Consider the following 144,179-nt stretch of genomic DNA (forward strand, 5'->3'; position numbering starts at 1 on the left):
AAGGGAAGGAGAAGCTTCTGTTGAAAGCACTTGAAAGCACTCAACAGGAAATGACCTTACTCATTCCCTCTGGTCAGGGTTCTCCAACTCCAGTCCTGGAGAGTTGCTGGGTGAGCAGGCTTTTGTTTCAGTCCAGCACTAATTCACCTGTTTCAAATGATCAACTAATCATGGTCTTCAGTTTGGACCACAGGTCATTTATTCAGATGTGTTGATGCTGGGATGGAACAAAAGCCTGCACACCCAGCAGCTCTCCAGGAGTTACGGAGACTACAGGAGGTTAGGGTTGCTTCTCCTAAAGAGGTTGTCTGAGGTGGGAGGAAGGACTCAGAGACCTTACCAGAATATTCTGTTTTCTCGCACAACAAAACCACTCTAGGGGCTCTATTCCATCCTTATGCGTTAGCGGAGACTGCAGTTATGGTAAATGCTGCAGATGCCTGATCAGTAGGAAATGACCTTTACATATCTAGCGCGCTATCTGTAACGCTTCAGCGATAGAGATTGAATGGAGCCCCTACGTTACTTTGTTTCAGTACACATTGAAATAGTCTAAGTTCTTTATGGCCCAATTGTTTATAATAAGAGGGATCTCGGTTATCTTGATTGATGATTGGCCTTGGAGAGGTTTAAAGGTTTCTCTCCTACCTCCAGATGTTGATGTAGCGGTCTGTCAGTGTACTTTTCCCTCTTCTGTAAGAGGGTGGGACTCCAGTAGTTTACATGACATTGGCTGAACTTTGCCTGTGCTGTAAGGTGCTCAAGAGACCGTAATATATATATATAGCGAGAGAGAGAGAGGGAGAGAGAGAGATAGAAAGTGGGAGACAAGACATCAGACAGAGAAGAAAAACTGTTTGTCTTGTTCGCTGTATACCGCTTAAGGTAGGATTCATTACTTATTTTTCTAAAATTATGTACTGTACAGTTTTCAGGTCAAATTCAATGTATTTCAACAGCGTTATCGCTACTTACATTACAGATGTAGGATGTTAATTTGATCACCCTGTTGCAGGAGAACTTGCCTTCAATACATGACATTTTAAACTTAGTGTATCTGATGTTTTAAAAGGCTTCTGAAGTTTTCAGACTTGATTTTCCCTTATGAAAAATGTATCAACCCCTACTAAAAATGTCCATTAATTATAATCCACATGATTATTCACATTTCCTGTTGTTGCAGGATTATTTTCCTGCTGTAGCAAACTGGCTCAAATTAAGATCCTATATTTGTATTTTTCTATACACTTTTATTGTGGTGGCACCTTGTATGCCCCTGTCTCTGTAGCGACACAACCTATACCCATTGGAGCACTCCAGCACGTTGTTCCTTTACAAAATGTTTTTTGAATACTAGAGCTTTAATGAGAAGTTAGCATGGATGTCCTTCAACGACATATTAACTGGTTTGACATCTGCATGGTCAATAGACATAAGCTGCAGTAGCAGTGAGTGGGTAAAATTACCTATGCGCTGTGATAATTGTTTTGTTTGCTCTATAACCTGCTAATTCATATGCCTTCCGACCGTGATATATAGGCCTACAGGCCGAGACAACAAGAAGACAGTGGCAGAATAAATTCAACCACACCTTCGTTTTATCACAAAACCGAACAGTACCCTCTGTCCAGTGAAGTCCAGAAAGCATATTGTATGTACAGTAACAGACAGTTACATGACCTACAGCAGGGTCAAGCAAGTTAATGTTTCCGACATTTTCGGACCACTAAACAACTCTTGATTTAGAACCACGGAGAGTTACCGCAAGTCACAAAGAAAACGGGAGCTGCCTCCACTATTCCAGCACCATTTCAAAGTCAATATTTTAACATCATCAAATCACCTCTGCTTAGTCTAATACAGTGACAACTAAAAGATACAGTGACAACTACCCCACAAAATGTAGTCCAACGTAGTCAACGTAAGCTAACATGATGTGGCTGTCCATGGTTCTGATTTCTGTGCGCTTGTGTGTGTGTGTGTGTGCGCATTCGTGCAAGTACAAAAACATGTTGACTCACCCTACTTGTAGAGAAACGCCAATACCATCCTCCTTTATTTCATGTTGACGAAGCAGTCTATCACTCTGTCATACAGTAAGCGCTTTTATTTTTTGCTGTCCTAGGCTACCTGGCTAAAATGCTTGCTTGCTAGCCTAACTTCCATTCATTGGCAAAGTTAGCTAGTTAACATTAGCCTTCTACATCTAGCTACATATTTAACTTCCATCCTCTCAGGGCAGAGGCACAACAATGTATGAATTAATGGTTGGATCAGAGAATTAAGTAAAAGCACAAGTGCAAATCCCTATCTCCATCCATGGCTAATTTAGGAAAGGGCCTATTTTAGCTAACTGGCTAGCTAGCCAGCGGAGGACAACAACACAGCGAGATGCAACAATTCAAGTTTTTCTGTCAATGATGTATGCTCTCAATGGAATTTGATAGGAGTGACGTCAAATCCAGGCTGGCTTCCCTTCAGTGGTGTAAAGTACTTAAGTAAAAGTACTTTCAAGTACTACTTAAGTATTTTTTTTGGTATCTGTACTTTACTATTTATATTTTTACTAAACTACATTTCCAAAAAGAATAACGTACTTTTTACTCCATACAGTTTCCCAGCTTCGTTTCGCACACTTATCAAGAGAACATCCCTGTTCATCCCTACAGTACTACCTGATCTGGCAGACTCACTAAACACAAACGCTTAGTTCGTAAATTATGTCTGAATGTTGGAGTGTGCCCCTGGCTATCCATAAATTTTAAAAACAAGAAAATCGTGCCGTCTGGTTTGCTTAATATAAGAAATGTGAAATGATTTACACTTTTACTTTTGATACTTAAGTATATTTTAGAAATTACATTTACTTTTGATACTTAAGTATATTTAAAACCAAATACTTTTAGACTTTTACTCAAATAGCATTTTACTGGGTGACTTTCACTTTTACTTTAGTCATTTTCTATTAAGGTATCTTTACTTTTACATTTACATTTTAGTCATTTAGCAGACGCTCTTATCCAGAGCGACTTACAGTAGAGTGCATACATTTTATTACATTTTAAATTTTTACATATTACATTTTACATACTGAGACAAGGATATCCCTACCGGCCAAACCCTCCCTAACCCGGACGACGCTATGCCAATTGTGCGTCGCCCCACGGACCTCCCGGTTGCGGCCGGCTGCGACAGAGCCTGGGCGCGAACCCAGCCCAGCCTGGGCGCGAACCCAGAGACTCTGGTGGCGCAGCTAGCACTGCGATGCAGTGCCCTAGACCACTGCGCCACCCGGGAGTACTTTTATTCAAGTATGACAATTGAGTACTTTTTCCATCACTGCGTTCCCTTGACAGTTATTTTTTTGGTGAGCCAGGACCATTCACAGTTGAGCTTGCTCACATTTTTATACTTTTTTTGTTTAAGGGAGACCAGATGCTTGCGGGCTTCCCTTGCCTGTCATACTCGTTTGGACCAGACAGCATCAGATAGATGGCCAACACGTAGAGAGACAGAGGGGCGCTGTTTCGCTCGCTCTGATGCTATCTCCTGTGAGATACATTCAGCCTCTTGCGAATTGAAGGAAAATTCAAAAATATATCTACATTTTTTTTGTCCTTTTTTTGGGGGAAGCCTGACTTCCCTTGGCATCCATGAATACACACCACTGGAAAGCTGCAGGGTATGACAACATTTATTTCGGTATTTCTTTTGGACAGTCAATGAGTAAATGTATTAGAATTGAATAAGTCTAAAGGTTATAATAGGGACGAATCTGTGGCGAAATATTCATTGCCCTATTTTCTACTTGTATTATCTTGAGTCTTTACAACTTGACTTTGGCCTTAGCTAATCCATGTCACAATAGGGTAATTTGTTGACAGGGACTAATGTAAGTTTGCGCGCGCACACACACACACACACACACACACACACACACACACACACACACACACACACACACACACACACACACACACACACACACACACACACACACACACACACACACACACACACACACACACACACACACACACACACACACACGTAGCTACAGTGCCTTCAGAAAGTATTCATACCCCTTGACTTATTCCACATTTGTTGTATTACAGTCTGAATTCAAAATGTATTAAATAGATTTTCTCACCAATCTACAAACAATACCCCACAATGACAAAGTGAAAACATGTAAACAATTTATTGAAAATGAAATACAGAAATATCTAATTTACATAAGTATTCACATCCCTGAGTCAATACATTAGAATCACCTTTGGCAGCGATTACAGCTGTGAGTCTTTCTGTGTAAGTCTCTAAGAGTTTTGCACACCTGGATTGTACAATATTTGCACATTATTCGATTAACAATTCTTCAAGCTCTGTCAGATTGGTTAATGCAAGACAACCATTTTCAAGTCTTGCCATAGATTTTCAAGCCGATTTAAGACAAAACTGTAACTAGACCACTCAGGTGTCATTTTGGTAGCAACTCAAGTGTATATTTGGCCTTGTGTTTTAGGTTATTGTCCTGCTGAAAGGTGAATTAATCTCCCAGTGTCTGGTGGAAAGCAGACTGAACCAGGTCTTCATGTAGGGTTTAGCCTGTGCTTAGCTCCATTCTGTTCATTTTTTATCCCCAAAAAACTCCTCTGTCCTTAACGATTACAAGAATACCAATATTCACTCTAAGCTGCGCACATGCACTGGCCTGCAGCTCCCCTCAGACTGCTGTGCAGAAGAAATATCAGCCCACGCAGAGAAGCAAGAGATTGAACTTCACTCAACTTTCTAGAGTTTTCCCCTTTAATTAACACTATCAATGTTTTGCTCTACTGTGCTCGAATCAACACAATATTAGCCAATGTAACATACCGAAACAAAATTAACTATGCAAGAGACTTAGTATGCAAAACTAACTGTGCAAGAGAGTAGGATTCTATTTGCATTGGAGTAGGATTCCATTGCTTGAAGAAATTAAAAACTTATTTTTGAGAAATACTTTTTTAGTTTAACTTTAATCACAATTTGCATCACCATTGAGTGCATATATGACTTGACTGTGGTTTCCTGAAACTCTCCATACGTGAAAAGTAATTTAAAATCTCAACTGTAACGTCAAAAGTATAAATATCTGATTAAGTTTAGGCAAAGACTGTAGCAGAATGGTTTTATAGATCTTCACATCACAGCAATAGATCTGGTAATCTTCCATACAGAAACGCCAAAGTTCACAAAAATAGATAAGAGGTTTGACTGAGATGATTCAACCTCATATGAAATTCCCATGCATTCTTTGAGGGTTGCCATGGTGGGAAAAAAATTGGTATTGGAGGATGTCACATGTTTTGCAGGTATGCTGTAAAATGCATGGGAAATTTCGACATTGACTTCTCGATTCACACTGGAAACCCCTGAGGTTAATACAGATTCATTACCTGACTCTGGTTTCATTGATCAATTTAAATTAACTTAAATCTGACCTGACTGCAGTCTTTTGTTACCAACTTAATATTTCTTACCTTCTTGACAAACACAAAAATCTGTATATTTGAGACCATCTCACACATTAGATTGCTCTAAATTGTACCAGTTTGAACATAAGGAGTTCTCATTTCATGACCTCTCTCCTTATCAGCTAGGTTTACTGTAAAGGCGGTGTCTCACTATCATGAGGTAGTAGGCATTGCATTTAAGCTGTAAATGTTGACAATGGCATTCCACAGCAAATCTCACGCCATCCTCTCTTACACAAGTTTTTATTGACCCTTTAAACAGATTCCTGTGAACCATAAAACTCTGAAAAGTGCTATGCAAGTCATTTCATTTTGGTGGCACAATCTGTAGATTCTGTAGATATCTGGGAAGTGGGAATGACAGCCATTGTCGCTGTATGCAAAAAGATAGCTATTCAAAAAATGTCTTTATGTTTAATTGTTAGAACTATCAGGACAGAGGTAGCCTTGTTTAATTGGTTGATACTGACAGGATACAGTTTCCTGTTGACTATTCAACTGTTTTGATCCATTTCCTTATTTCTTCTATTGGTTTCAGAGACTCTCAGTTGCTGCATCTGATGATTACCAGGATGTGTTGACCCAGAATGAGGGAGACCTGATAGGGTGCCACTCTCTCCTGCTTATTGCCTCAGAAATCTCACTGTCTACACAGGAAGACACCACAACCCAAGGAACCACGGACAGCATACCCAGAAAGTGGCTGCTGCAGCCCATGTCACTCAAATTGGAGCAGGCAACAGATCTTCGCACCATGCTCAGCCCCACCACGGACGAGCCCTTCAGCCTGGACCGGAGCTGGACCTACAACAGGAATGGCAACTCTTCTGCTTTCAGTTTCGACAGCATCTCCGTAAACCACACCCGGTCCACAGTCGTATCTTCCCAGCAAAAAGAGGTGTCGTCCCGGGACGTGGTGGTGCAGGCCAGGCAGGTGGCGGTGTCGGAGGAAAACTGTGGCATCACCAGCGAAGACTGGCAAGCCAGCAGCCCTAGCAGTCCCAGCAGCACGGGATCCTACTGCGGCTTCTACTCGTTCGTGGACAATCCTGCAAGCCCCGAGGCAGAGCTGAATGAAGCCTGGATGGTGTCCCCGGAAAGGCAAGCCACCCTGAAAGAGGAGCGCAGCTTCAAATTGCAGACGTATGTTGGTGGGAAGAAGCCAGGGAGTCTGTTCAAGGAGGACAAGGACTCCCGCTACCAGGTGGACACAGACAACGGTGCCCAATTGAAGGCAGAGGAGGAGGAGAAGAAACTTAGGAAGGAGATCATGCATGGTCATTCCCCCCAAAAAACTGCCACCTACAGGGAGCAGTGGAGTGCGCTGAGCTTGTCACCCAACAAGCTGCTGGAAGGGTTCAGCTTGTGCTATGGTCCAACCAGCAGTAAATCTGAGCCCACACCAGCAGCCGAGGCTGGTACCATCGACAATGAGCAGATCAACTTCAGCGCAGCGCGGGAGCAGTTCCTAAAGATGGAACAGTCCAGGCTCAACCCCTTTCTGCAGAGTCCCAGCTCTCTAAAACCACAAGGAAGACGATGGCAGTCAGAAGACAGCTTGCTATCACCAAAGAGTGCGAAAAAAGAAGACCACTCTACAGTATTGTTGAACCAAAGTCCGACCCCAGTGAAACAGCAGGATGAAGGGGAAGTCGTCACTGGCGGAAAGGTGACAGTGTACCGCACAGAGGAGAAGGTAACCAAGAGCCAGGGTAGTCTGCTTTACGACCTTGACTCTGGACTGGAGGATCTATTGGGGATCCCCACTGTTGGCTACACAAGTGATGTAAGCATATCCAATGACAACTCTCAACCAGAAAGCAAGGTCACCCAATCGGTAAGTGGTCACAGAGAGACGCCCATTGAGAGGGAGATTCGTATCACTCAGGAGAGAGAGGAGAGCCTTCGGAAATTGCGGGGCATTAAGCACACCGATGTCCAGGAGATGGTGGAGATCAAGACCAAGTCTCTGCTCTCCCAGCCTGCAGCACCACTGACACATGTCAAGGCCAAAGAGAAGAATCGGGTGAGCTTCTTCATCCAGCGCGAGATCGAAAAGGACAGCCAGAGGGAAGTGGACCTGATGCACCAGGGGAGAGTCCCAAGTCTGTATGACAGGGGAACTCCGCAGGAACTGGAGAATAGGAAGAAGATCTTTGAGCTGCCAGACCAACCTGGAGCCAAGGAGAAGAGGAAAAGGGCTTGGTCTTCACCCGGGGTCATTGTGAGGAGTAGCAGCTCAGATAGTGAATGCTTCCCTTCCACTTGCTTCCCTCACCGGCACTCAGAAGAGACGGAGTTGTACATCAGCCACATGAACACCGCTCCAAGCATCAATACCACCAGCAAAGGCTGGGGTTCAGATTCCCAAGACCTCACCAGAGTACTGCCAAGTAGCCTCCCAGAGGAGAGTGTTACATTGGAAGGCCGTGAGACCACAAAGGCGGCAAGCTCTAAAGTCACAATAGTGGTGAAGACGACAAGCACTAGCGAAATAGTAAATGACCCATCGTGGTTAGTGAGAAGAAAGGAGCCAGTTCCAGCCAAAAGCTCCTCAGCTAAAGAAGCCTCCTTTTCGTACTCTCCGTCCTCCCCTACACCCACTGCTTCTGCAGTTCAGGGGTCTGAGCCAAATGATAAGCTTTTTCAAACCTGGAGGGCACACCTGAATTCTGGTGGCATGCGACCTCAAAGACCAAACACTCCAGATGTTATCCAGAAGGAGATTGAGCAGGATCTAAAACGCGAGCAGGAGCACCGGGAACTCCGGGAATCCTGTGGCCTGTCCGCCTCTATGGAAGGAAACCTGGACTGTGTAGGACGAGACGCTAAAGACACATATCAATCGCAAAGCCTGCAAAGGGTCATCGTGGAACAGGAAGACTCTGTCTTCTATGAGAGCCCTTCACTTCTTGTAGAGCAGACAAGCTTGACCAGACGGCCCTATTCCTTTATCACTCCAGTATCAATGCTAGGTAGGATGGTATATTAATCCATAGACAAATCTATACAATTACATAAAGTTACAAGACAATGTAACACAGGAATAATTCATGATGGCAATATCTTATACATGTTTTTGGCTTGATTTAAGTAACTCTCTGTGACGTTGATGCATGCAGAGTGGATGTTGCATTACAAAGTCTTGTTTACTGATGGCTTTCTTAGACTGGAGGAAACGACAAGCTTAATTAGAACCTGATCTTTGGTCATATATGGGGAGAGGAAGCAAAGCTGTGTTACCAGCCATGATTAACCATTAACACGGCGCAAAACAGATTGCTGTGAGGTTGTTGAATAGTTTCTCCAGTTGGGTTTTTGGTGCTTTTCTTTAGAGTTAATGCACTGACATTTAGTGGTTAAGATCACTGTACAGTCACTCACATTATGGCAAGATAATCTAAAATGTTTAGCCTACCAGTGTCCATTTTCATAGGGAGTCAGACAGGTGTACAATGGTAAGAATACAATTATCATTATGTAGTTTCATCAGGGGAGCAACTTTCTCTGGGGACCAAAGTTGCGCCCCTGAGTTTCATGTTGCATTCAATTTACATTTCAAATGTACTCTATCATTAATAACACAATTACAAACATGTGTTAACTCTGTTTCTTTCATTATCCCCTCCCTTCCAGATAAAACAGACAGCGCAGCTCCTTTTTCCCCTTCCATTCGTCCCACTGCCCGACTTCCCTCCTTTTCCATAGTGACCGCCCAGCCATGGGGCTGTCCAAGGCCCACCTCCCCCATGGTTAGCAGGGTTTCCCCCATGTTGCCTGCCAGCCCATGGGTAGAGACAGGTGGCTCCCCTGGGACACCCACGCAAAAGGGCCTGACCGAGACACTGCTAGAGGATATTGAGGAGAGGAGAGTCAAACTGAAGCTGGAAGAGAAAGCTGTAAGTGAGAAAAGACTGTAGTTGGACACAGAGGGTGTTGTTGATATCTTTAGACACATTGAACATTCATTATAGACACACATAAGACAAACATTTAGGCACACAGTTTAGAAAAAACTACAGCAATGCAATACGCCTACAAAAAAAAGCATACAGATAGTGATGGAGAAACCGAGTACATCTTATGAGTTGAGAAATCTCACAGGTTTTATATACCACAATGATAGCTGGTTGCCAATTTTAAAAATGTATTTTGTGTTTCCTGCAGTATGCAAGAATTCAGTGCATTGATGATGTGAATAATGAGGTAAGTGATTGCTCCTCTCTCTGTTGATGTGTGTTTAATCATTGGTCATTTGTCTCAGAGAAGGATCTTTAGCACAGGTCCAATATGACATTGCTGCTATTTCTTCAATTTCAGGTCTTGGAGGCCACCCGGATCACCAGGCACAAAAACAAGCGGGCACTGCGCTGGGAGGCTGGTGACTACACCAACAAGGACTGCCAATGAGTCCACCAGTCCTCTCCCCTGGAGGGCATGGTGAGAGAGGGCAGAAAGGAGAAGAGATGAAAACACAGTCATCTTAGGGAAGTTATTGTCCCATCTCAGCACATATGAATATACTCTCTGACTACACACTACCAAACCTGCTGAACATAATGATTGGTCCACTTTGTGATAAACTCCTCATCCATCAACATCAGCCACCTACTACATTCTAAATACATCATGGATATCTGAGGATGGTTTCTTGCTTGTTTTTGCTTTGCAAAGCACAACTGACAAGACAAAATAGCTCCGTCATTTATTTTCTATGCAGTCATTTGAAGGCGGATAAGCCTAATCAAAGTTACCTAGCAGCCAGAGACTGCCAGACTTAAAAAGAACTAATACGCTAATGATTCGGGACTGCAACCTGACCGTAGCCGTTTCATCCCAAAACAACGCAGTGCATTCTTAGCAGGCACAGAACTCCTCTTAAATTCCCTTCCGTTTGCAATCCACCTCCGATGGCATTTAAAACTTGTCCTGTCTTTATTGAATATTTTTTTTCAGTTCACTTGTCTTTTTTCTTTTAAATCGTGGAAGAATGGTTAAAATTTCCAAACCAATATCCAATCCAATGAGGCACTTGCAGTACCGTCTTCTAGAAATGTTGACATTTGTCTGATAATTAATATAATAAAGAGCTACAGCAGATAGCAGTATGTTCGTGTTCTTAATTTGACTTGAATGTGCTTTGACAGCAGAAATGAGTGTAAAACTTCTTACCTAAACCGGTCAGGTCCTTATTGCCTTTCTTAGGGCTCGTTTCAATCCGAATCACGGAAAAGCTGCAGTATGGCGTGATTGAAATTGAAAAGGCAATGTTAACGCAGTCAACTGCATTCACAGTAAATGCTGCATATGTCGGCTCAATCGGAAATGACGCTACCTTTACATTTGAATTGTGCCATCTTCCGTGACATGGATTGAATTGAGCCCTTGTGAGATATGTACAGTTAGAAAGATTCCTTGCTTACCAGTCGGCTACTGTAAATGACAAACAAGTTTGATCACACGCTAAACCTGACTGTTTGCAACATGACAAGATATGCTTTTTATATAAACTATTGTAAAGATACTGTTGAAAATAGCCCAGGTAATGTAGATCTAAGAGATTCAACTCTGCTACATTTGGTGGCAATGGTGGGATCCACTACTTATACAAGCGGTGATGTCAAATCAGATGCAATGTAGAAGAAGTTGTAGAAGAAGTTGATCAAATGATAGTGAATCTCAAACTATCAAATGGAGTAAAACGTCACCATCTGCTGGGTAGACAATTGAACTGCTTGTAAGGGATTTGAGAGTGTAGCTGTAAAGTTAAAACATATTTAATCCCCATTTACACCTTGCATTAACATGATAGTCCAATTGTAGGAATACATCTCATCTGAAAAAAGTTGAGATGAGTTGTACTTCATGGGTTTGAAGGACAATGATGTATCCGGATTTCACCCGCATTCATGCATCAGTCTGCCTGTACCCTAAAGCTGTTGCAGTATAGGCAACTGCTAGGCCCCACACAAACCAACCCCCCTCCCATGACCTTCCCCTCTAATTTGTTTGAGAAAGAGGAGAGAGGACACAAGGAATTGAGGAAAGAATACAGCCGATTTTAAAAGCGAGTCAAGTCTAACGGATCTACATATCACCTTGCATCATAAGTAATTACGTAGTCAACATTTTTTTTATTATCAGTCAGTCATAATTTAGCTATGATAAATCACGGTTTTGATGCTCTTGAACACGGCCAATAATTTAGTTTCTCATTCCAGCCGGGATTCAATCCGACCGTATATGGTCGATCGACAATGCAGCTTTAAAAGGTAGATGCCGATTGAATCATTGCAGCTTTGCCCGTGAATATTATCTCCACGAACACAGGAACATTGCCTTTAAAAGCTGCAATGCCTAGAACTCACGATTGGATAGAATCCCGACCTCAAATGTTTGAGGGCAGCCCTGCCTCCAGGGCACTGGCAGAACGAATGTGATTGGTTGGATGAAAGCTCAGTGTGCAGAGCTAAGAGTGACAGGTCAGTAGATGGAGTTTACAGGTAAGAGTCAAATAAAGAAAAGGCTCTCAGGGAGGGAGGTTTGAGGGCACAAGGTCGCCAGTTTGAATACCATTGTGGCTTTTGTTTCCCAACCTTAAAAATACTTAACTAATCACATTTATAATCTGCTGATATTCTAAATGACTTGACAGCTTCATATGTGAAAAGAAAGAGTGGCACCCATCCCCATGCTGGCGGAGTGGACTAGGCACTGGGAAAGGGACCAGAGGGTCACAGGTCCTAATCTTGCCTCGCTTTCATAGATCAAATAAAATGCAAGAGTTCTTTACTCAGTTGAAAGCAGTGGCGGTCAGTGCCGTTGAAGATGACGGAGGATAATTATTATTTAAAAAATTTGTGAGCATGTCCTTATTTCTATTACAGCATTTTGGATGACTGTCATTCCTATTCCATTCACCCAGTTCAATGTAACAGCGATAGATTTAGGCTACTACATGATACATGACTGCCCTTAACCAACACAAAAACATCCTGTGGCGTTCTGCATTAGCATCGAACAGCCCCCGTGAAATGCAACTTTTTAGGGCTGTTAGAAACCAATATACACAGGCAGTTAGAAAAGCCAAGGCTAACTTTTTCAAGCAGAAATTTGCGTCCTGCAACACAAACTCAAAAAAGTTCTGGGACATTGTAAAGTATATGAAGAATAAGAGCACCTCCTGCCTACTGCACTGAGGATAGGAAACTCTGTCACCACCGATAAATCCACTATAATTGAGAATTTCAATAAGTATTTTTCTACGGCTGGCCATGCTTTCCACCTGACCATGCCTACCCCGGTCAACAGCACTGCACCACCCACAGCAACTTGACCAAGCCTTCCCCATTTCTCCTTCTCCCAAATCCATCCGCTGATGTTCTGAAAGAGCTGCAAAATCTGGACCCCCACAAATCAGCCGGGCTAGACAATCTGGACCCTTTCTTTCTAAAATTATCTGCCGAAATTGTTGCAACCCCTATTACTAGCCTGTTCAACATCTCGTGTCGTCTGAGATTCCCAAAGATTGGAAAGCAGCTGTGGTCATCCCCCTCTTCAAAGGGCACTCTTGACCCAAACTGCTACAGACCTATATCTATCCTACCCTGCCTTTCTAAGGTCTTCAAAAGCCAAGTTGACAAACAGATCACCGACCATTTCGAATCTCACCGTACCTTCTCCGCTATGCAATCTGGTTTCAGAGCTGGTCATGGGTGCACCTCAGCCACGCTCAAGGTTCTAAATGATATCTTAACCGCCATCGATAAGAAACAATACTGTGCAGCTGTATTCATTGACCTGGCCAAGGCTTTCGACTCTGTCAATCACCACATCCTCATCGGCAGACTCAACAGCCTTGGTTTCTCAAATGATTGCCTCGCCTGGTTCACCAACTACTTCTCCGACCGAGATCAGTGTGTCAAATCTGAGGGCCTGTTGTCCGGGCCTCTGGCAGTCTCTATGGGGGTGCCACAGGGTTAAATTATTGGGCCGACTCTCTTCTCTGTATATATCAATGATGTCGCACTTGCTGCTGGTGAGTCTCTGTTCCACCTCTACGCAGACGACACCATTCTGTATACTTCTGGCCCTTCTTTGGACACTGTTAACAACCCTCCAGACGAGCTTCAATGCCATACAACTCTCCTTCCGTGGCCTCCAACTGCTCTTAAATACAAGTAAAACTAAATGCATGCTCTTCAACCGATCACTGCCTGCACCTGCCCGCCCGTCTAGCATCACTACTCTGAACGGTTCTGACTTAGAATATGTGGACTACAAATACCTAGGTGTCTGGTTAGACTGTAAACTCTCCTTCCAGACTCACATAAAACATCTCCAATCCTAGTTAAATCTAGAATTGGCTTCCTATTTCGCAACAAAGCATCCTTCACTCATGCTGCCAAACATACCCTCGTAAACCCTCGTAAAACTGACCATCTTACCGATCCTCGACTTTGGCGATGTCATTTACAAAATAGCCTCCAACACCCTACTCAACAAATTGGATGTAGTCTATCACAGTGCCATCCGTTTTGTCACCAAAGCCCCATATACTACCCACCACTGCAACCTGTACGCTCTCATTGGCTGGCCCTCGCTTCATACTCGTCGCCAAACTCACTGGCTCCAGGTCATCTACAAGACCCTGCTAGGTAAAGTCCCGCCTTATCTCTGCTCGCTGGTCACCATAGCTGCACCCACCCGTAGCACACATTCCAGCAGGTATATCTCACTTGTCACCCCCAAAGCCAATTCCTCCTTTGGCCACCTCTCCTTACAGTTCTCTGCTGCCAATGACTGGAACGAACTACAAAAATCTCTGAAACTGGAAACACTTATCTCCCTCACTAGCTTTAAGCACCAGCTCACAGATCACTGCACCTGTACATAGCCCATCTATAAATAGCCCAAACAACTACCTCCTCCCCTACTGTATTTATTTATTTTGCTCCTTTGCACCCCAGTATTTATACATTGCACTCATCTACTATCAAATCCACCATTCCAGTGTTTTAATTGCTATATTGTATTTACTTCGCCACCATGGCCTGTTTATTGCCTTTACCTCCCTTATCTCACCTAATATGCTCACATTGTATATAGACTTATTTTTCTACTGTATTATTGACTGTATGTTTGTTTTACTCCATGTGTAACTCTGTGTTGTTACATGTGTCGAACTGCTTTGCTTTATCTTGGCCAGGTCGCAGTTGTAAATGAGAACTTGTTCTCAACTTGCCTACCTGGTTAAATAAAGGTGAAATATTTTTTTTTTTTAAATACTCTAAATGTTCCCTATACACATAAGGTTGCTACAACCTAGCCTATGAATTAAAGTTCACAACGTAGTTGCAGACAGGTCGAGAGACATCTTTTTTAAGTGACTGACACATGGACAGCCTTACACTCTTGCCTGCATCTAGCTGAACTAGGGTGTAATCGTTAATCCAACAGTTGTAAACTAGAATTTCTATTGGAGAAATTCAGGTATATGTATTCCAGTTTTGTTCCATTTAAGAAACTTTTTTCAACAGAATCGGTGTAACGATAACACGTAAACACAGTTAACTTTCATTGCAGCCACGTTGTATTCCTCCTATCATGTCCCTTCCCTTGTGGACTTCAAATGCACAACACATCAGCTGTAAGTGACCAGGCCAAAAATCCTTTCCAAGCCAAACCATATCATAACCGCTACACACAGCCTACATCATTGTCACAATATTAGCTAAAGTAACATTTGCTAGCTAAGTAAGTTAAACTGAAAGTGAAACAGAATGATGAAATCTCTCTCGCTTCTCCTTCATATTGGAATAAATTAATTTGTTCTAAACTATTTAACTATTGTGTCAACAACTTGCCACATTTCATCCACTGCAGTACTAGCTAGCTTATGCTTTCAGTCCTAGATTAATTCTCGGATACTTTGATTGGGTGGACACCATGTCAGTTCATGCTGCAAGAGCCCTGATAGGTTGGAGGACGTCTCCCGGAAGTTGTCATAATTACTGTGCAAGTCTATGGAAGGGGGTGAGAACCATGAGCCTCCTAGGTTAGGTATTGAAATCAATCTACCCAGAGGAGGACGGAAGCTAGCGGTCCTCCGGCTACACCATGGTACTACCCTAGTGAGTGCTGTTGAGGCTACTGTAGACCTTCATTGCAAGTGTTTTAATCAATAATTTGGTGACAAGATTATATTTAGTACAGTTTTATCTAAAAAGGTTAACTTTTTACATGTTTCACAATTTGTATGAAATTCACTGAGGATTGTCCTCCCCTTCCTCCTCTGAGGAGGCCCCACTGGTTGAAAGTCAGGGAAATAACACCAATTACAAAGCGCACAGATTTATAAAAAGGGGTATATTTATTGAAAAAGCAAAAAACTAAAATTAGTGTTTCTATACTGAATTATCTATCTATCCACTGTCATTATCCAACTAACCCCCCCACCCACTTGACACTGGGGAAACTAGCAGTCTTTGGAAAATTTGACCAACATTCATAACATTTACTGGGTGAAGTCCCGAAACTTGCAAGTGTGATGTGTGAACCACCAACAGGGTATGGACATAGACAAACACACATTTATAAGTGCAGGGGAAAAGAGGTGTATATAACTATGAAGAATATAGCACAAAAAAAACATATAGCATTAAAGAAATGATGTACTAACTCCCAAAATGTCCAAAGAGCAAGAGCATATTAATTTAAAATGTGTTTATTTATTTTGGGGCCTGATTTACAGATTGGAACATTTGTTATGTGCTACAGTCACTTGTATTATGACAGAGGTATCTCATTCGAATTATTTTATTATAATGGAGCAGGGATGAAACAGAGGCACAGAAATACAGGGCCAATGTTTAGAACTATTCCAATGAGCCAAATATACCACTGAACATTGCTTTCAAAATACACACATCTACAGAGATGGAGGACTCATCTTTGTATCTTTGCCATTATAGAGTCTGACAATTTTCTTCTTCTTCACAATTGACAGATCCCTCCTGATGACCCAATTGGACATGACTTCAACAGGGTCACCAAGAGGGATCAACCAATGAAGTTGGAAATCCCATCCAGTTGACTACATTAAAATGGTGGAATCTCTCAATGGCCCTGCCCATGCTATCCTTTTGGCCACAAGAGAACTGTAATTATCTATGAATACAGCTTTAAGAACAGCTAGCCAAGAAATGTTATGGACAGCAGAGGGCGTAAGAGCCACACAATATCCAACCCAATGCATTCAGAGTCCAAAATCTGTGACATAAATGGCACATGTTAAATGGACATATCTTTACAATGCAATGCAATCTATTTTCAATCATTTTTACTCAGACTTATGGCTAATACCAAAAAAACCATGCTGTTCTTTCAGAAGAACAAAGTGAGATCGGTTCTGCTTGCTCTGTCCTGCCATTGGCTTATGATATCATGTGAGCAGCCGGTTGCTAACCAAAGGTTTGCAAATTAGAAAGTAGCTACACCACATTATTGATATATATATATAAAGATAACTCAATAATTTAGGAAAAATGAATAAATAGAATTGTTAATGAATTGATAAGATAAAGGATTTGACATTTTTCTGTATGAAATAATTGGAATTCTATAATCTGCCTAAATGTGGCTGGCTGCACACACCCTTTCACATGATGACGTCTTCAAATGTACAGTGTGCTCTGGATGAGCCACGGCATTAGTTTGCTTTAATACCAGATGTGATATTACATAAAACTGATATTCAATTAGAACTTAGAAACTAAAGACAATGTGAGATCTGTATGCTTGTATAACTCTGCATGCAACAAAAATTATCACCTCAACTGTAGAAAAAAAATAAAGTTGTTCTAAGAATAAGAGTTATCCAACTCAAGTAATAATAAATGTTAAAATCCTTTCATATTCCTTCTTCTTGAATAAAATGAAAATATCCTTAGCAATAAAGAGCATTATAACACAGTGAGTGCTTGGTCCACAAGTAATGTTGTGGGCATGGTAGTGCAAGCATTGGTGCATTTGGACCCAATCTGTTTTGATAAGAGGCTAAAGGCGTCCACATTCACAGATAAAGCCGTCTACTGTACATTCTACTGCTATTAACTGAATACATAAACGATTGCTGATATAACAGATTTTTCTTTCTTGTTAAACATCTGTTTTAGCATTTATTCACTTCTGCACAATAATAAACCACTGAGATGTATGTAATGTCTTGCAAAGTATTTCTCATGACTTCCCTATTAGCATATCTAAGTATCCCTCTTCAGTGAAGCTTACCCTCTATGTGACATACAGTGGTCCCATTGATATGGTATATTTACAATTAGAAGAAAATCTGGTCTTGGAGAGGGACTCAAATATGGGTTTGGATACAGTTGATATCCTGGGCACCAATGCAAAATATTATTGAATACAAACAAGATTGAGTGTTAGGATTTTCTTGACCTGACTTGTCATAATCAGAAATGCTAGACCTGCCGGCGGTAGACAGTGTTTCACAAAAAACTGATTTATTAGTGTGGAAATATACTGTAGGGTTTACACTTCATTCCGTGTCCTTTCTAATGAAATAACTACTAAGTAGTAAAACTGTAATTCAGTAATGAGTTTGTACATAAAATACTGCATTTTTTATTGCCTTCCATCAACCAATACGTATTAGTATTTCATTTTAGTACAAATCATTACCTAGAATTTACCTAGTTATTTCATTTAAAAAGACAATGTCAAAAGTGTATCCCCATACAGTATGTACTCTACATGAAGGGTTAAAGTGACTGATATAAATGTTATACAAAAAACGATTTATTGAAACTTGGACACTTTTGTCAATGTTGGGGTAATTCTTCTGTTCACATGCATATCATTACCTGCAAAGACATCGGCCATCTCCTCAATGTTCATAGACCGTCTATGAAACTAAAATGGGATGCAGAAACATGTTGTCCTTCAGTAAGTGCTGAGGTCTCCATGTTTTACCAGTGCACCAGGAGACATCTGTCCCATATTCACCTCCTCACACACACCCTCTGCCTTTTAACATCATATTCTATTGTAACACTCCTTCACTCACTGTGGTTCCCTTGTCTTTGGAAATTGATAACTGTGCAAATGGGTGTAGGCCTAAATATACCTATGAAATGTTATACGGATGAAATAATCGTTGAAGGAAGAACTCATGAGTTCAGTCCCATTGAGGCAGAGGGTTTCCTACAGCTGTCGACTAGTCTCCTTTGAGCTGTCACGGATTTGGATCACAACTACCTGGCTAATGGTAAGAAATGTGAGGACCTTCGATTACTATAGACAGTCTACAAGCTCCACCTTACCTAGCATTCATAATGAACAACCTTTCTTCATGTTGGTAGACCAAAGACTCTTGGACATATTCATGTTCTGCCTTCATTTCCATGGCATAGACGTACCCAAGACAAAGATGGGTCAGAGTGTTTGCTGGGGTCTTTTTTATATTGATAAGATTGAAAGGATGAGCAAGGCCTGCTAATCCACCAGGCTATACTTGAAGCATGCTAGGGTGGGAAATCATCAGCTGTAGATGGGGGAAATTAGTCCATCACAATTTAAGAGAAGGTGAAGGAGGTGAGATACTTTGGTGGGTGAGAGGGCAGGGATGTGTAGCTTCATCTTGTTTCACTCCTCTCAGAACTCAACTTTGCAGGCAGGGAAGGTCTCCTCCTGCATGGCCACAGTGCTGTTGCTGCCCAACACGGTGATACCCAGCTCTCTCTGCCTCTCATGGGTTTCCTGGTACCACTCGTGCATCGTCAGCGAGTCAAAGGTGGGGATCAGGGTCACCTGAGAGTGGAAAGGTAGAAGGGCAAATTCAAATGAGAACATAGTAGGCAGACTTAAAGGTAGACTCCGCGATATGACGTAGATGCAGAAAGAAAACAGCGGAGTAGGTCAATTTCAGCAACAACTAAGAGCATTCAAGTGTGAGGCTCAACTTCTCCACTGTTTTGGTACCCTGGCTAACACACTGTAAACAGCATGAAGCGAACCTGTACACATACGCAAATACTGCATCTCTCACATCTCAATATCTCTAGTGCTGCTCGTGGCAATGTCATTTAGCGGAGTCTACGTTTGTTGACATTCTACAAATGTACATAGAAAAAAATAAATGAGAAGATTGGGGGCTGACCTGCACATCGGGCCAGGCAGTCTTTCCCTCCAGTAGAGCGTCGAGAATGGGTCTCATGACTGACTCCTTCAGGGGCTCGTCGCCACTAACAATGTAGCAGGAGGAGCGCAGGCGTCGGAAGAACTCCACGTCAACGGTGGCAGAGGCACAACCAGAGGGGAGATAAGCCATGTCCAAATAAACTGGTGCACTTCCAGCTGCACTGACCTTACTGCCCAGAGAACCTGCAGGACAGATAGCAGAGTTAGACATAAGAAGACTAAATGTATTGCAATAACTTGCAAGTACAAATCATTATTTTAGAAAACAAGTAATGAAAGATGCTAATATGCCATCATTCAAAGTGTAAAACCCTGTCTGTGCCTACCTGAAGAAACTGACTTTGAAGTTCCAGGTCTGGAGCCACTAGTGGTATTGCGGGATGAAGGCCTTGTGTCAAGGCTTGAGGTGGTCTTCAATGTACCTGTTGTGCTGCCAGCCTTGGTCTTGCTGTTCAGAGCTGTACTGGTGGCTGACATTGACCTCTGTGTGACCCCGGCTGGTTTCTTGGTTTTTGTGGCGGCACTCTTTGAGGTCTTGCTTGGCACATCAGCCTCAGGGTCATTCATGCAGGTACCGGGCTGGGGCGGCAAGGGGGGCAGATCCTTCATTGGGGCTGGGGGAGGGTCCTGAGAGGAATATTGTGCTCCCCTGTTGGAGGAGTAAGAGCTGGGATGGTCATGTGGATGGTGGGGCGGGAAACTCCCAGAGTCCTCGTCTGAGTCCATGTCTGCAGTGATGGAAGGGCAGTCCTCAGTCCCTGGGGGTATGTCTGAATCTGTGGCTGTGTTGAGGGATTCACTAGCAGACGTGGGAGGAGTCTCCTGGCCTTGAGGTGAATGTCGATCACTATTAATTCCGCTTTGTGGCTTAAGTAGCTCCTGGGAGTGGTTGCTGTCTTCAGAGAGTTCTCGCGGGCTACCCGTGGCTAGCCCTAGAGACAGATGCTGCTGTTGGTTCTCTGGGGACTTTGAGTGCTTGAATTCACAGGGTGAGACCAGGCAGAGGTCGACGTCATGGGGAACGTCAGGGAGAAGACCATGTAGTCCAGGAAGGCGTTCCTCTGAGCCATCCCCTGGTGGACGCATGTTATGAGATGTACTCAAGGGTAAGGACATCCCCATTTTGGGGTAAGAATCGGCAATATGCCTGTTTGAGTAGGACCTGTCCATATGGTCTCCCTTGGGTGACTCATCAATAGATGGGAGCACCTGTTCAAAAGACACGGAAAGAGACTCGTCAACTTCTGTCGAGTGTGGGGAACCGATTTCAGCAGGCATGGAGGTAATATTGGGTGAGACAGAGTCAGGCAGCATGAAGGGACTCAGTGTCAAAAGACTTGATTGTTTGTCCTGGGACGATGTGGAGTTTTCTAGGTTCCCCCTCAAGGAGCCTACCTCGGAGTTCCTGCAAGAACCCATGACGTGGCAGTCTTCAAACCCAAGGCTAGGCACCCTTCCCCCGAGACTACTGTCCTCACCAGAGCCCTGAGCATCCTCTTCAGGTGATTGGTGGAAAGGGGTATGCCCAGCGCTATTAGGGGCTGAGTCGGCAGGGGAGACCAACTCTAAAGTCTTCTCATCTGAGCTAGCGCAAACATCTTCTTGCCCATTTCTCAGGGCCCCATCAAGTAGCCTGTATTCAGTTGGTGTGAGATCAAAGTTCACGCTGTGGTCACTTTTAGGAGTTTTGTCAAGAGGCAAAGTGGTTCCCAGGGCTTTCTCTGGATTTGGCATTGTCTCCATGCAGGTGAACTTTTGTGGACTTTCCAAGATGTCCCCCCTCTCTACATTTGCTCTTGATCCCTTCTCTGTCGCAGGTTGCTCTATTCCTTCAATGTCCGCTATAGTGTTCACTACAACAGCAGTCCTTTTCTCTGACTTTGCATTTTCTGCTCTGAGGTTCTCGAATTCCGCTGTCATGTCTTCAGGCGTTGACATTTTGGAACGATCAGCATCCCCCTCAGAGGCAGAAGCTTTTTGATTCTCCGGCTCCTTTTTATCCGTCTTTAGCTTTGCCGCCTTGTTCAATGAGTCTTTCTTGGGGATTGCGTCCTTCCTCAATGTTCCATTCTTGACTAAGGGCTTTTTTGCCTCTGCGTTTCCTAATGAAGGTCCAGTTGTCGCTTTTTTGACATCCTTGTTGAGAGGTTTTGTTGGTTTCTTCTCCTCTGGCTTTACCTCCTTCTTGATATCTTTCTTTTGATCATGTTTGATGTCTTTCTTTGGTCTTGGACCAAGAGTTTCTTTCTTAACTGGTTCTTTCTTTTTCTCCAAATTATCTTCCTTTTTGACAACACCTGTGGAGGCTCTCTCATCCTTTTTTACTTCTTTTTTCTCATCCTTTAAAGGTTCTTTCTTTGGCATAAGCTTTTCAGCCTTTGGAGGCCTTTGTTTAGCATCCCCATCCTTCAATTTGGACTTATCTTCCCCTTCCTTCCAATCTTTATTAGCAATGTCACTTGGAGCCTTGGGTTTGGACTTCATGTCTTGTTTTTTAACATCCCCACGTCCAACTTTGTCCTTCAGCAAGGCACTGCTAGGTCTTGAATCCTTGGGCAGGGACTTAAGGCTCTCCCGACTCTCTGCACGTTTTGGTTGTTTATCTGATTTGGATGCTTCAAGGTCCCTGAGGCTCACGCCTGGATGTTTCAGGAATTCTAGATGCTTTACTTTCTCAAGTCCTTCAAGAATCTTGGCCTGCGGAGTACACCCAGGGAAGAGAACTCGAATGATCTTCTCTTGAGGACTGGCAGGATGCCACACCAGTAGAGCAGAGATGGAGACAAGGCAAGACAGGGGCATCTCTGAGCCTTTTATGTTAGATCCATTGCCGGGCCAGGTCTTCATGAAAGCCTCAAGATCTTTACTGCCTTTGACTGGGTTAAGAATGTACAGCTCTAGTCTACCGACTCCCATCTTCTGGAAAAGAATAACAGGATCAATGCTGGGTCCATTTGAGCGACTAAGAGGTTCTGGATTGATTGTTAGCCTTTCAAGGTGTTGCAAAGTGAGTGCCACTTGGTCGCAGCTCCGCAGTTCTTTGGGATCACTCCGGAATGACTTCAATCTCTCTGGAGCATTAAGGAAAACGACCCCAATCTCAGGGGAAATTTGATTTTTCATCCAGTCCTCATTGATCTGAGAGTCAGTAGAATGTTCCTCCTCCAGTTCTACTGCTTTCCTTTGGAGAAGACTGTTCACCCCTGGCAGATTGTCATCCCCAATGTGGGTGAGGAGCAGGGAGTCAACTCTATCCAAATGTCTAACCAGTTTCCAGAAACAGGAGCGAGAATCTGACCCACCATTGACCAGCACGTTGAAACCGTTAACAGCAAAGAAGGCAGAGTCTCCTCTCCCACCTGGAAATACGTAGCAGCAGGGGCGGGAGAGTTTGAGGAAGCCCACAGTACTGGGGGGCTCTAGCAGCTCAAAAGGAGACTGTGGCTCCAGGGACTCTGAGAGGTATTCTGTGAACTCTTGCAGACCTTCCATTTCAGGTAGCACTGATGGTGGGTTTGTTTTGATGTTGATGAAGTCTTGTAGGTTATGTTTCTCCAACACAGAGTTCTTCCACACCCCAGAGTTGGGACAACTCAGCGTGAGGTTAGCTTTTTGTGTGGGGTCTGCAGAGCTCAACAACTCTCCAATCTGTTCAAAAAGATAGAATGGTTTGATGTAAATCCCTTCACCAGCTTATGAATAATGCTTTTGAATTTAGATTGATCTGTAACTTTGAATGAATATTACAGTAAAATATGAATTCACCTCCTCATCAGCAAATATCTGAATGAAGTCACTCAGAGAAAAACATCCTGTTTGTAAGACCAGATCTCCTGCCTCTTCAACACATTGTCCAGCAAGAACCAACAACTTGTGGCGAGACACATCAGATATAAGCCGGCGCACCTAGTGAAATGGAAAGAAAAAGTCATGAAAATTAAGCTCCATTTAGTTGCCTTTACTACTCCAAATAGGGCAATAGTATAGACTGTGTTCGTGTTACAGAACACAGAGAAACAAGGCCTCTCATTCAAGTTTTTTTTGTCAACATCCAGCCTGTTTACAGTCTATAATATGATAAAAAGACAAAATGGCATTATGTTATGGCCAGATAAGACCTTCATTTTGATCCAAATTAAATGCATACCAAAGGCCACAAACAACCCAGATGTAAAGGTATACAATGTAATCAAGTGATCAAAACAAAAAGGATACAGTCCTAAATGTGTTTCCACTTCACAATAACAGCACTTACAGTTTAACGGGGCAGCTCTACCACCGCAGACATTTTACAAAATGACTTGTTGGAAAGGTGGCATACTATGACGGTGCCACGTTGAAAGTTACCGAGCTCTTTAGTAAGACCATTCTACTGTCAATGTTTGTCTATGGAGATTGCATGGCTGTGTGCTCAATTTTATACACCGGTCAGCAACGGGTGTGGCTGAAATAACCGAATCCACTAATTTGAAGGGGTGTCCACATACAGTTTATATGTTAACATTTTCATGATAAAAAGGCAATCCATCAATAAACTCTCTATGGCAATATTCTACTGTTAATGGTATAAAAATAATCTCAAACTCACACTGATGACAAACAGCACTTCAATGTGGAAAAATCCTCACCCCCCCATCGAGAAAACATTTCAAGAATTACTGTTTACATATCCAGTACTAAGCCTACTGCAAACTTTGTTCAGGCATAACATTGAAAAAAAATACCTGAAATTACCAGCAGATGCGCTTGCAGAGAACACAGATAAAGCAAGAGATCGACTTTTCAATTCGCCATTTAATGCATTCTAAAATATCACAAGCGCATTAAGCATCAGGGACAGGCTAAAAGAGATTATGTTGGTTCGAATGAGGGTTTTGTGAATCATTACAGCAGCAACACAATTTGATTTCCAGTATGAAATGAGAGCCAGATGGCAGGGAAAAGAAGCGTGTTATGCGATGGCAGTGTGTAGTGCAGATGTCATATGAGAAATTGGATCCTTTCCATCTCAGAACAGAGCAATAGCTATGCAAAGCAGAGCAAACCTTAGGAATATTGCTATTGAACAATAATCAAACATTACTTCAAGGCGAAGTTCAACAATTAGGATATTTTGTTTAATTACAGAGAAAATTTGTAGACATTTTGCTGAGTCATCACTTGCCATTGACTACAATGAAAATGTCAACCAATTTTCTCATTAACAAAACATAAATACGTTTTTGGGGGGGGATAAACTACACAGGAGTGTAAATAAAGCCATGTGTAAAAATGGTTGAACTTCCCCTTTAATACTGACTTTCATAAAGATGTGATTTTATCATTCTGAACATATTCATTTTAAAATACTGGGAAATGAACTATAGACTACCCACAACATACCTTGAAACTGAATAAAGACTTCAACAACAAGGTCTGATGCTAACAGTGAGAGATTTAGCCTAATTAGGTCTCACCTCTGAGCAGACCAACTCATGGGATGGGTTCACCATCACCTGGGTATCCAGAATATCTCCACCGTGCTGCAGTGTCCTCTGACCTAGAATGAAGGAGGGAAATGGTGGTCAGAAACCTGAGAGTAAGGAGAAGCAAAAAGGCGGCCTCCAGGAGATGAGGGGTTAAAAAAGGAACATAGCCTGTTCCTTTAGACCGGCAAACAATGGGTACTAGGCAATTAGTCTGTTTCATTTACAGACTACACTAAAAGAGACAGATGGTCTGAATGAAACTGCCCATGCAGGCTAATGACAGTAGGCTATATGTGGAGAGTTTGGGAATAACAGACTATGCATCCACTAAAACGGTTCAACAGGTTGTGCAAATCAGAAGTCAAAATCCAATCTGAAAGATCTTACAGTAAACCGTTTAGCAGATGTAGAGGCCTTCAGCGTACAGTTAAGTCTTGAGCATAGCCAGAGAAAGAGCTCTGCAAGCATCAGAAACAACCAGACTATAGACACTTCCCTGGGTGGAATGCCTCTAAAGAGAAGGTAACAATGCCGATTACATTAAGGCACAGAGCTTTGCATAGCCTAAAGATAAACCCTGGGCCAGCAGTGTGACTGTACCTTTCAGTGCAGGTCTGAAGAGAGAATAGGACAAACACCAGGCAAGGTACTGAAACGAGACAAGGCTGAGGCAAAAAACAAAATACCCCAAATAACGGTCTCAACAAAACATGACTTACAAGTAGTTCGAATGGTATTGATTCAACGGTCTTGAATAAGACAAAAACAAACAAATTGGTTACCAAAAAAAGCCAACATCTACACAATAATGCTATACAACTCAAAAAGAACAAAAAGGCAAAGCTTTTGAAATACCATATGTTTTTGTTTTAGGCTATATTTGTAAATAATTCTAGTTATTCACATGCTCCAAAAGCTGCAATGACATACTGAGGCTATTCAGGCTGAATAAACAACCTGTGATCCACACTCCTCCTACTGCATCACATGCCAGAATACAGGGACATTCACTCATCCACTGCACCAAACATCTCCATTTAGCCAACAATTTGCCACAACGACTCACAAGACGAAATGGGAGGGGTGGTGAAACGGTTTCACGACTGGGGCTACATGCTCTAAAAGGCAAAATAATCATGGAAGTCCTGGCAGAAAGCAAGGACAATGTTTTTTATGGGTTATATAGATAGCCTAACACACTATAAGGCTGTGGGAGAGGAAGAAAAGACTGCCAGCGAGATTTACATTTACATTTAAGTCATTTAGCAGACGCTCTTATCCAGAGCAACTTACATTTAACCTTTTTTTTTTTTTTTTTTTAACTAGGCAAGTCAGTTAAGAACAAACTCTTATTTTCAATGACGGCCTAGGAACAGTGGGTTAACTGCCTTGTTCAGGGGCAGAACGACAGATTTGTACCTTGTCAGCTCGGGGATTTGAACTTGCAACCTTTCGGTTACTAGCCCAACGCTCTAACCACTAGGCTACCCTGCCGCCACAAGCGGCAGAGATAAAGAGGAATAACTCAAAGTAAAAGTAACTGCACAAGCAATTTATGACTAGCCAAGCCTATAGTTGAAGATAAGAGAAGCCGACAAAAGACCAAAGTCTCTGGAGTGTATCCAGTATCACTATTGAAGCTGCAAAAGTTGTCACTTAATGCACCATGTCTTAACATATGAACAACAGCTCAAATGCACATTAACCAAAATCTCAGTAGATCCAAAACCGAGTGGACAATTACCCAAAGGCCCAGTCCAAGTCAGGTTGTTGGTGTAGATGGTCCAGCCAGTCAAGAAGGGAGATTGAGTATGTGATTGTTGCTTGCTGTAGTCATATGTGCTAGCAGGCATTGAGCATTTAATTGGATTACCACCCCATTAGGAAAGTAACTAAAGCATTACCACCCCCATTAGGGAAAACATCGTCGGATGTGGCAGGACTTAAACTATTACGGACTACAAAGGGAAACCCAGACGCGAGCTGCCCAGTGACGCGAGCTTACCAGACAAGCTTTTATGCTCGCTTCGAGGCAAGCAACATAGAAGCATGCACGAGAGCACCAGCTGTTCTGGATGACTGTGAAAATGCTCTTGGTAGCCCATGTGAGCAAGACCTTTAAACAGGTCAACATACACAAGGCTGCGGGGCCAGACGGATTACCAGGACGTGTGCTCCGGGCATGTGCTGACCAACTGGCAGGTGCCTTCACTGACATTTTCAACATGTCCCTGATTTGAGTCTGGAATACCAACATGTTTCAAGCAGACCTCCATGGTCCCTGTGCCCAAGAACACGAAGGCAACCTGCCTAAATGACTACAGACCCGTAGCACTCACGTCCGTAGCCATGAAGTGCTTTGAAAGGCTGGTAATGGTTCACATCAATACCATTATCCCAGAAACTCTAGACCCACTCCAATTTGCATACCGCCAAACAGATCCACAGATGATGCAATCTCTCATCATTAAGTTTGCAGACGACACAACAGTGGTAGGCCTGATCACCGACAATGACGAGACAGCTTATAGGGAGGAGGTCAGAGACCTGGCTGTGTGGTGCCTGAATAACAACCCAGCCCTCAACGTAACCAAGACTAAGGAGATGATTGTGGACTACAGGAAAAGGAGGACCAAGCACGCCCCCATTCTCATCGATGGGGCTGTAGTGGAGCAGGTTGAGAGCTTCAAGTTCCTTGGTGTCCACATCATCAACAAACTAGAATGGTCCCTACACACCAAGACAGTCATGAAGAGGACACGACAAAGCCTATTCCCCCTCAGGAAACTAAAACGATTTGGCATGGGTCCTCAGATCCTCAAAAGGTTCTACAGCTGCAACATCAAGCGCATCCTGACTGGTTGCATCACTGCCTGGTACGGCAATTGCTCGGCCTCCGACCGCAAGGCACTGCAGAGGGTAGTGTGTACGGCCCAGTACATCACTGGGGCTAAGCTGTCTGCCATCCAGGAACTCTACACCAGGCGGTGTCAGAGGAAGGCCCTAAAAATTGTCAAAGACCCCAGCCACCCCAGTCATAGACTGTTCTCTCTACTACCGCATGGCAAGCGGTACCTGAGTGCCAAGTCTAGGACAAAAAAGCTTCTCAACAGTTTTTACCCCCAAGCCATAAGATTCCTGAACAGGTAATCAAATGGCTACCTAGACTATTTGCATTGTGTGCCCCCCCTCCCCCCCCAACCCCTCTTTTACGCTGCTGCTACTCTCTGTTTATCATATATGCATAGTCACTTTAACTATACATTCATGTACATACTATCTCAATCAGCCCGACTAACCGGTGCCTATATATAGCCTGTTATTTTTCACTGTCTTTTTTTTACTGTTGTTTTTATTTCTTTACTTACCTATTGTTCACCGAATACCTTTTTTGCACTGTTGGTTAGAGCCTGTAAGTAAGCATTTCACTGTAAGGTCTAGACCTGTTGTATTCGGTGCACGTGACAAATACACTTTGATTTGATGCTGACAGGTGGTATCTGTTTTGAATAAGGGGACTTTGGCCCCTGTTAGGCTGGCTGTCTCCTTTTATAGTGGGGGGACTGGGGCGGTTTACTGGCTGCCCTGGTTACTTGAGCAGCTGGTCCACTCCCAGCAACATGTCATGTAGCTCCTCCTGTGATTTACAGCTTAGATTGTTTTTTAAATACCTGCCTCTATCCTGGCAGAGTGCACTGCAGACACATGGGATGGTGGGTGGGGGGGCGGCTGTCAGTGTCCCTGTGTGTAAGTTTGCATTCCTGTGAAATATTGAAGCAGTGCTTTTGCATGGTTGGAGTCTGACTGAGTGCGGTCTTAGTTCCAGCATCCGTCTGTGGTGGTAAATAAACAGCCACGAAAAGTATAGCTCAAAACTCTAGGCAAATAGTGTGGTCTGCATTTTAATCACAACATACTCTACTTCAGACGAGCAAAATCTAGAGACTTCCTTAGATTTCATGCACCAGCTGTTTACAAATATGCACAGACCACCCCCCCTCGTCTTACCGGGGTGTGCTGTTCTATCTTGCCGGTGTAGCGTATATCCTGAATATCATGTCATCATTCAGCCATGATTCAGTGAAACACAAGATATTACAGTTTTTGATGTCCCGTTGGTAGGATATTCGTGATCGTACCTCGTCTAATTTATCGTCCAATGATTGCACGCTGGCGAGTAATATTGACGGTAACGGCAGCTTTCCCACTCGCCTTCTGTGAATCCTTACGAGGCACCCCGCTCTGTGTCCTTTGTACCTGCGTCTCTTCCCTCTTGCAAATACAGTGGTGCAAAAAAGTATTTAGTCAGCCACCAATTGTGCAAGTTCTCCCACTTAAAAAGATGAGACCTCTGTCATTACGTTTGACCTCTGTCATTGCCAACAAAGGGTATATAACAAAGTATTGAGAAAAACTTTTGTTATTGACCAAATACTTATTTTCCACCATAATTTGCAAATAAATTCATTAAAAATCCTACAATGTGATTTTCTGGTTTTTCATTTTTTTCATTTTGTCTGTCATAGTTGAAGTGTACCTATGATGAAAATTACAGGCCTCTCTTATCTTTTTAAGTGGGAGAACTTGCACAATTGGTGGCTGACTAAATACTTTTTTGCCCCACTAACGGGGATGTTGGCCTTGTCGGGTGTTCGGAGAATGTCCTGTGCGTCCTGCTTGTTGAAGAAAACATCTTTGTCTAATCTGAGGTGAGTGATCGCTGTCCTGATATCCAGAAGCAATTTTTTTCCCGTGAGATATGGTTGCAGAAACATTATGTACAAAATAATTTACAAATAATGCAAACACATAATAGCACAATTAGTTGGGCGCCTGTAAAACTGCTGCCATTTCTTCTGGCGCCATTCAGTCATCATTGGCTATACAGTAATAATGGTGCTAAAGCTTTGTTATTACTCCATTAGGCAACTATCCCCTAATATATACACACATTCCAATTCGTACTAATTCCAACTAATTTGTATTAGGTATTTTTCATTAATCATTCTTGTATAAGGTTATACTGGTTGTCCTGTGAAATGAGATCAAGCAGACACTGACACACCACCTGATTCTCTGCTCCCCCAGCCTGCAGCCAAGCTCAGCACCACCCTGTCAGGCAGCACTCCACTAGTGTAAAAAACACACACTCCCCTCCACAGCTGGCCTGCCATTAGTCAGCCTGTTGGCCGGAAGAGGCTAGGCAGCACGGCTTCCATAGTGGAGCACTGCAGCAATACAGTAGTAGTAATATCACAGATGACCAGTTGTGATGGCCTGAGCTAGCATGCGCAAGTGTGAGTGAGGACTGATGGTGCGGCGAGGTAATGCTTGATACCAGAGGAGAAAGTTGCTATGTCTTGGTGACTGTAGGAAGATGGGCTGCAGAGTGAGGAAGGTGCAGCTATGGCCAACTATTTAAAGCTGCGAGGTCACACCGACTACTCCTCCCACCCCCCCTTCCAATTCACTCTCTGCTTTCCATCAGCCACCTGTCTCATTTCTCTGTTCTCCCAACTAACACTCCACACAAACTACACTGCAAACTATCCAAATAACGGTCTGAAGGAGCTACTCAGCTGATGCTGTATGGTTGAGGTGTAGAGGAATAAAACTTCACTGCAATGTTTCTCCTGCTTTAGTCTTGTGTGCCAGGCTTCTAGGTTCTACTACAAAAAGAGGTTGCTTGTTAGCCTCGATCTCACAGATACCAATTCAAATTGTGGGACTTCTCCAACCCTGAGCAATCTGGCATTTCCAGGCTTCAGCATACAGAGCGAATATGAGAATACTGTGGCTATGAAGGAAAACTCCTGCTATAAATTAGGCGGGACACTGGGCTTTGGAAAACATTACTAGTTGAAACCATTAACTGACCTCACATAAATAAACGGCCTGCTGGCCAGGGAACATGGACAGCACCAGTACCACCCATGGCACTGCGTACACAGTCCCAGGCAAATGAAAACATTGACTCATGTCTACCATTAGTGTCCGATGGAGAGTCCAAGAGGGGGCATGTAGTACAACGTGCCTTTTGTATTTGTCAACGAACGTCCATCCCTGTTCGCTTCCAGTCAACATAAAAAGGCCTATGGCCTCCTGATGCTTTTCCAGAGAGCTAAAACACTCTCACTGTTGTCACACTCTCACCTCATGGACAGTTTTGTTTGCTTCGATCATAAGGAGTGAAAAGCAGAAAGGATGCTGTCAAAATGCAGTGTCAAAGTCCTTTTAGTGCTGCTGAGAATTGTCACTGAACGAAAGGTAGCGCAAACAAGATTGAAGATGGGGAGAATGCCACGTGTGTGTATGTACACACACACACACACACACACCTCTCCAGAACTGATGAAAAGAGTAAAATGGGCCCAAGGGGTAGTCTTCGTCAAAGGTTTCTGCAATCCACTTGGAATGTTATGCAAACGTTAGTTTCCTATTCTTCTTGAATGCTCTCATTTTCCAACAGAAGAGTATTTGTTTGGTTGTGTTTTGCTTTGCATTAACAGATGAATACACAAGCAGTATTCAGTCAGCTGAGTTAAGTTTCTCAGTGTTACGAGAACAACAGCCTGTGGCGAAAACATTGATGAATGGTAATGCAGTGTCCACAACATAATAAGAGGGCACACACTTTCTGCCATAACCTCCAACCAAGGCTGGCGACTAAGGAGAAGTAAAGGCAATCAAAACTTTTTCTCAACGTAATTTGTATAATTTTCCCAGATTGTAGATTACCTGGATGATAGATAAATATACATGCAACATGTAAAGTGTTGGTCACATGAACTGGATTAAAAGAGCACAGAAATGTTCCTTATGCACAGAACTCTTATTTCTCAAAAATGTTGTGCACAAATGTGTTTACATTCCTGTTAAAAGGATTTCTCCTCTGCCAAGATAATCTATCCACCTGGCAGGTGTGGCATATCAAGAAGCTAATTAAACAGGTGCACCTTGTGCTGGGCATTTTTGTCACACAACACAATGTCACAGATGTCTCAAGTTGAAGGAGGGAGCATGCAATTGGCATGCTGACTGCATTACTGTCCACTAAAGCTGTTGTTGGAGAATTCAAATGTTCATTTCTCTACCATAAGCCTCTTCCAATGCTATTTTAGAGAATTTGGCAGTACGTCCAATTGGCCTCACAACCACAGACCATGTGTGACCACGCCAGTCCTCAGGACCTCCAGATTCGGCTTATTTAACTGCGGGATTGTCTGAGACCAGTCACCCGGACAGCTGATGAAACTGTGCTGTCAGAAAACATCTCAGGGAAGCTCGTCGTCCTCACCAGGGTCTTGATCTGACTGCAGTTCTGCGTCGTAACGGACTTCAGTGGACAAAGTCTCACCTTCAATGGCCACTGGCATGCTGGAGAAGTGTGCTCTTCATGGATGAATCCCGGTTGCAACTGTACCGGGCAGATGGCAGACAGCTTGTATAGCGTTGTGTGGGCGAGCGGTTTGCTGATGTCAATGTTGAACAGAGTGCCCCATGGTGGCGATGGGGTTATAGTATGGGCAGGCATAAGCTATGGACAACAAACACAATTGCATTTTATCGATGGCAATTTGAATGCACAGAGATACCGTAACGAGATCCGTGCCATTCATCTGCCGTCATCACCTCATGTTTCAGCATGATAATCCACGGCCCCATGTCGCAAGGATCTGTACAATTCCTGGAGGCTGAAAATGTCCCAGTTCGTCCATGGACTGCATACTCACCAGGCGTCACCCATAGAACAAGTTTGGTATGCTCCAGATCAACGTGTACAACAGCGTGCTCCAGTTCCCCCAATATCCAGCAACTTCACACAGCCATTGAAGAGGAGTGGTGCAACGTTCCACAGGCCACAATCAACAGCCTGACCAACTTGCAGTAAATAGTGTTCACACCAGATACTGACTGTTTCCTGATCCACGCCCCTACCTTTTTGTTAAGGGTATCTGTATTCCTAGTCATGTTAAATCCATAGATTAGGTCCTAATTTATTTATTTTAATTGACTGACTTCCTTATATGAACTATAACTCACTAAAATCTTTATTATTGCATGCTGCGTTTATATTTTTGTTCAGTGTAGATATCAGATGAATGTGCTAAGTTCAAAGAGTCTTTACAGCAATCAGATGGAGTTATCATGGGATAGACAATCTCTGGTGGGGAAGGAAGCAAGCTCCATCTCCACTGGAGTGTGAAGACGCTGAGCGAATGTAATATCACTGGTGTTTGCCAGGCTGAGCAGCCCCTGACCTGCCGAGCAAGACAGACTTTCTAATCCGCCAACGGTCAGTCCATCTAAGTGCTGCTACTGCTGATCTGCTAGATAAAGCCTCTCCACACGCAAACATCTAGTCCCAGGGCACCGCCGTGTTGCTAACCACTGTGGCCCAGCATGCCAACAGCAGGGAGGAAGCCCAGGGAAAGACACACACACCTAACAGTGAATAACATGAGAACGGGAACTGGAAGCTATCGGTGGTTCCAATGGCTCAGTTGGTTGGAGCATGGTATGTGTGGGTGTGATTCCCACATGAGTTCTCTAAGTGGCTTTGGATGAATGACCATATAATTATTCTCATTCAAAGCAACTTTCTCCTACCATTTAGAATGTTTGACTAATTTATGCTTATGATGTCTTCTCTGAGAATTGTGATCGTCATGGGATGTAACAGTGTGTTGCACAGAAAATGTGTAATGTTTATTTTTTTCCATCTTGTGTTCTCAATTTCACAGCTGTCAAGTTTGAAAAGTGGGTCATGAACAGCATTCACACAAATATTCAATGGGACTCATTTAATAGACTGACGGAAGAAACAGTCAAAAAGGAGTCGGAGAACATAACTAAAAGAACAGCAGGCATTCACGTGTGAGTCATAAGTTTGAAAGAATGGCATGGGGTGGTGGTTTAGGGGTGATGAGGATTTCAGCTGTTCACTCAGCTGCCTAACACACCCAATTCCATCTTGGAAATGTACCCCATAAAGAGGAGTTGCTGGTACCAGTCTGTTCAGCCAAGGCAGACTGACTTGAGACTATGGATCCAAGCAATGGTGCAAGAGCAGTTGACAAAACGAACAGTGTATGAAGCATCTAATCTTCAATAGGCTTGAATTTTTATTTAACAAGGCAAGTCAGTTAAGAACAAATTCTTATTTACAATGACTGCCAACCAAAAGGCAAAAGACCTCCTGCAGGGACAGGGATAAAAAATAAAAACATCACGACAAAAGACAAAACTACATAAAGAGAGACAAATTACCATTAACATCATCCCTTCAACCACTTTTACATGCCTTGTTAACATACAGTGCATTCAGAAAGTATTCACACACTGACCTTTCCAACATTTTGTTGTGTTACAAAGTGGCATTACATTGATTTAATTGTCAATTTTGTCATCGATCTACACAAAATACTAATGTCAAAGTGTAAAAACATTTGTAAAAAAATTAAATAAATATTGATTAGATTAGTAGTCTATACATGTAACACCCGGATTATGCAACATTTGCCCATTATTATTTTCAAAATTCTTCAAGCTCTGTGAAATTGGTTGTTGATCATTGCTAGACAAATTTCAGGTCTTGCCATAGATTTTCAAATAGACTGAAGTCGAAACTTCAAGTCGGCCACTCAGGAACATTCACTGTGTTCTTGGTAAGCAGTGTAGATTTCGCTTTGTGTTTTAAATAGCCCTGCTGAAATGTGAATTCATCTCCCAGTGTCTGGTGGAAAGCAGACAACCAGGTTTTCCTCTAGGATTTTGACTGTGCTTAGCTCCATTCCATTTTTTTAATACTGAAAAACTCTCCAGTCCTTAACAATTACAAGCATACCCATAACATGATGCAGCCACCCCTACATTGTATGGGATTTGACCTAAAAACATAACCTTTATTTAACTAGGCAAGTCAGTTAATAACAAATTCTTATTTACAATGACGGCCTACCGAGGAATAGTGGGTTAAATGCCTTGTTCAGGGGGAGAAGGACAGATGTTTACCTTGTCAGCTCGGGGATTCGATCCAGCAACCTTTCGGTTACTAGCCCAATGCTCTAACCACTAGTGGTTATATTTTTATAACACTTTCTATTATTAAGGACAAAAAGTTAAGTGCTTTGCCACATTTGCAGTATTACTTTAGTGCCTTGATGCAAACAGGATGAATGTTTTGGAATATTTTTATTCTGTACATGCTTCTTTGTTCCAACGTTGTCTCCTATCAAAGCCATTAAACTAACGTTTTTAAAGTCACCATTGGCCTCATGGTAAAATCCCTGAGCGGTTTCTTTCCTCTCCGGAAATAATTAGGAAGGACGCCTGTATGTTTGTAGTGACTGGGTGTATTGACACCATCAAAATTGTAATTGATAACTTCACCAAGCTCAAAGGGATATTCAATGTCTGCTTTTTATTTTTTTATAAAAATATTTATATATATATATATTTTTTTTTTTACACATCTACCAGAGGGGCCCTTCTTTGCGAACCATTGGAAAACATCCCTGGTCTTTGTGGTTGAATCTGTGTTTGAAATTCACTGCTTGACTTAGGGACCTTACAGATAATTGTATGTGTGGGGTACAGAGATGAGGTAGTCATTCAAAAAATCATATTAAACACTATCATTGCACACAGAGTGAGTCCATGCAACTTATTATCTGACTTGTTCTAAAAACATAATTCCACTTTGACATTATGGGGTATTGTGTGCAGGCCGGTGACAAAACATCTCAATTTAACAATTTTAAATTCAGGCTGTAACAACAAAATGTGAATCAGTCAAGGGGTGTGAATACTTTCTGAAGGCTCTGTACATGGGCCAAAGCAATGTGTTCTTAACCTCTCTTGGGCATGTGAGACGGTAGCGTCCCACCTCTTCAACAGCCAGTGAAACTGCTGAGCGTTATTTCAAATACAGAAATACACATAAAAATTCAGAAAACAAAACATATTTTACATAGGTTTAAAGATTAACTTCTTGTGAATCCAACCACAGTGTCAGATTTAAAAAATGCTTTACGGCGAAAGCATACCTTACGATTATTTGAGAACATTGCCCACTAGACAAATCATTACAAACAGTAGCCAGCCAAGTAGAACAGTTACACATGTCAGAAATAGAGATAAAGTTAATCCCTTACCTTTGATGATCTTCATATGGTTGCACTCAGCAGACATTCATTTACTCAATAAATGTTCCTTTTGTTCGATAAAGTCTCTTTATATCCAAAAACCTCAGTTTTGTTCGCGCATTTTCTTCAGTAATCCACAGGCTCAAACGCAGTCAAAACAGGAAGACAAAAAAATCCAAATTGTATCCGTAAAGTTCATAGAAACATGTCAAACGATGTTTATATTCAATCCTCAGGTTGTTTTTAGCCTAAATAATCAATAATATTTCAACCGGACAATAACATTGTCAATTTAAAAGGTAAACAAGAAAGGCACTCTCTCGGTCTCGCGCATGAAAAAGCTCTGTAACACTTTAGGGTCCACTCATTCAGACTGCTCTTACTTCCTAATTTTTCAGAATACAAGCCTGAAACAATTTCTAAAGACTGTTGACATCTAGTAGAAGGCATAGAAACTGCAATTTGAGTCCTAAGTCAATGGATACTGTAATGGCATTGAATAGAATACTACAAAACCCCCCAAAAAACTACTTTCTGAATGGATTTTTCTCAGGTTTTCAGTTCTGTTATACTCACAGACACTATTTTAACAGTTTTGGAAACTGTAGAGTGTGTTCTATCCAAATCTACCAGTTATATGCATATCATATCTTCTGGGCCCGAGAAGCAGGCAGTTTAATTTGGGCATGCATTTCATCCAAAATTCCAAATGCTGCCCCCTACCCTAGTGAAGTTAACCTGCAGAGACTACAGGCACTTTTAATACATCATACATAAATTGGTCAAATATGACCACACAGAGAGAGGTTAAATAAAAAGTAAAAAAATATGACAGATGCATGTACATGTTTTATTTCAGAGGTCAGTGGTGGGGAAAGTCCCCAAATTCTCCTTACCTTTTATTTCCTCTGAGAAGAAGGCAGAGTGTCGTGACACAAATAGCTTGAGCTGCTCATCCAGGTTACAGACTGTCAGGTCCACGTCCCATGAGCGGATGCCTGTTGAAACACACACACACACACACGGTTAGGAGCACACTCAATACTCAGGTCAACAGCATTTTCAGTTATTCAAACCAAATATTCACTTCTTAAAACTTCATATGGATCAGTGTCCCGTCAACGGGACAGTTGTTGCTCAATATGAATAATGTGATGTCGTTTTATACAAACAAAAAACAAACAAAATTGTTCAGTGTAGATAGCACATTCATCTGATAAGTTCAATGAGTCTTTACAGCAACCAGATGGCCGTGATTGGGAGTCCCATAGGTCAGCGCACAATTGGCCCAGCGTCGTCCGGTTTTGGCATCAATGTAAATAAGAATCTGTACTGACTTGCCTAGTTAAATAAAGGTTAAATAAAAAATTACTTGAGTTTTTTACTGATTTTTTAAAATGTTTTAATCTTCAATAGTGGTAGACTGACTTCAAAGAGACCATATTCAAGTCCTCCATCCCCAACTTAGTCTGACTGCTGCTCTCTGGCTCCACAACAAACCCCCTCCCAGCCATCTAGAGGTGTGAATACCCAGCCAGCCTACAAGTAGAGGATGCCATGTGCTTTACAGCAAAAAGACTTGGGACCAGCAGCACAATCTTGTGTAGAGGGTGTTCTAAATACTGTAATTGTAAATAGTGTGTACATTTTAAATATATATTTTTTTACTTTGTGTGTGGTTTGTTCACTTATGACAAATCAGTGTTGGCTGCTAACTTAGCCCTTAAATATTTCACTTTGTGTTTGGAGGCATTGGATCAGCATTCTTGTCGTGTCTCCTGTTAGTACATTTTATGTATGGAAGCTAATAATCCATAATGTATGACATTCCTTGGAGTGTGTAAACTTGTATTTTTTATTAGCATAGCATTTTTGTATGTTTTCTGTAGTTTGGTTCTAGAAAATTTACCAATTCGGCCACTTGGGTACATTTGGGAAAATCGTGAAGGACACCTGGGTGACTACACACTAAATGTCATGTAGCTTGCTCATTCTTGAAGTTATAAGTCTGAAACTTTGCACACACTGTTGCCTTATTGTGGACACCATCTAAATTACAGCTTCCTAGCTGAATGTGTGACTTGTCTCTTGCATTTCAAAGATGGTACCAAAAAAAAGAAACTTCTTTCTTTAACCAGATCTAATGTGTTATATTCTCCTACATTCATTTCACATTTCCACAAACTTCAAAGTGTTTCCTTTCAAATGGTATCAAGAATATGCATATCCTTGAATCATTGCCTGAGCTACAGGCAGTTAGATTTGGGTATGTCAATTTAGGCGAAAATTAAAAAAAGAGGGGCTGATCCTTAAGAGGTTCACGAGATAGTAAAAGTGCCTAAGCAAGGCCACAAAGTGAGATCCCAAAGGACTTATGAGGAATGTCAAGTATGAATTTAACATATAAATATAATATCCCATCCTCATAATGAAAGACAATGTTAGCTACATTATAACAAAGCAATGAAAACAATGGATGCAACAGGAGGAGCTTAGCTGCACCCTGACTAGGGTTGCAAAGGGTAAGAAACTTACCGGTACATTTCCAGAATTTTTCCATGGGAAGTTAAGCCCTGGAATTTGGGGAATTTTGCTGAAATTCATCAAAAATGTTAGCTTATAACAGTGCACCTTTTTTTGTGGGATACACAAGGCATATTTTGGTTAAACTACCCCCAATTCAATGGAATTGCAACCCTCTGCATGCACAGTGCATTCTTCCATCACATGGTACAGCTGATTCTCAAGATCTTGCACACTAATGAGATGCTATTGAGCCCACACTACTACACTGTCTGAGCCAAGGACTACATGTTTTCTGGTAAATTTTGATTACAATACTGGGTGGAGTTTAAATATTTTATATGACATACATTATTTTTGTTAACTAGTAAATAGTAGCTTACAGCAAAGTGTGTTTAAATCATGTCTAATTTCGGCTAGTTAGTTTTTGCTACCATGTGGGTTTTAGCTTGCTTGAGCCTGCTAACAGTGTTAACTCACCTGTTTCCATACATGTTTCATTTTAAAACATTTCTTACAAAAGGAGTTGTTTAATCTAACTGCTTAACTATTTATCTGTACATGGAATTGTATTTATTTTATTTCCCCCCCCTCACTCATTCTTTCCTAATGTTTACAGGAAAATGCTACGGACACTGATGTGTGGAGACATTTCACTGCAGCTAATGTAGAAGGAAAAGCTGTGTACATTTGCAAATACTGTGACAAATCATATGTGAAGAATGCAACAAAGATGCAGAATCATCTGTCCAAGTGCATAAAGTTCCCTCAGCGCTCACAACAACCAACTTCTGACAAAAGTCCCTCTACTTCTATTCGAGGTGAAAATGATGAATCAGACACCTTATCGATAGCAACAGCTCATGGTCCTCCTGGAATCAGAAGTTTTTTTGACTCAATGGAGGAACACAGTCAGAGAAATGCTGATGAATGTCTTGCTCGAGCTGTGTATGCAACTGGTTCACCTCTGATGCTCACAGGCAATGTGTATTGAAAGAGATTTCTGAATGTTCTTCGCCCAGCATACACCCCTCCAACCAGACATGCTTCATCTACTCATTTGCTGGATGCAGAGTTCAACAGAGTTCAGGTGAAGGTCAAGCAAATCATAGAGAAAGCAGACATCTGCAATCATCTCTGATGGGTGGTCGAATGCTAGTGGGAAAGGAATAATTAACTACATCATCTCCACCCCTCAACCAGTATTCTACAAGAGCACATTGGAGATGAGCTGAAGGCAGTCATCAATGACCTTGGACCACAGAAGGTATTTGCACTGGTGACAGACAATGCTGCGAACATGAAGGCTGCTTGGTGTAAAGTAGAGGAGTCCTACCCTCACATCACACACATTGGCTGTGCTAATCATGCATTGAGTCTGCTCCTCAAGGACATCATGGCACTGAAAACAATGGATACACTACAAGAGAGCCAAGGAAATGGTTAGGTATGTGAAGGGTCATCAAGTTATAGCAGCAATCTACCTCACCAAGCAAAGTGAGAAGAATAAGAGCACCACATTGAAGCTGCCCAGCAACACAGGTGGTGTCATGTTTGACAGTCTCCTGGAGGGGAAGGAGTCTCTCCAAGAAATGGCCATATCACAGTCTGGCGATATGGACAGGACCATCAAGAGGATCCTCCTGGATTATATATTTTGGGAGAGAGCGGTAAGCAGCCAGAAACTCCTGAAACCTATAGCAGTAGCCATTGCACTGACTGAGGGAGACAATGCCATCCTGTCTGATGTTCAGACTCTGCTTGCAGATGTAAGAGAAGAAATCCGTACTGCCCTACCCACTTCACTGTTGCTCCAAGCAGAGGAAACTGCAGTTCTGAAATACATCAAAAAGTGTGAAGACTTCTGCCCGAAGCCCATTTTACGCCGCAGCGCACACGTTGGACCCCAAGTACGCTGGTAAGAGCAATCCTGTCTGGTGCAGAGATCAACCCTATGGTGTCATCACTACTGTGTCTTGCCACCTTGGCCTGGGTGAGGGCAAGGTTCTTGGCAGTCATGCGAAGTACACTTCCAAGCAAGGGCTTTGGGATGGAGATGAGATATGTTGGCATGACTGCCATATTGCATCAGCCACCTGATTGAAGGGACTTTGTGGACCTGAGGCTCTTTCCCCCTGTTGCCGCCATCATCCTCTACATTCATCAGCCTCATCAGAGCGCAACTGGTCCTTGTTTGGGAACACACCAAAGCACGCAACAGGCTGACCAATACAAGGGTTGAAAATTGGTGGCCATCCGTGCAAATTGGAGGCTTTTTGAGCCTGACAACGAGCCATTGTCAACAAGGTTGGAAAGTGACAGTGAAGATGAGGCCTCAGAGTCTGATGTTCAAGAGGTGGACATTGAGGTCCAGGGAGAAGACATGGAAGCCTGAGAGGAAGACAACCAAAGCTTTAGTTTGTAGACAATCAATTTACAGATGTTTGTTAAAAATGTTTTTGGGAGATACGATTTGATCTTCGGGGATCATTCAATACTCCCTTTCTTTTGTTGTTCAGTGAAATCATCCCATGTGAAGAGTCAACTCATTTAATTAAAGTTCAATTCATAACTAAATACTTTTTAAAATTTATATTGGAAGGATTTAATCATCTGCAATTAAGTCCACTTATGATAAGGTAAAAGGTTAATGTTTCTGTCTCCATATGATATGGTAAATATATCCAATGCAAAATAAGCTACATTTAAATGGTATTAATAATAATTTGCATATATTCACATATATTCCCACTTAAAGTTTCCACCTCTGAATATTCCCCAAAATGTGCAACCTAGCCTGACAGAAGCCAGGCAGATTTAGGCTTATATGTAATTAGTCCGTGCTGAAAGTGGAACCTACCCAGGCTCAGCAACCTTGACTACCTTGTGTAGATGTAACATAGTAAATCTGTCCCTCTCCATTTAGTATGATACACAAATGAATACATATATTACGTTTCATAATGTATGTTCATCATCCATTTCGTATGATATGTTACAAATAGCAATATGTACAATGTGTTATGAATTTGCAATACGTATAAAATGTTACAAATTCCAACTTGTTGCCGCTAATGTTAGCTAGGCTAATAATAACAACAACGCAAGCCTATAGATACACTTTCCTACTCATTCATTACTGCTGCACTGCTTGTTGCAGCCCTGAGAGGAGGAAGAACACACATTGTATGGATTATAAAAGTGTTGAATACAAAGTGTTGACAGTGCTGAGTAAGAACTTAAACATGAACTCACTCATAAAAACAGCAGCTCTTTGCTGTATTCACTGACATTCTCCCTCTAGTCATGGTTTTAAACGTTTTGGAATCTCAGTATTAATTTTGCCATTGCTTTTTTATTGCCTGCTACGTTATTGCTGCCTGTGACTGGAACAAATTGCAAAAATCGCTGAAGTTGGAGACTTATTTCCCTCACCAACTTTAAACATCTGCTATCTGAGCAGCTAACCGATCGCTGCAGCTGTACATAGTCCATCTGTAAACAGCCCACCCATTTTACCTACCTCATCCCCTTACTGTTTTTATTTATTTACTTTTCTGCTCTTTTGCACACCAGTATCTCTACTTGCACATGCTCATCTGATGATTTATCACTTCAGTGTTAATCTGCTAAATTGTAATTATTCGCTCCTATGGCCTATTTATTGCCCATCGCCTCATGCCTTTTGCACACAATGTATATAGACTCATTTTCCCCCCCTACTGTGTTATTGACTTGTTTACTCCATGTGTAACTCTGTGTTGTTGTCTGTTCACACTGCTATGCTTTATCTTGGCCATGTCGCAGTTGTAAATGAGAAATTGTTCTCAACTAGCCTACCTGGTTAAATAAAGGTGAAATAAAAATAAATAAAAAATAAACTGCAGACTCGGTCATCTGAGCAATCTGATTGACCAGCGGTAGCATAGTGCACTTGATTTCCTCACCAGGCCCACCGGGAAGGCAGAGTTGGTACCTTCAGACACATGAAATGGCAACAGTTTGCCTACCTGGCACGCAGGGCAGCGGAATTGGCTGCACCTACCACCAACAGCCCGAGACTAACAAAACAAAATAGGAACACAAGGCTTTATCGTTAGGTTTTTTACAGAAATGTTTGGCATTCAAATAGAAATGCCTTGGAGATCGACAAGTCGATCAACCGGTTGGTGACCACTGGGTTAGGAGAAGTGTTAGCTAACATGCTGCATAGTTGCAAAGTAGCTAAAAAGTAGTAGCTAAGTGCTAATTAGTGTAAATGTTAAAGTTGTCCGTGATCAGATTCGAACACACAACCTTTGTGCCGCTTGACGTTTGCATTATACGCCCACACATCCACCTCTCCTTTCCGTTAAGTAACCATACCAAACGTAACATACAGTATCATACTCATTTGAGTGTCCCGGATTTAACTTTACTATGTTACGTATAGTTTATGAGACCAGGCTGGGCTCAGTGATTTCATAATAACATATACAGACACTCCCTGCCATTCTACAACCCGAGTATCGGGCGACTAAGACTATTTTAATTACATGGTTATAGCTGTGTTAATGCTGGTCAGGCTAAGATGTTGTTTTAAGAGAAGGATTCAAAGTGAAACTAACTGGAAAGCATAGACTTAAGGGATGGGCTGAAAAACTCACTAGACAATGCTACTTGTGTACTCATAATGAAATAAATCAATTTTCAGTTAATAAGTAACTCACAGTAAATAATTGACAGGTTCCATTATGGATCTGTCACTGTTGGAGGTACTTTCTGTAATGTCAACATGCTATGTGAACAGAAGCCTCATATTACTAGCATCAGTGACAAACAAGAGTTACAATAAAATGCCATAATGTACAAAAAGAAACAATACAAAAAATATCAGTGAACTAAGAGTATGACAATTTGATAAAATAGAATTGATATGTTTAATCTCCAATAAGCTACAGGCTATATAGAGTTGAAATCGGAAGTTTACATACATTTAGGTTGGAGTCTTAAACTCGTTTTTCAACCACTCCACAAATTTCTTGATAACAAACTATAGTTTTGGCAAGTCGGTTAGGACATCTACTTTGTGCATGACATGCATGAATTTATCCAACAATTGTTTACAGACAGATTATTTCACATATAATTCACTGTATCACAATTCCCGTTGGTCAGAAGTTTACATACACTAAGTTGACTGTACCTTTAAACAGCTTGGAAAATTCCAGAAAATTATGTCATGGCTTTAGAAGCTTCTGATAGGCTAATTGACATCATTTGAGTCAATTGGAGGTGTACCTATGGATGTATTTCAAGGCCTACCTTCAAACTCAGTGCCTCTTTTCTTGACATCATGGGGAAATCAGCCAAGACGTCAGAAAAAAAATTGTACACCTCCACAAGTCTGGTTCATCCTTGGGAGCAATTTCCAAACGCCTGAAGGTGCCACGTTCATCTGTACAAACAATAGTACGCAGGTATAAACACCATGGGACCACGCAGCCTTCATACCGCTCAGGAAGGAGACGAGTTCTGTCTCCTAGAGATGAACTTATGTCTTAATACTTATGTCATGCAATAAAATGCTAATTAATTACTTAAAAATCATACAATGTGATTTTCTGGATTTTTGTTTTAGATTCCGTCTCTCACAGTTGAAGTGTACCTATAATAAAAATTACAGACCTCTACATGCTTTGTAAGTAGGAAAACCTGCAAAATCGGCAGTGTATCAAATACTTGTTCTCCCCACTGTATATCCACAGTAAAACGAGTCCTATATCGACATAACCTGAAAGGCCACTCAGCAAGGAAGAAGCCACTGCTCCAAAACCATAAAAAAGCCAGACTACGGTTTGCAACTGCACATGGGGACAAAGATCGTACTTTTTGGAGAAATGTCCTCTGGTCTGATGAATCAAAAATAGAACTGTTGGCCATAATGACCATTTATGTTTGGAGGAAAAAGGGGGATGCTTGCAAGCCGAAGAACACCATCCCAACCGTGAAGCACAGGGGTGGCAGCATCATGTTGTGGGGGTGTTTTGCTGCAGGAGGAACTGGTGCACTTCACAAAATAGATGGCATCACGAGGGTGGAAAATGATGTGGATATATTGAAGCAACATCTCAAGACATCAGTCAGGAAGTTAAAGCTTGGTTGCAAATGGGTCTTCCAAATGGACAATGACCCCAAGCATACTTCCAAAGTTGTGGGAAAATGGCTTAAGGACAACAAAGTCAAGGTATTGGAGTGACCATCACAAAGCCCTGACCTCAATCCCATAGAACATTTGTGGGCAGAACAGAAAAAGGGTGTGCGAGCAAGGAGGCCTACAAACCTGACTCCGTTACACCAGCTCTGTCAGGAGGAATGGGCCAAAATTCCCCCAACTTATTGTGGGAAGCTTGTGGAAGGGCTACCCGAAATGTTTGACCCAAGTAAAACAATTTAAAGGCAATGCTACCAAATACTAATTGAGTGTATGTAAACTTCTGACCCACTGGGAATGTGATGAAAGAAATAAAAGCTGAAATAAATCTCCTCTCTACTAATATTCTGACATTTCACATTCTTAAAATAAAGCTGTGATCCTAACTGACCTAAAACAGGGTATTCTTACTAGGATTAAATGTCAGGAATTGTGAAAAACTGTTTAAATGTATTTGGCTAAGGTGTATGTAAACTTCAGACTTCAACTGTAGGTTAGTGTAAATGTGGACCTCTACAGCTTGACAAATGTAAGCGTGACTGTCATCATGGTAAATGTGGTACACTAGTGCAGCGTAAAACTAAAATGTGAGGGCATAGCATTCATACAATCCATATGACGAGCCCTACATGACAAGAGGGCTACTGCCAAGAACGGGCACTGCAGTAAAGGGATTGGCCTTTTGAGGGCTTAAGCATTACATATGTTAATGATATAATTAACTTTGACAGTGGGAGGGCGGTATCAGATTCAACTGTCGTAGAAAGAGTCATGAATGCTAAACCGCAAAGTAGACCCTGGAATAGAGGTTGACCGATTAATCGGCATGGCCGATGAATTAGGACCGATTTCAAGTTTTCATAACAATTGGTAATCGGCATTTTTGGACGCCGATTACATTGCAATCCACGAGGAGACTGCGTGGTAGGCTGACCACCTGTTACGCGAGTGCAGCATCAAAAGGACCTGTGGCTGCAAGGAGCCAAGGTAAGTTGCTAACTATCATTAAACTTATTTTTAAAAAATCTAACTTTACATAATCACTAGTTAACTTCACTAGGGTAGGGGGCAGCATTCTGAATTTTGGATGAAAAGCATGCCCAAATTAAACTGCCTGCTACTCAGGATATGCATATAATTAGTAGATTTGGATAGAAAACTCTAAAGTTTCCGAAACTGTTAAAATAATGTCTGAGTATAACAGAACTCATATGGCAGGCGAAAACCGGAGGAAAATCCAACCGGGAAGTACTATTATTTAGTGGCTTCCTCTACATGTGGCCAGTCTTTTGGCATTGTTTCAGGCTTTTACTCTGAAAAATGAGGGAGATACAGCACTTTCAATCAGTGGCCAGTGGAAATTTCCATTCATCAGCCATGCGCCTGATCGGGAACGCGCCTTTCTTGTTTCTCCGTTCCTATTGACAAAGCTTTTGTCCGGTTGAAATATTGATTATTTATGACAAAAACTACCGGAGGATTGATTTTAAACATCGTTTGGCATGTTCTACTAACTTTTATTGTACTATTTTTTTACTTTGTCTGGACTTGTATATTAGTATTACTGGACAAAACGCGCAAACAAAAAGGAGGTTTTTGGTCATAAAGAGGGACATTATCGAACAAAACATACATGTATTGTGTAACATGAAGTCCTATGAGTGCCATCTGAAGAAGATCATCAAAGGTTAGTGATTAATTTAATCGTTATTTCTGACTTTTGTGAGCCCTCTCCTTGGCTGGAAAATGGTTGTATGGTTTTCTGTGACTAGGTGCTGACCTAACATAATCGCAAGGTGTGCTTTCGCCGTAAAGCCTTTTTGAAATCAGAAACTGTGGCTGGATTAACGAGAAGTTTATCTTTAACTTCTTATGGCTGGGGGCAGTATTGAGTAGCTTGGATGAATAAGGTGCCCGGAGTAAACTGCCTGCTACTCAGGCCCAGAAGCTAAGATATGCATATAATTAGTAGATTTGGATAGAAAACACTGAAGTTTCTAAAACTGTTTGAAAGATGTCTGTGAGTATAACATAACTCATATGGCAGGCAAAAACCTGAGTACCAAGTGTGAAATCTGAGGTTTGTAGTTTTTCAAGTCATTGCCTATCAAATATACAGTGTCGATGGGGTCATATTGCACTTCCTAAGGCTTCCACTAGATGTCAACAGTCTTTAGAACCTTGTTTGATGCTTCTACTGTGAAGGAGGGGGGAATGAGAGCTGTTTGAGTCAGGGGTCTGGCAGAGTGCCACGAGCTCAGTCTCGCACGCTCCCGTGAGAGTTAGCTGCGTTCCGTTTCTACAGACAAAGGAATTCTCCGGTTGAAACATTATTGAAGATTTATGATAAAAACATCCTAAAGATTGATTCTATACTTCGTTTGACATGTTTCTACGAACTGTAATATGACTTTTCATCTGAACTTTTGCCTGGACTTACCTGCGCCTCCTGAGTTTGGATTTGTGTACTAAACGTGCGAACAAAAAGGAGCTATTTGGACATAAATTATGGATTTTATCGAACAAAACAAACATTTATTGTGGAACTGGGATTCCTGGGAGTGCATTCTGATGAAGATCAAAGGTAAGTGAATATTTATAATGCTATTTCTGACTACTGTTGACTCCACAACATGGCGGGTACCTGTATGGCTTGTTTTTGTGTCTGAGCGCCGTACTCAGATTATTGCATGGTGTGCTTTTTCCGTAAAGTTTTTTTGAAATCTGTAACAGCGGTTGCATTAAGGAGAAGTTTATCTAAAGTTCAATGTATAACACTTGTATCTTTTATCAATGTTTATTATGAATATATCTGTAAATTGATGTGGCTCTCTGCAAAATCACCGGATGTTTTGGAGGCAAAACATTACTGAACATAACGCGCCAATGCAAACTACGATTTTTGGATATAAATATTAACTTTATCGAAACAAAACATACATGTATTGTGTAACATGAAGTCCTATGAGTGTCATCTGATGAAGGTCAAAGGTTAGTGATTCATTTTCTCTCTTTCTGCTTTTTGTGACTCCTCTCTTTGGCTGGAAAAATGGCTGTGTTTTTCTGTGACTAGGTACTGACCTAACATAATCAGATGGTGTGCTTTCGTCGTAAAGCCTTTTTGAAATTGGACACTGTGGTGGGATTAACAACAAGTTTATCCTTAAAATGCTGTAAAATACTTATATGTTTGAGGAATTTTAATTATGAGATTTCTGTTGTTTTGAATTTGGCGCCCTGCAATTTCACTGGCTGTTGTTTAGGTGGGACGCTAGCGTCCCACTTGTACCAGAGAGGTTAACTACACATGGTTGGTGATATTACTAGGTTAACTAGCTTGTCCTTTGTTGCATATAATCAATGCGGTGCATGTTAATTTATCATCAAATCACAGCCTACTTCAATTTTGCCAAACGGGTGATGATTAACAAAAGCGCATTCGCAAAAAAAGCACAATCGTTGCACAAATGTACCTAACCATAAACATCAATGCCTTTCTTAAAATCAATACACAGAAGTATATATATTTTTAAACCTGCATATTTAGTTAAAAGAAATGCATGTTAGCATGCAATATTAACTTCTCTTACGTTCTGTGCAAGCAGAGTCAGGGTATATGCAGCAGTTTGGGCCGCCTGGCTCGTTGCGAACTGTGTGAAGACCATTTCTTCCTAACAAAGATCGTAATTAATTTGCCAGAATTTTACATAATTACGACATAACATTGAAGGTTGTGCAATGTAACAGCAATATTTAGACTTAGGGTTGCCACCCGTTCGATAAAATACAGAACGGTTCCGCATTTCACTGAAAGAATAAACGTTTTGTTTTCGAAATGAGTTTCCGGATTTGACCATATAAATGACCAAAGGCTTGTATTTCTGTGTCTTTATTATATTTTAACTAAGTCTATGATTTGATAGAGCAGTCTGACTGAGCGGTGGTAGACAGCAGCAGGCTCGTAAGCATTCATTCAAACAGCACTTTACTGCGTTTGCCAGCAGCTTTTCACAATGCTTGAAGCACAGCGCTGTCTATGACTTCAACTCCCGAGATTAGGCTGGCAATACTAAAATGCCTGCAAGAACATCCAATAGTCAAAGGTATATGAAATACAAATCGTATAGAGAAATAGTCCTATAATTCCTATAATAACTACAACCTAAAACTTCTTACATGGGAATATTGAAAACTCATGTTAAAAGGAACCACCAGCTTTCATATGTTCTCATGTTCTGAGCAACGAACTTAAACGTTAGCTTTCTTACATGGCACATATTGCACTTTTACTTTCTTCTCCAACACTTTGTTTTTGCATTATTTAAACCAAATTGAACATGTTTCATTATTTATTTGAGGCTAAATTGATTTTATTGATGTATTATATTAAGTTAAAATAAGTGTTCATTCAGTATTGTTGTAATTGTCATTATTACAATAAAAAAAATATTATAATAATAATAGGCCGATTAATCGGTCTCTGCTTTTTTTTGGTCCTCCAATAATCGGTATCGGCGTTGAAAAATCATAATCGGTCGAAATACTTAGTATTAGGTCATTAATATGGTTGAATCCGGAAACTATCATCTCGAAAACAAAACGTTTATTCTTTCAGTCTAACGGGTAGCATCCGTAAGTCTAAATATTCCTGTTACATTGCACAACCTTCAATGTTATGTCATAATTATGTAAAATTCTGGCAAATTAGTTTGCAATGAGCCAGGCGGCCCAAACTGTTGCATATACCCTGACTCTGCGTGCAATGAACGCAAGAGAAGTGACAATTTCACCTGGTTAATATTGCCTGCTAACCTGGGTTTCTTTTAGCTAAATATGCAGGTTTAAAAATATATACTTCTGTGTATTGATTTTAAGAAAGGCATTGATGTTTATGGTTAGGTACACGTTGGAGCAACGGCAGTCCTTTTTCACGAATGCTCACTGCATCGATTATATGCAACGCAGGACACGCTAGATAAACTAGTAATATCATCAACCATGTGTAGTTATAACTAGTGATTATGATTGATTGTTTTTTATAAGTTAAGTTTAATACTAGCTAGCAACTTACCTTGGCTTCTTACTGCATTCGCGTAACAGGCGGGCTCCTCGTGAGGCAGGTGGTTAGAGCGTTGGACTAGTTAACCGTAAGGTTGCAAGATTGAATCCCTGAGCTGACAAGGTAAAAATCTGTTGTTCTGCCCCTGAACAAGGCAGTTATCCCACCGTTCCTAGGCCGTCATTAAAAATAAGAATGTGTTCTTAATAGACTTGCCTAGTTAAATAAAGGTGTAGTAAAAAAAAAATTTTTTTTTAAACATTACCAGCCATTCCGATTAATCGGTCGACCTCTAATCCTGACATGACCCTCCAGCATGACAATGCCACCAGCCATACTGCTCGTTCTGTGCGGGATTTCCTGCAAGACAGGAATGTCAGTGTTCTGCCATGGCCAGCGAAGAGCCCGGATCTTAATCCAATTGAGCACGTCTGGGACCTATTGGATCGGAGGGTGAGGGCTAGGGCCATTCCGCCAGAAATGTCCGTCAACTTGCAGGTGCCTTGGTGGAAGAGTGGGGTAACATCTCACAGTAAGAACTGACAAATCTGGTGCAGTCCATGAGGAGATGCACTGCAGTACATAATGCAGCTGATGGCCACACCAGATACTGACTGTTACTTTTGACCCCTCCCCCCCTTGTTCAGGGACACATCATTCCATTTCTGTTAGTCACATGTCTATGAAACTTGTTCCGTTTGTCTCAGTTGTTGAATCTTATGTTCATACAAATATTTACACATGTTAAAGTTTGCTGAAAATAAATGCAGTTGACATTGAGAGGCCATTTCTTTTTTTGCTGAGTTTATATTTGGCTTGTGAATTCGTCTCCCAGTGTCTGTTGGAAAGTAGATTGAACCAAGTTTCTCTAGGATTTTGCCTGTGCTTAGCTATATTTTGTTTCTTCTTATCCTAAAAAACAAAAGTCCCGAGCCCTTGCAGATGACAAGCATACCAGTAACATGACACAGCCACCACCATGCTTGAAAATATGAAGAGTGGTACTCAGTGATGTGTTGGATATACCCCAAACATAACACTTTGTTTTCAGGACAAAAATTGTATTTCTTGGACAAATTTTTTGCAGTATTACTTTTGTGCAAACAAGATGCAGGTTTTGGAACATTTGCATTCTGTACAGGCTTCCTTTTCACTCTGTAATTTAGGTTAGTATTGTGAAGTAAGTACAATGTTGTTGATTCATACTCAGTTCTCCCATCACAGTCATTAAAGTTTAACTGTTTTAAAATCACCATTGCCCTCATGGTGAAATCCCTTAACAGTTTCCTTCCTTTCCGGCAAATTAGTTATGAAGGGTGCCTATATGTTTTTAGTGACTGGGTGTATTGACACACCATCCAAAAGTGTAATTAATAACCGCACCATGCTGAAAGGGATATTCAATGTCGTGTTTTTTTTATTTTTTATCATCTACCAATAGGTTCCCTTCTTCACGAACAATTGGAAAACCTCCCTGGTATTTGTGCATCAATCTGTGCTTGAAATTCACTGCTTGACAGAGAGACCTTACAGATGATTGTGTATGTATGGGGTACAGATATGTGGTAGTCATTCAAAAATCATATTAAAACACTAGTATTGCACATAGACATAGAGTGAGTCCATGCAACTTATCTGACTTAAGCACGTTTTTACACTTAACTTCTCTAGGGTAGGGGGCAGCATTTTCACGTTTGGATGAAAAGCATACCCAAATTCAACTGCCAGTTACTCATCCACAGGAGATAAGATATGCATATTATTAGTAGATTTGGATAGAAAACACTGAAGTTTCTAAAACTGTTTGAATGATGTCTGTGAGTATAACAGAACTTATTTAGCAGGCGAAACACCGAGGACAAACCATTCAGATTTTTTTTTTTTTTTTAGGTCACTCTTTTCAATGAGTTTATTGGGAAACCAGATTTCTAAGCGAATTGCTTGCCGTTCCTACGGCTTCCACTAGATGTCAACAGTCGTGAGAAATAGGTTGAGGTTATTCCTTTGTGTAATGAAGAAATACGGCCATCTTGAAGTCGAGGCACTCCAGGTGTCCTGGACATGCGCTTCAATCAAACAGAAGGCATGCTACATATCGTTTTAATCCTGTATTGAACACAGATCATCCCGTCTTCAATTTTATTGATTATTAACGTTAAAAAATACCTAAAGTTGTATTACATAAGTAGTTTGACATTTTTTGGCAAAGTTTACAGGTAACCTTTGAGATATTTTGTCTTCACGTTTGAGCAAGTTGGAACCAGTGTTTTTCTGGATCAAATGCGCCAAATAAATGGACATTTTGGATGTATATCGACGGAATTAATCGAACAAAAAGGACCATTTGTGATGTTTATGGGACATATTGGAGTGCCAACAACAGAAGCTCGTCAAAGGTAAGGCATGAATTATATTTTTATTTCTGCGTTTTGTGTCGCGCCTGCAGGGTTGAATTGTTTTCTCTCTTTTGTTTACTATGGTGCTATGCTCAGATAATAGCATCGTATGCTTTCGCTGAAAAGCCTATTTGAATTCTGACATGTTGGCTGGATTCACAACCAGTGTAGCTTTAATTTGGTATCTTTCATGTGTGATTTAATGAAAGTTTGATTTTATAGTAATTTTCATAGTAATTAATTTTAATTTGGCGCTCTGCATTTTCTCTGGCTTTTTGCCAAGTTATACAGTAGCGTCTTGCCTAAACTCAGATTTTTGGGTATAAATATGAACTTTACCGAACAAGAAATACATGTATTGTGTAACATGAAGTCCTATGAGTGTCATCTGATGAAGATTATCAAAGGTTAGTGATTAATTGTATCTCTATTTCTGCTTTTTGTTACTGCTCTCTTTAGCTGGAAAAATGGCTGTCTTTTTCTGTGACTTGGCTCATACCTAACATAATCGTTTGGTGTGCTTTAATCCATTTTAAATGCAGGCTGTAACAACAAAATATGAAAAAGGCAAGGGGTGTGAATACTTTCTGAAGGCACTGTAAATGACTGACTGCTAAAACTCACTTCAGCCGTTACCATGAACAAACATTCAAAAGGACTGAACTTTACACACCCAGTCTCCTTATGGGGGTACAAGCTCAACAAGTCGCAGCCTAAGTCTAGCGTTTGGACAATCACACACACAGCTGCATTGACCCCAATACCCTACGCCAGCCCAAGCTGAACCAGATATGTGACCGACCATCTTGATTCGGTCTTATGAAGCAAAATTTGAATTTGTGTTTTTTTTTTTACATTGGATAAAAGCAGAGACACAGAGCTACAAAATTGTATATCATACACTGCATTTGAAGAACAATGGGAAAGAATTCTGCTTTGAAAGTTGATCAACTTGTAACCTCACTTTTGAGAAAATGGCTTTGAATGTTTTGGTAGCTACTAGAGAGCTCTTTGTCTACACCAATTCAGCATTGTTCACATCCTCTTAAGCTTTAGCCCCACCCATCTCTTTAAGGGTTGATCTGAGAGTTCTGTCCTAACAACAACAGTCAAGCACCCAAGCTAACATGCTAATGTTGGCTAGCTTGCTAACTACTTCCAGACAAATGAGAGAACAGCTCAGACCATTTTACTCACCCTAGCAGAGTTGGTTAAGCTGTTTTTATGTTATCCAGAGTGTTGCTGACTGCAACTGTGCTGCTGGCAACAATTTATGCTTTTTTTGCCAACGTTTACTGACAGACATTGGCCATATTCAACGGGTGTTGAGCTTTCGGGAATTCGTCAGTTATTCTGTGCTCTGGCACACAGACGAGAGTGGTCTGAAATCGGAGTAGATAGACTTAGCTGGTAAATTCGCTCTGGCTATCAACAGTTGTCACAGTGACATTCTATTGAAATGGATACTTGCATAGTGGAGTCTTTTGTGAAGATGTGTTGCTAGCTAGCTAAACAATTAACCATAATCCCAGCTCATGACGTTACTACCCTGCATGAATCTGCAGGTAGCTAACCAACCAGGTTTAACGTTAGCTAGCTAACATTAGGCTAAAACTAGCAAAGCAAATGGCTCCGAGATACAAATAATAAGATCATACATGTAACGTTAGCTGTCTGGCTAGCTAGCTAACAGTACCCTTTAACTTGAAATGAAAATGATCTCTCAGCATGTCCAGCCCAAAAATTCTCTCAGCCAATCATGGCTAGCTGGAAGGTTGCTGCCTTTTTCTGTGGCTAAACCAACTAGGCTCGTAATTTAACAATTGTATTCATATTTGTAGATGGCATACAGGTCTGTTATTAAGGCACATTAAAGTTCACATGTTCCAGAAGGCATTTCTGCCAAAAAATGCATTTTGATATAATAAAAGTGTCTCTCCTGTAAAGTAGTGACCCGGGACGTACACCTAGTTTCCTGAAACTAGTCACAAATGGCTGACAACATTGAATGTGACTGCCAACTTACCTAACGCCTGCATTTAAGGACCACACACTCCTAGCAAGCAATGCAGGGTATTCTGGGTAGCGCTTTCTCACCTCTGGACTGTAGGGTTGATGGAGTCTGTCTGGACGGTGATAAGTAACTCTGAATAGCCCAACACTAAAGGTGTGGCGGAGGAAACAACATGTACATCCTGCCGAAGAAGACACTTCCACTCACTGGCACTCTGGTGAATCCAAGCTGAAGTAAATGGGCTGCATTATTTATGCTCTGCAGTGTGGGATGGGCTCTCAGGCCTTCTGGCTTCTACAAGCCCAGAGCTGGGAGTCCGAGAGACTTCACCATTCCATCACACGGAACGACAAGACAATTATAGCACAAAACTATTCATTGACATTTGTAGTCAATTCCTGTAAATGGTACACAAGTCACCAACTTGCATGAATTGATGGGAATCAAGTAATGTTGGTGAGCATGGGGAAACTATTAGAACGAGAACATGCTAAATGTAGCAGCAGAGTCTTAAAGCCTACGCAAAAAGCATGGAAATCAAATCACCATTTGATTTGTTACTTATTTTCCAAGTAGCCCAATGCGATGGAAATCTCATATGCTTCCGTTAACTCTAACGCTACACAGGGGTGACACACAAATCAGGATGTTGACATTATTTGGGAATATAATTTCCTGCTATTCACTGAAGCATGAGCGGAAAAAATCCTAAACTACAAGCAAGAGGCAAACAAGCTGTGTTAGTGATACAAGCTAGCATTGGAGTGGTTAAAGCTTACTACAAACTGTCTCTACTAGTCAGAGCTAATAATGCAACACTATGACAGATGCTAACAGGTTGACCGCTCGCGTTACAAATTAAAATTCAGAAATCTATGTTTTTCAATTATTGCATCCACACTGCTCGCACCACCAACGAGCGTCTGCGTTGTCAAGGGCTAAAATAGAAATCAGTTCCATTTCTGACGCAGATCGCGCTGCAAGTCCTGCTTCTCCTATGTCATTGGTTTATAGAAGCAGGTACCCATGTGCCATCTCCTCATTGGTTATACCCACGTGGGTGAATGAAAGAAACGAGGTCAGTGGCGGTAATGCACCTAATTTATGAAAGTTGCCAATCGCAATATAAAAAGTCAAGAGAAGAAAAAGCCTGGAAGGAAGAGAGATGACTAGAAACGATTCGGTTGACCGTTGGCGGAGTAGAGGACCTTGTGCATTTCAGGTAAAATAACAACTCAATGTTTATATCCCAGGACAAATTAGCTAGCAACAGAAAGCTAGCTAAATAGGACATATTAGCTAGCAAGTGCTATGCTTTTCGACCTGTCCCCAAATTAATATAATTGGTTCAGAGTTTGTTTTGATATTTTAACCTGCGTGCCGTGATCGCGTTTGGTGTGGGGGGACAAAATGTATTTATGCACGATAGCGCACGCGCGCAGACGGTTTTGGTTCCGTGTAAGGGTTGCATGTTCGTAACTAAACTAAAACAAACAGCAAGAAGACACCCTTTGGAGAATAAAAAAACAAAAAAACACTTGGAAGCTCGAGAAAAAAAGCACTCCCTTTCTGTGCTGCTTGGTGCATTCACCTGACGATGACCCTGATGATTTTGTGTTAGACCAGAGGACCCTGAGGTCTTGAGTGGTCTCGAAAAGCAAAACCTTTACAATGATGTGTTGACCCTGAAGCAGTCAGTGCACAGTGGAGTTCTTCCCAGTGAGAACCCTCCAGAAGTCCAGCACAGTGGCATCTTTGAACCAGACAGGCGTCATTAAAAACACAGTGCATCTTATGGATGCAAGCCAAGATAAACCTCTCTCTAAAACAAGTTGTCTTAAAGGGATGAGGAAGATACAACGTACAAGCAAGATAAACACTGGGCAATGGTAAAACCTAGACTAATGTAATCTAAAAAGTATTTTCCCCTGCTCAATATGTTAAGTCTAGTTAAACACTGGGCAATGGTAAAACCTAGGCTAATGTAATCTAAAAAGTATTTTCCCCTGCTCAATATGTTAAGTCTAGTTAAACACTGGGCAATGATAAAACCTATACTAATGTAATCTAAAAAGTATTTTCCCCTGCTCAATATGTTAAGTCTAGTTAAACACTGGGCAATGGTAAAACCTAGACTAATGTAATCTAAAAAGTATTTTCCCCTGCTCAATATGTTAAGTCTAATTAACAAACATCACACCATTTCGCAATGTCCTTAGAAACTGAGGCAAAAGCTGTTAGTCTTCTTAGATAGGGCTCAACATCTGTATCCTCCTCTCTTCGGTGGGCTTGTTGCCATGTGATAAAAGAGTGATCTGCAGTGTGGCTGGTAAGGCTAGTCTGTACAAGACGATGAGCTCAGCATAACTAGCTAGATGTGTATGCTAATAGCCTAATATTTACATATCGTTAATATGATTCATTCAGCTATACCATGGTGTTAAGTCAATTTTGTTTTGTGATCTTACACTAACACACCATGCAGGGGCCCACTGCTAACCATCTACTAGTAGATCCAAAATCTTTGTTGTTATCCCTTACTGGCGTCCATCTCCCTCATCTTTCCATTTTCTGTCTGCTGAAAACAGGGTTCCATGTGGCATCATATTTGACTATGTACTTGGTCACAGAGGTGTCACGCCCATAGGGGGCAAGTGCCCCCTCAGATTTGTCCCGTTTAAAAAGATATATATCTGTAACACTACAAGCCACCTAGCAATTTTATGAAGTTGGCTTTACCTAGCCCAGATAGGTTCCCAACCTTCTAACCTCAACCTAGCTACCAAGAAGCAATTTCAAGCTATCAATCAAGTTAAAGTAGCTAGCTTGTCTAACTATCTTAGCTGGCATGCCTTCCGGCAAAGTTAGTAGACTTTAGAAAAGCAAGCAATAATATAATAAGAAAATACCGAATAAGGATGGGTTCATAAATTCACTCTGGAGTGCCATTGTGTGCTCAGAGTGCACTCTGGGCATTCGTAAATTCGGAGTGTTGTTGGATTGTCTGTTCGTAAATTTAGAGTGTTACGCTCTCAGAGCGCACACTGGACGATCTGGCCGAGAAGTAGGTTTGATCTGAGTGTTCTAATCTCACAACGACAGTCAAGCACCCAAGTTAAATGGCTAAAGTTGGCTAGCTTGCTAGCTATTTCCAGAAACAAATGAGAGAACACCTCACTCTGACCATTTTACTTACCCTAGCAGAGCAGAGCAGGTTAGGCTGTTTCGTTATCTGGAGCGTTGGTGACTAACTGTGCTGCTGGCAACAATTTAATAGTAAAACAATTTAAGAACGCACCCTAAGGCTCACATTCCTTTCAATATCTTACCCAGATTTTAGCAGACACACAGAGAAGCATATTTAGTTTGTTTTAAAAAAAGCAACACCTGTCAAAAGGATACAGACCGGTCAAGAGGAATGCTTAGAGTTGCAGGAAAATATACCTTTTTGACATAGAATTAAGCATTATGATTGAGTTTATTTTATTTTTTACAGTTACAGTGCACATTAACTTCTTATGGCTGCAGGGACAGTATTGAGTAGCTTGGATGAAAGGTGCACAGAGGTGCCCAGAGTAAACGGCCTGCTCCTCAGTCATAGTTGCAAATATTTGCATATTATTAGTATTGGATAGAAAACACTCTGAAGTTTCTAAAACTGTTTGAATTATGTCTGTGAGTATAACAGAACTCATATGGCAGGCAAAAACCTGAGAAGTTCCACTTCCTGTTTGGATTTTTTCTGAGGTGGCAGATTTTCAACCAAGCTCTCATTGAAATTACAGCAAGATATTGATGAGTTTTCACTTCCTACGGCTTCCACTAGATGTCAACAGTCAATAGAACTTTGTCTGATGACTAATGTGAAGGGGGGCCGAAGGAGACAGGAATTAGTCACCACTGCCACGAGCTGACCATGCGCATTCACGTGATAAGCAGCTCAGTTCCAGTTCCATCGCTCAACTGAAGTCAATCTAATTCTCCGGTTGGAACGTTATTCAAGATGTATGTTAACAACATTCTAAAGATTGATTCAGTACATCGTTTGACATGTTTCTACTGACTGTTATGGAACTTTTGGACATTTCGTCACGTTATAGTGGACGCGCTTTGTGACTTTGGAATTGTTTACCAAACGCGCTAACCAAAGTAGCTAATTGGACATAAATAACGGACATTATCGAACAAATCAAGCATTTATTGTGGACATGGGATTCCTAGGACTGCATTCTGATGAAGTTCATCAAAGGTAAGGAAGCATTTATCATGTATTTTCTGGTTTCTGTTGACTCCAACATGGCGGCTAATTTGGCTATTGTTCTGAGCGCCGTCTCAGATTATTGCATGGTTTGCTTTTTCCGTAAAGTTTTTTTGAAATCTGACACAGCGGTTGCATTAAGGAGAGGTATATCTATAATTCCATGTGTATAACTTGTATTATCATCTACATTTATAATGAGTATTTCTGTTGAAACGATGTGGCTATGCAAAATCACTTGATGTTTTTGGAACTAGTGAATGTAACACGCCAATACTCAGATTTTATTTTATATAAATATGAACTTTATCAAACAAAACATGCATGTATTGTGTAACATGAAGTCCTATGAGTGTCATCTGATGAAGATAATCAAAGGTTAGTGATTCATTTTCTCTATTTCTGCTTTTTGTGACTGCTATATTTCGCTGGAAAAATGCCTGTGCTTATTGTGGTTTGGTGGTGACCTAACAATCGTTTGTGGTGCTTTTGCTGAAAAGCCTATTTGAAATCGGACATTTTGGTGGGATTAACAACAAGATTACCTTTAAAATGATATAAAACACATGTATGTTTGAGGAATTTTAATTATGAGATTTGTTTGAATTTGGCGCCCTGCACTTTCACTGGCTGTTGTCATATCGATCCCGTTAGCGGGATGCAGCCATAAGAAGTTAATCAACGTTTTAGTAAAAGTGCCGGTAATTTTCAACCGCAGTCCCTGGGCAGGTTATTAAAAACAATTACAATACAGACAATCAATTAGCAGTGAGCACACGCAGAGTAACATAGGACAAACAAGACATAGCATGCAGACAGAGTAACAAAGCACAAAAAGCAATAAGACAAAATCCATAAAAGCAACAAAGTGTTTCCACACCTCATGGCTCATGGATTATGGCTGTAGATTGCAGGGAAAAAACATTTCAGGTGTTGGAGAATTTTGCATTTTTCCAAACTTTCAGACAGGGGGCATAGCCTCCCCTTCAGACTTACCCCGACCCCCAACCCAACCACCCTCACACTTTGTGCCCCCTCAGATTTTGGGGATGCATGACGCCCCTGCTTGGACGTGGAAATATTGCATACATTCACGAGACTAGTGTGATATTTCAATGCCAATTACCAATTCGCCGATTTGTGCGTTGATTTGCAATTAGTTAGAACCATTTGTTGACGACGTATACTTAAAGGTTGAGTACTACAGTACAATATGCGCCTAGACAAAGTCACCTGTGTTAACCGAGCTATAGCTCGAGCCAAGTCAGGACAGAAGAAAACGCTGGCAGGCGCTAATTCATAATTCGATAGACATAAAATGGGCCACATTACCTCTCTCTATCTCTGCAACCACGTAGTCCACAAGTCCAGTCCGACTATGTTCACCGACAATGACAAGCAGAGAATACTTGTCGTTGCTGAAGCCAGGATGCAAAGTTCGGTTCACATTTTCCATTGCTTCCACCTCTTCAGTTTGTTGTGTCGCCATGTTGAAAAGTTTGGCAAATAAGGCCATACAGAGAGACGCCCCTACTTTATGTATAGGGCGGAAACTCTGTAGATTGACACTTTCCAGACCAATCGGATCCCTGTGGTCAGGGATAAAGGTACAGTAACTACAGTAAATAAACTCATATTCAAGTATATTCTCTAGACATAAATCGAAAATAAAGTCTCAAATAGTTTGCCAAAAATCTCATATTAAGGCCTATTACGATTATTATGGTAACCTAATTATTATAGGATAATACGCTGTTATATATTATAATTAATATTATTATTCATTATTATTGACAACCTGGAACAAGATATAATACTTCGCTTTGAGATCATCTGTTGCAATATTCATATTCATTATTATCAGTTGTTACTCAGGTGGTTTCCTTTTCTCCAATGACAATCTGTTGCGCCCTGTGGAGCCAGTTACTTCTCATGTCTCCAATTTCAATGCAGAGATGTGACATATCATTGTTGCATTACTCCCTACAAAAAAATCCGTTAGAGCAGGAAGTCTTCAGAAGTCTTCAAAAAAGTTATGTTTATTCCATTCTTACACATTTACATATCTAAAACAGCAAGATTTGAGAATACACTATTTGTCCTCATACAACATTGAGTCATCCCGATGGTAGCTGTCGTCCTCGATTCCCTAAAAGCATTTGAGGATGGAGAAGTTGCAAGATGTTCCCCGTGGACACTCGCACAACTTCCCAATTCTTGCACCTTTGCGAACTGCACATTGCTGACCCGCATCAGCATCACACTGTCAACACAGAGAACATACAGCCTACATTTATTTGTACTGTAGGTAGGCCGACTGGAGTCTACTATAAAATAACAGACACAGAATAATGGTCACGCAAAATATAAAAATGTCCATGTTCAGGCATATGTCTTACCAAGTTTCTACAAAATAATTCCATTTCAATTAAGTCAATCCTAAAACGATTCCTTACCATGGGAACCCAACCCAACTTCTTCTCATAGGCCGGCATCTGCTTACTCTGTAGTTTTTCAAGAACCTCTTGTAAAGCTTCAAACTATAGAGTAGAAGAAACATGTTAATTTTGACATGTTCATATCTATTCTCTGTCTGCAATGGTAGACTATAAACATATCGCCAATCTAAGTTTCACCATTATGAGGTGTGTATTAGCGTCCATTTGAGCAATCAATGTGCGCATGCTGTGTGAATTGATATACCTCAAAACCATCCATCCAAGTTATTGAACAATGTACCTTTTAGAACCCTATTGGTAGGCCTATATAAAACCCTTAAAATTATGTAATTTTTTTGCGAATAACGAGTATGTTTTTATCTCACCAATTCTTGTTCTTCTTGTGTCTTGATGGAGTCTTCAGGGGAGCGTGTTTCAAGAAAGTCGTGGGAGCTGGCCAGCACCACCAACACCGAGCAGGTAGCGCAGAGGAGGAGGAGCAGGCTGCCGACCATGGTGCTGAAACGCGCGGAACCTGATTGGAAGTTGATAGCAAAGCAGACCGAATCAGTAGGTCTAGGCTAGTATTCTGGCTGGCAGACAACCTGGACCAAGGTTTTATACGTTGCTTTGACATCATCTGCTGCAATATTCATAACACTGAAATTATCGAATTATTTGACATGTAACATATTCGGGCAAATGTGTTCAAATAGCCTGTACACGTGCTTATACTTTTGCTATTTTTAAAGGGGAACATAACGAACTAAACTCTGGCATTTTGTCTGGCAAAATGGCATTTCCCAAAAAGTATTCCCTCCAGGGAATGAAGAAATAGTTTGAGTTGAAGCCCCAAAATAAGGATTAAGGAGGCTTCAATGTTCTTTATTAAGAACACATAGGCTGTGAAAATCACAACAGCACATTTTGAGTTGTTGGCTATATTAGCAGCTATTGTGCATCCTAGACCAAATCCATAGAAATCTCACAGCTTTACTGCTAAGGACCCTTTACAAAAATCTGCCTGTATCTTAACTTCAGTATTCAAATTCCCAATAGAGATTCTAAATCACTGCTATTTTGAGGGTCCTATGTGTCATCTGATCTTTTGACCATCTACGTCAAACCAGGTCTGCTTCCCATCTCCTCTTGTGCGCATAACCTTATCCTTGACCCAAGGTTTGTTCCAATTGACCCAGTGTCATACCCAGAACACTGCGTCATCCACAGAGATAGACAATACAAAATATAAATTTTATGGTGACTGGTGAGGGTTTGTGTGATTTCAGATTCAAATCATTTTAACCACATTTTCTGCATTTAGGCTGCACATATATACTTGATGCAACTGAAAAACTGCATGCTAAACCTTTGTGTGTTATAAAATATAAACATTTTACTACTCCCTACTCAATAGACATTTCCGAGAAACATGGTTTAATTATTTGGTCTAATATTGACACTATAGTTCTTATGTGCTGAAGAAAACCATGTGGTGAAGCTCAGGGTTAAAGGTGAGATGAAACCATGCGGGGGTGGTTTGAGACATCCAAAAACCTACAGTCCGATATTACATTTGCAATCATTTTCAACCATTACATTTTATCTACATAAAACATGTATAAGAAATGCAAAAGAAATGCCAAGGCATGCGATTTGGTTGAATAAATGTTCTCTTGAAAAAGAAAATTAAAAAAAGAATCCAAACATATTTGAAATTTACAGTAATAAAATAAACTCCCAAAATGAACTGACATTAAAAAAAAAAAAAAAGCAGGATTAACAATTCATTCCATTTTTTCCCACTTGACCATAAACTAGCTGTCCCATTATTTTATTTCCCCCCCAAAAAAACAAACATTGGGAAAGCTTTTTCCAACAGTAAAAAAATAAATAATAAAGTGCCAAAAACGTCAAAGTAAAAATATCCTTCCAAAAAGCCTCTTGGAAGTGCTGAGTTAACATCTTGATGAGCTAGGGTCACCGTACCCCTAACACCATACCCCTATCCACAATCATCTTCTGGTCACGACACCCATCTTCAGTAAGAAAAAAACCTGACAACTGCAATGCATCAGACACAGAGCCCCAACTGGACTACCTCTGTGTAGTACAAGAACATTCGGTCTTTGGAACTCATCCTGTTTCAAGAGAACAGCTCTTTTCATCTTCTTCCCCATTCTAGGGTCTTAAACCAACCTGAAGGGGAAAAGGCAGGAAGACAGAGTTATGAGCACTTAATAGTACATAGCCTACCTGTAGAATCCTCAGGCTTGTATCGTAGGTACTAATATATATATCATCATAGGACATTTATTCAGTCTACAATCTTCAGTGACTGCAAAATGTAGGCCTTTACTTCTGTAAGTTCCAAATAGACCTACAGTTATAATCAATTGCTATAGATCGATATACGTTAGTGCTATCCCGCCTTCTCCAATTAAAATATTACAATTATCCTTTGATAAAGCAGTTGAGTTACAGTGAGTTGGAATTGAAACCACATGAAAGATCACTTTACCTTATTCCTCTGCTCGTTTCTCTTTATGAGCCCTCTTGCGACTTGCCGCTGTCTGCTGCATTGCCTAAGTACCAAAAAGTACCGTTCCATATATCATTACGAAATCAGTTTCCTTTAGTAGTAATTAAATCATGATCTGATAAAAGGAGATTTAAGGAGATCTTAAGGTGGACGTCATATCCCATATGAGACTCTGAAATGTTAAAATGGGGAGTATTGACATTGACAGTTGCCGCATTCAAAACAACTGGAAAAATATGAGGTCAAATCACGACGTCAGTGATATTCAGGTCGGAGCTCTAGAAAGAGGCCCAAGTTCCCACCGTTAAAATCGATTTTTCCCCAGTCGGAGCTCGTTTATTTATTTCATTTTTCATAGTTCCTCTGAAGTCAGAGATTTCCAAATTGTTTTGAACGCAGCAATAGAACCTATGAACATGGCAGTGTTTCCGTCAATCGGAACAAATGGAAGAGGCTCTTGCTAACCATGTAGCAGCCAGTGTGGTAGCCACACAGGTACCAGGACAGCAGCATGCTGGATAAGTCTGTAACGGACGAGTCTAGCCCATCGCCAGCATCCACCAGCCCTGCTCGGGGGGGCCATACACACGGTGGAGGTGGAGGAGGAGGCAGGAGTGACAGGAAGTCCTGGAGGAGAATATACCATTATTACACCAGCATTAAAAATACTCAAATACAAACTGTGAAGATCTCTTATTTATTACACCCACAACATATCACAGACATGAAATAATATTACTCTTGCTGGATGTACAGGCTTGAGGTAGCCAGTCTCACACAGGTTGAAGATAGACATGTAGGTAAGAAACACACACACATCCTCACCAAAGACCCATTGGGCGGTGGCACTGGAGGAAAAAAAGGAAACGGGTGATCATTTGGTTCCTGACTCCGGCCATTTGGTTCCTGACTCCGACTACTTGGCTTCTTCTTATCCCCCTGCTCATTGCCAAGGTTATAGCCTTTTCCCTGAAACAACACAGAGAGAAACATACAAATATCACAATGTGTAGTTTGGGACATACCATAGTGGACAAGTCTGACATATTTCAATGCAAACGTCCTTATCTGTAAACATCAGACATCAGTAAAGCATAACCATGTGTCAACAATGTATTCCAGACGTCCTGAAAGAGGGAATAGTACCCAGACTCACTGGAGGAAACTCAGGTGGCCGAGGTGAGGAAGGCTCCTCTCGTCCCTCTTGTTGAGGTGTCCTCCACTCTCTATCCTTCTTCCAGTCTGCGCTGTTGTTACTAATGGACCTGAACCCTTCCACAGCCTAGGAGTGAGAAACTTGCCTTACTGGGCTGACCCACGCAGTGCTTCAATTTGGAAGTTTTCGGGCAACCCGACCAAATGTACATAGAAATGTGTTTCATAGATGTCATTCTCATTGAAAGCAATTCTAAGAAGCCGTAGATCTGTTCTATATCCACTAATTCAATGCTTCCTTCTTATGTTTTTTTTGTTGTTGCGTATTTTACTTTCGTTTTTGTACGCCAGCTTCAAACGGCTGAAAATACTTTATTTTTGGTTATTGGAAAATATATTTCAGGATGGTTTAGATGGTACAATGATTCGCTACACTATAAATGGCGGAATGATTTCTGCATACTGCATCTTTAAAGTTTGAAACATCTTACCATCAAACTTTACTTGAACCGTCTGGCATCTGTCATAAAGGCCACATAAATGAGGGTTCAAGTGAAGTTTGACCCCTTGTTGCACCTTGGCAGTAGCTCTTCCACAGTGTCGTCCCAGGTCATCTGGCGATAGCAGGGTGCTCAGCTCCAGCTCCTCCTCGTTCCCGTAGCCTTCAAACTTCACCCGGCAGCGTTCGCCTCTCATCCACACCAGCACCGCTGGGTAGACCAGGCCATCCTCTGAGTACACAGCACGGCACCGGGAACCCAGCATCCACACCTGGTACACAATGACATACATACACACCATACGGGAAAATACATTTAATAGACCAGGTAGTAATGAAAGCAAGCTTGAGAAACAGAACCAAAAGAAATCAAGTTTTCAACAGTGCTATCATGACTCTTTTACCAATGGTGTATTTATTAGTTGCATACTGTCGTAAAACGAAGTGTTCTTCTGATGACATTCATGCCCGTTTTGGTTTTAAGATATTCCTCCCTTCATCAATTCACAAGGGTGAATCACATGACTTGGAAGGGGCCACCCGCTGACCACATCCCAAAAATCTGTCTCCTGAAAAACCTAACTGATTACTTTTGAGTTTGCCTTTGGGTCAACCGGTCCCTTATTTGGCACATCAGTTTCTGAGAGTTTCGATTCCATCAGTTTCTGTGGATTGTCTGCAAGCTTCTCATCGCTCTCCTTTTCATCGCTCTGAAAGATAAAGATGAAACAAAGAAAATTACTCAGGATTCAATGTTGGAAAATTGTTCTTCGGATTAAGACATTCATGTTATTTGTTTTTGGTTTGAGGACATCTCTCCCATCATCAATTCACAAGGGGTACATTTCTTGACATGGAAGGGACCATATCCCACAAATCTTATTCTTCCAAATAGCCTAACAGTTTTGATTCAGTTTCGGTGGGTTGTCTCCAAGCTTCTCATCCCTCTCTTTTTCATCATTACAGCTCTAAAGAATGAAACAACGACAAAGGAAATAATTCAGGATTTGTTATTGGACCATTGTTCTTCTGATTAAAACATGGAGACATTCATGCTAGGCCTATTTGTTTTTTTACTTTGGAATGTATCCATTAATCAATTTAACTTTTTTTTACTCATCTAACTACATAATGGTAGTTGTTATACTAGGTAAATGAAGATGTAGCCTAGGCCTATTCACAATACAGGTGAATGCATAATCAATGAGTGTGTGCATGAATTGAGTTATCAATCTTGTTTTGGCTGATTTTATGAGGCTACAGATGAAATATAATCTGTTTACCTTCCATTTGGGACTTTTTTTATTGTACTGATCAACAACATTTGCATAGAAGAAGCAATCACTTATTTTCTAAAAGTGTGCACTGTCTCTTTAAGACCCATGATGTCATTCATACACAAAGTCTGTTTGAGGGTAGGGCAAAGATGATCTTGACTGGGAGAGACAAAGTGAATGAATACAGTTTTTGGTGACAATCAGCAATATTTTGCATTGTGGTTTGCATATTATCCCAAACAAGGGACTAGGGTAGTGAATTGATGTTGGCTTCAGTTGTAAGCTAGCAAGGAAAGGTAGCCTACAAAGCTGGATGCTACCGGTATCTTCTTGCACTGTAGTGTTCTAGTCTGTAATGAACATCGTTTTGGGAACAGTAATTAGTGGTTTCAAAATGTCTACATGCCATGTTTTATTATTCAAATGTGTTAACTTTTGTGCAGCATAAGTGGTTCCTCATGTCAGGCTAGAGCTAGCCATGAGTAAGTGGAGCAGGCACGGTGCTCTCGCGCTATAAGGGAACGGATCTGATCCTCTCTCAATCAGTAGACCAGGTGACACACATTTGACAGAAGTACCGAAAGTAATAAAAATTCTAGTACCAAACTGTTTATCATGTTCTAGTTTCGGTATACCGTGCAACACCATTGCCTATGGCTCACCCGTTTCTCCTTCCGGGGCTGGTCAGCAGCTTCAGGTAGCATGGCGCTCAGGTCCATCTCTTCCTCATTTCCATAGTTGTCAAACTTCACCTTGCAGCGCTCCCCCTCCAACCAGACCAGGGTGGCAGGATAAACCCGCCCATCCTGTGACCACACAGCCTTGCAGTGGGACCCTATCTCCCACTGCTCAAAGAATCACAGATAGAAAGTGCATTAAGAAAAAGATTCAAGCTTTATACACCACAAAAATGTCAGTCTTCCATCTATAGACTAACTGATTACCTTTAAGTTTGCCTTTGGGTCAAATTGTCCCTTACTTGGCACACAAGATTCAGAGAGTTTCTGTGGATTGTCTGCAAGCTTCTCATCGCTCTCCTTTTCATCCCTCTGAAAGATAAAGATGAAAGGAGATTATTCAGGATTCAGTATTGGAAAATTGTTCTTCTGATTAAGACATTCATGTTAATTGTTTTTGGTTCATAAGGGGTCAATTTCATCACATGGAAGGGACCATCCTCTAACCACATGCCACAAATATTATTCTTCCATATAGCCTAACAGTTATGATTCCGACAGTTTCTTTTTCATCATTACAGCTCTAAAGGATGAAACAAAGACAAAGGAAATGATTCAGGATTTCTTATTGGATCATTGTTCTACTGATGAATATGGAGACATTCACACTAGGCCTATTTGTTTTCGGTTTTAACACATGCCCACCAACGTCCCCATCATCAATTCACAAGGGGTATATCTCGTGACTTAGAAGGGGCCCTCTGACCACAGAGCATTAAGAGAATCAGAGACCAAAGATCATGAGAAGCTTCAAGCCTACACACACCAAAAACATTTGTGTTCCATCTACTGACTACCTTTGAGTTTGCCCTTGGGTCAACTTTTTCCAGACTTGGCACACAAGATTCGGACAGTTCTGACTCAAACAGTTTCTGTAGATTGGGGAGAAGCTTCTCCCCACTCTCTTTTTCGATGTTTGAGCTCTGAAAGATGAATGAAACGAATGAGAGTCATTAGGTTGATATTCATGTATTGTTTCGGGTTTCAAGCCATTCCAACCACCATCGATTCACAAGGGGGAAAAGCTTATCCACCCACTAGTATACTTGTCAAACTTTACCCGAAATGTTTGAAGGGCCCACTAGTATACTTGTCAAACTTTACCCGAAATGTTTGAAGGGCTTCGTTATAGGCCTTTACCAGTGCCGAGTTGTCAGTAACCACATACCCTTTATTCTACATCAAAACAGAAACCAAATTAATGCTAATTTAATAAGAAATTACCTAGCTAGCTAGCAGTTGACGGTAGCACGGCTAGCTGTCAACTTTATCAGTGGCTAACGTTAGCTAGCCTCATCATCATCATCTTGGTGAAGGGAGATGGCTTGCTAGCTATGCTATAAAACCCTTACCTCGACTCCTTCACTTCGCAATACAATACTTGCTGGACATTCAGCCATAACTGTTAAGTTGAATGAAACACACGTATTGACTTATTGTAGGTTGTTTCAAATGTAGAAACAAAAGCATTGATTACATGAAATTCCCGCGAGTGTGTCAAAAGCTGCAGCGCACCATGTGTATGCTACAATGCATTCTGGCAATTGTAGTTCTTAAATGGTTTTGTATTAATGGTTGCAATGGCGCCCCCTGTGGAACCGCAACATACCGTTCACATTATTATGACAGTATAGTAAATTATTCTCCACGAGGATGCAAAATAGGCTACCATATGGTAGAATCAGAATGAGCAAGTTCTAAAACCTTTACATAGCAGCAATATAGCTTATTACCCAAATGCTATAACAGATTGCTTTTGGTTATGGCTTTCTTGGCTATTAACTGGAGTAGGCCTACTCAAAGTCATGCGAGTGACACATCGGGCCACTATGCTAGATAGCCTATAGGCTACAGCCAAAATGAGACCATGCATGTTCCCTACCCTCCTCCATCCATATCCTCTAGCCGCCTCCACCCGTTCCATTCAAAGCATTCCATTAGACCAATGTATTTCATTCTGTCTTAGTATGCGCCGCTCACAATTACCATCTTAAACCGGGGAAAGTGTCAAGGCTAACTATATCGTGTCTGTGAGCTGTCCTACTTAATTTACTGGACAAGGGGGGTCCACCGAGGAGACAGGTGACATGCCAATAGGCTAGTCAACAGCACTTAGCCCTAATATACGAATTACCGTATGTTCGAAAAACTGCAGTGAGCTCCCCATGGCGTCTTTCCATGCATTCCAATAAGGTGAAGAATGTGAGACGTGTGTATTGCCTGCTGCAGGCCTACACTCTAAAAAATAAAATGTTAATCGAGTATCCTTTAGGGGTTCTTCAAATTGAAACGTGGGAGAACCCCTATAAATTATTCGAAAAACTATTTTAAATTATTATTCAAGGAACCCCTTTTATTTGATCCTCGAATAACCTTTTGGGGTACATTTTTTAACTACCCTGCTGTCCTTTCAAATTCAAAACCAAATGTTTCAGTTGGGCAGTTAGGTTCCTGCAAGAACCCCCACCAATTAACCTCGATTAACCCCACCTATGGTGTTCTTGGAATAACCTTTTGGGGACAATGGTCAGTGCCTGGTATCGATTTGGGAATCTAGCGTTTCACACTAAATTAATATCATCAAATAGACAATGGGGACAATGATCAAACGCAACTTGATACCAGCAGTAGGCCTGGTGCAGTTCAGGTTTGATAGGCCTATATCGTCAATTGGAAAGCGATTGGAAAGGCTCATCTTGAACTGTGAATTGCGCAGTTTTAATTAAATCAAATTGTAGCCCACTAGTCCCAAAAGGCTATCGATACTACCTCTAATCATTATAATAGATAGCCTAAAACAGATTATCTTCTCATGATCAACATGTCATGTATTGACCACTTTGTAACAGTTAATCATTCTTTTGATTCGTTTTTCGGCTGATTATGTTTTTGACGAATAAGCCGAGGGGTTATTGCTAAGGCTACTTGATCATTAGTAGTATTTCTGGGCCCGGGACTCGTAGGGCATCTGTGTGAAACACTAGTAACAGATGAAAGGGGAAAGTTGATATTTGCTCGAATCCCTATGCAGCCATTCCGACCGGTCTCTTTTTATTAGGGAGTAATTGCATCGTTTTTTGTCTCAATTTATCGTGGTACACTCAAAAAAATTGGGGTTCAACAATGGTTCTTCTAAGATCCTCAAAGTTCCTCGAAGAACATTAGGGTTCTTGGCACTAAGGAACAAGTCAATCTTCACACTTGATATAAACTCCAGCTCGAGTAAGCTGCTTTTTCAATATCAGTCTTCGAAAGTGTAGCTATTCAGTTGACGACTAAGTGGCGCTCCACGCTAAGAAGAATAACGTTTTAGTATAGCCTCAATGTACAAAAGGCTTTCTGATAGAGCACTGTTATTGCACTCTTATTGTGAGTTTTGAGCAGTACTATTAAAATATCTATTCCTTGAAGTTGAACAATAACATGCGTTAGTCTTTATTTATTGAAAAGTGATACATTTATACAAATTAGTTAACTGTCTAAGATCCATATTTATCCATATGGGTTTAATCTGCACTAATGTGGTTTTTGTAGTAAAACGTGAGAGCTTGGTTTGGGTCTCATGAAACAATTCAGCAAGGGGCATAAGGGGGAACAATAAGATTTGCAAAGTGTGACAAGGTTCGTTCCACAAAATGAGTGTCCCTTTGATATTTTAGGTAGAAATTGTGCACAAATACTGAATTTCAAAAGCCTATTGTATTAAATGATGTGCTCTTTAATATAGACCACATGGAATATTCAATAAATATGATTTTTAATATGAATAAAGACTTGCTAAAGTGCCCAAATTCAGCATTTTGACATGTCCCTCTGTGCACCCTCTGTGACTTCTAGGAAGATTTTAACACCAACATTTTCCATTTTTGGGGGGCTTTGACAAAGTCATTTCTGAAGATTATAATTTATTTCATGTGATTAGTGATTCATTTTCTGGGGTTTGTGGTTAAACCTAGCGGGTTGAGCATAACACATCAACCCTGTTACCCATAGATAGACAGGCTAGAAATGTTTTAACAATAAACAATAAATCAATAAAAATGTAAGTTTACATTCAATTGCCCCTCCCTGCTGCACACAACAAGATTCCATTCCCCCAGTCACACGGATTTATGGCTGATTTAAGATGAAGTTGTCAACTCTGTTATGTCAACCCGGTTACTTTATTTGTCACTTAATAGGCACTTACTATAGTAATTTGTTTACTTAACCTCTTGATATGGGAAAACGTGTCATTTATCAAGTTCAACATGTGCTCTTTATGACAGAATATACATTTTTTGTGAAATAAAAGTTTTTTTTCACCAAGTTACATTACTCAAAAGGCACCTAATTATTGGAACGACCCACGTGTTCCAACTTGCAGTTTCGGTGCGATGCAGCACAGAGCTGCACCTGCAGTTTCGGTGCGATGCAGCACAGAGCTGCACCTGCAGTTTCGGTGCGATGCAGCACTGAGTCCACAGAGGGGCGACTAATGGTTAACGTTCTGAATGTCAGAAACCACTATTATTTCTTACCATCATCATACTGTATAGAATAGGAACTACAAATATATCATTACAGTCTATTCAAGATTATAGGATACATAGATTTTTACATTTTGGCATATGCTATAAACCAATGCACATATAGCAACAATATAATAATCCTTCATCATCGATAGGCCTGTAGTCTACAGTAAACTTTCATGCAATGTAGATGGATTGAATAAGTAAGTTATAATTCAGACGAATGGAGTAGCCCTAGTTTACCTTTATTCTGTCTGTGAGGTGAGATTTCGTAATAGATTGATTGGATAAGATCCACTAACAGTTTGTAAACACTGACCCTGTGACTGCGATAAAATTAGCCACGGTCGAACTAGGATAGCTTGGTACAGGTGATGAAAGACCCAGATATGATGAGTTCACTACAGAAATCCGGGCACATTCTTGAAGATAGATGATTTGTCTTTCAGAAAAAATGGCAGTGGAGTAGATATCCCAATATTTCATTTACATTGGTTTAACTGGATGTGGACGCATCTTGATATAAGCATTTCGCTGCACCTGTAATAACATCTGCAAAATATGTACAATTTTATTTGATGTATTGTGTAATCAAGATGCGTCCACACATTGTTGCATTTGATTTACCACGAGGGAGGTCAGGTGCTATGGTAACAACGATGGACGTTAACAACGTACCCCTCTGCAAGCTCCTCTGACTACAACAATTGTATTTTTGCCATAAAAAAAAGTTTTGTATAAAAAAATTAATGGAACAATATATGTAAAATCAAACACACTTTCATAGAGATGCTCACAGTGATCTTGCATATAGGCCTACTATATTCTGATAGGCTCAGACGACCCCAGTATGAAGAAATACGCAGCAATAGAAAAACTAAGGAAATTCCATGGCACTCGTAAACAAACTGATACTAAGCGAGGGAGAAGGGGGATTCTCTGAAAGAGCCCACGTGGCTCCCGAATTACGTTGGCGTAAACAGCCAATTATTGAAAAGAGTGGGGATTCTAGTACACCAATGGACCAATCAGGGAAGTAGTGGCTGAGTAACGCCACGCCTAGCATGAGCGTGGATATAACCCTTGAGTTTCGCACTGTTGTATCAGAAACAACTGATCCAGTCAGAGCTATTAGGAGGACTTTGCAATTCAACAGCGAGCGAGTTTACACTGAAACACTGCAAGGGAACCTATACCGTATTGGATTACTGATTTACCAAGGACGCTCTGTAAACCTCGATTCGGGAATATACTCATTGGAGATTATCCTTGTGGATTATACAATTAACGAACTTCAATATGACTCTGGAAGAACTGGGATGCAATATCACTGAGAAAAAGTAAGTTATTGCACATTTGTCGCGCAGAATAGCCCACCGCTTGTTGTATGCATAGTATGTGCATTGACAATCGGCTAGATGGTTTGGCAGTGGAACGTGAAATATAGCCTTAGCACTGAATAGTGCTCAGTTCACCAGTTTTAAGTAGCCTATTCGCAATTGTGGTGCATAACTAACAGAATGTATTTTTCTTGAAGGATGGAGACCGTAAGTCAAGCACTAGAAGAGCTGCTGGTGGCAGCGCAGCAACAAGACTGCCTGACTTTGGGAGTCTACGAGTCTGCAAAACTGATGAATGTGTAAGTGTTATTGTAAATTCTATCATATTATTGCCCATTTCGTAATATGGGTCAATGCAACATAGCTGCAACCATGATGCGCTATTTATCTATATTTGCTATATGGAAAATATAATGAATGTGCTATTCTCTTTCTTTCTGCAGTGATCCTGATAGTGTAGTCTTGTGTGTTCTGGCGACTGATGAGGAAGACGAGGATGACATCGCACTGCAGATTCACTTCACGCTCATCCAAGCCTTCTGCTGCGACAACGACATCAACATACTGAGAGTCTCGGGCATCAGGCGCCTCGCTCAGGTTCTTGGCGAGCCAAGCACCGCTGACAGCAACGGCAACGAGCCCAAAGATCTGCACTGCATCCTTGTCACTGTAAGTACAGCCTGCTGTCTTCTTATTTTGATTACATTGAACGCGCAATAGGCCTCGTGCATAATTATTAATCTTGTGCTCATTGTTAATATTGAATACATCAAAATAATCGAAATGCCCTAATGTCATCGTGATTTTCTCATTCAAGACATACCTAACGATATCTCCCACTTTTTGTCTACAGAACACCCAGTGCCAATCTCTGAAATGCCAAGCGTTGCAGGACGTGGGCAACTACTGCGAGGAGAGCCGCTGCAAGAACCAGTGGGTGCCTTATCTGGCCCTGCAGGAGCGCTGAACTAACGACCCTCGCTGAGAAACGTGAAAGTAAACAAGTCGTGAAACTAATCAAGTCGTCATTCTTCAAGAATGAGAAAGGCATTCAAGGGGCATTATCGATAGGCCTGTGTCTGCCTACCCCTTGCCGCTACCCAGTGACGGAGCTGGGAATGCGCATGTTCCAAGGGACAATGCACATGCATCCATAACGCATCGGACCCCAGTTCTCTTCCTCTGCAGAAAGGAAAAGTATCCGCTGGAGTGGGGATTAAAAACGAACTGTAGAGAAGACTCACTGCTGTTTGCCCAGCCATTTTGGAGAAACCGTGGGCGACAGCATAGCGTGGGAACTGATTTGCAGTTTCGTTTATGCAGAGGAGGGACAACGCAGCAGAATCACTGAGAATACAGACTTGAAACTGGGTTTAACCCTATGCTTTCCGACGTGGAAGTCGGGGTATTTATGATGAAATGCAATGTGAATGACTTCAATGCTCTATGGTTGGATGTTATGAGCATTGAAGAAGTGTCTTGAGAGCAACAATGCTTATGGATTGTTATTTTGGGAAATATATTGATCAGGTATTCTGGCTACACTCATAGCCAGATGCCTGTCAGTTAAGAGGGTCAAAACTTTGCCACAATGTAACAATGTATTTGACATTGACATCAAACTAATGTATTGTTATTATTTAAGTTGAACCGAGTAATATATGACAGTGAACTAACTGCATTGCTGAATTTAATGTTAAACCTATTTGAATAAATTATTGAACTGAACGTTTGAATTCTCTGAGTGCTTTATCTTGTGGGAAAGGGGGGGTGCAATACTGTAATACTGTACAGTAGGCCCTAACCTAGGACTACTGTACAGTAGGCCCTAACTTAGGACTACTATACAGTATTGTACATTCTGGACTTCACTCCAGCTGTGAATCAATCAGACAGTAATTAGTAGGCCTATACATTATACCTGCTTGATTAGGCAACAAATTATTTTTTATATTCACCTGTGTCCTGTCTGAAATTCAGACTTGGGAACAGCAACACTTCTTAAAACAGTTGAAATGCTGTACTTAGATGTTATACCATTTAATCTAGGCCATAAATAAATCATATGTAACCTATATACTGTTTCTACAAGGATGGAGTTTGAATTGACACCCATCCTAATGTATATGAACTATGTTATAACTAATGTTATAACTAACTAATGTTTGCTTCACAACACCATTATTACATGCAATCTTACACTTTCATGCACATTGTTGAGCTGTACTGTTTATTTCAGGCCAGACAGTAGCTTTCTGATGCTGTGATGCATCCACAGTAGTCTACAGTTTGATATCCAGAAAGCATTCATCACTCAAATGCCATGCACAGATGGCTGAAAGCATCTGATGTCTATGTCCCTAATCGGCCTATATGTAAAGAATGGATCCCTTCACCTGAAACATAGTTGAATAGTTTCTTGTGCAATTCATATAAAAAGTCAGGTCAAATTCCAGTTAGGGGTTTTTTGTTGTGTAAAAATATAAATATGGACTAACCAAATGGGTTGAGACAAGGCAGTACTGTAGTTTCAACTTGATTTTCTCTCTCAATAGGCCCTCAAGGAGGAACTAACTGATGAAAGCCATGATTGTGGCATAGCTCATGGCATATCCTCCTTCCTTATATTGTTGGCTGAACTAATGTTATAACCAACCTCTTTCAAAACCACTTGTGCAAACCAACAGTGTGTATCTGCGTGTGGGTTTACAGGTAGTTGAGGGTGCAGCCACGTCTCCTGGCTTACTGGTAACTACGTCACATCCTGGATGTGACATCCTTAACGTGGTGACCAATACTGTTGTGACACCCTGCCCCGGAGGGGACTGTGACTCCCTATAGGGCCAGTGACGTGGGACCCTTGTTTGACTTGGCAGTTGTCCTGAACCATTCGTGTGCCTCAGAGTACAGCGAGAAATTATCACAGACTGCAGTTCATTTAATGTCTTTGAAAGCACACTTCTCTGACAAACACAGGATCTGCCATAAAGTGGGCCTGGCTAGGACACCGGTAGCAGACAGTTGGTTGATGTAGATAAGGCTTAGGGTTTGGGCCATCCCAGGTTGGGACATCAGAGACACAAGGATGCCACTGGGTTAAGCACTCACTGGTTTGACTGGTATAGCTGTAGCCTAGTAATAATGTTGTAGTAGACAATTAGCGCAAAATATTCTCGCCAAACAATTGGACAGAGAGCTGCAATATAGACTAAGAAAAGCTGCAGAATGCAGAGGTGATTCAGGGACATAAGCAAATGCCTCTGGGGAGGGGGAGGGAGGGGAACAAGCTAAACTGTACATCTGCAGTCCATAACTACATAGTGAAGGCTATACTACGTGCCCTTTCAATATACAAATGCCTATGTCCAAACAGTGAGCATAACCTAATGTATAACCACTGTAACTACACTTGCAAGTTTCTATCAAGAGGAGTGAGGCAGGGATGTCCTCTCCAGAGGAAAATAGAAGGGGGCAGGCAGGGAGAGAAAGTGAACCGTGAAAGTAGCCCTAGTAGTAGGTGTGCTGGATCATTGGTCACACACACTATAATTAGGTCACTATGGTAACCACAGGTCAGTGTCCAAGACTAAATAGGCCATAAGCTGGTATGATAAGGCTTTAGAATAGACTGTGTCATTCATCCCTGCAGCACGTTGCACATGTCGGGAGGCGTTACATGTAAGCAATGATACCATGACAAGGGGCACTGGGTAGCCCTGGGCTGGCGTTTGCCATAAACATTTACTCTCTATCAGCAGAGCATGTGATTTAGAGTTTAAAATGGAATCCAGTGTGTGGCTCCAAGGTATGCATCATACTTGTGTACTGGCTCGTGGCTGTCCTGCAACCAGACAGACATCCAAACAAATGGCCCTTTGAGTTCTCCACATGAGGCAATAACATCAATAACATGTGTGTTATGTGTGTGTGTGTGTGCGTGTGTGTGTGTGTGTGTGTGTGTGTGTGTGTGTGTGTGTGTGTGTGTGTGTGTGTGTGTGTGTGTGTGTGTGTGTGTGTGTGTGTGTGTGTGTGTGTGTGTGTGTGTGTGTGTGAGAGAGAGAGAGAGAGAGAGAGCGAGCAAGCGAGACAGAGAGCGAGAGATAAATCAATATTCTACATTTGAAATTGAATCACCCTTCTAGCTATTAAGATGTATTGGAATAAGAGAGGCAAGCACGAGGCACTGTATAGCCGATATGCCTACTTCTGTAGACAGGTAGGACAGGGATTTTACACTACAAAGCAACCAAATTATCTCTGATCATCCTAAAATAGAGTTTCATGCATTCCTTAAATAGAAGGCATACTTTTAGTTGCAGAGACACAGGACGATTATAGAAGTGTTCATTCTCAGCATCATGCCCAGATCTGAGCCTATTTCTGCTCCACTTTAATGGAGTGGGATGGCCACATACACGATGGCCATGTACACGTACAACGTGAATCCGTAAAACGTGCGTCACATTGCCATAGAAACTGCAAGGGTAGCCAGAAAATCGTTGCTGGCTCTCTATTGGTGTTTCAAGACGTTTTCTTTTTTAAATAATGATCACAACCTGAACCAATCGCATTTGGCTACTGACGTGTATTCCACTACGTACGGGTATCCTCCGGATTCGTCATTGTCCATGTAAGGGTGGATTTGAGACACTGGATGCATAACAGTCACACAGAGATGACGAGTCATAGCACAATTGAGAATTCCTGCCTCTGCTGCTTATGCATGCATGATGCTGAGAAATGTGTGTGGGCTTTAAAAATAAATGTGTGTGGGCTTTAGAAAAAACGAACTAATGAATAAATCACGACATATCCCTGAAGGAAAACGTTATTACAATACTGAATATTATTAGAAGTCACTCAGGACATGGAAATTTGCTATTATTTGCTCTAATTGAACATATTTGTTATTGTTGTTTAAATTACACATCATCACTTTGAGAGAACGAGAATCACCCACGGTTTCCTCCTCGGTTGTCACGTCTTGCACCTCGTGCCTGGGATTGTCATGTCTAGATGGGATACTGCTTTTGTCAAATTTAGTCAAAAGTGTATTTATTTTAGCATTTTAGCTAGCCCTGACTTTTTTCTTAACCGTAACCTAATTCTCATAACTTGTTACGTTCATTATCATAGCCTGATGCGTAAATTTTCCTAAACCTGCTATGAAAAGTCTATATTGACAAAAGCTATAACCCTTCTAGACAACACCACCTGGAAGCAGCACCGCTGGAATGTAAAGAATAAGGGTGGAGAGTGGCGCGAAAAGTGCGCGCGGGTTTCTTTTTCAAACGTGCATTTGCATGGCCCAATATGGCGCTCTTTTCCAGCGCGAAGCATTGTAGGCAGGCAAAAGACACACACACACACACACACACACACACACACACACACACACACACACACACACACACACACACACACACACACACACACACACACACACACACACACACACACACACACACACACACACACACACACACACACACACACATTTACGTATGAACACACATAGGAGCTAAGTAAAAGGGAATTTAAGATAAGAGCTTGATTTATAAAATGCAATAGAACAATTCAGTGAAGCAGCAGACTATATGATTGGGGATAATCATGTGTGTGCAAATGCCAAATCATGAAGGATCCCAATTAGGCCTACAAAAGCCATAATCTAATAGAGTAAACTGCAGAAATAATACTGCCTAATAAAATAATAGAAATCAAAGTTTATTTGTCGTGCTCACAGATTTGCAGATATTATCGCAGTGTAGCAAAATGCTTGTGTTTCTAGCTCCTACAAAGCAGTTACACCTAACAATACAAACAATGCACACATAATCCAGATTTAAAACAAATAATAATAAGAAATTAAGAAATATCAGAATGAGCAATGTCAGAGACCGGAATATAAATATATATATATACATATAATGGTGTGTAAAGACAGTATGGACAGTATATGAATATAACATGGGTGTACAGCAGAAGATATATAGGATGAGCTGTGATTAGAATACAGTATATACATATAAAGTGGGTTAAACAGTACGTAAACATTATTAAAGTGACCAGTGTTCAATGACTCTATGTACATAGGGCAGCAGTCTCTAAGGTGCAGGGTAGACTACCAGGTGGTAGCCGGCTAGAACAGTGGCTAAGGTTCAGGGCAGGGTACTGGGCGTAGGCCAGCTAGTGGTGACTGTTTAACAGTCTGATGGAGATAGAAGCTGTTTGTCAGTCCACCATCAGCTCCTTCGTTTTGTTGACGTTGAGGGGAGGTTATTTTCCTGGCAGCACTCCACAAGGGCTCTCACCTCCTCCCTGTAGGCTGTTTCATCGTTGTTGGTAATCAGGCCTACCACTGTAGTGTCGTCTGCAAACTTGATGATTGAGTTGGAGACGTGCGTGGCCCGCAGTCATGAGTGAACAGGGAGTACAGGATGGTGCTCAGCACGCACCCCTATGGGGCCCCCGTGTTGAAGATCAGCGTGGCGGAAGTGCTGTTGCCTACCTTCACCACTTGGGGTCGGCCTGTCAGGAAGTCGAGGACTCAGCTACACAGGGAGTGATTCAGACCCAGGGCCCTGAGCTTAGGATGAGTTTGGAGGGCAGTGTGGTGTTGAAGGCTGAGCTGTAGTCGATGAATAGCACTCTCAAGTAGGTGTTCCTTTTGTCCAGGTGGGATAGGGATACTGCAGTTCAATGGCGATTGTGTCATCTGTGGATCTGTTGGGGCGGTATGCAAATTGTATTGGGTCTAGGGTAGGGCTGGGTGGTATACCATATTTTATTACCTGTATTGATGCACGGACCAGTTTGGGTTTTTACTTTACCTTCTGTAACGGTATTTGAATGTTTAGTTTGTTAAATGTGATATGCCCTGTGTGACATACATTTTTATAGTTTACACTGCTACTTGAGTCATCCCTCTCAGCTCTCTCTCTCTCTCTCTCTCCATGCTGCTTTCCACACAGACCTAGCTCCACCCCCTGTCACTCACACATTTGTTGTTGCTTGACCAGAAGACACTTGCGTTCAGTCTGCATGTTCAATGATGACAACGATGTTGTTTCCACTTTACTTCTTAATATGAATCAGTATGAATCCATAAGCGTTCTATAAATACACTATTAGTTTGTGTTTCTTACATCTGCAAACAGCTAGTTTGTCTTTTCTTAGCAAGTTTTAGCTAAATCGTGTAATCCGCTAATGCTCATCACTAGTTAGCTGGATAGATACCTCGCTAATAAATGTATTGAGTTAGAGCAAACATAGCTAGCTAATACAGCCCGATACCAGTGCCGGTGTAGGCCTAATTGGCATGTTGATTGTGCAACAGTATCTTCTAAATCAAAGAGGAATAGGCAAAGCATGAATATGTTGGCCACATGTGTCAGGATTGTGTGCGGAGAAGTATCGGAGTCAAGCGCAGGACACAGGTGTTGAGCGAAACCACAGTGTTTTACTCAAAATATAGGCAAAAGTTCCACAAATGGAAATAATCACAAACACACACGTAATCATCATAACCACTAACGCACAAACAATCACGGACAAAACAGAAATGAAAGCCAGAGGGTTAAATAGGGAACATGATGGGGGAATTGAAACCAGGTGTGTATAATACAGACAAAACAAAACGAAACTGAAAAATGGATCGATGGTGACTAGAAAGCCGGTGACGTCGACCGCCGAACACCACCCGAACAAGGAAAAGGGCCGACTTCGGCGGAAGTCGTGACAGTACCCCTCCCCTGACGCGCGGCTCCAGCAGCGCGACGACACCGGCCTCGGGGACGACCCGGAGGGCGAGGTGCAGGGCGATCCGGGTGGAGACGGTGAAACTCTTGTAACATGGACGGATCTAGAATGTCCTCCACCGGTACCCAGCATCTCTCCTCCGGACCGTACCCCTCCCACTCCACGAGGTACTGAAGGCCCCTCGCCCGACGTCTAGAATCCATGATGGCCCTTACGATATACGCCGGGAACCCTTCGATGTCAAGAGGGGGCGGAGGGACCTCCCGCACCTCAGACTGCTGGAGCGGACCAGCCACCACCGGCCTGAGGAGAGACACATGGAACGAGGGATTAATACGGTAATCAGGGGGGAGTTGTAACCTATAACAAACCTCGTTCAGTCTCCTCAGGACTTTAAATGGCCCCACAAACCGCGGACCCAGCTCCTGGCAGGGCAGGTGAAGGGGTAGGTTTCGGGTCGAGAGCCAGACCCGATCCCCCGGTGCATACACCGGGGCCTCACTGCGGTGGCGGTCGGCACTCGCCTTTTGTCTCCTGATGGCCCGTTGTAACCGCACATGGGCAGCGTTCCAAGTCTCCTCTGAGTGCCGAAACCATTCATCCACCGCAGGAGCCTCAATCTGGCTCTGATGCCATGGTGCCAGGACCGGCTGGTAACCTAGCACACACTGAAACGGTGATAGGTTGGTAGAGGAGTGGCGGAGGGAGTTTTGGGCCATCTCCGCCCAGGGGATGTAAGCTGCCCACTCCCCCGGCCGGTCCTGGCAATAGGACCTCAGAAACCTACCCACATCCTGGTTGACTCTTTCCACCTACCCGTTGCTCTCGGGGTGGAAACCTGAGGTAAGGCTGACCGAGATCCCCAGGCGTTCCATAAACGCCCTCCAGACTCTAGACGTAAATTGGGGACCCCGATCAGAAACTATATCCTCAGGCACCCCGTAGTGCCGGAATACGTGGGTGAACAGAGCCTCCGCAGTTTGTAGAGCCGTAGGGAGACCGGGCAAAGGAAGGAGACGGCAGGACTTAGAAAACCGATCCACAACGACCAGGATCGTGGTGTTACCCTGCGACGGGGGAAGATCCGTCACAAAATCGACCGATAGGTGTGACCACGGTCGCTGTGGAACGGGAAGGGGTTGTAATTTCCCTCTGGGCAGATGTCTAGGTGCCTTGCACTGTGCACATACCGAACAGGAGGAAACATAAACCCGCACGTCCTTAGCTAAAGTGGGCCACCAGTACTTCCCAGCAAGGCAGCGCACCGTCCGACCGATACCAGGATGACCAGAGGAGGGTGACGTATGAGCCCAACAGATCAAACGATCGCGGACATCAAACGGAACGTACATACGCCCAGCTGGACAGTCAGGTGGAATGGGCTCTGAACGTGACGCCCATTCGATGTCCGCGTCCACCTCCCATACCACCGGTGCCACCAGGCGAGAGGCTGGAATTATGGGAGTGGGATCTGAGGACCTCTCCTCTGTATCATACAGCCGGGACAGTGCGTCTGCCTTAACGTTCTGGGAACCTGGTTTGTAGGAAAGGGTGAAATCAAAACGGGTGAAAAACATGGCCCACCTTGCCTGGCGAGGGTTCATTCTCCTCGCCGCCCGGATGTACTCCAGATTGCGGTGGTCAGTCCAAATGAGAAAAGGGTGTCTAGCCCCCTCAAGCCAATGTCTCCACGCTTTCAGAGCCATGACAACAGCCAGCAACTCCCGGTCCCCCACATCACAGTTTCGCTCCGCCGGGCTGAGCTTCTTCGAAAAGAATGCACAGGGGCGGAGCTTTAGTGGCGTACCCGAGCGCTGAGACAGCACAGCCTCTATCCCTGCCTCGGACGCGTCCACCTCAACTATGAATGCTAAGGAAGGATCAGGATGAGCCAGCACGGGAGCTGAGGTAAACAGAGCCTTCAGGTGACCAAACGCCCTGTCCGCCCCAGCTGTCCACTGCAGTCGCACCGGTCCTCCCTTCAGCAGTGAGGTAATGGGAGCCGCTACCTGACCAAAACCCCGGATAAATCTCCGGTAGTAGTTGGCAAACCCTAAAAACCGCTACACTTCCTTTACCGTGGTTGGAATCGGCCAATTACGCACGGCTGAAATGCGGTCATTCTCCATCTCTACCCCTGACGCTGAAAAGCGGTACCCTAGGAAGGAGATGGACTGTTGGAAGAACAGACATTTCTCTGCCTTGACGTACAGGTCATGCTCCAACAGTCGACCAAGCACCCTGCGCACTAGGGACACATGCTCGGCGCGTGTAGCGGAGTATATTAGAATGTCATCTATATACACCACTACACCCTGCCCGTGCAGGTCCCTGAAGATCTCATCCACAAAGGATTGGAAGACTGATGGAGCATTCATTAACCCGTACGGCATGACGAGGTACTCATAATGCCCAGAAGTGGTGCTAAATGCTGTCTTCCACTCATCTCCCCCCTTGATGCGCACCAGGTTGTAAGCGCTCCTGAGGTCCAATTTTGTGAAGAAGCGCGCCCCGTGTAATGACTCGGTCATACTGGCTATAAGTGGTAGCAGGTAACTGTATTTTACCGTGATCTTATTTAATCCGCGATAATCAATACACGGGCGCAAACCTCCATCCTTCTTCTTCACAAAAAAGAAACTCGAGGAGACAGGTGAGATGGAAGGCCGAATGTATCCCTGTCCCAGAGATTCGGTGACATATGTCTCCATAGCCACCGTCTCCTCCTGTGACAGAGGATACACGTGACTCCTGGGAAGTGTAGCGTCTACCAAGAGATCTATCGCACAATCCCCCGGTCGATGGGGTGGTAATTGAGTCGCCTTCTTCTTACAGAAGGCGGGTGCCAAATCGGCATATTCGGGAGGAATGTGCATGGTGGAAACCTGGTTTGGACTTTCCACCGTAGTGGCACCTAAGGAAACACCTACACACCTCCCTGAACACTGACAGGACCATCCCTTGAGAGCCCTCTGTTGCCACGAAATAATCGGATCATGAGAGGCCAACCAGGGAAGACCCAACACAACAGGAAATGCAGGAGAGTCGATCAGGAAGAGACTAATTCTCTCCTCGTGATCCCCCTGCGTTCTCATAGCGATGGGCGCTGTGACCTCCCCAACAAGCCCCGACCCCAAAGGACGACTATCTAAGGCATGTACAGGGAAGGGAACATCAACAGGAATAATAGGGATCCCTAAGCTATGAGCCAAAGAGCGGTCAATAAAGTTCCCAGCTGCGCCTGAATCTACTAGCGCCTTATGCTGGGGATGCGGGGAAAACTCAGGAAATTCTATACGTAACCACATGAGTGCAACAGAAGGCTCTGGGTGAGTTCTGTGCCTACTCACCTGAGACGACCCACCAGTGCTCCGCCTGCTACCTCGACTTCCAGGAGAAACACCCCAGCACCTCTGCGTCCACAGTTGGTACATGGAGTGGTTCCCCCTCCGGTCTCCCTCCTATCAGCCCCTCCCAACTCCATAGGGGTTGGATCCAAGGAGCTGGGTAATGGAATGGGCGGACCCCGATCTAGACGCCCGCGGGAGGCCAACAGGTTATCCAGCCGGATAGATAAATCCACCAGCTGGTCCAGGTTGAGAGTGGTGTCCCTGCAGGCTAGCTCCCTACGAACGTCCTCTCGTAGACTACACCTGTAATGATCGATCAGGGCCCGCTCATTCCATCCCGCACCAGCGGCCAGAGTACGGAAGTCCAGGGCGAATTCTTGAGCGCTCCTCAGCCCCTGTCTTAGATGGAACAATCGCTCTCCCGCCGCTCTCCCTTCAGGTGGATGATCAAAGACTGCCCGGAAGCGGCGAGAGAAGTCATCATAGTTATCCCGGGTAGAACCTTCTCTTCCCCAGATGGCGTTGGCCCACTCCAGGGCTTTACCAGTCAGACAGGAGATGAGGGCGCCCACCTTCTCGTGTCCCGAAGGGGACGGATGAACAGATGCCAGGTAGAGCTCCAGCTGTAGGAGGAACCCCTGGCACCCGGCTGCTGTTCCGTCATACGCTCCTGGGAGCGAGAGCCGAATCCCACTGGGTCCGTACGATGGAGGGATGGACGGTGGTGTAGGTAGAGGTGCGGGTGGAGGTGCTGGGGTATGATTTACTGGGAGACCTCCTCTCTCCCATCTGTCCATTGTTTGCAGCACGCAATCCATGGCTGTCCCTAAACTATGCAACATGGTCGCGTGCTGTTGAACCTGCTCTCCTACTGGGAGAGAAGGGCTGGCTGCGCCTGCTGACTCCATTTGAAGAAGGTCCGTGATTCTGTCAGGATTGTGTGCGGAGAAGTATCGGAGTCAAGCGCAGGACACAGGTGTTGAGCGAAACCACAGTGTTTTACTCAAAATATAGGCAAAAGTTCCACAAATGGAAATAATCACAAACACACACGTAATCATCACAACCACTAACGCACAAACAATCACGGACAAAACAGAAATGAAAGCCAGAGGGTTAAATAGGGAACATGATGGGGGAATTGAAACCAGGTGTGTATAATACAGACAAAACAAAACGAAACTGAAAAATGGATCGATGGTGACTAGAAAGCCGGTGACGTCGACCGCCGAACACCACCCGAACAAGGAGAAGAGCCGACTTCGGCAGAAGTCGTGACAACATGAAGAAACATTTATTGTAGCCAAAGATTATAGGGTCCCCCTGTCACGAATATCACCGAAGGTGGCTCCCCTTCCCGTTCGGGTGGCGCTCGGCAGTCGTCGTCACGGTCTACTAGCTGTCACCGATCCCTTTTTCCCTTTTCGTTTGGTTTTGTCTAATTGTTTTCACCTGTTCCTTGTTGGGGTTGTTGGGTTGGTGTTATTTAAGTTCGATTAGCCCGCTTGTGTTTGTGCGGGCTTGTTTCTGTTATGGAAGAGGTGTTCTTTATTATTGTGGGTTTTCCGACGTCCAGTTAGATACCAGTGCGTATTTAGGTGGAGTGTATTACGCCTGTGTTCGGCGTCACCTCTTGTACGTTTTCGGTTGGACATTAAAGCGTGTTTTTTCCCGTATCCTCTGCTCCCTGCGCCTGACTCCACACCCATTCACTCTTTGAGCGTTACACCCCCATGAAACACTGACCATCAATTTGGTTCCTACTCTTTCACAGTAACTTCTCCCTGGCATTTTCATTCATTGTCATGTCAAACAAAACTGTATTCAAAGTGCCCACTATTATTTATATTCTAACAATAGAATTAGAATAAATATTTTATTTCGATGATTCCAACAGTTCACCCAAGTGTTTTGATTTAAATCAAAGTCAACGTAACGGCTTTCGTTGGTGGAAGGAGAGGAGGACCAAAATGCAGCGTGGTACGTATCTATAATATCGTTTAATCGAGAATGAATACAAAATGAACAAGAGAATAAATGAAAACCGACACAGTCCCGTATGGTGCAAACACTGAAACAGAAAATAACTACCCACAACCCATAGTGGGAAAACAGGCTACCTAAGTATGATTCTCAATCAGAGACAATGATCGACACCTGCCTCTGATTGAGAACCATACTAGGCCAAACACATAGAAATATAACATACAGAACAAAACATAGAAAAACAACATAGAATGCCCACCCCAACTCACACCCTGACCAAACTAAAATAAAGACATAAAAAGGAACTAAGGTCAGAACGTGACAGTCAAATCGCAATTGCAACATTTGTTTAAAAATAAGGCCTAGTTTTTTTGCCCATATTGTGCAGTCCTACCTGGCAGTGTGGGAATGATCTCAAATTAGTGCAGGAAATGAAGAAGTTGATGGATATGCATGAAATAGTTTTGGGTTGATGTTTAATTGAACAGTAGAAAACTATCAGAATGGAGAAAGACCCCTTAAAATCACTTAGAATTGATGTGTTGCCACCGTAGGGTCACGCACTACTCATAAAGCAAATTTCGAACTTTTATTATTCAAAAACATAAAATACAGTCAAATACCGACATTCCATTAAAAAAAAGAAAAATACTGTGATATGATATTTTGGCCATACTGCCGACCCCTAGTCTAGGGTGTTGGGTAAGGTGGCGGTGATATGGTCCTTAACTAACCTCTCAAAGAATATGCCTAATGGAATAACACTGCTTGTCTCTCATTACCATCTCAAACATAGACAGCTATTTATGCAATTACTAATATAATGAGTTAAAAATAATTATAACATGCTGTTTTATTACTTTAGTTGGCATTGAGTGTACATAATATAGCAGTCCTTCCATGCAACACATGTTATGTTCCGAGTGCAGTAAAGTAGAGTCAGACTATTCTAAAGTGTGTAGAATGAGAAACTGGACCGAGACTTGCAAAGGAAAACAGCTGAAAAGAGAAGTTTGGTTTTCTCTCCACACTGACAGACAGACAGACGGAGTTGGAGACATACTAGCATAGCCTACCACCCAGTTTAGCCTACTTTTTTAATGCTCACACACATAAAGCCTTGATCTGTGTGTGCAGCTGTGATGGCTGCCACCCACCCTGCCACTGTGTCTGTCTGCCTTCTAGTCTGTCGGGGTAGTTCGGCAGGTACAGAATGTCTGCTGTCAGTGCCACTCATAACCCCAGAGTCTCATAGCCCCACTACCCCCCGTAGCTAAGAGACAGCATAGTCAAGTAACGTTCACCTAGACTAGCGCCAGACTAGAGTCTGAGGTCACAGAAAAGCTGCTCATAAACAGAAATGAAAAGACACCAGGCGCGTTTTATGATCTCATGCCATGCTGCAATCTAGACCAAATCAAACAAGCGCTACACAAAGAATCCCATTCGTTTTATCGTCACCCCATTCAACACTTTAATCAGACTAGGATCAATGCTTTGTTTCAACATCATAAACTGTAGTGGAGTAGTGCTAAACCGGGCCTCAATTACACACAGAGAAAGGAGGTTTACAGCAGATGTGAGTGAACAGAGTGTTTTCTCTGCCACTGTTGCATGGCAGTCATATGGGTACTCAGTATTGAGAGAATGGGGTCAACACTGAAGTGTCAGGAAATGAAGAAACAATGAGAGGTTATTTTGGTCCAACATTCCCCCCAGGCATGTAACAAGGCACCGCGTGGTCCTGATAAAGTGGTGCATCGTTGAACTTGGTCTGACAGACTGACTGCGTCTGGAACTGTCCTTGCCCACAGGTTCCAGTTGACTCAAGACACAGAGGCTGCAAGGGAGTGGATAGTGTTTTGCTGTGTAGGGCAGGTCCCATAGCAACTATGCCAACAGCACACCAAACAGTCTAGAATCATGTTGTTTGACTTTCCCTTGTTAAACTATTGCTAGTTAAGTCCCCTGTAGCCCCTCAGTGAAAAAAGAGCTTAGCATAATGACAATGAACCATGACAAAGCAACAATGCAAGTGCGTGAGCAAAACCACAGAACGAATACACACATTATTGTCAACTGGGCAGGGTACTTGAAGTAAAATGGCTAAGTTTGATCAACCTATGGTAACTGGTGAGGGCAGCAACCTTTCTATCAAGTGTCAACTTAGCACAGTTGTGGAATTGGCTTTGGACATGTGACCTCCTTCCAAAAAGGTCTTCAAATGACCGGTTAACCTGACCTTTCGACTCTCTTACATCTAGGCTTCTGGGCACATAAAAGACCCACACTCCCTCACTGTCTGAAGCATGAGTTCCAATGAAGCATGGGCCAGATACCTTTCTGACTTGGAAGACTCCCTTCAGTGTCATTATTGTTTTGATGGTGATGGTCAGGGATAGGGCTTTTTTAGAAGTGCTTCAACCCCCAAAGACTTAAAAGCAGCAAAGGTAACATAGCGTCAGTGAAGAGTGTGATTGTGTGAAACCTGCGATAATAGGACCTATTGTGCAACATGCTCTTCTGGCACAGCGAGACAATGCCTCGCTGTGTGTTACAACAGTCCCTCTGCAAAAACGGTGGAAAATGTTTTAGGAGCTACCCTGAAGCCTCCGGCCGACACACTGAAAAGCACAATAGCTGTGTTCATGAGAGTGTCTCCACACGCAGGCTCCACTGCGGGACAGGGCGGCTGCCGTCTGGAACCGTGTATGCTGAACACAGCTGACGTCAAGCCAGCCGAGCTGTAAAAAAAAAAAAAAAACTGGAACAGGAGACCTTTTCTTTCCAGCGTAGCCTCGCTCTGCCCCATTGAAAGTTGCTGACAGAATTAAATCAGCAAGACTCCAACTAAAAATAGAGGGCTGAGAGGACTGGGCTATTTTTAGAAGGCTCAGGCTATATTTAAATGTAAAGGGAGTGGTCTGCGTTTTCAACTGGGCCGTCCTGAAGAAGACCAGAGGGATTTTTAAATTTCCTCTCCTTTAAAAAATGTTTTTAATCCAACCCTCAAGGTTCCTTTTTTCCCTTCCACCTCAAATGACTCTTTCTCCCTCTGAGCAAGTTGCTTGTGTGTTTGGCTGGGCTGCAGTGAAATGTGGCGACACTTCTGCCAAGTGAGGACTCGGTGTCTGTGAGGTGGCTGGGCCAGTTTAGAGCAGTAGCTCTAAATTACAGACCCACGCTAGGGGCCCCCAACCCATCTTTCCAACCCCTCCACCCTACTCCTTAACCATACCGCTCTCCACCCACCCAACCTCCCCTTTCATCTAAACCAACTCATCCTCCCCCGATCCTAAAGACATGGCGGCATGGCGCTGGCTGCAGCCGTAGCGCACGATACATGCAATTATCCTTTACTGCATGCAACCAGGAGACACCACCACAGACGTTGCCCCTACGTGCACTTGATGACACAGTTTCTGTGCCCTCCGAGACCATTCATCCTCCTATATCAAATCAAATGAAATTTTATTGGTCACATACACATGGTTAGCAGATGTTAATGCAAGTGTAGCGAAATGCTTGTGCTTCTGTAACGGATGTGAAATGGCTAGCTAGTTAGCGGGTACGCGCTAATAGCGTTTCAATCGGTTACGTCACTTGCTCTGAGACTTGAAGTAGGGTTTCCCCTTGCTCTGCAAGGGCCGCGGCTTTTGTGGAACGATGGGTAACGACGCTTCGTGGGTGACTGTTGTTGATGTGTGCAGAGGGTCCCTGGTTCGCGCCCGTGTCGGGGCGAGGGGACGGTTTAAAGTTATACTGTTACATTGATGCTGTTGACCCGGATCACTGGTTGCTGCGGAAAAGGAGGAGGTCGAAAGGGGGGTGAGTGTAACGGATGTGAAATGGCTAGCTAGTTAGCGGGTACGCGCTAATAGCGTTTCAATCGGTTACGTCACTTGCTCTGAGACTAGAAGTAGTGTTTCCCCTTGCTCTGCAAGGGCCGCAGCTTTTGTGGAGCGATGGGTAACAATGCTTCGTGGGTGACTGTTGTTGATGTGTGCAGAGGGTCCCTGGTTCGCGCCCGTGTTGGGGCGAGGGGACGGTTTAAAGTTATACTGTTACACTTCTAGTTCCGACAATGCAGTAATATCTAACAAGTAATCTAACAAATTCACAACAACTACCTTATACACACAAATGTAAAGGGATGAATAAGTACATATAAATATACGGATGAGCGATGGCTGTGTGGCATAGGCAAGATGCAGTAGATGGTATAGAACACAGTATATACATATGAAATGAGTAATGTAAGATATGTAAACATTATTAAAGTGCCGTTATTTAAGTGACTAGTGATACCTTTATTAGGTCCATTTATTTAAGTGGCCAGAGATTTGAGTCTGTATGTTGGCAGCAGTCTGTATGTTGGCAGCAGTCTCTCTATGTTAGTCATGGCTGTTTAACAGTCTGATGGCCTTCAGATAGATGCTCTTTTTCAGTCTCTCGGTCCCAGCTTTGATGCACCTGTACTGACCTCGCCTTCTGGATGATAGTGGGGTGAACAGGCAGTGGCTTGGGTGGTTGTTGTCCTTGATCTTTTTGGTCTTCTTGTGACATCGGGTGTTGTCGGTGTCCTGGAGGGCAGGTAGTTTGCCCCCGGTGATGCGTTGTGCAAACCGCACTACCCTCTGGAGAGCCTTGCGGTTGAGGGCGGTGCAGTTTCCGTACCAGGCGGTGATACAGCCCAACAGGATGCTCTCGATTGTGCATCTGTAAAAGTTCCCTCTGCTGTTTCCTGTAGTCCACAATCATCTCCTTTGTTTTGTTGACATTGAGTGAGAGGTTATTTTCCTGACACCACACTCCGAGAGCCCTCACCTCCCCCCTGTAGGCTGTCTCGTTGTTGTTGGTAATCAGGCCTACCACTGTAGTGTCGTCTGCAAACTTGATGATTGAGTTGGAGGCGTGCATGGCCATGCAGTCATGGGTGAACATGGAGTACAGGAGAGGGCTGAGAACGCACCCTTGTGGGGCCCCAGATGTTGAGGATCAGCGGGGTGGAGATGTTGTTTCCTACCTTCACCACCTGGGGGTGGCCCGTCAGAAAGTCCAGGACCCAGTTGCACAGGGCGGGGTCGAGACCCAGGGTCTCAAGCTTAATGACGAGTTTGGAGGGTACTATGGTGTTAAATGCTGAGCTGTAGTCAATGAACAGCATTCTTACATAGGTATTCCTCTTGTCCAGATGGGATAGGGCAGTGTGCAGTGTGATGGCAATTGCATCATCAGTGGACCTATTGGGGCGGTAAGCATATTGGAGTGGGTCTAGGGTATCAGGTAGGGTGGAGGTGATGTGAAACTTGACTAGTCTCTCAAAGCACTTCATGATGACATAAGTGAGTGCAACGGGGCAATAATAATTTAGTTCAGTTACCTTAGCTTTCTTGGAACTGGAACAATGGTGGTCATCTTGAAGCATGTGGGGACAACAGACTGGGATAGGGAGAGATTGAATATGTCCGTAAACACACCAGCCAGCTGGTCTGTGCATGCTCTGAGGACGCAGCTAGGGATTCCTTCTGGGCCGGCAGTCTTAGGAGTGTTTTACTCACGTTGGGCACCTAGAAGGAGAGCCCACAGGCTTTGGTAGCGGGCCGTGTCAGTGACACTGTATTGTCCTCAAAGCGAGCAAAGAACTTGTTCAATTTGTCTGGGAGCAGGACGTTGATGTCCGCAACGGGACTGGTTTTCTTTTTGAAATCCGTGATTGACTGTAGACCCTGCCACATACAGTACGTATTCTGACCCAACTGCCTTGTTCCATTGCACTCGTGTTCGACTTGTGTTACCAGAGGCAACAGCACAGAGTTCAGTCCAGGTGCTTTGGTCAGACAACAAATAAGTTGATTATTGGTCAAATTCCATTGGGTAACAGGTCCAATACTGTAATAGAACGAACTGTGCTCTTTGCTGCCCTTCACATTCCTCCTGGTTTATTCTCAGACATCTTATTAGATACACATGAGAGAGGAGAGGTCACTAATTCAATGTTATTGTACCGCTACATTGTCATACCAGAATGTATAATTTTGAATTGCATTAGACATCTAATTGATCTGGCATTCAATAGAGAACAATCTGTACAATCTGACTGTGTTCTCGTAATACCATCATATTACCCGTAATTCTCCATCAATTGCACAACAAAAGAGACATTTATTACGATTTCTCCATCTAATGATGAGATTGACTTGACTGTTCTATTTTGCGGGGTAAATTTAGTGTATTTTATGGCTTTGCAGTCATTGTGCTAGTCCTTTCTGTGACTTGTAAAGCCGACAACCCTTTCTGATGAATGTTCATTTCCGTATAAATTATAGAATATTTTAACCAAAAAATTAAAGTTTCAGTTCTCAAATGGAGAAGTCATGTTGCAGCCTATGTTGGCAATTTGCATCTCATGACCTGGTCATCGTGAATAGTGAGTTGAGTGAAATTCCAAGTCAAGGGGAGTTTTTCAGCGCCTAGGGCCTCGGGCAGTCTTCACCACATGACTCAGCTGGATGCTCTGGGGGTCCATGTAGGGAAACCATTATAGACAGCACTTTGCATATTCGCTGAAACACAACACTGAATTTGTCACACTGGTATGAATGATTCGGGAGACAGGCACAGGAATGCGTAATAGTTTTTTTTATTACACCCAAATTACGGCGTGCCGTGCAAAGGCACGGGGACGAAAACCAAACAAACACTATACAAAACACAGGGTTGAAACCCAAACAAAAGAGCGAAGAGTACCTAAAATAAATAACACAAGCGCACAATGATTTACCCTAGGGACGAGACCCGTAATCATCTGTGCAATCCACAATGCCACGAAAGCCAAAACACCCAGCACAGGTACTCACACGAACCAACTGACATTGTAACAATAATCGACAGGACACTGGTAAACCAAGGACACACTTATACAATCACTAATCACTTGGAATAGGGGCCTGGTGCGCGTAATGAAAGTTCCGGAGGGATCCGTGACAGAATTCAACAGCTGTGCCCAAGAGGAGATATCTGTGGGACTTTAATGTTCTATAAAGAGTGAAGAGCATTTGCCTAAACAGTATAACCTCAGGCCCTCACTTATAGGGATCCTATAACATTCACTACTAAGCCATGATCTTTTGTAATTATATTGAACAAAAGTGAAGATAGTCAAATCAGTGTTCTGCCCAGGATCAGTTTGGATGATGTAGCTCACAATGGTTAAAGGAATCAGTTGTTATGGGCTGAAAGCACTATAATCTGCTATCTGCCCATACTGAATAGGGCCTCCATTCAATCCGTAGTGCAGAATATCTGCATTGTAGCGTGGTTCACATTTAAAGGTAATTTACGATTGAGCCGATATCTGCAGCGTTTACAGTGAATGCAGTCTCCGCGACCGTGGGAATATTGCATTTAATTGTCAATCGCGCTATAAAGCGAATCTTCAGCGCTACGAATTGAATTGAGCCCTAGATATCTGTTACAGCGGGGAATTTATCATTATCATTAGGCAAACAAATGAAATAAGGATAAACAAATCAGACCTTGTTTGCATACAAAATCTGAATAAATCCCAATTCAACCATCATAATAAGACTAATAAGACTGAATACATCCCAATTCAACCATCATAAATAAGCATGGATTGTAGTTGTGTATTTATACTGTATCCGCTGTATCCTACTGTATCCTGCTGTATCCTACTGTATTCTACTGTATCCTTCTGTATCCTACTGTATCCTGCTGTATCCTACTGTATTCTACTGTATCCTGCTGTATCCTACTGTATTCTACTGTATTCTACTGTATCCTGCTGTATCCTACTGTATCCTACTGCATCCTGCTGTATCCTACTGTATCCTGCTGTATCCTGCTGTATCCTACTGTATCCTGCTGTATCCTGCTGTATCCTACTGTATCCTGCTGTATCCTGCTGTATCCTTCTGTATTCTGCTGTATCCTACTGTATCCTACTGTATCCTGCTGTATCCTACTGTATCCTGCTGTATCCTGCTGTATCCTACTGTATCCTGCTGTATCCTGCTGTATCCTACTGTATCCTCATGTATCCTACTGTATTCTACGGTATCCTGCTGTATCCTACTGTATCCTGCTGTATCCTACTGTATTATACTGTATCCTGCTGTATCCTACTGTATCCTGCTGTATTCTGCTGTATCCTACTGTATTCTACTGTATCCTACTGTATCCTGCTGTATCCTACTGTATCCTGCTGTATCCTACTGTATTTTACTGTATCCTGCTGTACCCTACTGTATCCTACTGTATCCTGCTGTATCCTACTGTATCCTCATGTATCCTGCTGTATCCTGCTGTATCCTACTGTATCCTACTGTATCAGTGTGTGTGCATGTCACTTTTTTCCTTCTTTCATCTAAATGGCTGTTAACAATTAAATTTAGCACAGTCATATCTTGGTTGGTCTCATTAACTGTGTTGTACAATGACTGGCTTACCGCCCTGACATTTTTTGTGTGTATTTTCTTTGCTCCCAATCAATTATAAAAAGAAGCTGTTGCAAGAGGGAAAACATAGCCTAATGCAACACCCAATAGGAAGTGAGTTGAGTACCTACATGGCCATGTATCACTCACCTGCACAAATGCTGCAGCCCTTTTATGACCGCACATCCCATAAAAATATGCTACTTTAGCTTTTAGGGTGCCAGTTATATAGGGAAGCATGTTATAAAATGCCTAATAGAAAGCATACACCCTTGTTATAGGTTTGTTTCCCTAGCAACAGGAAGCTTACCCCAGAAAGTTTTTTCTCCCTCCTTTTCCTGAACTGATTGCCTAATGTTTTGCACGCTTTGCATTATGGGTAAATCGTTTGGTTGTCATTGGTTCTCACAGTTAAAAAATGTCCTCATTGTTCCTCTGTATTTTAATCATAAAGCCATTTTTGAGAACAGCATGCAACAAAAAAACATCACATCAATGATGACAATAGATAAATGCTGTTTGGATTGTACTTTGTCCTATAACTTAAAATAAGTTGTTAACTTTCTGGTGGGGTTCAGAGGTCAATGAAATCCAGTTGACCTTTGGCTTTGGCGACTGAAGCCAGGCCATTGTTTGCATTGTCGTCCTTTTGTTTGTCTAAAATGGCCGCCTAATTGAAAGGTGCCAGTGAAACCAGGGGAAGTCCATAAAGTCATGAGGAGTGCTGCATGGTCTGGTTGCCCATCAGCTGAGGATTCAGCGAGAATCAAGGCTTTGTTTGCGTCCTCCCCCTCTCTCTCGCTCATGCGGCCACAATCGGTAGATAGTGGGATGTTGGGATGGGGTGGGGCTGTGGTGTGTTGGGGTGTTATTGGGATAGAGTTAAGTAGGGTGGGGTTGGATGGAGTGATACAGAGGCAGCCAGACTTGGAGCGGGAGTAGTGTGTGTCTATAGAGGATAAGTTAAGGGATGTCGCTGGAGAGGAAAGGCTTAAGGACATAATGCGTAATGTGAAAGAGGCCAAGTTGGCCAAGTGGTTTCAGGTATAGATTTCTCAATGGCATCAGTGTCTTCAATTCTTTATGTGCTTGTGTGAACTAGCTTCTATATATTTCAAAGTATAAGAAATAATGAGAGAGAGTGAGTGAGAGAGAGACAGAGTGAGAGAGAGACAGAGAGAGAGAGAGAGAGGAACGGTGTATAGCACATAAATGTAGACACTGTCTATTGAAATGTACTTGAGGAAGAGAAAATATGCTTCTAATATGCTTCTCCTCCGAATGAGAACCAAAGCACTTCACACCGCATTCTGTACACAGTCCAATATACGCTGTTCCTTGCTCACCAAAGAGACAAGACACAAACTGTCTGAGCTGTAATGTAATCAAAGCCTGAGAACTGGAAAGTGACCAAAAGAACATCATGTGACCCGTGCTGCTTCGCTATATCAAAAAGACATTACTCTTCTTATTTGAGTTTGTGTACTCATGTTGATTAGTTAGTCAATTTGATTGCTGATAAAAGCACTGGCACATTCCTTCAGATATCTATGATATGCCCTTACTTGGAGGACTTTCAATGCTTTGGAAGACGATCGTTACTCAATGTGCCCTCATTTCTTTTGTCATGTGACCTGACATGATAGTGTGAGTCAGATGAAATACTATTTACAGCTTTACTCCCAGTTATAAAGTCGTGAGTACCTTGTTCTTGGCAGTATTTTTGTGAAGTGGCTGATGGCTCTGGTTGGTTTCCTGTTTGTGTAAATGATCGATTCAAGGTCAGATAGTGTTAACAGAAGAACCTGATATAAGGTACAGTGCATGGCCTTCATGTCGGCCTTAACCTTTGCAGTGTGGCTACATACACTACATGAGCAACAGTATGTGGACACCTGCTCGTTGAACATCTAATTTCCAAAATCATGGGAATTAATATGGAGTTGGTCCCCCCTTTGCTGCTATAATAGCCTCCACTCTTCTGGGAAGGCTTTCCACTAGATGTTCTTGTGGATTCAGCCACAAGAACATTAGTGAGGTCGGGCACTGATGTTGGGCGATTAGGCCTGGCTCACAGTTGGTGTTCCAATTCATCCCAAAGGTGTTCAATAGAGTTGAGGTCAGGCTAGTCAAGTTCTTCCACATCAATCTCGACAAACCATTTCTGTGTGGATCTCGCTTTGTGCACGGGGGTATTATCATGCTGAAACAGGAAAGATTCTTCCCCAAACTGTTGCCACAAATTTGGGAGCTCACAATCATCTAGAATGTCATTGTATGCTGTGGAGTTAAGATTTCCCTTCACTGGAACTAAGGGGCCTAGTCCGAACCATGAAAAACAGCCCCAGACCATTATTCCTCCTACACCAAATTTTACAGTTGGCACTATGCATTGGAGCAGGTATTTTTCACTTTGCATCTGCCAAACCCAGATTTGTCCATTGGACTGCCAGATGATGAAGCGTCATTCATCACTCCAGAGAACGCGTTTCCACTGCTTCAGAGTCCAATGGCGGCGAGCTTTACACCACTCCAGCCAACGCTTGGCATTGCACATGGTGATCTTAGGCTTGTGTGCGGCTGCTCGGCAATGGAAACCCATTTCATGAAGCTCCCGACTAATAGTTATTGTGCTGACGTTGCTTCCAGAGGCAGTTTGGAACTCGGTAGTGAGTGTTGCAACCGCAGACAGACAATTTGTATGCGCTACGCGCTTCAGCACTCGCCGGTTTCTGTCTCTGAGCTTGTGTGGCCTACCACTTCACGGCTGATCCGTTGTTGCTCCTAGACGTTTCAACTTCACAATAACAGCACTTACAATTGACTGGGGCAGCTCTAGCAGGGCAGACATTTGACAAACTGACTTGTTGGAAAGGTGGCATCCTATAATGGTGCCACGGTGAAAGTCATTAAGCTCTTTAGTAAGGCCATTCTACTGCCAATGTCTGTCTATGGAGATTGCATGGTGGTGTGCTCAATATTATACACCTGTCAGCAACGGGTGTGGCTGAAATAGCTGAATCCAGTTATTTGAAGGGGTGTCCACATACTTTTGTATATAAAGTGTATTTAGTACTACACGCACACACGCACAGACGCACAAACACACACACACACACACAGGAACGCATGCACAGGAATGCACGCGACACACACACACACACCACACACACACACACACACACACACACACACACACACACACACACACACACACACACACACACACACACACACACACACACACACACACACACACACACACACACACACACACACACACACAGCCAAAACTCGTAGCACAGTAGTTGAGTGAAGAGAAGCCTATTGCCTAGTCGGCCTAATGGTAGCAGCTTATTCATTAGTCTTTGTCCTCTTACAAAGACATCTCATTTGTAGTGAAGCATCTACAGAGGAACTGAAGGTGTCTCCTGAACTATTTCACTTATTTCTCTAAGACCCAGCCGTCGTTAATTCTGCAAAATCGGACTACTTCAACATTAATCTTGCCCTTTGTGCTGTTGTCTGTGCCCAATAATGTTTGTACAATGTTTTGTGCTGCTGCCGTGTTGTGTTGCTACCATGCTGTGTTTTCATGTATTGCTGCCATGCTATGTTGTTGTCTTAGGTCTGTCTTTATGTAGTGTTGTGATGTCTCTCTTGTTGTGATGTGTGTTTTGACATATATTTTTATTACATTTTAAATGTTTAATCCCAGCCCCTGTCCCCGCAGGAAGCCTTTTGCCTTTTGGTAGGATGTCATTGTAAATAAGAATTTGTTCTTAACTGACTTGTCTAGTTAAATTTAAAAAATACCCCCTTAATAGTGTCATTTGTGCGACTGTGAGGGCCACCATTGCAACATTGACAGATCTTACTGCCAGATGTTACTCTGAACACCTTGAGGAATATAACCGACAGCCGTTGGTAAGGTTACCTGGGCTGTGTGGAGTGACATGTCAAACCCTCAACAATAGTTTTGCCCTCCATCCCTATATGTTGATACAGTGCCTCACTAACCATTGGTTATGGATTTCCAAACAATCCTCCCACTTTTTGTCACATTCAAAGACCCCCATTTTGATTCCTAAATCAACAGACTGTCAATGGCCTCTTCACTGTAAATTCCTACCACTCTATCCCTTTCCTCTCCCTCTGCCCTCTTCTCTCTGTCTTCCCAAACAAAGAGAGAGACAAAGGCGGACGAGGTCTCTGCATTGGATTTGTCGACAGTGGCCGTGGGCCGGCCTATCTAGCTGGGCTGACACCTGCTTTGTCCCAGGGCGACGTGTGCCGCGGCCGCCCACCCGCCTGAGCGCTTCATTCGCCACCCCAGTGGGTGTCAGAGGGTCAGGTTCGTCCTATTCACTGGCACACTCTCAACTTTCCATGGCTCTCATGGTGTACCAACGACAATTAAGCTAAACTGCCCCACACCCGAACTCCACAGTGTTCAGTCACAGTACTAAAGACAAGAGTAGCACAATGGAAAGAGGATTTGACTTGTTTTTATCGCTTGAGATGTGGTGTATCAATAGGTAGTTGGTTGGCAACTCACTGAGTCAATGGATATGACTTCCCACGAAAAGCAATGTTCCTCGTAAAGGGAAAACTAAATGTACAATTGGAGATATATCGATGTGAAGAGCTAGTTAGTCTTAGTGTTCCTGGTTTGGTCGTGGTTCCTGGTTTGGACATTCTTACTGTTCCTGGTTTGGTCGTGGTTCCTGGTTTGGACATTCTTAGTGTTCCTGGTTTGGTCGTGGTTCCTGGTTTGGACATTCTTAGTGTTCCTGGTTTGGTCGTGGTTCCTGGTTTAATCATTCTTAGTGTTCATGGTTTGGTCGTGGTTCCTGGTTTGATCATTCTTAGTGTTCATGGTTTGGTCGTGGTTCCTGGTTTGATCATTCTTAGTGTTCATGGTTTGGTCGTGGTTCCTGGTTTGATCATTCTTAGTGTTCCTGGTTTGGTCATGGTTCCTGGTTTGATCATTCTTAATGTTCCTGGTTTGGTCATGGTTCCTGGTTTGATCATTCTTAATGTTCCTGGTTTGGTCGTGGTTCCTGGTTTGGTCATTTACAAATCACATGTCAAACTGAGACAGCTTTCAGTGGCTTTTCACAAGGCCTGTGAATATATCAGGGTGGATGAAGCATCAATCTGCAGCATCCTACCCAAACTGTCCCTGCCCATTCTCAGGACACACATACAGTGTGCGTGTCTAAACTACGCTAATAAATGTGGTTGTTGGTGTGTTCAGAGTATAGTTTGACTTTGTGAGTATCCTAACTCCCTGGAATGGTATCAGTGTGCAACAGGAGAGAAGAGCATGGCAGAGCCCGCGCTTTCCATCCGTCGCCACAAGGCCAGGGGCCAAATCTCTACATAAAATACCAATTTGGCACTTTGGAGAGCCAACTCAAACAATGCCAACTCCTCCCCCCCCCCCCCCCCCCCCCCCCCCTGTTCTGCACAACAGCATGTGCCACTATTTACATCACAAAGCTCCAGCAACCCCAACGCATCCCCCTCCTCCCGCCCACCTGCCTAGTCCCTCAAAATAGACACCCACCCCTGGTGCACTGACCCTGCCTGTCTTACCTCCCTCCTCCCCAGTCAATGCCCTCTCCATGCTGTTCATATTTTCTAGCCAACAAAGGCCAAGGGGGTGGGGGGATACTACAGTTGGAACTGAACTCATGCTGCTATGATGAATGTTGGTTGAGTGAAACCTCCCCAGGCTTGTATAGTAAATGTATCAATTCCCACTGCATTTACTTGTTGGTTTGGTATGCTTAGTGCATGCAAGCACTAAAGTAAGAAAGGAATTTAGTCAATCTCTCAGGGAACAGGACAAGCAGGAGTTGAAGCAGACATCCTTGGAATCTTGGGTCTCACAGCAGTATCTGAGGGCACGTTTTGCACACAAACAACCCTCTCTGACTCATACCCACCACAGGCGGGGATACGGGCCCAGTCTGAAAGTGTCTGGAAAGTCAGCGCTCCACCCCGTAATAATAACGATGATTGAGCAGGCCACATGAACCAAACAATTGCATACAGAGTCCCAGACTAGACTACCACCCAACCACCAGGCCCGTCAGTCAGAGTAGACTCCCACCCAGCCAACAGGCCAGTCAGTCAGAGTAGACTCCCACCCACCAGGCCAGTCAGTCAGAGTAGACCTCCACCCAGCCACCGAGCCAGTCAGTCAGAGTAGACTCCCACCCAGCCAACAAGCCCGTCAGTCAGAGTAGACTCCCACCAACCCACCCACCCACCAGGCCCGTCAGTCAGAGTAGACTCCCACCAACCCATCCACCCACCCACCCACCAGGCCCGTCAGTCAGAGTAGACTCCCACCCAGCAGGCCCGTCAGTCAGAGTAGACTCCCACCAACCTACCAGGCCCGTCAGTCAGAGTAGACTCCCACCAACCCACCCACCCACCAGGCCAGTCAGTCAGAGTAGACTCCCACCAACCTACCAGGCCCATCAGTCAGAGTAGACTCCCACCAACCCATCCACCCACCCACCCACCCACCCACCCACCCACCCACCCACCCACCCACCCACCCACCCACCCACCCACCCACCCACCCACCCACCCACCAGGCCCGTCAGTCAGAGTAGACTCCCACCCAGCAGGCCCGTCAGTCAGAGTAGACTCCCACCAACCTACCAGGCCCGTCAGTCAGAGTAGACTCCCACCAACCCACCCACCCACCAGGCCAGTCAGTCAGAGTAGACTCCCACCAACCTACCAGGCCCATCAGTCAGAGTAGACTCCCACCAACCCACCCACCACCAGGCCAGTCAGTCATAGTAGACTCCCACCAACCTACCAGGCCAGTCAGTCAGAGTAGACTCCCACCAACCTACCAGGCCAGTCAGTCAGAGTAGACTCCCACCAACCCACCCACCACCAGGCCAGTCAGTCAGAGTAGACACCCACTCACCACCAGGCCAGTCAGTCAGAGTAGACTCCCACCAACCCACCCACCCACCAGGCCCGTCAGTCAGAGTAGACTCTCACCCACCCACCCACAAGGCCAGTGAGTCAGAGTAGAACCCCATCCACCCACCCACCCACCCACCAGGCCAGTCAGTCAGAGTAGACTCCCACCCACGCACCAGGCCCGTCAGTCAGAGTAGACTCCCACCAACCCACCCACCCACCAGGCCAGTCAGTCAGAGTAGACAACCACCCAACAGGCCCGTCAGTCAGAGTGGACTCCCACCCAGCCACCAGGCCCGTCAGTCAGAGTAGACTCCCACCCAGCCACCAGGCCCGTCAGTCAGAGTAGACTCCCACCCAGCCAACAGGCCCGTCAGTCAGAGTAGACTCCCACCCAGCCACCAGGCCCGTCAGTCAGAGTAGACTCCCACCCAGCCAACAGGCCCGTCAGTCAGAGTAGACTCCCACCCAGCCAACAGGCCCGTCAGTCAGAGTAGACTCCCACCCAGCCACCAGGCCCGTCAGTCAGAGTAGACTCCCACCCAGCCAACAGGCCCGTCAGTCAGAGTAGACTCCCACCCAGCCAACAGGCCCGTCAGTCAGAGTAGACTCCCACCCAGCCACCAGGCCCGTCAGTTAGAGTGGACTCCCACCAACCCACCCACCCTCCAACCCACCAGGCCCGTCAGTCAGCGTAGACTCCCACCCACCCACCAGGCCAGTCAGTCAGAGTAGACCTCCACCCAGCCACCAGGCCAGTCAGTCAGAGTAGACTCCCACCCACCAGGCCCGTCAGTCAGAATAGACACCCACTCAGACACCAGGCCAGTCAGTTAGAATAGACACCCACCCAGCCACCAGGCCAGTCAGTCAGAGTAGACTCCCAGCCACCAGGCCGTCAGTCAGAGTAGACTCCCAGCCACCAGGCCGTCAGTCAGAGTAGACTCCCAGCCACCAGGCCAGTCAGTCAGAGTAGACTCCCACCCACCAGGCCAGTCAGTCAGAGTAGACTCCCACCCACCAGGCCAGTCAGTCAGAGTAGACACCCACCCACCAGGCTCGTCAGTCATTCAGTCATTGAGACGTCTGATCCCTCTGACTCTCCCCACTGTCTCCCCCCACTCATTCCTGGGCTGAGACTACACACACACACACACACACACACACACACACACACACACACACACACACACACACACACACACACACACACACACACACACACACACACACACACACACACACACACACACACACACACCCAACTCCCTCAAGGGTCAACATAACAAACCAAACGCCCCACACTCAGCCGCCCCACAGCCCCACAGATGCACAACTTTGCTCATAAAACCAAAGTTCTTACTCACTGGTTATTGCACATCACAAACCCACCCTGACTCCCCCGCAGCTTCCTTTGGGTTGGTGTAAATAGCTTGTGTCTAAATGTCAGAAGCCCGTTGGGAAATAGAGTCTCCTACATAATCTCTACACAAACGTCAAATCCCAAAAAGAAATACAATGTTCCAGACGGTGGTTTTGCCACTGGTCTTAGTTATGCAGCCGAAATGTCTAGCACTTCTGTGCGAGCATTTAATGTCAGGGTCGAAGACAAAATGCGTTGTAGCACAATGTCTGGCTACCAGGTAATAGAAAAAAGGGGATTGGCAAGCTTAGCTGCTTCTGCAGTAGTAAACCTAGCAATCCGACATAATAATTATGTGTGGGAGAAGAATGTTCGAGACAGTGTGGAAACAGTATCTGTTTCGCCTGAAGTACTGTATCTGTTTTGCAGAACACTGACAAACATGAAAATCTGTCAACTCCTGTCTTTGAGCGTTGCAGTGCAGTAGTATTACTTGTCACTCCCTTCTTGCAATGAAGTGACCAATTCATGCTGTTGGTTAGCTACTTCTAATTTAAACCATTTCCGGTCCTCCACCTGATTTAATGTGGCCTACACTAGTGCTTCTCAAATCATCTACAACATTTAGAGAGTTTTGATGAAGCTTTGGGCTCAATCAGGGGGATCACCTGGCCTAACTAATCACACTGTGACATAGGTTTCGGTGGGATGAGTGGGATTTATGCGAGCTTCCCCAGATCCCCCACCTTGCTGAACGGATGGTCAACCAGTCACCTGTTGTCGTTTACCACTACTGTCACCCTACCGCCGGTCCCACCTGCTCCCATTCTACAGCATGATAGTCCCACCGGGGCAAAAGGGCCTGCTTTGTGTCCAGGCCTTCACTGTGGTCTGGCTCTCAGGCGGTCAGTCACAGGGGTTAATAAGCACGGTATGATGGCCCAGTAACTCTCACACACAGATGCTGCCTCTCTGGCTTTGTGTGTGTGTGTGTGTAGGGCTCCCTGCTGCTCAGTCTAGGCTGTCTGCCTGCTTGCTGACTCGCCCAGAGACCCCATACGACCAGACACAGCTGTAGAGGTGGGAGTTGGAGGGGGTGGGGACAAGGGAGACCGTTTCAAATCAACAAATGTCCTTGTCCAGACTCCCCACACCCCCACCCTCCAACCCAGACCACTCCAGTTGCTAGGCAATGTTAGCTTGCAGGCGACCTACTTCAGAAACAACCTGCTTGTCTGTCCTGGTTTCCTCTCGAAGTACAGTTTATTTACCTCTCCTTCCTTTCAATTGCACTGTCATTTCAATTAGCCTCAGAGCCACTGACGTGCTCCAGTAAACATTGAGAGAGAAAGGAGGAGTTATTGGAGGTTACATTTTCTTTAAGGAATTGTCGTCATGCGCAGGAGAATTCCTGCTAAGCGCAGCGTGAGTGGTTTTCTGAGAGATTTCAAGAGAGAAGTTTCCTCTGAGTCTCAGGAAGCCTGTTCACGGCCTAATTCACATTCACAGGGAAATAAATCAATTGATTGACCATGAGAACTGTATCTTTCTTCAAAATTATCCAAAATCCACACAATTTCAACATACTTTCAATTAGGATTACAATTTATCATTAGAGGTAGTATGCATTTTAAAACATACAGTTGATGCAATTTGACGCTACCATGACAAATCTGTCATATGCATTATTTGTTACTTTTATTTAATTTTTTTCCATTTCTTTCTTAAAACGGCATTGTTGGTTAAGGGCTTGTAAGTAAGAATTTCACTGTAAGGTCTACACCTGTTGTATTCGGAGCGTGTGACAAATACAATTTGATCTGATTTGATTTGATATGCATACAGCATAGTATATTCAGTTGCCATATCATTTTCAAATTCGTTGGTGCATTTTAGTTGGTGCACCCCATTGATAAACATTGCCCTTCCCAGACAGAGAGAGAAACCTTTGTCATGCTGACAAGAGAGAAACCTTGTCAGCTATATGATCTGTTACACTAAGACAGCATGCCTCAGTAAATCTGAATAGGAGTGTGTGAGCAGGCTAGGCACACCTATGAGAGTGGGAGAGATGGTGAACTCCCTCACTGTGTCTCAAACAATGACAAGACCTACAGTATACACTCTGCTGGAAGGCAGTAACCAAGACACCGGCGTACATAAGGCTTAGTGAGAAGAGATCAGCTCTTAAGAGCAGGACTTTAAAGTCAGAATGTCAGGAATGTGTCAGTTAGAACTAGATGCCTATTCCTCTATTGAATGCAGACATTGGTGAGGAATTGCAAAATTGTAATATCACATGCTTGCCTGCATAACACACATTCCAATCTCAGTGGTAATGACAAATGTATGTGGAACTGTAGACAACACCCAGAAACGTTTCTTGGCCTTTGCACCAGCTGCATGTGATATCGCTAGCTAGGGCACTGAGAGCAAAGTCCATGTATAGCCTGTATGTCTTCAATGACTTACTGGTTTCAAAGCTAATGACGTGATCTGTTCCGTTAAAAATGTTTAGTGTTTGGTTGATGGCTGCAGCCCAGGAAGCAGAAAACATTTATAGTTCTGTGTGGGGGATAATAACATTCAAATGGACCTATAGAATCTCCTTGACGTGGTTGAATAGGAATACACGTTTGTTAGAACGGAGAATCCCCCTGAATAAAAAGCATAGTGGCTGACTGTAAGGTCATGTCGCAGCATGTTTGTCTGCAGCCAGGTCCCACAATGCAAATCATCTATAGTTGGGTAAAACCCTGTCAGATGTAACAAAAAGCATCCAGGTAGGCAATAATGTCGCTAATCTAGCTATTTGCATATTTATTCATGACTTTGCATAGCAAATAATATACATTAGCCATGCTGGTCCCCTCCCCTTAGTCTCACCCCCCTCCCTGTCTGTTTAGTCGTTACTCTTCCTTTCTTTCCCTGTCTCGTTTCTCTCGCTCCCTCCCCCTTCCAGGCCCGTTCCATGGTGGCACTCCCCAGTCTCAGTCTGCTCAGCGAGGGAGAGAGAGGTTGGAAAGGAGGGAGGAAGGCTGGATTAGTTCTGAGTCACGGAGAGAAAACCCAGACACATGTGCCAAGAGAGACCACAACTCAGACCAGACTCTCTTTGCTTTAATCGTACAGGTGGCTGGCAATGTCTTTCCTTGCTCCCTCACTGTCTCAAGGCAGTAGTACATAGACTTTTATAGACCAGACAGCATGACTCGATCTAGTCCAAATAAACAGTATTTTCTAAGAGTCTGACACTGGCAAAGTCTTGAGACACTTCATATTTCTTCCCAAGCCATGAACAATTTTGTACATGGAATAGTACTGAAACACATTCTGGCTACAGATTGCTCTCTTATCCACAATTTAGGAATAATTGATTGCATTTTTAGCTTTATACGCTATGCAAGAACAGTCCAGTGTGGACTCATTGAACAAGAACAGTCCAGTGTGGACTCATTGAACACGAACAGTCCAGTGTGGACTCATTGAACACGAACAGTCCAGTGTGGACTCATTGAACACGAACAGTCCAGTTTGGACTCTATGAACAAGAACAGTCCAGTGTGGACTCATTGAACAAGAACAGTCCAGTGTGGACTCATTGAACAAGAACAGTCCAGTGTGGACTCATTGAACACGAACAGTCCAGTGTGGATTCATTGAACACGTACAGTCCAGTTTGGACTCTATGAACAAGTGCCTTCAACCCTGTTCAAAAAGCATCTTGTATACTGCATGTCTTTAGTTACACCGTTTATACCTCAGCTCTACAGCACTATTTCATAACTGACCAATTTCTCCCTGCAACTTCTGCTACTGTTCAAAGGTACTACCCGCACACAATATATATAATATAGCCCAGGTATAACCAGACACAGGTATAATGAGATATGACACAGGTATAACCAGACACAGGTATAACCAGACACAGGTGTAACCAGACACAGTTATAACCAGATATGACACAGGTATAACCAGACACAGGTATAACCAGACACAGTTATAACCAGATATGACACAGGTATAACCAGACACAGGTATAACCAGACACAGGTATAACCAGACACAGTTATAACCAGATATGACACAGGTATAACCAGACGCAGGTATAACCAGACACAGTTATAACCAGACACAGGTATAACCAGACACAGGTATAACCAGACACAGGTATAACCAGACACAGGTATAACCAGACACAGTTATAACCAGAAACAGATATAACCAGACACAGGTATAACCAGACACAGGTATAACCAGACACAGGTATAACCAGACACAGTTATAACCAGACACAGTTATAACCAGATATGACACAGGTATAACCAGACACAGGTATAACCAGACACAGTTATAATCAGACACAGGTATAACCAGACACAGGTATAACCAGACACAGGTATAACCAGATACAGTTATAACCAGACACAGGTATAACCAGACACAGGTATAACCAGACACAGGTGTACCAGACACAGTTATAACCAGACACAGGTATAACCAGACACAGGTATAACCAGACACAGGTATAACCAGATATGACACCGGTATAACCAGACACAGGTATAACCAGACACAGGTATAACCAGACACAGGTATAACCAGACACAGGTATAACCAGACACAGGTATAACCAGACACAGTTATAACCAGACACAGGTATAACCAGACACAGGTATAACCAGACACAGGTATAACCAGACACAGGTATAACCAGATACAGTTATAACCAGACACAGGTATAACCAGACACAGGTATAACCAGACACAGGTGTACCAGACACAGTTATAACCAGACACAGGTATAACCAGACACAGGTATAACCAGACACGGTATAACCAGATATGACACCGGTATAACCAGACACAGGTATAACCAGACACAGGTATAACCAGACGCAGGTATAACCAGACACAGGTATAACCAGACACAGTTATAATCAGACACAGGTATAACCAGACACAGGTATAACCAGACACAGGTATAACCAGATATGACACCGGTATAACCAGACACAGGTATAACCAGACACAGGTGTAACCAGACACAGTTATAACCAGACGCAGGTATAACCAGACACAGGTATAACCAGACACAGGTATAACCAGACACAAGTATAACCAGACACAGGTATAACCAGACGCAGGTATAACCAGACACAGGTATAACCAGACACAGTTATAATCAGACACAGGTATAACCAGACACAGGTATAACCAGACACAGGTATAACCAGATATGACACCGGTATAACCAGACATAGGTATAACCAGACACAGGTGTAACCAGACACAGGTGTAACCAGACACAGTTATAACCAGACGCAGGTATAACCAGACACAGGTGTAACCAGACACAGTTATAATCAGACACAGGTATAACCAGACACAGGTATAACCAGACACAGGTATAACCAGATATGACACAGGTATTACCAGACACAGGTATAACCAGACACAGTTATAACCAGACACAGGTATAACCAGACACAAGTATAACCAGAGGTATATCAAGCAGCACACTGCAGGCTCTGAAGACTGTCTAGCCTATGTCATAACAGATGGCTATCATGAAGCTATCTCCTCAAAAGCCCTGCAGATAAAATAAGATTAAAATGAGATCTGGCAGTTTCTCTAGTTTCATAAAGCGGGCAAGTATTTTATGACATAAAACTGCGAGAGATTGAGTCAATCCCACAGGCAATGGCTGAATCATGTGTAGTGAAAATAATCATTACATTTTCAACAAACCCACATTGTCTTTCTCTATTAGTAGTAGATATTATGCAATGGCTTGTGGACTCGTAATTCATGTCAGATATGCAATGTTGTTATCGTCGTGGGCAAAAATAACACCCCAATGATCCACTCAAACTGTGTAAAAATAGAACTCACGTCCACAATGGCACTAAGTGATGCAAAACGGAGGTGCAATGACCTAAAGAGTCATGTTTCCATCCTCATTTTGTTGTAAACAAGTACATGTCTGAGTCATTAATTAAAATGGCTGTGTGTGTGTGTGTGTGTGTGTGTGTGTGTGTGTGTGTGTGTGTGTGTGTGTGTGTGTGTGTGTGTGTGTGTGTGTGTGTGTGTGTGTGTGTTCCTGCCTGCATGTGTGCGACTATTAAGTGAATCCAAGCCCACGGTCTTTAATCTCAACCCAAACTTTCTGATGCATCACGACTATAAACACAAACATATTCCCACCCCTTCTTTATCCACTTGCTATGGATGCCTTTGAACTTCTTCTCTCCTATTGCTCAAGCTGTGCACCTCCCCTGGAGTCCTACTCATAGCCACTACCCCCAGCCATCCTAAACAGTTCAGCTGTGATGACGATACACAAAGGTCTGGATGTTGCTTGAAAGGTTGGGCTGTACCAAAGGTCTGGGATGAGAGGGTCCCTAAACACGACTCACAACACCAAGAGGTTGACTGACTCAGACAGAAGAAACACAACGTGCCCATTTCCAGACAGCAATATAGTCATTTACGGGCCGGAGAGTAAAAAATACTTTCAAGAGGAAGCTTTCTGGTGATTCAACCACAAGAAGTGAAAACAGTGGACTCACTTAAAACAACGGTTTTTGGCCTCCCTAGTGGCGCATGACTCCACCTTTGCCTCTCCCAAAGGCAATTGGGGAGTTGCAGAGATGAGACAAGATTGTAATCACGAAGTTGCGGAGAAAAAGGGTGTAAAAATGTGTTTCTATAACAAATAAATCACCCTTAATTATAGCTGTATGTGGGATGGCTCCAAGTTCCAGACAACTATATGGCACTTACTCAGCCAAAGCCTGTAAGACTTCCAGTAATTTCAACTAGCTAATATAATTAATAAAAAAACATATAGAACACACAAGGAATGTGTGAAGAGTGTGTGACTAAACTCAGGTCTCATGAACCATGTGACTACAACATCCCCTTCTACAAAGGACATGCATGTCTTTCCGATTAGATGATGAAATGCTGAATTGAGATGAGTAATCAATGACCCAGTCATGCTAGTCATGTCGGTCTGTCTGTCTCCAGGGTGCTTCTTCTGTCCCCAGTCAGAGATTGAACTGTCTAAATCTTCCTTGAACTACTCTCCAGCGTAGGAGGGGACTAAAGGCTTCCAGAGGCTAAGAAATCAGTCACACACACACACACTTACACACACACACCCCGGCCTGGCTTTAAATATTCTGCCAGAGCTGCTGCTCACACACATACTGTATATGTGCAGATACACACTGACTCAGATGCAGACACAGATATACTCATCATAATCTTTACTCTGCACAACAGCACACACTGCTGCCAACTTCTTACTGGAACTGAACGACTGTCATCTCGTGTCAGAAAACTCATCTTATTTTTTTATGTTAATTTGTCTCTGCTGGGGAAAGCTACGGGGAAGGATCACATAGAACACATGCAAATTCTGCTCTTTATAGCCTGGGTCCTCTCTGGTCTTTATAGCCTGGGTCCTCTCTGGTCTTTATAGCCTGGGTCCTCTCTGGTCTTTATATCCTGGGTCCTCTCTGGTCTTTATATCCTGGGTCCTCTCTGGTCTTTACAGTCTGGATCCTCTATGGTCTTTAAAACGTACACACACACACACACACCACACACACACCCACACACACACACAACACACACACACACACACACACACACACACACACACACACACACACACACACACACACACGCACACACACACACACACACCACACACACACACACACTAAAAAAGTTAACGGATAGTGAACACTTCGCTCCCTTTCTCCAAGGTCCGGAGCAATCCATCCTTATGTACAGTAAGCCAACCAACTGTGCAAATGTTTCACTTAATATTATAAGTAGGTTCTTTCATGCTTGACCTTTCCAAAGGCCCACATTCTACCTTTACAATACAACAGAGCAAACCTTGAATGGAAGTCCTATTTACCCAAGAAGTAATCAGCGTTCTCCACATGCGCTCTGGACAACAATACGCGCGTGTGTGTGTGTGTGTGTGTGTGTGTGCGTGTGCACGTGCGTGTATGCGTGCCTGTGTGCGCTTATGTGCCTGCACATGCTTATACATTATATATGAACAATCAAAAGAAGTCTGGAAACAAAATATGCGTTAGCTAGACGACTACACTTGTTGCATGATGACTAAAAGAAACCTATAGCATAATGTTTGAACTATCGAAGACAAGCTATCTTCTGCTGGGTCTCTGCTTCTCAATAGGAATCTCTCGTTTGAATAGCCCCTCTGACGAATAACCAGTTAGGGTGGTAGCAGGAAGCACGGAGAGCCTGGTGGCTAATACCTTTGTTTACACAACAAATACTAATAGAAACTGCCTTTTCTTTTTCTTTTTGTGTAATTTTTCATTTTCAGAAGGGGTTACAGGTACAAAAAACAATCAAATAAATGCATGTAAAGGTAACCCCGATCCATCCTCCCTCCTCAGTCCCCATCCTCCCTCCTCAGTCCCCATCCTCCCTCCTCTGTCCCCATCCTCCCCCCTCTGTCCCCATCCTCCCCCCTCAGTCCCCATCCTCCCTCCTCAGTCCCCATCCTCCCTCCTGTCCCCATCCTCCCCCCTCTGTCCATCCTCCCCCCTCAGTCCCCATCCTCCCTCCTCAGTCCCCATCCTCCTCCCTCTGTCCCCATCCTCCCTCCTCAGTCCCCATCCTCCCTCCTCTGTCCCCATCCCCCTCCTCTGTCCCCATCCTCCCTCCTCTGTCCCCATCCTCCCCCCTCAGTCCCCATCCTCCCTCCTCAGTCCCCATCCTCCCACCTCAGTCCCCATCCTCCCTCCTCAGTCCCCATCCTCCTCCTCAGTCCCCATCCTCCCCCTCAGTCCCCTCCCACCTCTGTCCCCAACCTCCCCCTCAGTCCCAACCTCCCCCTCAGTCCCCATCCTCCCTCCTCTGTCCCCATCCTCCCCCCTCAGTCCCCATCCTCCCTCCTCAGTCCCATCCATCCCTCTCTGTCCCATCCTACCCCCATTCCCCTCCTCCTCATCCTCAGTCCCCATCCTCCCTCCTCAGTCCCAATCCTCCCTCCTCAGTCCCCATCCTCCCTCCTCAGTCCCCATCCTCCCTTCTCTGTCCCCATCCTTCCCCCCTCAGTCCCATCTCCCTCCTCAGTCCCCATCCTCCCTCCTCATGTCCCTCCCTTCCCCTTTTCTCCATCATTTCTTATTTTTCTCCCATCTCCCTCCCCTCCTCAGTCCCCCACCAGTATCCATTCTCCCATTCATTGACATCATCTATCTCCCTCCTCAGTCCCCATCCTCCTTCTCTGTCCCCATCCTCCCCCCTCAGTCCCCATCCTCCCCTCCTCAGCCATCCTCCCACCTCAGTCCCCATCCTCCACCTCAGTCCCCATCCTCCCTCCTCAGTCCCCATCCTCCCCCCTCAGTCCCATCCTCCCTCCTGTGTCCCCATCCTCCCACCTCTGTCCCATCCTCCCACCTCAGTTCCAATCCTCCCTCCTCAGTCCCCATCCTCCCTCCTCTGTCCCCATCCTCCCCCTCAATCCCCATCCTTCCCCTCTGTCCCATCCTCCCCATCTGTCCCCATCCTCCCTCCCTCTGTCCCCATCCTCCCTAATCTGTTCCCCATCCTCCCCCTCAGTCCCCATCCTCCCTACCTCTGTCCCCATCCTCAGTCCCCATCCTCCCTCCTCAGTCCCATCCTCCCTCCTCTGTCCCCATCCTCCCACCTCTGTCCCCATCCTCCCCCCTCAGTCCCCACCTTTCCCCTCTGTCCCCATCCTCCCCCCTCAGTCCCCATCCCTCCCTACTCTGTCCCATCCTCATCCCCATCCTCCCTCCCAGTCCCCATCCTCCCTCCTCAGTCCCCATCCTCCCCTCGTCCCCATCCTCCCTCCTCTGTTCCCATCCTCCCTCCTCTGTCCCCATCCTCCCTAATCTGCCCCATCCTCCACTCTGTCCCCATCCTCCCCCCTCTGTCCCCATCCTCCCTCCTCAGTCCCCATCCTCCACCTCTGTCCCAACCTCCCCCCTCAGTCCCATCCTCCTCCTCTGTCCCCATCCTCCCACATCTGTCCCATTCCTCCCACCTCTGTCCCCATCCTCCCACCTCAGTTCCAATCCTCCTCCTCAGTCCCCATCCTCCCTCCTCTGTCCCATCCTCTCCCCTCAGTCCCCATCCTCCCTCCTCTGTCCCCATCCTCCCCCCTCTGTCCCCACATTCCTCCCTCTGTCCCCATCCTCCCACTTATGTCCCCATCCTCCCCCCTCTGTCCCCATCCTCCCTCCAGTCCCATCCTCCCACTCCGTTCCAACCTCCCCCCTCAGTCCCCATCCTCCCTCTGTCCCCATCCTCCCACCTCTTTCCCCATCCTTCTCCCCCCTCTGTCCCCATCCTCCCTTCCTCAGTCATCCCATCCTCCCCTCTGTCCCCACACCTCCCCCATCAGTCCCCATCCTCCCTCCTCTGTCCCCACTCCCATCCTCCCTCCTGCTGTCCAATCCTCCACTTCGTCCCATCCTCCCCCCTGTCCCATCCTCCCTCCTCAGTCCCATCCTCCCTCCTCGTCCCCATCCTCCCTCCTCTGTCCCAATCTCCCCTCCTCTGTCCCCATCATCCCACTCTGTCCCCATTCTCCTCCTCCCCTCCTCTGTCCCACTCTCTCGCCCCTCAGTCCCCATCCTCCTCCTCAGTCCCCATCCTCCCACCTCAGTCTCCATCTCCCATCAGTCCCATCCTCCCCCCCCACCCCATCCCTAATCTGTCCCATCCCCCTCAGTCCCCATCCTCCCTCCTCGTCCCCATCCTCCCTCCTCTGTCCCCATTCTCCCTAATCTGTCCCCTCCTCCCCCCTCAGTCCCCAGTCATCCCTCCTCTGTCCCATCCTCAGTCCCCATCCTCCCTCCTCAGACCCCATCCTCCCTCCTCTGTCCCCACTCCCACCTCTGTCCCCATCCTCCCCTCAGTCCCATCCTTTCCCCTCTGTCCCCATCCTCCCCCTCAGTCCCCATCCTCCCTCCTCTGTCCCCATCCTCAGTCCCCATCCTCACTCCTCAGTCCCCACCTCCATCCTCATCCCATCCTCCCCCCTCAGTCCCCATCCTCCCTCCCTGTCCCATCCTCCCTCCTCTGTCCCCATCCTCCCTAATCTGTCCCCATCCTCCCACTTCTGTCCCCATCCTCCCTCTCGTCCCATCCTCCCTCCTCAGTCCCATCCTCCACCTCTGTCCCCAACCTCCCCCTCAGTCCCATCCTCCCTCTCTGTCCCCATCCTCCCACCTCTGTCCCATCCTCCCACCTCTGTCCCATCCTCCACCTCAGTTCCAATCCTCCCTCCTCAGTCCCCATCCTCCCTCCTCTGCCCCATCCTCTCCCCAGTCCCCATCCTCCTCCTCTGTCCCCATCCTCCCCCCTCTGTCCCCACATTCCTCCTCTGTCCCCATCCTCCCACTTCTGTCCCCATCCTCCCCCCTCTGTCCCCATCCTCCCTCCTCAGTCCCCATCCTCCCACCTCTGTCTCCAACCTCCCCCTCAGTCCCCATCCTCCCTCCTCTGTCCCCATCCTCCCAACCTCTGTCCCATCCTCCCCCCTCTGTCCCCATCCTCCTCCTCAGTCCCCATCCTCCCACCTCCGCCCCCAACCTCCCCCCTCAGTCCCCATCCTCCCTCCTCTGTCCCCACCCTCCCTCCTCTGTCCCCATCCTCCCACTTCGTCCCCATCCTCCCCTCTGTCCCATCCTCCCCCCTCTGTCCCCATCCTCCCTCCTCAGTCCCCATCCTCCCTCCTCTGTCCATCCTCCCTCCTCTGTCCCCATCCTCCACTTCGCCCCATCCTCCCACCTCTGTCCCCATCCTCCCCCTCAGTCCCCATCTCTTCCCCTCCTGTCCCATCCTTCCCCCCTCAGTCCCCATCTCCTCCTCTGTCCCATCCTCAGTCCACATCCTCCCTCCTCAGTCCCATCCTCCCCCTCGTCCCCATCCTCCCCCCTCAGTCCCCATCCCTCCCTCATCTGTCCCACTCCCCCTCTGTCCCCCCCCCATTCCTCCCTATCTGTCCCCATCTCCTCTTCTTTCCACCTCCCCCCTCTTCATCCTCCTCCTCAGTCCCCATCCTCACCCTCTGTCCCCACCTCCCCCCTCAGTCCCCATCCTCCCTCCTCTTTCCCCCATCCTCCACCTCTGTCACCATCCTCCACCTCTGTCCCCATCCTCCACATCAGTTCCAATCTCCCCTCAGTCCCATCCTCCCTCCTCTGTCCCCATCCTCTCCCTCAGTCCCATCCTCCTCCTCTGTCCCCATCGCTCCCCCCTCTGTCCCCACCATTCCCTCCTCTGTCCCATCCTCCCACTTCTGTCCCATCCTCCCCCCTCTGTCCCCATCCTCCCTCCTCAGTCCCCATCCTCCCACCTCTGTCTCCAACCTCCCCCCTCAGTCCCCATCCTCCCTCCTCTGTCCCCATCCTCCACCTCTGTCCCCATCCTCCCCCCTCTGTCCCCATCCTCCTCCTCAGTCCCCATCCTCCCACCTCTGCCCCAACCTCCCCCTCAGTCCCCCATCCTCCCTCCTCTGTCCCCATCCTCCCTCCTCTGTCCCCATCCTCCCACTTCTGTCCCCATCCTCCCCCTCTGTCCCATCCTCCTCCTCAGTCCCCATCCTCCCTCCTCTGTCCCCATCCTCCCTCCTCTGTCCCAATCCTCCCTCCTCTGTCCCCATCCTCCCACTTCTGTCCCATCTCCCCCTCTGCCCCATCCTCCCCCCTCAGTCCCCATCCTCCCTCCTCAGTCCATCCTCCCACCTCAGTCCCCATCCTCCCACCTCAGTCCCCATCCTCCCTCCTCAGTCCCCATCCTCCCCCCTCAGTCCCCATCCTCCTCCCCATCCTCCCCTCAGTCACCATCCTCCTTCCTCAGTCCCCATCCTCCCACCTCAGTCCCCATCCTCCCCCCTCAGTCCCCATCCTCCCTCCTCTGTCCCCATCCTCCCACCTCTGTCCCCATCCTCCCACCTCAGTCCCAATCCTCCCTCCTCAGTCCCCATCCTCCCGCCTCTGTCCCCATCCTCCCCCCTCAGTCCCCATCCTTTCCCCTCTGTCCCCATCCTCCCTCCTCTGTCCCCATCCTCCCTCCTCTGTCCCCATCCTCCCTAATCTGTCCCCATCCTCCCCCCTCAGTCCCCATCCTCCCTCCTCTGTCCCCATCCTCAGTCCCCATCCTCCCTCCTCAGTCCCCATCCTCCCTCCTCTGTCCCCATCCTCCCACCTCTGTCCCCATCCTCCCCCCTCAGTCCCCATCCTTTCCCCTCTGTCCCCATCCTCCCCCCTCAGTCCCCATCCTCCCTCCTCTGTCCCCATCCTCAGTCCCCATCCTCCCTCCTCAGTCCCCATCCTCCCTCCTCAGTCCCCATCCTCCCCCCTCAGTCCCCATCCTCCCTCCTCTGTCCCCATCCTCCCTCCTCTGTCCCCATCCTCCCTAATCTGTCCCCATCCTCCCACTTCTGTCCCAATCCTCCCCCCTCTGTCCCCATCCTCCCTCCTCAGTCCCCATCCTCCCACCTCTGTCCCCAACCTCCCCCCTCAGCCCTATCCTCCCTCCTCTGTCCCCATCCTCCCACCTCTGTCCCCATCCTCCCACCTCTGTCCCCATCCTCCCACCTCAGTTCCAATCCTCCCTCCTCAGTCCCCATCCTCCCTTCTCTGTCCCCATCCTCTCCCCTCAGTCCCCATCCTCCCTCCTCTGTCCCCATCCTCCCCCCTCTGTCCCCACATTCCCTCCTCTGTCCCCATCCTCCCACTTCTGTCCCCATCCTCCCCCCTCTGTCCCATCCTCCCTCCTCAGTCCCCATCCTCCCACCTCTGTCTCCAACCTCCCCCCTCAGTCCCCATCCTCCCTCCTCTGTCCCCATCCTCCCACCTCTTTCCCCATCCTCCCCCCTCTGTCCCCATCCTCCCTCCTCAGTCCCCATCCTCCCACCTCTGCCCCCAACCTCCCCCCTCAGTCCCCATCCTCCCTCCTCTGTCCCCATCCTCCCTCCTCTGTCCCCATCCTCCCACTTCTGTCCCCATCCTCCCCCCTCTGTCCCCATCCTCCCCCCTCTGTCCCCATCCTCCCTCCTCAGTCCCCATCCTCCCTCCTCTGTCCCCATCCTCCCTCCTCTGTCCCCATCCTCCCACCTCTGTCCCCATCCTCCCCCCTCTGTCCCCATCCTCCCCCCTCAGTCCCCATCCTCCCCCTCTGTCCCCATCCTCCCTCCTCTGTCCCCATCCTCCCTCTTCTGTCCCCATCCTCCCCCCTCTGTCCCCATCCTCCCTCCTCAGTCCCCATCCTCCCTCCTCTGTCCCCATCCTCCCTCCTCTGTCCCAATCTTCCCTCCTCTGTCCCCATCCTCCCACTTCTGTCCCCATCCTCCCCCCTCTGTCCCCATCCTCCCCCCTCAGTCCCCATCCTCCCTCCTCAGTCCCCATCCTCCCACCTCAGTCCCCATCCTCCCACCTCAGTCCCCATCCTCCCTAATCTGTCCCCATCCTCCCCCCTCAGTCCCCATCCTCCCTCCTCTGTCCCCATCCTCCCTCCTCTGTCCCCATCCTCCCTAATCTGTCCCCATCCTCCCCCCTCAGTCCCCATCCTCCCTCCTCTGTCCCCATCCTCAGTCCCCATCCTCCCTCCTCAGACCCCATCCTCCCTCCTCTGTCCCCATCCTCCCACCTCTGTCCCCATCCTCCCCCCTCAGTCCCCATCCTTTCCCCTCTGTCCCCATCCTCCCCCCTCAGTCCCCATCCTCCCTCCTCTGTCCCCATCCTCAGTCCCCATCCTCACTCCTCAGTCCCCATCCTCCCTCCTCAGTCCCCATCCTCCCCCCTCAGTCCCCATCCTCCCTCCTCTGTCCCCATCCTCCCTCCTCTGTCCCCATCCTCCCTAATCTGTCCCCATCCTCCCACTTCTGTCCCCATCCTCCCCCCTCTGTCCCCATCCTCCCTCCTCAGTCCCCATCCTCCCACCTCTGTCCCCAACCTCCCCCCTCAGTCCCCATCCTCCCTCCTCTGTCCCCATCCTCCCACCTCTGTCCCCATCCTCCCACCTCTGTCCCCATCCTCCCACCTCAGTTCCAATCCTCCCTCCTCAGTCCCCATCCTCCCTCCTCTGTCCCCATCCTCTCCCCTCAGTCCCCATCCTCCCTCCTCTGTCCCCATCCTCCCCCCTCTGTCCCCACATTCCCTCCTCTGTCCCCATCCTCCCACTTCTGTCCCCATCCTCCCCCCTCTGTCCCCATCCTCCCTCCTCAGTCCCCCTCCTCCCCCCTCTGTCTCCAACCTCCCCCCTCAGTCCCCATCCTCCCTCCTCTGTCCCCATCCTCCCACCTCTGTCCCCATCCTCCCCCCTCTGTCCCCATCCTCCCTCCTCAGTCCCCATCCTCCCACCTCCGCCCCCAACCTCCCCCCTCAGTCCCCATCCTCCCTCCTCTGTCCCCACCCTCCCTCCTCTGTCCCCATCCTCCCACCTCTGTCCCCATCCTCCCCCCTCTGTCCCCATCCTCCCCCCTCCGTCCCCATCCTCCCTCCTCAGTCCCCATCCTCCCTCCTCTGTCCCCATCCTCCCTCCTCTGTCCCCATCCTCCCACTTCTGTCCCCATCCTCCCACCTCTGTCCCCATCCTCCCCCCTCAGTCCCCATCCTTTCCCCTCTGTCCCCATCCTCCCCCCTCAGTCCCCATCCTCCCTCCTCTGTCCCCATCCTCAGTCCCCATCCTCCCTCCTCAGTCCCCATCCTCCCTCCTCAGTCCCCATCCTCCCCCCTCAGTCCCCATCCTCCCTCCTCTGTCCCCATCCTCCCTCCTCTGTCCCCATCCTCCCTAATCTGTCCCCATCCTCCCACTTCTGTCCCCATCCTCCCCCCTCTGTCCCCATCCTCCCTCCTCAGTCCCCATCCTCCCACCTCTGTCCCCAACCTCCCCCCTCAGTCCCCATCCTCCCTCCTCTGTCCCCATCCTCCCACCTCTGTCCCCATCCTCCCACCTCTGTCCCCATCCTCCCACCTCAGTTCCAATCCTCCCTCCTCAGTCCCCATCCTCCCTCCTCTGTCCCCATCCTCTCCCCTCAGTCCCCATCCTCCCTCCTCTGTCCCCATCCTCCCCCCTCTGTCCCCACATTCCCTCCTCTGTCCCCATCCTCCCACTTCTGTCCCCATCCTCCCCCCTCTGTCCCCATCCTCCCTCCTCAGTCCCCATCCTCCCACCTCTGTCTCCAACCTCCCCCCTCTGTCCCCATCCTCCCTCCTCTGTCCCCATCCTCCCACCTCTGTCCCCATCCTCCCCCCTCTGTCCCCATCCTCCCTCCTCAGTCCCCATCCTCCCACCTCTGCCCCCAACCTCCCCCCTCAGTCCCCATCCTCCCTCCTCTGTCCCCATCCTCCCTCCTCTGTCCCCATCCTCCCACTTCTGTCCCCATCCTCCCCCCTCTGTCCCCATCCTCCCTCCTCAGTCCCCATCCTCCCTCCTCTGTCCCCATCCTCCCCCCTCTGTCCCAATCCTCCCTCCTCTGTCCCCATCCTCCCACTTCTGTCCCCATCCTCCCCCCTCTGTCCCCATCCTCCCCCCTCAGTCCCCATCCTCCCTCCTCAGTCCCCATCCTCCCACCTCAGTCCCCATCCTCCCACCTCAGTCCCCATCCTCCCTCCTCAGTCCCCATCCTCCCCCCTCAGTCCCCATCCTCCCACCTCTGTCACCATCCTCCTTCCTCAGTCCCCATCCTCCCACCTCAGTCCCCATCCTCCCCCCTCAGTCCCCATCCTCCCTCCTCTGTCCCCATCCTCCCACCTCTGTCCCCATCCTCCCACCTCAGTTCCAATCCTCCCTCCTCAGTCCCCATCCTCCCTCCTCTGTCCCCATCCTCTCCCCTCAGTCCCCATCCTCCCTCCTCTGTCCCCATCCTCCCCCCTCTGTCCCCACATTCCCTCCTCTGTCCCCATCCTCCCACTTCTGTCCCCATCCTCCCCCCTCTGTCCCCATCCTCCCTCCTCAGTCCCCATCCTCCCACCTCTGTCTCCAACCTCCCCCCTCAGTCCCCATCCTCCCTCCTCTGTCCCCATCCTCCCACCTCTGTCCCCATCCTCCCCCCTCTGTCCCCATCCTCCCTCCTCAGTCCCCATCCTCCCACCTCTGCCCCCAACCTCCCCCCTCAGTCCCCATCCTCCCTCCTCTGTCCCCATCCTCCCTCCTCTGTCCCCATCCTCCCACTTCTGTCCCCATCCTCCCCCCTCTGTCCCCATCCTCCCTCCTCAGTCCCCATCCTCCCTCCTCTGTCCCCATCCTCCCTCCTCTGTCCCAATCCTCCCTCCTCTGTCCCCATCCTCCCCCCTCTGTCCCCATCCCCCCCCCTCTGTCCCCATCCTCCCTCCTCAGTCCCCATCCTCCCACCTCTGTCTCCAACCTCCCCCCTCTGTCCCCATCCTCCTTCCTCAGTCCCCATCCTCCCACCTCAGTCCCCATCCTCCCCCCTCAGTCCCCATCCTCCCTCCTCTGTCCCCATCCTCCCACCTCTGTCCCCATCCTCCCACCTCAGTTCCAATCCTCCCTCCTCAGTCCCCATCCTCCCTCCTCTGTCCCCATCCTCTCCCCTCAGTCCCCATCCTCCCTCCTCTGTCCCCATCCTCCCCCCTCTGTCCCCACATTCCCTCCTCTGTCCCCATCCTCCCACTTCTGTCCCCATCCTCCCCCCTCTGTCCCCATCCTCCCTCCTCAGTCCCCATCCTCCCACCTCTGTCTCCAACCTCCCCCCTCAGTCCCCATCCTCCCTCCTCTGTCCCCATCCTCCCCCCTCTGTCCCCATCCTCCCCCCTCTGTCCCCATCCTCCCTCCTCAGTCCCCATCCTCCCACCTCTGCCCCCAACCTCCCCCCTCAGTCCCCATCCTCCCTCCTCTGTCCCCATCCTCCCTCCTCTGTCCCCATCCTCCCACTTCTGTCCCCATCCTCCCCCCTCTGTCCCCATCCTCCCTCCTCAGTCCCCATCCTCCCTCCTCTGTCCCCATCCTCCCTCCTCTGTCCCAATCCTCCCTCCTCTGTCCCCATCCTCCCACTTCTGTCCCCATCCTCCCCCCTCTGTCCCCATCCTCCCTCCTCAGTCCCCATCCTCCCACCTCTGTCCCCAACCTCCCCCCTCTGTCCCCATCCTCCCTCCTCTGTCCCCATCCTCCCACCTCTGTCCCCATCCTCCCCCCTCTGTCCCCATCCTCCCTCCTCAGTCCCCATCCTCCCACCTCTGCCCCCAACCTCCCCCCTCAGTCCCCATCCTCCCTCCTCTGTCCCCATCCTCCCTCCTCTGTCCCCATCCTCCCACTTCTGTCCCCATCCTCCCCCCTCTGTCCCCATCCTCCCTCCTCAGTCCCCATCCTCCCTCCTCTGTCCCCATCCTCCCTCCTCTGTCCCAATCCTCCCTCCTCTGTCCCCATCCTCCCACTTCTGTCCCCATCCTCCCCCCTCTGTCCCCATCCTCCCCCCTCAGTCCCCATCCTCCCTCCTCAGTCCCCATCCTCCCACCTCAGTCCCCATCCTCCCACCTCAGTCCCCATCCTCCCTCCTCAGTCCCCATCCTCCCCCCTCAGTCCCCATCCTCCCACCTCTGTCACCATCCTCCTTCCTCAGTCCCCATCCTCCCACCTCAGTCCCCATCCTCCCCCCTCAGTCCCCATCCTCCCTCCTCTGTCCCCATCCTCCCACCTCTGTCCCCATCCTCCCACCTCAGTTCCAATCCTCCCTCCTCAGTCCCCATCCTCCCTCCTCTGTCCCCATCCTCTCCCCTCAGTCCCCATCCTCCCTCCTCTGTCCCCATCCTCCCCCCTCTGTCCCCACATTCCCTCCTCTGTCCCCATCCTCCCACTTCTGTCCCCATCCTCCCCCCTCTGTCCCCATCCTCCCTCCTCAGTCCCCATCCTCCCACCTCTGTCTCCAACCTCCCCCCTCAGTCCCCATCCTCCCTCCTCTGTCCCCATCCTCCCACCTCTGTCCCCATCCTCCCCCCTCTGTCCCCATCCTCCCTCCTCAGTCCCCATCCTCCCACCTCTGCCCCCAACCTCCCCCCTCAGTCCCCATCCTCCCTCCTCTGTCCCCATCCTCCCTCCTCTGTCCCCATCCTCCCACTTCTGTCCCCATCCTCCCCCCTCTGTCCCCATCCTCCCTCCTCCGTCCCCATCCTCCCTCCTCTGTCCCCATCCTCCCTCCTCTGTCCCCATCCTCCCTCCTCTGTCCCCATCCTCCCACTTCTGTCCCCATCCTCCCCCCTCTGTCCCCATCCTCCCCCCTCAGTCCCCATCCTCCCTCCTCAGTCCCCATCCTCCCACCTCAGTCCCCATCCTCCCACCTCAGTCCCCATCCTCCCTCCTCAGTCCCCATCCTCCCCCCTCAGTCCCCATCCTCCCACCTCTGTCACCATCCTCCTTCCTCAGTCCCCATCCTCCCACCTCAGTCCCCATCCTCCCCCCTCAGTCCCCATCCTCCCTCCTCTGTCCCCATCCTCCCACCTCTGTCCCCATCCTCCCACCTCAGTTCCAATCCTCCCTCCTCAGTCCCCATCCTCCCTCCTCTGTCCCCATCCTCCCCCCTCAGTCCCCATCCTTTCCCCTCTGTCCCCATCCTCCCTCCTCTGTCCCCATCCTCCCTCCTCTGTCCCCATCCTCCCTAATCTGTCCCCATCCTCCCCCCTCAGTCCCCATCCTCCCTCCTCTGTCCCCATCCTCAGTCCCCATCCTCCCTCCTCAGTCCCCATCCTCCCTCCTCTGTCCCCATCCTCCCACCTCTGTCCCCATCCTCCCCCCTCAGTCCCCATCCTTTCCCCTCTGTCCCCATCCTCCCCCCTCAGTCCCCATCCTCCCTCCTCTGTCCCCATCCTCAGTCCCCATCCTCCCTCCTCAGTCCCCATCCTCCCTCCTCAGTCCCCATCCTCCCCCCTCAGTCCCCATCCTCCCTCCTCTGTCCCCATCCTCCCTCCTCTGTCCCCATCCTCCCTAATCTGTCCCCATCCTCCCACTTCTGTCCCAATCCTCCCCCCTCTGTCCCCATCCTCCCTCCTCAGTCCCCATCCTCCCACCTCTGTCCCCAACCTCCCCCCTCAGTCCCCATCCTCCCTCCTCTGTCCCCATCCTCCCACCTCTGTCCCCATCCTCCCACCTCTGTCCCCATCCTCCCACCTCAGTTCCAATCCTCCCTCCTCAGTCCCCATCCTCCCTTCTCTGTCCCCATCCTCTCCCCTCAGTCCCCATCCTCCCTCCTCTGTCCCCATCCTCCCCCCTCTGTCCCCACATTCCCTCCTCTGTCCCCATCCTCCCACTTCTGTCCCCCTCCTCCCCCCTCTGTCCCCATCCTCCCTCCTCAGTCCCCATCCTCCCACCTCTGTCTCCAACCTCCCCCCTCAGTCCCCATCCTCCCTCCTCTGTCCCCATCCTCCCACCTCTTTCCCCATCCTCCCCCCTCTGTCCCCATCCTCCCTCCTCAGTCCCCATCCTCCCACCTCTGCCCCCAACCTCCCCCCTCAGTCCCCATCCTCCCTCCTCTGTCCCCATCCTCCCTCCTCTGTCCCCATCCTCCCTCCTCTGTCCCCATCCTCCCCCCTCTGTCCCCATCCTCCCCCCTCTGTCCCCATCCTCCCTCCTCAGTCCCCATCCTCCCTCCTCTGTCCCCATCCTCCCTCCTCTGTCCCCATCCTCCCACTTCTGTCCCCATCCTCCCCCCTCTGTCCCCATCCTCCCCCCTCAGTCCCCATCCTCCCCCTCTGTCCCCATCCTCCCTCCTCAGTCCCCATCCTCCCTCCCTATCTGCAAACCTTTGATTTTCTTCAATGGATTCTAAACAACAATGCTTCTGTAAACTGTAGTAGCACAATGACAACGCTGAGGTAACCAGGACATGCTATTGGAAGCTGTTGGCCGAAGGCTGGCATGAGATGCAGCTCAAACACACTAGGAGGTGTGCTTTGTTTTCTCTCATTTGGTTTAGCCAACTCTACACACGCAATAGAATGATTAGTCAACCACTGTCAAACAACACTACTGTTCCTACTGATACCACTGTTATATTTATTCAAATACTACAATAACAACAACAATTACTACCACAACTACTACAACTACTACAGTACTACTACTACTACAGTGCTACAACTACTACAGTACTACTACTACTACAGTGCTACAACTACTACAGTACTACAACTACTACAGTACTACTACTACTACAGTGCTACAACTACTACAGTACTACAACTACTACAGTACTACTACTACTACAGTACTACTACTACTACAGTGCTACAACTACTACAGTACTACTACTACTACAGTGCTACAACTACTACAGTGCTACAACTACTACAGTACTACAACTACTACAGTACTACTACTACTACAGTGCTACAACTACTACAGTACTACTACTACTACAGTGCTACAACTACTACAGTACTACAACTACTACAGTACTACTACTACTACAGTGCTACAACTACTACAGTACTACAACTACTACAGTGCTACAACTACTACAGTACTACTACTACTACAGTGCTACAACTACTACAGTACTACAACTACTACAGTACTACTACTACTACAGTGCTACAACTACTACAGTACTACAACTACTACAGTACTACTACTACTACAGTACTACTACTACTACAGTACTACAACTACTACAGTACTACAACTACTACAGTACTACTACTACTACAGTGCTACAACTACTACAGTACTAAAACTACTACAGTACTACTACTACTACAGTGCTACAACTACTACAGTACTACAACTACTACAGTACTACTACTACTACAGTACTACTACTACTACAGTGCTACAACTACTACAGTACTACAACTACTACAGTGCTACAACTACTACAGTACTACTACTACTACAGTGCTACAACTACTACAGTACTACAACTACTACAGTACTACTACTACTACAGTGCTACAACTACTACAGTACTACAACTACTACAGTGCTACAACTACTACAGTGCTACAACTACTACAGTACTACTACTACTACAGTGCTACAACTACTACAGTACTACAACTACTACAGTACTACTACTACTACAGTGCTACAACTACTACAGTACTACAACTACTACAGTACTACAACTACTACAGTACTACTACTACTACAGTGCTACAACTACTACAGTACTACAACTACTACAGTACTACTACTACTACAGTGCTACAACTACTACAGTACTACAACTACTACAGTGCTACAACTACTACAGTACTACTACTACTACAGTGCTACAACTACTACAGTACTACAACTACTACAGTACTACTACTACTACAGTGCTACAACTACTACAGTACTACAACTACTACAGTACTACTACTACTACAGTACTACTACTACTACAGTACTACAACTACTACAGTACTACAACTACTACAGTACTACTACTACTACAGTGCTACAACTACTACAGTACTACAACTACTACAGTACTACTACTACTACAGTGCTACAACTACTACAGTACTACAACTACTACAGTACTACTACTACTACAGTACTACTACTACTACAGTGCTACAACTACTACAGTACTACAACTACTACAGTGCTACAACTACTACAGTACTACTACTACTACAGTGCTACAACTACTACAGTACTACAACTACTACAGTACTACTACTACTACAGTGCTACAACTACTACAGTACTACAACTACTACAGTGCTACAACTACTACAGTGCTACAACTACTACAGTACTACTACTACTACAGTGCTACAACTACTACAGTACTACAACTACTACAGTACTACTACTACTACAGTGCTACAACTACTACAGTACTACAACTACTACAGTACTACAACTACTACAGTACTACTACTACTACAGTGCTACAACTACTACAGTACTACAACTACTACAGTACTACAACTACTACAGTACTACTACTACTACAGTGCTACAACTACTACAGTACTACAACTACTACAGTACTACTACTACTACAGTGCTACAACTACTACAGTACTACAACTACTACAGTACTACTACTACTACAGTACTACTACTGCTACAACAACAACAACCACCCAAGCTTCCATATATTATTTGTTTGTCAGGACAATAACTCCTACCTCTACTACTTCACCACTACTTCAATGCATGGGCCCCACAGATAACTACTTTTAAAATGATGACGTGAGGGTGTGTGTGTGTGTGTATCTTGATTGGGGAGGATGGGCTCGTGGTAATGGCTGGACCAGAATGGGTGGAATGGTATCAAATACATCAAACACATAGTTTGGTGAAATTCCATTCTCTACGTTCCAGACATTATTATGAGCCGTCCTCCCCTCAGCAGCCTCCACTGGTGTCTAATGGGTGTAATGGAGAGCCACTAGAGGTTGGGTCCTTAGTGACAGATGTGGGGTGACCAGGGCCGGACAGGGCCAGGCCCAGGTCAGTCAGGGTGAGGGGCCAAACCGGGCCAGTATACCGTGCTTTGTATTTGATTGATTTTATTTGATTTATTAGGATCCCCATTAGAGAAAGGGGGATTCCTAGTCAGTTGTACAACTGAATGCCTTCAATTGAAATGTGTCTTCCGCATTTAACTCAACCCCTCTGAATCAGAGATGTGTGGGGGGCTGTCTTAGTCGACATCCACGTCTTCGGCGCCCGGGGAAAAGTGGGTTAACTGCCTTGCTCAGGGGCAGAACGACTGATTTTTACCTCAGCTCGGGGATTCGAGCCAGCAACCTTTCGGCGATAACGAAAAAGACATTACAGATAAAATACTTATTTGACACCCTGTAACACACCAGACGCATCTCACTTTCTCAACTAACATTTGGACAGACCGAGAGTTAGGAGAAAGAGAGACAGAGGGAGAGAGAGAGATAGAGAGTTAGGAGAAAGAGAGAAAGAGAGAGAGACAGAGGGAGAGAGAGAGATAGAGAGTTAGGAGAAAGAGAGAAAGAGAGAGAGACAGAGGGAGAGAGAGAGATAGAGAGTTAGGAGAAAGAGAGAAAGAGAGAGAGACAGAGGGAGAGAGAGAGAGAGTTAGGAGAAAGAGAGAAAGAGAGAGAGACAGAGGGAGAGAGAGAGATAGTAAGAGAGGGAGAAAGTGTCAAAAATAGTCAGAAAGAGAAAGAAAGAAATATAAATAAAGTGTCAGAAAGAGAAAACGATAGATAGACAGAGAGAAGGAACGAGACATGGGAGAGACGGAGGCACATTTCCTGCTTATGTCTAACTCCTCCAAGCGTGAGACAAAGGCACTTCCTGAGTCTGAAACAGCCGTCATGCTTCCCTTCACCCATAGGCATCACTTTAAACCAGAATGCATATGCAGGTCAACAAATTGTATTATCTTCAATGTCCAATCTTCAATAGAATTAAGTCCAAATGCCATTGTCTGCTATTTATAATTTTCATGTCATCACAAACAATGAGAAATTAAATGTCATTTTTCCCCATCTAAACTTTGTAATGCTGCCCTGTATGGTTATTGTTAGTAAAGAAAAACATCTATTGATATTGATGATGACGTGCAAAACTTCAGTCATTCATGTAACAGGAATCAGTGTGTTATCACGGTCTCAGCCTGTCATAAAACATATGCTCATAACTGCGTCAAGGAAACCTCTGATGCAAATGCAAGCAAACATTTCCCATATGCACACATTATAATCTTCATACAATGTTCTCTCCCTTGCAGGATAAATGTCAAAGCAGGCTGTGTCAACGGTATGAATATCCTGCAGTAGCACGTGTGTGTGCGTGTGCACATGTTTATGTAGGTATGTGTGTGTGAGTGAGGAGGACACACACTCAGATGTGTATCCTGACCCCTCTCAGTGAATCATGTACAGTAGCCTGGAGCCATGGGAGTAGACACAACATCAACCAGCACAGCAGCACAGATGGGACAGACAGATAGATAGACAGACACTGCGCAGTGACCAGGATGTTTTCTTTACGTTCTCTTTCCTCCGACCCCATAACCTCCCTCCTCTCTCTAACCCCGCCTCCCTCCCCTCTCTAACCCTGCCTCCCTCCTCTCTCTAACCCTGCCTCCCTCCTCTCTCTAACCCTGCCTTCCTCCTCTCTATAATCATCCATCCCTCCTCTCTATAATCCTCCGTCCTCGCTCTAACCATCCATCCCTCTCTAACCCTCCGTCCTCGCTCTAACCATCCGTTCCTCCCGCTAACCTTCCCTCCCCCCTCTATCCCTCCCTCCACCCTCCCACTCCCCTCTGCCCAGGAAGTGAGCCGTGACCCACAAGTTCTTTGTGGGTCACGAAGCAGCACTTGTGACCTCTGGGCGACCCTGTGGGGAACCCTTCAGCTCAAAATGGCTGACAGACATGTTGAGGTACTTCAGTGCAGGCAGAGCCATGCTTCAGCCAAGAGTGCGGAGTGGCTCAGTACTTGTCATTGTTTAGAAAAGATGCATAGGAAGCAATAGAGGGACAGTAATTTACCACGAGAGGTTCATAGGAAGTTGAACTAACTCAATGCTCAGTGAGACTTAATGAGTTGAAGACACAAGTATTGTTCATCAATACGTCTGAAAGTAATTTGTGTTGAATAAATATAGGCTTTGCATTGTTGTCTGCAGAGTAACATAGGATGCAATATTTGATACTGGGGAATGCTGTGTGTCCACTTTCTCTCTCTCTCTCACACACACACACACACACACACACACACACAAACACGCGCGCACGCACACACACACACACACACACACACACACACACACACACACACACACACACACACACACACACACACACACACACACACACACACACACACACACACACACACACACACACACAAAAAGCTTCCAGCTGCCATATGGGCAGCGGTTGGCCAGTGCTTTAGGCTAAGGCACTGCAACGGGAATATTTCCCAGAGCTGTCAACAGTCCAACCTTGTACAACTCCAATAAATCACTTCCCTGGCTAACTTCAGAAGAAGCCAAGCAGAAACAGCACGTGGGAAAATACTTGAATGCTGCCGAGAGGAGCTAACAGTGGGACAAACACTTTAGCCACACCAGTTCATCAGTGTTAAGCTAGGCTAAGCGTGAGGAGTCAGTTAATGCTTTTAGCGGGGATCTAATTTCACCAGAACACTGAGGCTAATAATAGCCGGGGAGGGCTTTCCTAAGGGCTGTGAAAGACTGAGGAATCTCCCACCTGCTCCTCCCACCACTGTTAGATTACCGTACTTAAATAGATGCTTTCAGGCCAGACAGTCCCTTCTGGGAGCTTCGCTAATGCTAATTGACCGTCATTAGTGCTACCTTTAGCAAACAATACGAGGAAAACAGGAAACTACAGGCTGCTACCAGATGGCTATTGATGCAAGTAGCTAGCCTAGCGTCACATGGATGTTCTGACTATGCTAGGAACAGAAATGCTGAGGCCAGGTATAGCCAGTCTAGTTGAATGCTACAGCTAGCATAGCACACATGCTAAATCCTTGCATATAACGAGTGTTATGTCACTGAATCTTACTATTTGAACTCAAAACAGCAACTTTACTCAGTAGACCAATGTCATTAGCATACTTCACATACAGTCCACATACAGAGAAAACCTGGCCTCTGACAAAGGTAGAGATATAATAAGATCACTCAGCTTTTTGCAGTTGGAGGTACTTTAAGGTGAGCTAAACAATCTTATTCTCAACAGTGGGTGAGACATCACTATAAAGGAAGAAATCCTCTTAAAGGGATAGGTCACCCAAATTAACCAATTACATTTTGGTTTCCTTATCCTGTAAGCACTCGTTGGACAAGACATGACAGCAACCCATGCATTGGTTTAGTTTCCCTGGCATTTCCACATGCTGATGTTTTTTTAGCATTTGTGGCACAAATCCCGTTCAAGTCATGGAACTGATATGAGCATTTTTGTATCTAAAATTGATTGTGAAGCTCAACAAAGTCATTTATAGATTATTTGGTATTTGGTATTTTATTAGGATCCCCATTAGCTTTTGCAAAAGCAGCAGCTACTCTTCCTGGGGTCCACACAAAACATGAAACATGACATAATACAGAACATGAATAGACACGAACCATCAACGACAGAACTACATACATTTTAAAAAGGCACACATAGCCATCATCAATACATACACACAAAATACGAGAAATAGAGGAACATGATGCGCGATAAATGATAATATTGGTCCCATGACTTGAATTGGATTTGTGCCACAAATGCTAAAACGTTAGCATGTGGAAACCATGCCAGGGAAACTAAACTAAAGCATAGATTGCTGTTATACCTTGTCCATAGACTGCTTACAGGGTAAGGAAAACAATACGTGACTTTGTAATCTTGGTAAACTATCCCTTTAAGGCTGCACTCAAATGACTAGGCAGCTTCATTGGCGAGACTGTGTGTGTTTGACAGCAGTGGGTTAGATAGGGTGAGGTTATGTGAGGTAAAATAGGATCACCCGTGCACAGTCGGACTCAGGTCTTTAATGAGACTACGAATTGACTGTACGTATTGACTGTACGTATTGACTGTGCGTATTGACTGTACGAATTGACTGTACGTATTGACTGTACGTATTGACTGTACGTATTGACTGTGCGTATTGACTGTACGAATTGACTGTACGTATTGACTGTACGAATTGACTGTACGTATTGACTGTACGTATTGACTGTACGTATTGTACACAAAAACCCTAATCTTTGACACAGGGTCTTATTGTTTGAACATCTGAACTGATATGTTTTTGCAAATCAAAAGAACATAAACATTGGTTGGGAAATTCTTGGGAGAGGTCTTGCCGCCTTGACCTTAAATGTACTCCTGTCATTTCCATACTTTATGCTGCTCAGAGAAATCTGTGTCCCAAGTCCCAATGTTAGAACCAGGTAGAAAGGGTTCGCTTTGGATGTAAGGGTCCTTTCGCCAACTCTTCAACAAATCTAAAAAAGAAAAATATTACAACTAAAGCATTTTAAACAGAATACAGCAGAAGTTAATGATATAAGTATAATTTAAGTATAATTTAGATATTCTTGAGAAATGTAATGGACTGCATGTTTGAATCTAATCATAATGTGCTGTTACCACACCTGGACTTAGATATGTTACATGGAAGTTGTCTTTCTTGAAGAAGAAAAAGACTTCTGTGTCACGTTCTGACCTTAGTTCTTTTGTTATTTCTTTGTTTTAGTATGGTCAGGGCGTGAGTTGGATGGGTTATCTATGTTTGTGTTTCTATGTTGGTTTTTTCGTTTGGCCTGGTATGATTCTCAATCAGAGGCAGGTGTCGTTAGTTGTCTCTGATTGAGAATCATACTTAGGTAGCCTTTTTTCACCTGGGTTTCGTGGGTGGTTGTCTTCCGTGTTTGTGTGTTCCACATGGAACTGTTTCGGTTTTCTTATCTATTCACTTTGTTATTTTTGTATTGTTGTCGTGTTCAGTATTATTAAATATAATGGACACTTACCACGCTGCGCATTGGTCCGACCTTTCTTACTCCTCGTCAGATGAGGAGGACGAATTCCGTTACATTCTGCAGTAATGTACAATGAATAATGCACCCTAAGGGCGTGTTTGGGCAGAAACAAATGGGGTTGTTTGTGTAATAAGACTCTCTCTCACACACACACACACACACACACACACACACACACACACACACACACACACACACACACACACACACACACACACACACACACACACACACATATACACACACACACACACACACACACACACACACACACACACACACACACACACACACACACACACACACACACACACACACACACACACACACACACACACACACATATACACACACACACACACACACACACACACACACACATATACACACACACACACACACACACACACACACACACACACACACACACACACACACACACACACACACACACACACACACACACACACACACACACACACACACACACACACATACACACACACACACACACACACACACACACACTGTTTGTGCGTTGATGAAAGACGTATTTCCTGAGAATTCTAGCTGAAAATTCCCACAGAAAAAAGCCCATAAACCAGGGAGACAGTCCCCTCCCTTTCTACATTCCCAGTAACCCAGCATCTCTATCAAAGACTTGTGCAGACTGCAGAGAGACAGGATTATCCCAAAAGGAACTGGGAACAAAACAGGGAAGTTCTCCGATGAGAACTAACTGAAATACATTCACACACCCTTGCACATATTAATAATGTACAGAACCCACTGGGCACACACTGTTTGAATTTCAATTCAATTACGTTAAACCAATGTGGAATAGACGTTTCATTGATGTCTGTGCCCAGTGGAACTGCTCAAAGGACAATTTGTTTTAACACAATGTACAACAGGATGTTTTAGTTGAGGTTTTCAGATTAGATTTTTAATTACATGCACCAAAAGTGTGCCAAGAGAGGATATTGAAACTTCAATAGACTTGAATAGAAATACATTTGAAAGCGAATGTCTTTCCCAAGAACTCAATTGAGTGTTCCACATAACCCTAATCCTTTTCCTTAAAGGCACAATCAGCGGTTGCTAAATCCATTTTTGGACTTATAAATTAATAATATGTACCCATTGATTCTTGAAGAATATAACTTAGTGATTCTAAATTAGCTTAGTTTAACTGGCGTACCCCATCAGAACCCAAAATACAAGTTTGTTTTACTCCAATGTTTGTAAACAATGTAAATGTAAACAAACACTGTAGAACCTCAAAACATGGTTAAAACTATAACGTTATGTCATGGATGGTCAGACCTTGCATCCATAGAATGAATTTTGAGTGTGATTACATTTTTCCAGCCCCATCCATCAGCTTTTTACCGAAACAGTGGCAGGGAATATGCTTTGTTATTGTTTCAACTGCTGATTGGCCCTTTAAAGGGGTGCACGGGCAGGAGAGGGGTGAGGGATACTGAGGGACAGTGTGCTACAGTAGTGAGTGAAGGAGTAAACAGAAAAAAACTGAAACCCACTCCTCTGCCATATCATTCTCTCATCTCAGTGGGAATGCTCTTATCTGCTGACCAGCACGAGCACAAGGTAGAGGTCCCATGCCTCTGCAGTGGTGTGTGTGTGTGTGTGTGTGTGTGTGTGTGTGTGTGTGTGTGTGTGTGTGTGTGTGTGTGTGTGTGTGTGTGTGTGTGTGTGTGTGTGTGTGTGTGTGTGTGTGTGTGTGTGTGTGTGTGTGTGTGTGTGTGTGTGTGTGTGAGAGAGTGTGTGTGAGAGAGAGTGTGTGAGTGTCTTATTACATAAACAACCCCAACAAAACCAATTAAAGTAGTGGGTGGAAGAGGTGAACAAGCTCCTCCTCCTCTGTCCTTTCCAAAGAGCTGTACTACAAAGCAGGATCAATGAGTTAGCCAGCTAACTCTGATAAACAAACAGAAATAACTACTGATTGTATGGTTCATTTTGAACGCTAAACTTTGATATGTGTTTTTGATGGTTGAGTGAATTAGAACATGCCTATTTCAAGCTTCTCTTTCATTTTAATTTTTTTTATTTCAGAATATTTAGGCAAGGTAGCTGGCTAACTCCTTGATCCTGCTTTGTAGTGCCTCAGCTGTCTGTTTCTCTCGAGGCATTGGTCCAGAGCCAGAGGGTGAGGGAGAGAAGAGCTGCAAGCCAACAGGGCCTCATTTCCTAGAAAACCAAACCTCTGTACCGGTTGTATAAAAGAACCGGGGGAATGACCTTTACATTGAAGCATGCTGAGAGTTTGGATCGCATTCACATGAACCTGAATGATACCATGTCTTATTATAGACTCAGGAGACGAGCTACATAAGATGTTTGGATGTTCGTGTGGGACAGCGTGTAATAATATGTTGGTATGCACAGTTGGATGGCCGGTGTATTTCAAATTTGGGGAATATTTATTAGATAAAAAGGCATTATGATTTCAAGCAGTGCAAAATATGCAATCCACAGATTACTAGACTTTGATTGGAGCATATTCCCACAGATAACATTGCAGCAAGTCTATTCAATCGATGTTCACAATGACACAATAAATAATAACTACTAAGATAAGATTAACTGTTTGATTTATTCATTAAAAACAATTACCAATCCTAATTTGTGGTCCATTGTCCTCATTACAGATACATCATTTTGCATTGTGCCCTATTTTATGCATGTTTTTCCCAGAAAGCCATTTGTCAGTGGATTCGGCGTGTAACATTTAGTCACTCATAGGGATGGGGGGGTCAGGGGAGAGGTCTGTGAGCGGAAGTGACCACTGCTCATATGACAAAGGGGTATTGTGCAGAGCTGACGGTAAGAACAGTGGGTAAGTTGTTGGGAATGCCCCGGCAGAGCAGCATTCACATCACAGGGACAATATACAACACGGGGGCCAAGAAAGGGAGAGAAAAAGAAGAGAGAAAGAATAGAAAGGGGTGTAGAATCAAGGTTAGGCTACTCATCCTCCAGAAAGGTGACCTCCTCTCTCATTGTTCCTCCTCATCCTGCAGGAAGATGGGGCTCTCAGTTCTCAGGAGTCACAGTGAAACGCCACAGTGTCACAAACAGAGGAAGAAATCAAAAAAGACACCAGGGTCCCTGCACTGCAGTAATGTCTGTCAGTCGGGCAACAGGGTAGCCTAGTGGTTAGAGCGTTGGGCTAGTAACCGAAAGGTTGCAAGTTCAAATCCCCGAGCTGACAAGGTACAAATCTGTCGTTCTGCCCCTGAACAAGGCAGTTAACCCACTGTTCCTAGGCCGTCATTGAAAATAAGAGTTTGTTCTTAACTGACTTGCCTAGTTAAATAAAGGTTAAATGTAAGTCGCTCTGGATAAGAGCGTCTGCTAAATGACTTAAATGTAAATGTAGTGGTTGACAAATATCAGTATTTACTGTATATGTCAGGTTCACACAGACAGAAATGCACTGATACTGATGTCTTCATCCACATCCATTGCATTTACAAAAAAAACACTATAATAATACAGACTAAAAGTTAGTAAACATCCTGTCTGCCGTAACGAGCAATGAAAACTAAATAAATTGCCAGCAGCTAGCATTTAGCCCACATAGAGTCGGAAGAAGATGGACAGCTTTTGCAAAGCATGAGGCAAATGCCCCCACTTTCCATGCAGCCTGGCCTGATATGTGGGGTTGTGCTGTACCAGCCTGGTATGTGGGGATGTGCTGTACCCAGAGGGAATGTTCAAAATGGAGGGAAGAAGGGGAGGGGTCACGCTATAGGCTCCGAGTCCTCTAGGACAAACTCTGGTCCGCCCCACACGCATTCACTCCTGGGGGACTTATATAACCACTGATGACCTGACGAGGATAACAAGCACCAGGGGTTACATGCCATGATATACCTCTGCAGAGAGACATCATTCTGTCCCAATGAAAGTGTGTGACTAACGGGATAGCAAAAAGGTGACTGAAACAACACAACTGATTGGAAGACAATCAGTCTGGCTTAGCAGCAGACATTTGTTCACCTTACCAAATAGAACATGTGCAATGTTTATGATCATATAGGAGAGACTACATGACAGAATCTACTATACAGTGTGTCAGTCCCAAATTCTAGTCAGTGCAACTGTGATAGAGACAGTTCCACGTGGATTGCAGTGACCTTTATTTTTGTCCATGACCAATTCAGTGAGGAGTCAAATAACAGTTCACTCTAATTCTCTGTCAGCTTCACGTCTATAATGATGATGTATGGATTATTTCTAGAAGGCATCCAAGTCATAACAATTTTCATCATCAACTGTGCAGGTTTGAGAATTGATTAGCCTATCATACCATTATTAACTGTGCATGTTTCAGCATTGATTCGCCTATCATACCATTATCAACTGTGCATGTTTCAGCATTGATTCGCCTATCATACCATTATCAACTGTGCATGTTTCAGCATTCATTAGCCTATCATACCATTATCAACTGTGCATGTTTCAGCATTGATTAGCCTATCATATCATTATCAACTGTGCAGGTTTCAGCATTGTTTAGCCTGTCATACCATTATCAACTGTGCAGGTTTCAGCATTGTTTAGCCAATCATACCATTATCAACTGTGCAGGTTTCAGCATTGATTAGCCTATCATACCATTATCAACTGTGCAGGTTTCAGCATTGTTTAGCCAATCATACCATTATCAACAGTGCAGGTTTCAGCATTGATTAGCCTATCATACCATTATCAACTGTGCAGGTTTCAACATTGATTAGCCAATCATACCATTATCAACTGTGCAGGTTTCAGCATTGTTTAGCCTATCATACCATTATCAACTGTGCAGGTTTCAGCATTGTTTAGCCTATCATACCATTATCAACTGTGCAGGTTTCAGCATTGTTTAGCCAATCATACCATTATCAACTGTGCAGGTTTCAGCATTGATTAGCCTATCATACCATTATCAACAGTGCAGGTTTCAGCATTGCTTTGCCTATCATACCATTATCAACAGTGCAGGTTTCAGCATTGTTTAGCCTATCATACCATTATCAACAGTGCAGGTTTCAGCATACCAGCAGGTATTATCTTACAAGCCACCACATGAAGCATTCTGTGGTCGAAATTACTATTTGGGAGTCACGACTCTATTACCTTGCATTGTGCATCATACGATTTGGGTGCAGCCTACTGTACTACGCGCACAGCCCGCACTTAAAGCATGAAGAGAGAGCACTGAGTATAGCCTACTGCAAATACATTTTGGACAAATATTTTCAACAGTTGATTGTGCATGTCCAAAATGCAAAACTATAACTTTTTGTTTCCATAAGAATTAAGCACAATCAAGTTGTTATCTTATTTGTTCTTGCACGAATATATAACTGCTTATCATCATGCAACATGATTTTATTTTGATGAAAACATTGTCGATGAAATCAAATGTTTTATTATAGAAGGTAGGCTAATGAAAGGTAATTCGATTTGTGCACCATGCCAGGGGTAATTGATTTATCTAATTCCTTTCTCAAATAGCCCTAGACCATGCCTAGTATTACATTTATAATTATTTCTGTAACAATAGTCTAGACAATCTGCACTGATTCAAGCTGCAGAAGCACTGTCGATGTATGGCCTGGGAAAACCCGCCGCTGCTGTGCTGACGCTGCAGTGCGCGACTCCCCCATCTGTCTGTCCGTCTCTTAAGAGTTGGGGCGCTGCGCCGCAAACTAGGTGCCAGCTGGTCTGGCGAGACCGAAAACGGGCAAAATTGGCTGGGGGAGCGTCAGTGTTCCTTATCGGGGACAAGCCATAGCCTAACGATGAACTATATATTTAATTAAGCCATCCGGATATTTTGTTTAGGACAGCTTACCACAGCTTGCATGCGTCTAGTGAATATTAAAACACAAGTGGTCAACGTGAAAGTTTAGGTATTGAATCAGTGCAGATTTCCCAGGCCATACATCGACAGTGCTTCTGCAGCTGCTGCTGCCATAGGACATGTCCTTGTGTGCATTTGAGATTTTCCCATTCTCTGTCGGTCTATAATTACAGTGAAACCACTGTCACTGGGTGTGCAGGCGTTTTACAGTAAATGAAAAACAGCAGCATGTGCAGGTCTATAGCTAATCTTAGTAACTGGCTTTTGATGGGGATAAATAAATGACATTCATGAATTAATAATGTTGGATACTGGAGGCTTTAGATTCTAACCTAATTCGATGTTGACTGCAGTTTTATTTCAAAATACCCCACTAAGGTCCGCATCAGAACTTGGCACCATATTCCAAATGAACCTCATGGAAACTAAAGCCAAACATTGTAAAGTGGGACATTTATGTGCGGAATTTCAAGTTATAATGCATTGACTATGTTTGACTCGGGAGAGCACAACTTTACAGTACTGTAAAGTCTTACAAACTTGAATATTTCCCTTGTAAACCTGAATTAAACAGAAGGGAGTCCAGAGAAAGGTGTACCAGAGACATGTACCATACACGGGGAAGGGTGGGGGTGTATAGCTATTGGAATCTAGTGACATTGCAGCAAAGGTATGCAGCAGGAGACATAGCCCATAACTTGTCATTTCAGAGAGTGAGCTCACCCCTCAGCAGCCTCATTGGTCAGTGGGCCCCCGGACCAATAAACTTGTCCGATATAGATGTATCCAGGTCAGGTTGTGCTAACCTGAATTACAGCTTCACTCATTGACACTGACCCTTTGATAATGTCAGAGAAACACCAAACAGCTTGATGAACTGGATGGCATCAGGGTATCAACTACTATGTTAAAACTGTCACTACCAAGATCTGAATGTCAAATGTCACAATGCTCTCTCTCTCTCTCTCTCTCTCTCTCTCTCTCTCTCTCTCTCTCTCTCTCTCGCTCTCTCTCTCTCTCGCTCTCTCTCTCTCTCTCTCTCTCTCTCTCTCTCGAACATTAATATCTTATATTGATGACCTAATGAGACTCTTAAGGGACCATTCTCTTAAGTTGTGGGAACGTTTGTTGTTAGCTGGGTCTCTCTTTTTTTTCATCTTTATTTAACCAGGTAGGCCAGTTGAGAACAAGTTCTCATTTACAACTGCGACCCGGCCAAGATAAAGCAAAACAGTGCGACAAAAACAACAACACAGAGTTATACATGGGATAAACAAACGTACAGTCAATAACACAATAGAAAATCTGTATACAGTGTGTGCAAATGAAGTAATGAGGTAAGGCAATAAATAGGCCATAGTGGGAAAGTAATTACAATTGAGCAATTAACACTGTGATAGATGTGCAGATGATGATGTGCAAGTAGAAATATTGGTGTGCAAAAGAGCAGAAAAAAACAAAAACAAATATGGGGATGAGGTAGGTAGTTGGTTGGATGAGCTATTTACAGATGGGCTGTGTACAGCTGCAGCGATCGGTAAGCTGCTCTGACAGCCGATGGTTGAAGTTAGTCTCTAAACAGAAGCTGAATTGACACCTCCCTGGGAGCCCAGACCACACATATTCACGCGTGGTACGTGTGACATGGGCCTTGGTCAGGTTTGACTTCTGACCTGAAGAAAACGAGGGGCTGTTACCATGCATGTCACAGATTCTTCCCCGGCAGTAGATAGTATCTTTCTGGAAGGGATGTGTTCATTAGGGCACTCAGTGGTAGTCCCTCCCTGTTTTAGTCTGTTTTCTTCCATTAGTGGCCTAATTAAGACAACACAGTGGACTTTAATACAATAGAAGCATTTGCAGCCAACTTCACATTTGAATGCATTTGCTTGATCGATAAAAGTGTCAGCGTCCGTAAAATATAGTAAATCGATATAGAATTATGTGCTTGCTGAGGACATTCTAAAATCTATGCAATGAATTGCACCGTACAGCAACTTTTCTCCTTAAAACCAGTTAAATGTAATTTAATGTAATCAAAAATGTAATCTCCTCAAAAGTAATAATTTATCATGAGAGGGTCATAAACAATAACTAGTAATGCTGCATACCCCAAGAAAAGTTCAAATCTCCCTTTCTGGTACATTGTTGTCACGTCCGTCGTTAGAATGAGACCAAGGCGCAGCGTGGTATACGTACATTCTCTTTTAATGAGTGAACACTGAACAAACCAACAAAATGAACAACCAAAACGTGAAGCTATACAAAATAGTGCTGACAGGCAACACATAGTCAAGATCCCACAAACACAAATGAGGAAATGGCTACCTAAATATGATCCCCAATCAGAGACAATGATAAACAGCTGTCTCTGATTGGGAACCATATCAGACCACCATAGAAATACAAAAACACCTAGATGACCACCCAAGTCACTATCACGCCCCAACCAACACAGAGAAAAAACAGCTTACTAATGGTCAGGGCGTGACAATTGTTGTATACAGTGGGGCAAAAAAGTATTTAGTCAGCCACCAATTGTGCAAGTTCTCCCACTTAAAAAGATGAGAGAGGCCTGTAATTTTCATCATAGGTACACTTCAACTATGACAGACAAAATGAGAAAAAAAAATCCAGAAAATCACATTGTAGGATTTTTAATGAATTTATTTGCAAATTATGGTGGAAAATAAGTATTTGGTCAATAACAAAAGTTTATCTCAATACTTTGTTATTTACCCTTTGTTGGCAATGACAGAGGTCAAACGTTTTCTGTAAGTCTTCACAAGGTTTTCACACACTGTTGCTGGTATTTTGGCCCATTCCTCCATGCAGATCTCCTCTAGAGCAGTGATGTTTTGGGGCTGTTGCTGGGCAACACGGACTTTCAACTCCCTCCAAAGATTTTCTATGGGGTTGAGATCTGGAGACTGGCTAGGCCACTCCAGGACCTTGAAATACTTCTTACGAAGCCACTCCTTCGTTGCCCGGGCGGTGTGTTTGGGATCATTGTCATGCTGAAAGACCCAGCCACGTTTCATCTTCAATGCCCTTGCTGATGGAAGGAGGTTTTCACTCAAAATCTCACGATACATGGCCCCATTCATTCTTTCCTTTACACGGATCAGTCTTCCTGGTCCCTTTGCAGAAAAACAGCCCCAAAGCATGATGTTTCCACCCCCATGCTTCACAGTAGGTATGGTGTTCTTTGGATGCAACTCAGCATTCTTTGTCCTCCAAACACGACGAGTTGAGTTTTTACCAAAAAGTTCTATTTTGGTTTCATCTGACCATATGACATTCTCCCAATCTTCTTCTGGATCATCCAAATGCTCTCTAGCAAACTTCAGACGGGCCTGGACATGTACTGGCTTAAGCAGGGGGACACGTCTGGCACTGCAGGATTTGAGTCCCTGGCGGCGTAGTGTGTTACTGATGGTAGGCTTTGTTACTTTGGTCCCAGCTCTCTGCAGGTCATTCACTAGGTCCCCCCGTGTGGTTCTGGGATTTTTGCTCACCGTTCTTGTGATCATTTTGACCCCACGGGGTGAGATCTTGCGTGGAGCCCCAGATCGAGGGAGATTATCAGTGGTCTTGTATGTCTTCCATTTCCTAATAATTGCTCCCACAGTTGATTTCTTCAAACCAAGCTGCTTACCTATTGCAGATTCAGTCTTCCCAGCCTGGTGCAGGTCTACAATTTTGTTTCTGGTGTCCTTTGACAGCTCTTTGGTCTTGGCCATAGTGGAGTTTGGAGTGTGACTGTTTGAGGTTGTGGACAGGTGTCTTTTATACTGATAACAAGTTCAAACAGGTGCCATTAATACAGGTAACGAGTGGAGGACAGAGGAGCCTCTTAAAGAAGAAGTTACAGGTCTGTGAGAGCCAGAAATCTTGCTTGTTTGTAGGTGACCAAATACTTATTTTCCACCATAATTTGCAAATAAATTCATTAAAAATCCTACAATGTGATTTTCTGGATTTTCTTTTCTCATTTTGTCTGTCATAGTTGAAGTGTACCTATGATGAAATTTACAGGCCTCTCTCATCTTTTTAAGTGGGAGAACTTGCACAATTGGTGGCTGACTAAATACTTTTTTGCCCCACTGTACATTGCTAGGTGTAGTCACTTTTGAGGACATAAGCTCAAGTACAGAGTACAAATATGATAAAATATGAAATATGTTATATGATGTATTTCCTACTCAACAAAACTGGATGAATAAGGCTTTAAATGACTTATATGCTTTCTAAATATAGTATAATCATATTATAAAATGAGTAAGTATAATATTTCACCTTCGTTATATCTGTAAAATAGATATTTGAATGTTTTGTGTTGGAGAAAATGTGCATATTTTCTAAAGGTCTCACTTGATCAAAATGTCTGCCCCCATTACTGTGAACATCTCACAGAGGTTGGCGTCCTGAATTCATTAGGAACTCACCTTTCATTTCATATTAATCTTGTCCGTCTATGACAAACAAAGTCTTTTATGTTTAAAATATATTAATTAATTTAGATTAATGGCTATAAAACGATCTCTGAATGTGCTACGGTGTAAGGATTGCAGGCATGTGCTTTGTCAGTGGTTGTGATGTAGAGTTCAGCAAGGAGTTGATGGACAGTCCGAAGCGCGAATTAAATGGTAGAAGGGACATTCCAGGTTTGTGGTTTCAGATTTCACATCCTATGTCACACAGGCTCAGAAAATATACTACTGTGTCTATGGGAACCGGGCAATCACTCAATGCAAGCCATTTCCATCTACCGTGTCCACAGATCGATTTCTAAGAGACAAGGTCGGTCTGAACCGGTACCAGAACCACGCAGGCCCCCTTGCCTAGTTAAATAACATAGGGGACTTTACATCTACGTTAACTTGTTGCTTATGATTCTGATGTTGAAACATTATTTGCTTTGTTTCTAGTTGTTCACCTGTCTCCAGTCTCTCTGCCTGGGAACACCACAGCCATCCTGTGTGTCATCACCTCTACAAATATTATGCTGAATGTCCACACAGAGTTCACCCATGCTTAAAGCTGTCACTGCCAGTTAGCTGTTGTGATACCTGCACAACTCAAACCACTTCAAGTAGTAAGCAGTCCTGAAAAGAACACGTAGACCCTAGTAAAATACTTCAAATCGTCCTTCCTTCATTACTTCCTTCCTTTCCGTTACCACAAACAACTTAAGTCATTGAGATGTCCTTAAATGAACACAGGCCCTGTTGGAATATTTGTAATTGAAACCTTTCTTCCTTGGCGTAACACTGATCTGATAAGTGAATGCAAAGTTCCCACCCTTTAATCCAACTATCTCTCAGATCTGTGATCACTTCAATAAAGGAAAGATCTGTGATTTAAATACTCAAACTGGGCCACTACTTTATACACATGTTCTGAGAAGAAAAAAAGTGACTCCCAATCGAGAGTGAAGGAGGAAAAACTGTCAACAGCACAGAAGCCAGTTGGCTTGCAGCCCCTGCAGGGCCGTCCAATAAAGTAGAGTAAAACAGAGGAACTGAACTCTGTCCACTGACGCTTGGCTGCAACACGGTGCCTCGGATGCCCCTGTGCGAACATGATCTAGCGGGACTATTTCTAAACAGTTACATAGTCTCTCGAGTGTTCATAGCTAACATTCATTTAACCAATGAGGTCCTACGGTTTGACTTTAATGTCACTCATCTACAGTATGTTAAGTGATTTGAACAGGCTATTCTATGGGCCAAAGAAGAGGGAACTGACGAGGCTCCTATGACGCAATCAATTATTTGTGGTCATCGTTAAGTGAAAGGACTAGCCTACATAAGGTCAGGCTATTGTATTACTAAGCACTCATGCTTTGACCGAGATACATGCAGGAGTAGGATAGGAAAGTGGAGAATAGGAAAATGTGCATACCGTTATGTAACAGGGCCTCATAAGCTCATACCACTGTCACTTTGATCCTTTGTCTTCCCAGTTCTTGTGAAATAGATTTCAAGGAAATTTCTATGGTTGTTGTGCAGACTAGAAAGAGAGAGAGAGGGGAAAGAGAGACAGAGAGAGAGGGGGAAAGAGAGAGAGAGAGAAAGGAGGAAAGAGAGACAGAGAGAGAGGGAAAGAGAGACACAGAGAGAGGGGGAAAGAGAGAGACAGAGAGAGAGGGGGAAAGAGAGAGAGAGAGCGAGAGAGACAGAGAGAGAGAGGGAAAGAGAGAGAGAGAGAGAGAAAGGAGGAAAGAGAGACAGAGAGAGAGGGAAAGAGAGAGACAGAGAGAGGGGGAAAGAGAGAGACAGAGAGAGGGGGAAAAACAGTGACAAAGAGATGGGGAAAGAGAGAGAGAGAGAGAGAGAGAGAGAGAGAGAGAGAGAGAGAGAGAGAGAGAGAGAGAGAGAGAGAGAGAGAGAGAGAGAGAGAGAGAGAGAGAGAATTGAATTGAATTGAATTGAGAGAGAGAAAGAGAGAACACATGGAAACATGTCGCCCTGACCCCACATCTCTACCCGGTGTGACACAATTTGCAGGCCCCTTTGAAGTTTCCTCTTGTTTGTCCCTCTGTTCTCGTTCTCGTTCTCTCTCTCTCTCTTTCTCCTAACTTTCTTTCTCCTAACTCTCTCTCTCGCTCAATTCAATTCAATTGACTTTATTGACATGGCAAG

At 44.6% G+C, this 144,179-nt stretch overlaps 4 protein-coding genes across 4 annotated transcripts; 1 reads left to right on the forward strand and 3 right to left on the reverse strand.

Moving 5' to 3' along the window:
* Nucleotides 1–15,865: 15,865 nt before the first annotated feature.
* LOC120053693 (microtubule-associated protein 1B-like) lies at nucleotides 15,866–60,286 on the reverse strand. Its single transcript, XM_039000882.1, has 7 exons — nucleotides 60,127–60,286; nucleotides 37,248–37,349; nucleotides 25,193–25,275; nucleotides 23,502–23,642; nucleotides 20,063–23,384; nucleotides 19,696–19,919; nucleotides 15,866–19,346 (listed from the first exon to the last, which is right to left on the reverse strand). The coding sequence occupies exons 1-7, from the start codon at nucleotides 60,281–60,283 to the stop codon at nucleotides 19,191–19,193; spliced, it is 4,185 nt and encodes a 1,394-aa protein (XP_038856810.1). The 5' UTR covers nucleotides 60,284–60,286; the 3' UTR covers nucleotides 15,866–19,190.
* Nucleotides 60,287–60,927: 641 nt separating this feature from the next.
* cart1 (cocaine- and amphetamine-regulated transcript 1) lies at nucleotides 60,928–62,880 on the reverse strand. Its single transcript, XM_039000499.1, has 3 exons — nucleotides 61,619–62,880; nucleotides 61,251–61,334; nucleotides 60,928–61,057 (listed from the first exon to the last, which is right to left on the reverse strand). Exons 1-3 carry the CDS (start codon nucleotides 61,745–61,747, stop codon nucleotides 60,944–60,946), a joined length of 327 nt encoding a protein of 108 aa, XP_038856427.1. The 5' UTR covers nucleotides 61,748–62,880; the 3' UTR covers nucleotides 60,928–60,943.
* Nucleotides 62,881–63,010: 130 nt separating this feature from the next.
* On the reverse strand, nucleotides 63,011–68,914 carry LOC120053375 (survival motor neuron protein 1-like). The gene is made up of 11 exons (XM_039000500.1): nucleotides 68,795–68,914; nucleotides 68,240–68,365; nucleotides 67,650–67,754; nucleotides 67,368–67,550; nucleotides 66,019–66,138; nucleotides 65,506–65,700; nucleotides 64,931–65,056; nucleotides 64,600–64,743; nucleotides 64,240–64,401; nucleotides 63,754–63,817; nucleotides 63,011–63,431 (listed from the first exon to the last, which is right to left on the reverse strand). Exons 1-10 carry the CDS (start codon nucleotides 68,840–68,842, stop codon nucleotides 63,755–63,757), a joined length of 1,272 nt encoding a protein of 423 aa, XP_038856428.1. The 5' UTR covers nucleotides 68,843–68,914; the 3' UTR covers nucleotides 63,011–63,431; nucleotide 63,754.
* Nucleotides 68,915–73,066: 4,152 nt separating this feature from the next.
* LOC120053376 (growth arrest and DNA damage-inducible protein GADD45 beta-like) lies at nucleotides 73,067–75,021 on the forward strand. Its single transcript, XM_039000501.1, has 4 exons — nucleotides 73,067–73,293; nucleotides 73,491–73,592; nucleotides 73,737–73,962; nucleotides 74,147–75,021. Exons 1-4 carry the CDS (start codon nucleotides 73,253–73,255, stop codon nucleotides 74,258–74,260), a joined length of 483 nt encoding a protein of 160 aa, XP_038856429.1. The 5' UTR covers nucleotides 73,067–73,252; the 3' UTR covers nucleotides 74,261–75,021.
* The last annotated feature ends 69,158 nt before the right edge of the window (nucleotides 75,022–144,179 follow it).

Source organism: Salvelinus namaycush, chromosome 9 (assembly GCF_016432855.1).
Source record: "Salvelinus namaycush isolate Seneca chromosome 9, SaNama_1.0, whole genome shotgun sequence".
Lineage (NCBI taxonomy): Eukaryota > Metazoa > Chordata > Actinopteri > Salmoniformes > Salmonidae > Salvelinus > Salvelinus namaycush.

Coding starts and splice junctions, on each gene's coding strand:
- LOC120053693 (XM_039000882.1), bottom strand. CDS start 60,283: ATGGCGACACAACAAACTGAAGAGGTGGAAGCAATGGAAAATGTGAAC. Junction 25,276..37,247: donor CTTCTCAGAGGAAATAAAAG/GTAAGGAGAATT, acceptor CCTTCATTCTAG/GTCAGAGGACACTGCAGCAC. Junction 23,643..25,192: donor ATGAGTTGGTCTGCTCAGAG/GTGAGACCTAAT, acceptor CCATTTCACTAG/GTGCGCCGGCTTATATCTGA.
- cart1 (XM_039000499.1), bottom strand. CDS start 61,747: ATGGTCGGCAGCCTGCTCCTCCTCCTCTGCGCTACCTGCTCGGTGTTG. Junction 61,335..61,618: donor CACAAGAAGAACAAGAATTG/GTGAGATAAAAA, acceptor TCTACTCTATAG/TTTGAAGCTTTACAAGAGGT. Junction 61,058..61,250: donor AGTTGGGTTGGGTTCCCATG/GTAAGGAATCGT, acceptor CTGTGTTGACAG/TGTGATGCTGATGCGGGTCA.
- LOC120053375 (XM_039000500.1), bottom strand. CDS start 68,842: ATGGCTGAATGTCCAGCAAGTATTGTATTGCGAAGTGAAGGAGTCGAG. Junction 65,701..66,018: donor ACCCAAAGGCAAACTCAAAA/GTAATCAGTTAG, acceptor ATTGTGTACCAG/GTGTGGATGCTGGGTTCCCG. Junction 64,744..64,930: donor GGCCACCTGAGTTTCCTCCA/GTGAGTCTGGGT, acceptor GTGTTGTTTCAG/GGAAAAGGCTATAACCTTGG.
- LOC120053376 (XM_039000501.1), top strand. CDS start 73,253: ATGACTCTGGAAGAACTGGGATGCAATATCACTGAGAAAAA. Junction 73,294..73,490: donor TGCAATATCACTGAGAAAAA/GTAAGTTATTGC, acceptor TTTTTCTTGAAG/GATGGAGACCGTAAGTCAAG. Junction 73,593..73,736: donor TCTGCAAAACTGATGAATGT/GTAAGTGTTATT, acceptor TTCTTTCTGCAG/TGATCCTGATAGTGTAGTCT.